This window comes from Sarcophilus harrisii, chromosome 1 (genome assembly GCF_902635505.1).
Source record: "Sarcophilus harrisii chromosome 1, mSarHar1.11, whole genome shotgun sequence".
In the NCBI taxonomy this organism is placed as follows: Eukaryota; Metazoa; Chordata; class Mammalia; order Dasyuromorphia; family Dasyuridae; genus Sarcophilus; species Sarcophilus harrisii.
The window spans coordinates 180,797,475-180,941,653 of record NC_045426.1 but is presented as its reverse complement, the minus strand read 5'-3'; the positions used below and the strand labels follow the sequence as shown (position 1 = coordinate 180,941,653).

The window sequence follows — 144,179 nt, the reverse complement described above, 5'->3', positions numbered from 1 at the left end:
ATATCAAATTCCTTTTAGATATCAAAAATTGGAATTTTGAGGATGTAAGGGGTTTTGGGGGAGGCAGTTTTTTCCTGTACCTTTACTTTTAAAGATCCTTTACTTGTGTATGTGTACTGTACCTAATGTAAATAATTATCAAGATGAACCTTTAGATACACAGACAAGCTACAGTATATATAAACATGAATCCAAAAGCATACTTATGTCACTCATATGTGCAATTAGTATGATACAGCTTTGCATACACATGACCATGATAAAATCTGTTCTATACAGTTTCATAAAACACTTAGGAAATTAGGGAATGTAACATTCTAACTTTCTCCCATGCCTACCCTTTTATTCTCCATAACTCTCCCATTTATCTTTCTACAATGAGAGAGCTGAAGTATCAGTTATAATGTTGACCAAATTAGCCAGGTAAGAAGTAGGTTGGGATGGTACTTCATATAACTTCAGCAAATGTTTTATTTGGGATGGCTGAGCTGTCTGCATTAACTTGCAGTATTCTTTTTAAAAGCAGTTGGGTACAGACTTGACTTGGGAATTTCTTCGAATTACAGCCACTTTGGGAAGAAAAGATATTGGCACAATAAGATATTCCCTATACTGACTTGGAAAAATGTAGTCAAGACTAACAATCTACAGTAAAGTGTTGTAAACCCAATATTAATTTATTCAAAGTAATATGTAATGCAAAGATACTGGTATGTCTCAACTGACTGGATAACTTTTATTCTTTAACAAAAATATTGGATAATATGAACCCAATTAACCTAAAGTCACTTTTTCCCTTGTCTTTTGAGTCTTGAATTAATGTGTGTTTGCTGTAATCAGTTCTACTCTTCCCTTTGGAGCCTGAAGGGTGCTAGGTATTCATGGTTATGGCCTTGAAGGAGAGACAGACTGCCTTGTAATCCTCTATACAATTCCTTCTCTTCTATTTATCTTCTTCTTTCCCTCCCAACCTCCCCAGTCAATTTTACTCTTGTCTGGATGAGGAAATGTAGCTACCAGCATGGTCTCATCAAGACTGATGGGAAAGAAGAGTTGCAATTACATTGAATGATAAGTCTATTCCCATAAAGAAATTGTAGCTCTCAAATGGGAAAAGAATACAAAATGGACTGTGATGCCATTCATTCTACTTTGTACTTAGCCATGGATTAGGTCAAACCCTTTTGATAGTCTAGTTATTCATAAAATATACTTAAGAAGCTTTTAAATGTCCTTAAGGGCAAACCTATTTTGAGTTATGTCAAAAACAGATAAATATTTAATTAATATTGAAGTTGCCACATTTAAAAATCTACATGAGCAGAATTCCTGGGTGGAATCAGTTAAATTAATTTTTTTTTACTTCAAATATCCATATTCCCTAAAGCTAATATCGATTGTTTAAGTTTGGTAACTCTTACCTTAGAAGCTAATTCCTTGAGGACAAGGGCAGTTATTTATGTGTTTTAAATGAAATAGCAAATATAGAACACTTACTATAAGTTAAATACTGTTTTCCTGCAAGAGAAATTATCATTATTTTCCCTGGAGAATTTAACTTTTCCTCCAGGATTTCATATTACTTCTTCATGTTCATGACAGCATCTCAAGGAGTAGGAAACACAGGTAGTATATAAATGGCTCCTTTGCATATGATATTTCTACTTAAATACTATTTTCCTTAGGTTCAAGATTCATTATAATGACACTACCTTGAAATCTCTTCTTATTTATGAACTCATAAAACATAAATCATTTAATACTTCACAAATGAAATGTAGCATAAATATGAGGGTATGTATTGATATAAACATATGAACATATCTATACTTCTCATTGAAATTATCTTAGCAGAATATAATTTATAGAAAAATGTAACTAATGCTTCATATTTGCTAAGATCCATAACCCAAATAGTGTTCCAAATATTCCAGAATTTCAAAGAGATAAAAATTGGATTGGAAACCATGATTGTCTAAGATCAATGCTTATAAAACATGAAAGGAGTTCCCCAGAAATCTCTAGTAAGACAGAAATATGTATTTTTAGAGATATTTTTTCATTAAAGTCAGATCTTAAAATTCATTTTAATGTTATAACAAATATTTCCTATTAATTACAAGGGAATACTCTTGTTTTATTTTAGCCTTTATTTTATTTTTTAAACTAATGTTGTAATCCAATTTTGAGTGGTTGCTACCCATGTAAGGAGGATGATGAAAAAAGAGAGGAAAATACAGCATTGAACACAAAATGTATATCATCTGACTTGCTTACTGAGCATCAGTGGACAGAAGAAAATATACCATAAAAACTCTTAAAATCAACCCCCTTAATGACATTTCCTAGTAGAGAGAGGAGAGAATGCTTCTTCCCCTTAACCCTAGAGAACTTGGGATCCCTTGCTTTGATCCAGCACTTCCCAAGTAGATCTGTGAAAAAATATGGATGAAGACAGGAAAGAAGAGTTGGGTGGAGCCAGAGGGAGAACAGCTGCAGCAATTCTGTTATCACGTGGCTTCTTCTCACCTCCATCAAAGGCAGCTTTTTTTTGTTCCTTGATTTCCATCATCTACAAAGACTCTTTTAAGAACATTGGAGGAGAAGCCCTTGAAGTCAGCTGGGATTATGCCCATGTGTATGTGTGTGTGTGTGTGTGTGTGTGTGTGTGTGTGTGTGTGTGTGTATGTGTGTAAGAGAGAGAGGAAAAGAGACACAGAGACAGAGACAGAGAGACACACAGAGAAAGATCTAAAGGGGATAATTTTCTTCTGCCTTCTATGATTTTAGGAAAATGAGGGAGTTCAATGAGAACTCTAAGATCTCTATCTACTCTGAATCCTCTGAACATATGATCTTCAGTGAATTAAATACAGCAGAGAAGAATGGAGAAAGAATCTAACACAATATGATTATCTGAGATTGGAAGAATGGTCAGTCCATTGAGAGAAAAAAACTAAAACCAAAATGGTTCCTGGTCCATGAGGAAAACTGACAGGATAAAGTTTTATAAGCCTCAAATAGGCCAAACTTTATAACTTTTCATTTGTATCTTTGTAAGATAATTAAAATGTGAAATGATTTCTAAATGCATACAAATAATAACCAGCAAATCTCTTATGTCATTGAAAAATATCAAAATTTTTTTTCAGAATAAACATGAAAAATGCTTCTGTCTTCTTGATTTCTCATTCCCAGAAACTCCAAAAGGATGACATTTCTATTGTCCAGTATAAGCCATCCTGGGTTTTGAAAGCCTGGATTATTAGCAGGCACTATATTACCTGGAAGTCTCAAAAAGAACCACATTAGTCAGAAAGAATCTAACAAAGTAACAGCTAGAGTACAGACTCACCTGAGAACTAATTGAAATCAAATTTACTCCTCTCATTGCTTTGCTTCCTCAGAACCAGGTGGCAGGAGCTAGATACAGTATGACTTACAGTATTTCTCTCTCTATTCACATAAGTTAGCAGGCCAGCTTACTGTCACCCTGGGCTAACAGGGAGAGTAATTCTGCCATTCCCACTGGTGCAACATTAAGGGAAATGAATCTCATTCTGTTCCTTTTTTAGAGTAATTTATCAGATGATTTATTTACAGTGCAGTCTGTATGGCAAGTAAACAAATATGTTATTTTTGCCGTCTGCAGTCTGCAAATGGATTCTAAACATGAAAAAGAGACAAAGTAAGTGTCTTTCCAGGATATGCGAGTGGCTCGATAACAGCTCTGAAAAATAAAGGAACTCCATTACCAGGCGTTTAGCAAGAACTGATTTACATACTGGAGTAGATCTTTCATGAATCCCCCAGCCGCAGAGGATGTGGGGGGGAGGGGGGGGAGAATGGTTCCAATGGCACACTACCACTGTGCATGTTGATGAATCCCCTAGCACATGTTAATTAATGCCCTATTGTGTTTGGCAGCCTACCAGGGACTGTGATTGTACACGGACTGATCCTTTAAATGGAGAGTGGCTTACTCTATATTGAAAAGAAAAAGATTTGTATTTATACAAGCCATGACTATTCCTTAGGAATAAGCGATTTGCTTTTAGGGCAATTAAGGAAGATGAACTGCCATCTATCACAATATTTTATCATTATGCTTAAAAAAAAAAACACCTTCACACCCTATAGAGTAAGTTAAAAAAAATAAAACAAAAAACCCTCACAGAAATGTGATTTTTTTTTTCTAGGAAAAAAGAACACCCCCCCTCTATTCAAATCATTGCCCAAATCAGATCCATAAATGGTGATTATGGATTTGCATCTGTTATTCTTTTTTTTTTTTGCCCCTGACTAATATTACTACCATGCTACCTATGAAATTAAAATGAAATGCTAATGAAAAGCAAATACAATAATAAAAAAAATCCAACAAGGCAAATTTAGCAAGAATAGGGAAGCCAAACTGCCTAAGCTTGGAAGCCTGTGTAAAATCAGAGGTATTCCTAGAATTTCAGGGTTATCATTTAAATAATGTTGTATTAATTAATCATCTTTTATTTGTTTAATTTACCACTATGTCCACTAAAAAAACATTTTATATATACATATGCATATATATGAAGATACAATATACATATTTGTAACATTTATATTTATATATATAAAATATCTTTATATATTTGCATGCATATATGCACAAATATGCATGTATGTGTGTATACATACACATATTTCAAGTGGGCAAGAAAAATGAATTAGCTTATATTATTTTTCCATATGAATAAAATTGGAATATGAGAAGAACTGCTTATATGAGCCTCAAAAGACATTATGGTCAAATATATTAGTTATGTGTTTTCCAACATTCAAAATATTTAAATCTGACTTAGTAAAAGAACTACATATTTTCTTAGTCTTTTTATTCTTCAGGACAACTGAGATTGGTCAGGTTTTGTTTTTTTTCCTCCTTCTGTCAGTCTGAGTTTTTATCTGTGCTCAGTATTTCCTTGAATTAGAAGCCTACATGTGTAACATCCCCTCAAGATTTCCTCTAACATGCTTTGGTCTTCTTTTGACTTTAGCACAGACATTCCTTTTGTAGTTTAGACTGTAACAGCCTTTTAAAGAAAAAAAAAAGTACAATGAGATTTTTTGTTTCTTTCCCTTTTGTTTTAATTGGATGTAACTTCGTGGTTTCCTTGCACAATTTTGTTGTCCCAGTCATTGCAGTTGTGTGCAAATCTTTATGACCTCATTTGATATTTTCTTGGCAGAGATACAGAAATAATTTGCCATTTAACAGCACATTTTACGGATGAGGAAACTGAGACAGAGTTAAGTGACTTGTCCAGGGTTACATAGCTAGTGTTGGAAGCCAGAATTAAACTCAGGAAGATGACCCTACCTGACTCCAAGCCTAGTATTCTATACACTTCACCACTTAACTGTCCCCCTGACCATAAGTATTTTTTCCCAAGATTTAGTATTACAGAATTCCATAATATAAGGCTCTGAAGGGTTACCAGATAACAAATAGGTGACCAGGAATCCTTTCCAAAACATTATCAACTAATAAGTATTTATCCAAACTCAACTTGAAAACCTTCAATAAGGAAGAACTCATTATTTAGTAGGGCAAAACATTCCATTTTGAGATAGACAAAATTCTTAGGATATCCTTTAGCTTGTCTATCTTTTCTAAAATAAGAACATAGGATGCAGGATGGAGTCTGACTGGGAAAGAGTATAAGAAGGCTATTATCTCCCATATTCTGGACTCTTGACTGCTCTTAACATAATATAGACTTGTGTTGACTTTTTTGGTATCCTGTCACTCTATTGACTCATGGTGACCTAGCAATACACATCCTGTATTTGTGAAACTAATTTTAAAAATTTTCACCTTCTTCAATTCAAGCCCATAGTTTTCTCTTGTCAAGATTTTTCTGGGAGCTGATTCTGTTACACAATGTTAGCTAGCCTTCCAAGCTTTGCACCATTTATAAATTTGACATTTGCGTACCGTTTATGCTATCATAAAAGAAAATGCTGAGTAGTACAAAGCTAAGGACAGATTCCTGGCTTACTCCTCTAGGATACTTCTTCTCCCAAGCTTACATGAAACCATTAATCAGTCCTCCTCTTTGGACCCTTTGAGAGGAATATTTTAAAGAATCAGTCTGTGTGTGTGTGTGTAAGGACTTATGTACAATTTCTTCTTTATGCTTAAGGAACTGAGTTAGTAAAGAGAGGGAATATAACATGAATTGTTATAGAGATACCTGAATATGGGTATGAATCCAAGACAACATAAATTGTACCACCCTCATTTTCTTATCTAGTGCAGGAGTAAACTGATAGGAGACGGTATTGCCACATTGGGTATATGCCATCAATGTTTCCACCAAACCGCCATGATTTAGTTACAAAATTTATGGGTAGCATGGCAAAGATTGTCCCTTCTAACCTAATAGGTTACCATGACTACTACAGCCTTATTTATCACCAGAATTTCAAAAAGCTGTATGGAAAGGAAAATGCTGAGAGACTCAAAAGTTGGTTTGACCTTAGTCATAGAGAGAAAACTGGAGATTTTTGTTACTAGAAATAGACATTTTTGCCCTAAATTGCTTCCACTAGAGTAGAAAAAAAATCCAATAAAATATGGAGCTATCCTCTCCTAGATCAGAATAAAGATACAATAGAAATCAAAGGGAATTTATTTCCTAAAATGATCATTGCTTTATGTAGCTCTGGAATAGTTCCAAGGTAAAATGGTCTTTTTTTCTGTGCTGCTGTTCACTACAATCTAATGGGGTGCAATATAATCTAGTAGAAAGTTCTCTGGACCAAAGGGAGAACTAAATCTAAGCCCTAAGATTTGATACCTAAGATATATAAGGAAATCATAATGGAGAATTTAGCTGTCCTCAATGAGTCACACAACCACGATAAACTTCATTCTAGGGATACTGAAAGAACTGGTTGGTGTGTTTTCTGAGTCATAATCTTTAGATATTTGAGAGATTATAGAGAACAGGAGAGGGAGGACAAGAGAAAGGCAAACACAATTTCTGATTTCTTTTAAAAAGGAGATAGGGACAAGAGACTGGATTCTGAAAACTGTGGGTAAAATCTGTGTTATTTCTTTAGCCATATTCCCTTAGCTATTTATTGACAAAAAAAATCTAAAATAAAATAAGAAGACTGTGAAAGATGATTTTAAGGTATTATTCTATCTATAATATCCCAAGTTCCTTGAGACTAAGAATTATTTCATTCTTTGTCTTTGAATCCCCATGTCTAGTATAATATCTGGCATATAGCAGATGTTTAATAAATACTACTTGATTGATTTTGCTCAGTTGAGCTAGGGCTATTTTTCCTTCATCTAAATTTCTATATATTTTTTGTTTATGTTATTTTAATGGCATTGCTTCTGCTTGGAATTATTATTTATGTATATATATTTTCTTCACTTAAGTACTATTCCAATTCCTCATTATGTTGTTGTCATTTCAGTTGTCCAACTCTGTGACCTCATTTGGGATTTTCTTAACCAAAATGCTAGAATGGTTGGCCATTTCTTTCTGCACCAGGGTCTCATCTTGATGGCTGAGCTTTGGAGACTATACAAATAGAATGCAGTGTGCCCAAACTTTTTCCTGAGTCCTCATCAGCCCCACTGATAGGAATTTTTGTTGTTATTGTCTCATTAACACTAAAGTGTTTCATTAACACTAAAATTCCTCCAAAGTTGACAAGATTATAATTTCTTTTGCCCTATTGACATTATATTGAAAATGATAGATTGATTTAATAACACATTATATACCTAAGCCACATGGTTGAACTTTGTCTTTAAAAAGAGAAAACAGAGATATAACTATTACAGGCTGAGGAAAAAGAAGAAAACCTGGAAAGCTGAAGAAGAATGCTCATCAAATGCACAAAGGCTGAGCTCATAAAAGGGAAACCAGCAAAGCTATGTGGTCCATCCAGGCAACCATGTGTTTCAGGGATCCATCTGCTTCAGGGAACTATGGAGTATAAGAGAAAAGGATAAAAAGTTCTATTGTAATATAGTCATAACCTTAAAAAAAATAGTGGTTCTCATCATTCCACCATGAACAGAAGTAAAGTTTCATGTAGATGAAATCTCAACCAAAGAATTATATAGATGGATTTGATGATTGATTCCCTTTTTTATTGCCCTTATTGTTATACTTAAGAATCTTAGTCATAAGAGAATTCTCTAATAGAAACTTATATTTATATAATACTTCACAGTTTGTGAAACCCTTTTTTTGGAACCATGATCATATTTGATGCCTATTACAATCCTAAGAGATAGACAAAGAATGATAAAGGATTTTAACAATGAGAAAATAGAGATATGAAGAAGACAAATGACTTGATTGAAGTTACATGGCAAGTAAGTAACATGACCAGGAGCAGAACTCAGGTCTTCAGAAACTCAATGTAAGACTCTTACCATCATACCATTTTTGTAACATTAAAATACCCTGAAAATGGTATCCTGAAAGGGTGATTCAAGGCTGAAGGGTTAGTGTTATATCAATCTGTGTTTAAGCTTCTATGGCAATCACAAAAAGAGAATACAAAATTTTTGACTTATAAAATCCCTTTAAAATATTTTTCTTTTCAAGCACAGTTGTACTGACAAGTAAGTAGTTGCATCTCAACTGACAAACCATCTGGCATCTTGCAATTGGTTTGACACATTTCAATCAGACTTTTGATCTCAACATAATCCTGAAATGGCACCTTGGAGGGTGACTAATAAAATTTTATTAAATTTAGATTCTGGTAATCTGCCAGACCTCATTCTACTTGACCAAAGAGTGAGGCTTCCTTTCATACTCTTGATCATAAAATGTAAATTCCATGGCTTGTGCTTATCACTGCAGAATGCCTGTGCTCAACTCTGACATTGTTGTTCAGTGTATACAATACTGATAAATCAGACTGAGTCATGTTTTGGTCATAGTTGAATGTCAGATAATTATCTCAGAAACAAACCAGGAGCTTATGTGGGTGTTTCCATCACTGCAGTGATCTATTCACATCCTTCCAACTTTTTCTGCTAAAAGCATTCATGTCTGCTCTGTCTACCTATGACCAAAATGTGATTAGAAAGATCATGAAATAGTATTTTCCTTTGCAAAAAAATTGACTTGCTCTTACCCTTTAATTGCATTTCTTGCTTTTAAGAACTTATCAGAATTTGTTGTGGGGTTTTTTTTGATTTTCAATTTCAAAACTCTCCTGAGATCCCAGATTGATCTTCTTTTTGGAGGTAACAAGATTCTCTCAATTGTTGCTTAGAAAGGGATGGATCAGATGATTCCAGAGAATTGATTAAGAAGCAAGTTACTCACTTTATGATAAAGAGATCATGGACTTAATATTCAAAATGGAATATGCATTGTGTGGACATGGCCATTATGGGAATTTATGTTGCTGACTGCATTTTTTTTACAAGAGCTTTGGGTTTTGCTTTTTTTTTTTTTTTCCCTTGGGTAATAGGGAAAGAACACAGACTTTTGCTAATTAAAAATGAAAAAAAAGAGTGGGATGTCAGGCTTTCTAATCCATTTCAATAAGATTCTCCAATTTAACTTTGGTTATATCTCCAACAAAAGCAAAAGCAAAAGAAATATCAATATAAATGACTCAGTTACAAAAAGGAATTAGACTAATTACTAATCAGTGGGAGTCATGAAACAGTGGATGGAAACTTAGATTGGAGGAAAATTGGATAGATTGGATTACATTGCCATTGCTTTCTTTGACTTCAAGATCCATAATTTTATTGATGCTTCTACCAGAAAAATTCAAATTCCTTCAAACCTCTATGGATGGTTTTTGGAGTTTCTCTGACACATACCCTCTATTCATCACACATATTCTGGCTGTGTGAAAGTCACTTTTTCTCAACCTTGGTTTCCTCTCTATAAAGATGTTATATAATGGGAGCTATTTGTTGTCAATCAGACAGACACCAGTATTTATTAAATACCCTCTATATTTCAGGTTTTGGAGATGAAAAAAAGGATAAAATTCTGTATTTAATTTCAAGGGGTTTACATTCTAAAGGAAAAGACAATATGCAAAGGTACATACATGAAAAATACAGAGTTGTAGAAAGTTTTTTGGGTAGAGCAGTATGGATAAATCTGGAATTATGGTACCAGAAAAAGAAAAGAGATTATTACTGTTTATATAATTTTTTGTCATAAAGATCCAGGACCTAGTTATCAAATGGGGATGTAATTTGTTTGTCGCTGAAAGATCTAGTTGAATTCTGAGCATCACTGAAGTAGACAATGAAAAATGAAAGGCAGAATTTTAATTGACAGAGCTAGAGTATGAGGACAAATTTAGTGTAAAAACAGTGACAGGTGCCCAGGATGAGAGAAACTATATCAGGTGAATGTTCTCTGATCCCAACCAGAAACAGAGAAGGCTTTACTATAAGCATGTAAACATTTTAGAATCATAGAACTGGAAATTATTTTACAAATTATCTAGTCCCACCATTCCTTTATACAACAAAGAAAACTAAAGCATAAAATGATTCAAGACCAGGGATAGAGTTGGGACTAGTTGGATCCTCTGATTCCTAGACCATGGCTTTCGCCATTATAGTATGCCATGTAGATAATGCATTGTTCACAAAAGATATCCATCAAAACTGACATTAGTAATATACAAACAACTATAATTTAACTGAGTAACAAGATTTTCCACTTTAATCTATTATTTGAGAGGTTGTTTACTTTTCTAATACATAAGCAAGGCCATTGAATATTTCCTTAGACATTAAGAGGTTTTTGGAAAAACCCACAGTCTTGACAAAGATGTTGTCTATCCATCTAATTTTGTATTCTGGATTTTTTCTCTTCTCTTTCTTTCCCCACCTTCCTAACACATAGGTACTTGCTCCTCTCTCCTGTATACAGCTTCTCTTACCTAGAAGGTAAAGGAAAAGACTTGTCTCAATTTAATTCAATTTAAGAAACATTTATTAAATATCTATTGTGTCCAGAAGGCTGGAAATGAAGGGGAAATCTAGTTTAGATAAAGTATGGCCTCTGCCTTCATGAAGCTATATATTCTAACTGGATTATAAGAAGTGAACCAAGATAACTAATACAGAGGGAGACATGAGAAGTATATCAAAAAAAATAAAATAAAATGCTAAAATACTTATGGGGTTGATGATTATAGATAAGGAATCTGAAAAGACTTCATGGAAGACTTGACATTTGTGATGAGCTAACCTTTATCTACTTAGGCATTAATTTCTCCCCTTCTTCTAATAAGTGGGATCTTCAGGGTTACACAATGGAGAAGTACAAGAATCTATATAACTCCCAGAGTAACTGTCAGGTAATGATATGTCTCCTTAAGCAGACAAAAAACATACCTAGTATTATACATCTATGGATGGAAGAGGTCTCAGTGTTGATTTGGTTCAGTATCTTTATTCTGTGGTCAAAGAAATTGAGGACCAAGGAGATTAAATAACTTTTCCAAAGTCATATTGGTCACAAAGCAATAAGCAAGATTAGAACTCATATTTTGCCCTTTTTTTACTTTACTAAGCTGCTTCCTTAACACTTATTGTTAAATTATTCAATCATTTCTAACTCTTTGCGACCCATATGGGATTTTCTGGCAAAGAAACTAAAGTGATTTGCCATTTTCTTCTCCAATTGCCCTATTCTGCATTGGCCAAATTCAAACTTGATCATGAAATTTTAGTTTATTAAATGAACTGCTATAGGTTTTGATACATCTGATCCACTAATGTCATAGGGTAAATCTTGGAACATTATAAAAATGCAAATTACTCTTAGTATTCTTGTTGTTTTTACAGAATCATGGACCTTCAGAGTTCTGCAAGAGACCACAGAAGCTATCTAGTCTAACACATACCTGAAAATAATAGCTCTATAGTATTCTCAATAAATGATCATTAATCTTTTGCTTAAAGATTTCTTACTCAGTACTTTGTGGGACAGAATCTTTTCTAAACAATAGCTCAGTAAGCCTCCATTAATGTGTTTACTTTTACTAGTCAGTCCAGAGATCCATAAGTCAAAACATAGGCATTTAAAGAAAGGACATTGTGATAAAAAAAAATTGAATTTCCCTCATATATTTGGATTCATGCTGTCACCAATATATATACCTTAAGAACAGGAATCAAATAATGTAGGAAGTATGTACATACACATATACAGATGTATGCACACAGAGGGAATGCATACGCCCATATGTATACTGAGGGACAATGAGTGCTATCAGTGCCGTACAACCACTGCTTGTTTCATGGAGTTTCATGGAGTTTATGTTTCTACTTAGACTCATGAACTAACGTTTTTAATAAAAAAGTTTTGTGAAAGGCACATCTAGAATGCAAGAAAAACAATGTCCTCAAGGACTTTCTAAATGTTGAAATTGTGAACTATAATTTTTCACTAAGTTATAACACTTGGGTACAGTAATATGAGTTGGCTTTTAGGGGATATTCCATGGAACATATTCAGAGGAACCCACCTTGGTTCCAGTCAATAACATTGGAGTTTTGAGACCTACTTTCACCTGTATAGACCCATCAGTTCTAAAAGGATTTGGAATTTTATGGCAAATTCAGAGTTTCATGTTGGTCCCCCTTCTCATCCCATGGCAATGACAAAAGGGCAGGGTGTTGCATCTGCTAAAAGAAAAGTTCTTGATGGGTCTCTTTGCTTTTACTCCCCTGTCTTGCTAGCAAACAGTGAATTTTGTCTTTAGATGCCCCATGAGGAAGAGAGGAAGGAAAGTGAAATATGCTATTCTCCAATTCCCCCCCTTTCCCCTTCCCACGGTTGCCCCCATTCTTACAGGAAGTATTTGATTCAAATAAGCTTGTAACTGGGCTCATAGATACTTTCCCCACTTTGTTGCCTCCTTTCTTTAATAGTTAAGTGAGCTTCAGTATGGTGGACAAGCCAGGGTGGGAAATAACTTTGTGAATTTGGGAGATTCTGTGGCTCTGGGTCCATTGAGTAAAGCTGATTAGTAGGAAAGGGGACATTAAATATGACCACTAGCAAGAAAATTGATCCAAGCCTAGCTCATATTATTAACAAACATGTATTGGAAGTTTCTTTTTTGAACAGTATAGAACCAAAGTGAAATGTTAAATACCTAATCCATAATCCTGCAAAAAGTTTGTTTTGATAAATTTTAAGCATTATCATCCCAGCAGACTGTGATAAATTAGAGACAGTTTTTTTTAAGGCTTAAGTTTGTTGGGTCTAGGATTTTTCCAAAAGAGGGAAAGATATTCAATGTACATTATTAATCATGAATGTGGAAGTATTTTATCTCTACTCACACAAAAAATGCTAAACATAAAAGATGCCACAGCATTGACATAACAAATTAAAACAAGAATCCTTAATTGAAATTATAATAGTAATCATAAAGTAAAACTGTAATTTGTCATAGTCTGCTGGGATGATAATGCTTAAAACTTATCAAAACAAACTTTTTGTTTTGTGGATTTGATTTTGTTTTGTAGGTTTTTTGTTTTTGGGATTTGGTAAAGATTAAAACCTTTAGCAATAAAGATTTTAAAACTATTATATGTTAGACCTGGAAGTGACTTTGTAGATCATGTATATTTAAACTCCCTTGCTCTAGTGAGAAGGAATTTGTGGCCCAAAGAGGTCAAATGATGATTTGAGGTAGTTAATGAAAGAGGCAAGACTAGAACCCAGATTCCCTGTTTTATACTCTATGTCTTTCTATAACCTCACTGTCGTTTTACTATTTTGAATGTTATAATATGAGAACAGCTTTGATGCTTCAGGGAACTAAATGGTAATTCTGGTATATTTGACTGTAAGAATAAATGTACCTGCAGAAGTACAATCAGGTTTATTAGTAAAAAAAAAAAAAAAAATTCTTACTTAGTGCCTTTGGCTGTCAAACAATAGTATTATTTAAATTGGGCTGGATTTTTCAAGATTTAACAATATTTATTACATGTAGGTCTGAGGATTAAATGTAGATAAGGGCCAACAAATATCTTCTAAGCCAATGATAAAAGGAAAAAAGATCCAGTCCTTTATATCTGTAATTATGTTCTAATAATTAAAAAAAAAGATTATAAAAGGTAGAAAGAGATAATAGATTGTTAAAACAATAGTAAGCATTCATTTTCATGTGCTCTTTTGTTGTCAGGGCTTTTATTGATCTGTCTTAGGAAGACTTGTTCTGAAGGGAAAAAAAATCATCTCTTGCTCATATAATGATTTTTATACATATCTTGTTTAGCTTATTTTTCTGGGGAGAGTGAGATTGCTATAAATACCTGTACTACTTGATCTTGTAACCTTAAATCCAGGCAGAACTCCCCTTGGCACTAACAAGATTTTTGTCTACAAAAGAGTACAGAATTGGGTCCGTAACGATTATGAAGCAATTTGATTCCTTCCCAAGAGATAGAAACTCTGGCACAATTTTCAGCTGGAATACACATACTAGCACCTTGTCCATATTCCTAATAATAACAAGAATATAGAAAAAAAATCCAGGAATCCTTGCAGGCTTTAGCCTGCTTGCTTCAAAAGCCTGTCAGCTAAACAAATAAAGTGAAGTAGTGGGAGGGAGAGTCAGGGAAATTAACTGCTGTGGGCTATAGTTAATGAGTGGTCTGACAAGGAGAAAGTCATGGTCATGAAAGTGTACAAATAGAATGGAAAAAAATTAACACCACAAAAAAAGTGTGAGCCTCCACATATTAGATACTTATTCAATCCAGAAGTTTATTGCTTTCTTGTGGGATCAGCCCCCAACTAACTACAGAAGATTTTCCAAACAAGATCAGTGAGATCAATCAAAACATTGAAACTTTGAAGCATAGCTAGGCTGCTGGGTAAAAGTATGCAAAATATGTTTCAGGCTTCATTAAAAAGTGCCTCACCACTTCCTCAGGAATATTTAAAGCTGCTTGGCTTCCTGCCTTATGGGGGGGAGGGAGATAAAGAAGTGGTCATTCTCTAAATAATGGCACCCATTCTAAATTCTGACCAAGTCCAGGTGTGTCTCATTTATACTGTGTCACAATGTATAGAAAACAGATATTCTCACATATTTTCATATCATTTTCTATAAAAGTCTATTGGATTTTGGACAAAGAAGCAAGTGCAAAGGCTAAATATCTGTCCATTCTCCATAATTGAACAATGGCATCATTTGGAGATTTTATGTGATAAAGAATTGTGTTTGGAGAAACAAACGTAAAAGCTTTATTCAAGACTTATGGAATAAGTCATTAAGCCCTTAACAATCAATCTATTGCCTAGCCAAAAAGCTGATATTTTGTAGGAAACAATTTTTCCAGATGTGAAGTTGATCAGAGTACCTTTCCTTTCTATATGTGTCTAGCAGTCACATCATTGGACTTATAGGCAAAAAATGCACTCTAAATTAGGGGACAATGTGGAATAATTAAGAACAATTTACATAAACTTACAATTGGAATCCTAGTTGATGTCTTGCTTACAAACATCTTTTCTGTTCCTATGACTATAGGTCAACTAAATACTGAAAAAGCTCTTTCAGAAAGAAATATTCTAACAGAAAAAAAGAATTTCATCACATTGGATATTAAAGGATTCATGCCTATTATCCCAGGTAAAATTCTGACAATCTCATCACTAATTTTTGTGAAATGTTATGTAGTAGAGGCAAAGGGAGTATTATAAATGAGTTTTAACTTGTGTTTGTCAGAACAAATTCCTTACACAATATAATTTAGTATGAAAAGGACATCAGGAGCCAGACCTAGAACTCTCTGTAGAATTGGTACCTTGTATGTAAGCTGATAATTTTTAATTAATGTTATTTATAATCAGTCCTGAAGCTCCCAAATTCAAGAATGTCTGTCATTTACTGTGCCTTATGTTGGCCTAAGCCCATGAAATTTTCAAAGCCACACTGCTGATATAGCCTTCATGTAGTATTCTACATGTATTGTGAAGAATGTTATTTTTAGAGTAATTCCTCCTTTTTATTATTAATTTTAAAAGCCAACATATTAATGGATGCCTGAACTCATAAACACATAATGAATGATCTTCTAGGTCAGACACTTTGTCTGTCCAACACAATGGACTCTGACAGTAACAGCTAAGGACAAATTATAGAAGATCCTGATTGTCTTTCCTGACATTAACCTCAAAAAGTTAGAGATGTATTCTAAACTTACTTAGCTTCCTGAAATAGCTGATTATGAATCTGTCATACATGAATTTATCTAAACCAATCTTGAACTGATTCATATTTTTCAGACTCTATCACCTCATGGGGTAATGAGTTCCATAATTAATACCTGCTGTGCAAAATAATATGCTTAGAGCTCATACCACATAATTTAGCACTTAATTATATACTGTCTTATATTGTTCAGTACTGTTTCATTTTTATAAGTCTAGACTCTCAATTAGATGATAAGCTCTTTGAGGATAGCGACTATGTCTTTCAAATCCCCTATAGCATCCAGCAGAATACTACTCTGTATATACCATATGACCAATATTATTTGTTTAGTGATGTGTTTCAAAAATATTTTTGAGTTTCAAGAAACATTCATTTTTGGTATTCCAAAATTTTGCATGGAAAAGAAATCTGTTTTTATTCCAATATATTTAATAAGATTTTATGAATTCTGATTATCATTATAAATTTGAATCCTAAATTTCTTTGTTTGCTCTCTCTGCCCTCTCATAATTTTGAGGTACTCCCTTTTTGCCAATCAGGTAGGTTTGGTATTCTTGGTATATTGGTTAAATAAAAAGATATTTTAACAAGTATTTATTAAGCATGTCCCAGACACCATGCTGGATGTTAGGGATATAATGAAAAGCAAAAAATAGTTCATATTCTCAGAGAGTTTATAATCTAATGTAAATAGATATGTACAAACAAAGTAAAATAAATATCCCAGGGATAACTCCTTCTGAATTCATATGTATTTTCTTTCATTTCCAATACTTACCCATGTGTTTGTCCATATATTCAGTGATTTTCAGTTCCAACTGACTCTTCATGACCCTATTTGAGGTTTTCTTTACAAAGATACTGGAGTAGTTTGCTATTTCCTTCTCTCTCTAATTTTATAGATAAGGATATTAAGATAAACAGGATTAAATGACTTGGCTAAGGTCACACATCTAGTAAGTGTCTGAGTTCAATTTTGACAGAGGAAGATGTCTTTCTGACTCCCCACCTGATATTGCCACATGTTGAACAAACTATACTTTGGCTCATTGAGCTACAATAGTAGATAAGGAGCATTTCTTCCAAGCACAATCTCCATTGCTTCTTCACTTTTTCTCAGTTATAGATAAATGATGGCTATAACCTCATCTTCTAAGAATATTTAGCACCTATCTTCTAAGAATAATATGGACCTTTTTTTCCTTAAAGGCTTTACTTACCCAGAGTAAACCTCAATCCTCATTTTTCATACTGATCACTCAGTCTCCTGGGATTTTCTTGGAGTTCACACACCTCAGGTTAGCATTTTACAACCCAGAAAAGTTAAGTATCACCTATCTGCAAACTTGGAGATTCTATTGTACTTCCTCATTGTCTTTTTGAATACCACTGTCACCATAAAGGGGCTGAGATTCCCCCCATTCAGGTGGATCATAAGAAGATGAGATTTAGAGTTGGAAGAATGTCATAAAAACAGATCTTACAAAGTCTCTTGCAAAAAAGTGTCGTTACCATTGTCACATCAAATTATGATTAACAGCCAATCCTGCTCAACACTTTTCCTGTGAAAATTATAAACTACATTAGAAATATTAGCCCTGATCTTGCTGGTGAGATTGGAATCCATTCCTCAGTTACTGGAAATATATTAATATTTCTACAATTTGGAGACATTATTTAGCACATTACTGACTCATTGCATTAGGAGAGTGCTTCTGTGAAAAGCAACAGTCAATTTACTTCCTTCACAATTACAAGACAAATAGTATCTGGTTCTTTTCAAAACTTGTTCTTGAGAATTTAGACAATTGTCCAAGGGATTGGATCAGGTGATCTCTCAAGAGCCCCTCCATGCCCCAGAGTCTGCCATTTATGCCTACCGAGTAAGAAATCTACAAAGAGTTTAGCATTAGTATTCCAAGTAGCAAAATAATCTCAAAATGAGAAGGAAATATGAAATGAGTGATCACAAGGGTAGATTTGATTCCTTGGCATAAAAGTTATCAAAAAGGAAAGAAATTTCAAAGAAAAGAAGTGCCTGGGAAAACACCTGACACCTGTTCCCCTCCCCCATCCTAATCTGGACACAATTATTCAATCACTACAATTGAATTCACTGGCTATGTATTATGCATGAGAGTATTGTTTACTGAATTGTTTTATGCCATTGGGTTCACCTAAGATGAAATCAGAAAAATACTGAGGAGTGTAAGTAGGCAAATTAAGTCTACCTACAAAACTTTGGGCTGCTGCTGATTATAAATATTGATTTACTAGTTTATCTAATTTTTCAGTTATTTTATTAAGCTGTAAATCATATCATCCACTACTACTATATTAGTAGGTAAAATTAATGATAGAGATAAGCGTTAGAATAAGCTACAGCATAGTTACATGACAACACGAAAAAAATCTGATGAATAGCAATTTAGAAGTGGAGACTCAGAGTTCAGATTTTATTTGAGTGATGAAGGGCATCATCATCTGAAGTAGCCTGGATAAGGAGAAGTTCATATTGGTAAATGGCTTGATGTCATCATGGGTGACATGGAACAAAGACATAATAAAAAAAGTGACATTTTGAAGAGGAGAAAAATAAAATTTGAGCTTAATACTGGATGAAATGTGCTTTTCTTATGCTCAATAAAGAAATATCACTCAACAATTACAATATTGAAAATGTCTTGTCCCATTTTCTCTGGGCAAATAGCCTAAGAGGGTAATTTTTTTTTTTTTTTTTTTTTTTGATAATAAAGGAAGGGAGTTAGGGAGTTATGGTAGCTAAAGGAAGGAATTAGAGGAATTTGTGAGAGAAAATTTAATGCAGTTCAAATCTCTCTGTATAATTTGCTTAAAAGAAAAGAAACCCCCATTGTAGTAGAATTTAAGCTATATTAAGAACACTATATCACTTGGCATATAATAAGTAGGTTATGCACTTTGCCATTTGGAAGTTTAAAATAAAAACTGGGTTACAGATAACGAATCAGTTAGTCCAGGAAAATTGAGTTCCCACTTAGGAGAAGGCCTACTCCCAACTTGGCTGTGTCCTTAGCATAAGAAATCTGCTAGTAGTTTTCTAATTCTTCCCTGGTTGGTATCCAAGCTAAGTATCCCCACTCTTGATAAATCCTTGGGCTGACTGACAGAATTCCCTACCAGTGACTTCACTTTTATCTTAATCATGGAGGGTATCAGAAAGACTTTGGGAGAGCTAAAAGTAACTCATGAGGAAAGAGCTGGAGTTCCTCTGTTTCAAAACATTCCTGACCAGAAGTTAGGATTTTCCAGATGAAAAACACTGAGACAAGCAAGGACTGAAATGTTCTAGTTCATAGCAGTTCTCCTAAGAGAAAGCTGGTTTCCTTTTTCCTAGTCAGGGTTTTTCTGAGATAGATTACAACAAGCAGTCAGGTCACTGCTATGTTCTCCTGCCAACTTGACTGTATTTTAAGTGATTCTGAGAAAACATAGAACAGATATATTTAGGGAGGGAAGAGATTCAATGTTTAAAAATATATTGTTGCTTTTTAAGTTGTTAACTTAAACAAAAAAGTTGTTTTTTTTTTTTTGTTGTTGTTTTGTAAAGTAAAAAGAGACATTTAACTTGTGTTCAAATGTCTCTCTTTACTTTCTAAATTCATGAACCAGCTAACATGGTCGAAAAAAAGAGCCTATATACATACTGGAGGTTCTAAAAAAATTGGGAATGTTAATATTGGAAATTGAGTATGTTAACCAGGCTGCAAGCCTGATCTGAAATGAAAACATTTAAGGCAGAGAGAGCATATGTGGCTCTATCTTAGTTTATGAGTGAGTTGAGGCAAGTGCCCACTTGCCCAAAGAAAGTAGATCTATTCAGAATTCCCTTTCTGACCACTGAAGAATCATATTCACAGCATGAAATAATCAGGTCTTTGCTCATAAAATAATCACATTCATACTCTTCCTTTATTCCCACAGTACCAAGAATTGATTTTTAATGTTGACTGGTAGTTTTAGGTCTTTGAGTTAGAAACAGATTTAAGAAAAAAGCTTTGATTCATATCTGTTCTATGTAAAAAATGCATTTATTCTCCCCACAATTATCTTGATCATGCTTATAACTATAGATCATTTGCTTATATCACTAAATATTTTATATAAAGTAAAAAAGCACACTAAATTCTTCAGAGTGCCCCCAGGTGGTCTGGGCCATTGTTAACATATTCATGTGTCACCCACCTTTCTCCTCACCCACAGGGCTTTTCATATGTGCCAGAGACACTAATAGAACATGAACAAGAGCAAGAGAAATGAGTAAAACAGAAAAAGAACAGAAGATGCAAAAGAAAAGAAGAAAAACAAAATAAAATGATAAAAAGTATAAAGAAAAAATATGTAGACTGACAATATTCATGTGGTGATATGAATATTAGTATAATTAGACCCCTGGATTACTGTATTTTGCACAGATTTAAGTATTTTTTCACCTTATGCCATATTGCTAACACATTTTACAGACAAAAAATTATTATAGCTTAGAGATACTAAAGACTGAACCAGATAGTGTGAGGGAAAAAAGTATTAAATTTGAAATCTAAAGTTCTGGGCATCAATATAAGCTTTGCTACTATGTGACTAACTTGAACACATTATTTTATTTTTCAGGATCCAAGTTTTCTCATCTTAAAGATGAAAAGCATTGAACTATGGTCTCTTCAACTATAAATCTTTTTTTTTAATCAATAAATCAATCAATCTAACTTTAAATCTTTTTATCAATAAATCAGTTCCCATGTGTGACTATATGCTAGGCACTATGCTAGACACTGTAGATAATATACAAAAATGAAATAGCTCTTGTTCTCAAATTATTTACAATGTCATGATGATAATATGTAAAAATATTAAGTATACTAAAAATATACATAATTTTCTTCCCTTGACTCACATAAAAGATTTTGGAATGAACAGTTTATGGAAATAAATATAAAGGGATACTGGCACCTACATGTTTAAGAAAGGACAGGGAAGTACTAGGCTTTTGAAATTCAGCAAGAAATAAAGTGATCAAAACTTAATGAATATAAACATAAGACAAATGTTGATGCCAACCAAAGTTCCTTGACAAAGGAAAATCTGATTGCACTGTGGTCACCTGACCTGAGCAGTAAAAAATGCTTTGGACCAATTTATCCTATAGGGAATGCTGTAACTGAATTGCAAATAAGAAATATAATTTTCCTTATGAAACTGATCCAACAATAACTAGTGTCATCTGTATATAACTTGAGTAAATTTTGAAATTTACTTTTTAAGAAAATTGAAATAATTAAAAATCCCACAAATAACAGGGCTAGTAGCTTAGAAGATCTACATCCGTACAGATTTTCCTTATTTTTTCCCTTTTTCTTCTCATTATTATTAAAGTTCTTTTCTATGGGTTAAAAACAAACAAACACTAAAACAGATGATTCTGAATCAATAGAATTCCTTTTATTCCTCTCTCTGGGATACTTTTTACATCTTAAACTTGGAGAGATATATAGGTTGATAATTATCCTGTAAATTCTGGCTACATGCATAGGAAAGTGGATGATTAAGGCAAAGAAGTTCAAAATTCTTGCCTCTAAACTCATTCTGATATAGGAATCTCACAATATATATTGTTTCTCTCACTTGCTTTTTATTTGAAGCATTTCCCAGTGTCCTTGTGGCTTAGTAATTTAAGAAATCTTTTGCTGCTAGATGTGTCTTAGGTTTGAAAAGGGCCAAGAAGAAAGTTCACAAGGTCAGAAGGACTTATCTATGGGATTAATAAAGCTTTGCATATTGATGATAACAGAGTTCCTCCCTTCTCCAGTGTATATATCAGATTGCTGCTATCATCATGGAACTGCTTACTCCTTGTCCAGAAATTGCCCAATTCTTGAATGTGTGCCCAAATATAAGTTTTAAAATTCCAGCGCCTAATCAATATATGATTCTGAACGAGCCATATCAAAAGAGAAGATAATCACTGGGTGAGCATTTACAATTAAGTATTAAATGCCTTCAGCTGTTCTGAGGAAATGTTCAAATGGCCTATTTTCTACTGTGCTGAATAACGTTCTGAAAGCTTATGAAGGTCTTGGGGTTTGTTTTTGGTTTTTTGAAAAGCCCTTTATTTTTTACAGGTGAGCACCATTTGCTTGGGTAGAGTACAGAAATTCAGAGACCTTGAAGTTATATAGTCAGATACTAGGCCTCTAGTAAAAAAAGCTATTTCTCCTTCCTAATCTTTTATTGTTTGCCTTATCCCACAGACACATATTGTGCAATTATATGCTTTTGAACTGTAAGATAATTAAAAATATTTATGCATTCTCTGTAGTCTATATAATGAATAACTACACATTAAAGGATTTTCCCAAATTAATTCTTTCAGTGTTGCATTGAAAGAAAAGTAAATGGGTGAATATTTTTTCCTCCTAAATCTCAATGCCTTTTATTAATCTGCATACATGTTATTCCAAATATATACATGCATACTCCTACATATATATGTGCGTGGAATGCATAAATATATATATGTATCATACATAAATGATTTATTATAGAAATATCAGTGTTTCTAGATTACACTGCATACGAGATGAGCTGTCATTAGTGCAGAAAGGATACATAGCTTTTCAACAAAAGAAAAGAATGAGGCTGCCACAGTGTTGCAGTGGCTTGGGCGTTTTTTTTTTTTTTTTTCCCAGCATCCATCCCTGCCAATCTTTGCACTGCCAGTAGGGAAAACCATATCCATGGCAACCAACCGTACCATTCCTACCCACATCAATGACGCCTCCCATCTAAACTGTCAAATATTCTATGCACATCATGTAAAATAGGTCTCTTTCCCCTTATACCTCTGTGCATCTCGTTTCCGTGGCTACATGTTTATGCAAATGAGAATTGTCCTTTCTCTCTCAGGTTGATTGAACACTGAATTTGTTTTGCACCTTGGCAAGGCAAAGCCATGCTGTCTTGCCACCTGGTCTACCACATAATTGCAAAAATTACATTATAATGATAACTGTCCCAAAATTAGCCTAATAACACCATCTACCTACCTTGTGAGAGAAAGTAACAGTGTGCAATAAAGAAGGATGTTAAAACAGAGTCGAGATAGGGGAATAATGTTTAATTGGCTCTCCAGAGTCTACTAATTTTCAGAATTGGAAACCTAGTGTTTGATTTGTTCTTTTTAGTCAGTGAGAAGAAAAACATCCTTCATAAATTCTGAATGACAAATTTGCCCATCCTTTTTTGCATGTGGTTCCAGCATCCCAGGGATTCTAAAGTGTCATTTCCTCTTTGGAAGAAAGGGAGCACAAAACATACTAGGTATGTAATCTAAATTTTCACTCCGTATCAAATCCTACCTATAAATTTTTCCCTGTTCCTACTCCTCCCTCATTCCTTCTTCCTCCAACCCCCTTCACATCTTAGTTCAGTGCCTTGCTTTAGCGACAGGGTTAGGATGTAGAATTTGCATAGACTTACATAAATTTAGATGGAAAGAAGGTGGAACACTTTAAAAGGATATCCTTCTCCCCACTCCCTCCCCAACCCTTGGTCTATTGCTTTCCACTAGATTACGCTGTGTGTGTGTGTGTGTGTGTGTGTGTGCGTGTGATTTGTTGCTGCATAGCACAGAATACAATTGGTCTCTCTTTTAGGAAAACAATATTTTTTTGAGTAATGAACAATTGTATTACCTTTTAATTGGGCAGTTTTAAATGGCAATATTTTAATTGATCACTATTTCAATGAAAGAAAATTTATTGTGTTAATTATTTCATCAATAAGATAGAAAAATGGTAGATGAATGATGGTGAATACTATCATTGCTCAAGGCTTTAACAGTAAAATAGCAGCTATATCATAATATTACCCAATTTATTTTTATGGTTAATGCTGAATATGTTTCTCTTCTACCATAAATAAGCATCTACAGAAATGTTGATCTTTTTATTTAATTCATACATTTCAAAGTTTTGGGGTCAATTGAGAGGATCAAACAGTAATAGATGCTCCAAAGACCTCTACTCAACTCCCAATCTGAATTTTTCTGTCATTTAATATGTACTTCCTCCAAGATATCATCCAGACAGCATCAATGTCTTTTTCCTAACCTCCTATATCTATGAGTATTCCCTTTATCCATTTGATCCCATGCAGCCTTTCATTTTCCTCCAGTTATTTCATACACAGATGGTTTGCTTCCCCAATGAAAATGTATACTCATTGAAAAGAGATAATTTCTTTTCCTTCTTGCTTATTTTCCATGGTATTTAGTACAAAGTTACCATTTGAACTGAATATAAAGCCTTAATTATGCAGAGTTTATAGAAATTTAGACAAATAATATCTAATAGATGCTTCAGATGATGTTATAATTGATGACTGTTAGCAATTAGAGACAGCTTTCCATAATGGAAAGAGAGTCTGCCTTAGAAACAGGTAGAAATGGATTCAAGTCTCGTTCCTAACACATACCTTCTCTGACTTTGGGCAAGTAACTTAATCTCTTCATGGTCTAGGCAATTGTCTAAGACCCGACAAGGGGCTGACTTGCATTGCCATAGGGTTCCCTAAATTCTTGGAATAAGAGTTCTCTAAGCCAGAGGTATTGAGGTTCCTAAGTGAGGCCTGAACCAGATTAAAATGTAATTGGGAAATATTTAACAAAATAAATATAAACAAAATAGAACATAATGTTAATGTGTGGTTTTTAAAGTAAATATTCAGCCCCTTATGAATGATTTAATGCCTTTCCTCCCAATCCCCATTTTCTATTTGAATTTGATGTCAATGCACTATACAATTAAAGTTTCAGGTCCAGACTCTATTCCTATTAAATATTTGATATTGGAATGGGAGAAGAAACCTAGGTACGTATTGTAAGTTTAGAGCTGAAGGGGACCATAGTGATCATATAGGCTTAGTATTTTATAATGAGGAAACTGAGTCCCAAAGAAGTTATGTGACTCACTTAATGATATATAAATGGTACTTGGAAAGCCAGACTTTAACTGAAGGTCTTTGAAATGCAAATCCAGCACCATTTCATTTTACCATTTCTGTTTAAACTAAGATTTATAATAAGATAAGATTTCATCCAAGGAGAAACAACAACAAAAAATTTAAATGAGAACTTTTTGTCCTTTTCTCAAGAGGTTTTATTATTAAGATGGAGTGACCATCTGTTTGCTGTAACAGAGGGCAAGAGCCACCTCTATTTCCACTTATTATAATAGTATCACAGGAACATGCAGTTGCTTTCATTGTGTCATTTTTTCTTTTTAGATTTCATACAATTGCATCTTCTTTTAGAGAAAAAAAGTACTTTCAGAAAGATTGTAAAAAAAATAAGGAATATATTCTTTATAATGGAAATAACATACTGTAAATTTTAGAACCCCAAATGTAGTTTTGTTGAAGTTTTTTCAAAATCCCAGAAGAATAGGAACCTCTTGGATTAGGTTAGGAAACTATCTGTGGTCAAAATGAAAAGAAATAAACTGTGAAGAAGTTATGAGACATTTTAAGTCCTATTTCAGTAGGAAGAATCATTTAGATATTCAATTTAAAATAATTATTTTGTCATTTTTTCTGATTGCCACCAGCATTTTTTGTTCCATCCAGGCTAATTCACTGAAAATGGTGTTTGATGGATGGAAGGTAGGTGAATTTTGTCTGATGTGACCATCACATTCCAACAGAGATTGTCTATTAAACCAAAGGTTATAAAAAGACTGTCATATACAAATAAGAGACACTTGAAAACTTACAAAATCTTTAGGTTTTAACTTTGAGAAATACAGAAACTCCAGGAATAAAGTTTTGATTTGATTTGGATATGGAAGTATTCCAGATTAAAGTTTACTCATGTTAATATACATGAGTTCTAGAAGGATATTCCCAGTAATATCTATGAGACCCAGATTTTTGAAAGATACAGAAGTCTCAAGGTAAAAATAAACTACCTTAAAATAGGAGACAGTTAAACAGTGGCAGAGACCACAGAAGTGAAATGGTTTAAAGAAGCAAACTCTACAATGGGAATGCATGTAATATTTATGTAAGTAATAAACAATTAGAGACAGCTTTCCATAATGGAAAGAGAGCCTGCCTTGCAACCTGGTAAAAATGGGTTCAAGTTTCATCCCTGACGCATCATCTCCGACCTTCGACAAGTAACTTAAGCTTACTTAAATAATAAGTACTTACTTAAGTAATAAGGAAAAATATAGATTCTGAGATACCCAGATAAACATGTTTTCATAAACAATCCTTGAGATATTGTGCTTTGGATTAGTATAGGAATTTTAGTGCTTTCACCAGTGGATGTTAACTTTTGAAGAACATGAAGGTGAATGTTTTCATTGACTAGGAAAAGCGAAGGGAACAGTGAATATCATTATACTATTAAGTAAGCTGAATTTGCTAATTTTTTCTCCAAGAAAATGTAGAGTTATTTTACTTTGAGTCATATTCTTATCTTGTTATATATTCTAATTATATAGGTATGGATCATGAACAAAAGAAACTAATCTTCATTAACATTTGTGAGATAGCAATAACCCCTAACCACAAAACAATATTTCACTCAGCATGACACTGGGCCACAAGGATTTGGGTGGTATAGGTAGCAAAAGCATACGACAAAATCTAAAATCCAATTCCTCTTGACCTTAGAAAATTTGGAACAGAACTCCAGGTTTTGTTGAAGCAAGGGAAAACAAAGGTTTAACATGTATAATACTCAACAGAAACCTTTTTGATCTCTTTTAACTGATTTTGATCTTCCTCTACTAATTATATGCCTTTTAGTTCTTGTCTACATTTTCCCATTAATCCTTCACAGAGGCTCTATCCAATACCATGAAGGCTTCCTAAATTCAATACATCCCTCTAAAAACTAATTATTCCACTCCAAAAAACAAAAGAATCCCAACTCTTTTCTGAAATTGCAATTTTTACTGAAGGTGCTGTCATATTTTCAATTAAATGGGTTCACAACCTGAGAGTCATCTTTGACTCCATTCTCCTTCACCTTCTAAATCCATTCAACTCCCAAATTATCCTTATCCAATATTAACAATATTTCATTTATTGGCCCTTTCCTATTCCTTCACCCAGAAGCAGTCCTAATTCATGCCTTCATCTTCTCTTGATAAGCCTACTATAGTGGCCCTCTAATTCTTCTCCCTTCAGTTTCTTCCCTCTTTGATTCATCCTCTGCCAATCTGATATTCCCAAAGCAAAGTTCTAAGCATGTCAATCCCCTTTTCAGAGATTTTTTATTGGCTCCCTATTATTTCTAGAATAAAATGTTAAACACTTTCATTACATTCTGTAGCTCTTATGTGTCAATTCTTCAGCCTCAAAATTCCCCTACCTCCACCTTGCTATGTAAATTTTTTAAGGTCAGTGATTGTTTTTATTTTGTCTAGTATCCTTAATTCTTGGTAAATAACAAGTATTCAAACAGTGCTTGCTTATTTGAGTTGAATTAAGGCTTTCCTTAATTTTTAAAAATATCTACAGTATATCAATATATCAGCCAATAAGCATTTATTAAGGTTTATGTTTTTAGTACTGTGCTAAGGGCTGGTTCCTTATTTACCTCAAGGAACTTACATTCTATACATGTATACATATATACATACATATTCTTACACACATATGTGTGTATGTGTGTGTATATGTGTATAGCTATCATTTTATTGTCCCCACTCAGGCATCTTGAAAGATGGGCAACCAGGACCTAGTACTCTGGCATTTAATCACAAATACCATTCTATGAAGACTGAGCATTATAATTCTTTTACCATCCATTATTACTCCAAGGGCTAGCAATTTCTAACCACTCATGAGTCTATCTCTGTTTTACTTAATAACTGGCTATTCAAGAACAAATTATTCCTAACCCATTTTTTCAATTCTCTCATCCCTATCCTACTCAACCCTATATTACTTATGAACCACTCCAACTCTGTCCCCTCCTTCCAATGGATCCTTCAGAATTTCCATACCATAATGAATAAACTTCCTTTTCTTCTGGACCTTTCTCTCATACTTTCTTTCATCTACTTGCTCTCATTAAACAAAGAATGTTGTATTCCTGATCATTCTTTAAAGCACTGGTGACAAGTTGAAATAGGAACAGGGACCACTAATCTGTACATAATGATTCCTGCAGGCCGCAAATATACTAAGTTTTTTTTTTTTTTATAATGTAATATTGTCTATGTTTGTTGCATTTTTATTTATGTTGTTAAATATTTCCCAATTACATTTTAATCTGGTTCAGGCACACTTGGGAATATTGTGGGTCACACTCACCCTGTAGGCCACATGTTTGACACCAATGTTCTGAAGCATTACTTGTATACTTACTTTATCCCTAAGCTACTTACTAATATTGGAAGGTAAGTCGGCATATTCCTTGCTCCTTTTTAACACTTCCAGATTTTCTTTTTGTTACCATCATTCAGCAACCTCTCCTTCTTGACATTTTATCAATTAATTTTTTTTAAACCTAGACAGACCCTAGTGCTTATTAGTTAACAGTTCAAGTTATTCTCCCTTCTTTCTCCAGGAATTCAGCATTAAATTGATTATCTTCCTCTCCTTCACCTACCCCACTTCTGTACCTAGCTCATTTCTCATACAGTCATACTATTCTTTTTCTAACTTCTGCACTATGTCCCAGGAAGCTCATTATTGGGATAGCTTCATCATCCTGTAAGATCTCTTCAACCTTAATACCATACCAATTTCTCTGATTAGAGAGTGGGACCATGAACTCCAAACTGCCATTTGAGGAGAAGGCACAGCTCAGATATCTCCCCCAATTCTCACTTAAGTGTACCACCCTGGGATTTTTCTGAATGATTTCTTCACTATGTCCCATATCAACTTAGATACCTCCTTTAATCTCTTGCTTTTCAGCTTTCTTTTGTATTAGATAATAAATTCCCTAAGGGCAGGAACTGTTTCATGTTTGTATAACCAGCACTAATTATGATGCCTAGCACATAGCAGGTCCTTAATAAATGTTTATTGACTATTGTCTATTATACTAAGGATCTTCAATATTCATATTGATGCTTCCTTATATATCCAAACTTTCCAGTTTCTCTATATCCCCATATCCTGTTACTTAATCCTCTACTCCAACTCAATTGCACCATACACTCATTTCTCCTCCTAAACCTATACTTGCACCTCTTTACCACTTCTAATACCTCCCTCCTCAGTATATTCTCAGTAGGCCAGTACTTCTATCTTGAATTCATTTTCCTCTTTCCCCAAAACTAATCCTACATTTAAACAATTCAATTCTTGAATATATCTTCATCTTTTCCTTTTTCAAACCCTAGTGCTGAAATATTCCAACTTCCAACTATTCCATTCTTACTCAATTTGGTGCTTCACAGAGCTGGCGGAAGTCACAAAACAGCATAGAATGTATGTACTACAAATATATCTTATTGAACTTCAAATGGAACTCACTTCATCAAGGCAAACCTTTTATTTTTCTCTAATTAATTCCCAACTCACTCCCAGAGAAGTTATTCTTCTTTTCTCTATTCAAGCCTCCCACCTTATTCTCTGCTGTACCTGTCCCTTCACTGCTACTCCTACCTGGGACCCCACCCAGGTAAAGATCTTGCTTCTTTCTTAGTGAGACTTCTTAGATCATTTGATTAAAACTCTATTATTCTCACTTCAAAACTCCTTCATATAATTCTTCCATTTTTTCTCCCTTGCTACCTTCTAATATTCTCATGTCTTTCCTATCCTTAAAAAAGAGACTATCATTCTTACAAACCATATTATCCACATTCTCTCTTTATTTTCTAAGCCACGCACCTTGAAAAAGTTATCTATATTTACTGCCTGTATTTCTTTTCTTTTCAGTCAGCCTTTCACAATTTGTCTTCTTACCTCAACCAAAACTGAAATTAATTCTTCAAAGTTACCAGTGGTGCCAGATCTGATGGTCTTTTCTGAATCTTCATATTTCCTTATTTCCCTGAGCTATTTGAAACTTCTGAGCATCCTCTTCTCTTAGATACTCTCTCATCTCTGGATTTTCATGACACTACTCTCCAGTCTAACTTTCTCTATTTTTCTGATCAGTTATTTATCAAGGTAGTAAAGCAGTTAGCTCATGAAATAGATAAAACACTGGATGTGGAGTCAGAAAGATCATAATTCAAAACTAGCCTCAGATGATTAATTGTGTGACTTTAGGCAAGTCATTTAACCTCTTTTTTTTGTTTCATCTGTAAAATAGGGATAATAATAATCCTTCCATGATTATTGTGAAAATCAGACAGGATAATTTTAAAGAACTTAGCACAGTGCCTGAAATATAATAAGTGTTTAAAAACATTTATTATTATTATTAACAACAACACCCCCATTATAATCAGTCACTCAATCTCCCTTTGCCTGATTCACCATCCTTATCCCTTCCCTAAATTGTTCTTTTTCCCAAGATTCTGTCTAGGTTCCTCTTCTTTTTTCTCTCTATATTCTCTCTGTGAATTCATTAGTCTACCTGAATTTAAATATCCATCTCTATGCATGTGATTCATATATATATATATATATATATATATATATATATATGTATATGTATACACAGCCATACTGTCTCTCCTTCTCATATCACCAACTGTCTATTGGACATTTTAAACTGGTTGTCCTGGTGATGTGTCAAATTCAATATGTCAAAACCAGACATCTATATCTGTCAAAGTCACTATTGTTCTAGTCTTACAAGTTTGCAAACTTGATATTACCCTTGATTCCATATTCTGCCTCACCTTACACCTTCAATCAGTTACAACTCCTCTTGAATGCAAATTTCCATTCACATAAACACCATCTTAGTACAGGCCCTCACTGCCTCTCACCTAGATTATTGCAATGGTTTCCTAATTGACCTCAATACCTCTCCTCTCTACAACTCATTTCTCATATAACTGACAAAGTGATTATTTTTAAGCACAGATCTGACCATGTCAACTCCCCCATTCAAAAGATTTCAGTGCTTATTACCTCTAGGATAATGTATAATCTAGTCAATTTGTCTTTTAGTGTCCTCTGCAACGCGAACCCAACCTGTCTTTCCAGCCTCATAAACACTTTATTCTCCTTCTTACATACAATAGCTTAGATAAACTAATCTCACTGTCCCTCACATAGCTATCTGCCATTTGTGTGAAGGAACACATTTCCTCCTTACCTCCATCTAATGGAATTCCCCTCTTACCTTTGAGAATCATCCAACTTCTATGTGAACTTTTCTTTACTACTATCCTCTCACCATAAATACATTGTGTTTAACTATCTTGTGTGTATTTATCTATTCTCTATATGTTTGTTTATGTATATATTTCTTTGATAGAAAGTAATCTCTCTGAGGTCAGAAATTGTTTCATTTTTGCCTTCTTCAAAATCTAGCACAGTGCTTGATTGAAATAAAATCTTAATTGATTAATGGAGTATCCCCACCTTTGTTGTAGTTTGCCAGTGCCTACTAATAAGTTTTAAACTATTTATTCTTTCAGACTTCGCATACTTCCTGACACATAATAAACACTTAAAATGCTTTTTGACTACTTACTGAGTGACTTTCATAATCTCTCTCTAAGCAAAGCTTCCAGCTCTCTTTGTCCCTTCATGTATGCTATATTCTACCTAAGCTTATCCATTTCTTATCCACCACTCTCATTCTACCTTTTATCATCTTTTTACTTTTGCTCATGCCATCTCTAAATCTCAAAGTGCTTCCCCCCAAACTATTAAAACATTATCTTTTTAAGGTCCATATTAGATGTCAGCTCATCCATGAAAATTTCCCTGATTATGTATCCATGTCCACTCCTACTTCCAGTGAAAGTGATTTTTCTTTTGTGAAGTATATTAGGGTACTTAGTCTGCATCAGCCTTTAGCTTTACCACAGGCTGCCCTATATTATATTTACGGTGTACATGTCTTATTTTCAGTACTATTCTGTCTTTATCTTCCTTTCAACAGAAATCCTGACCTCTATTCTCCAGTTTAGAACTGGTCAATAAAGTGGATTTCATGGAAGAAAAAGACACAAAACCAGAATCTGTCACTTTTAACAGTTTCATGCTTTCCTTATGGACATGATGGAGAGGTATAAAGCTCTGCTTCATGACAAATAGGTGAATTTGAAATCAGTTGACTAAAAGAGTAATTAATAGGTTTATGGCAACTTGGAAGAATCACTTTCATGGAGTCCTGTTGTATTTTGTGTTTTTAATGAATGCCTTGAGTGAAAGTCTAGACGGTGTGCTTGTCACTTTTGTGGCTATGCCACAAATCGAGAAAGGAAAGTTAACATGTTGGATGGGTCAGGATCTGACATTAACAAATCTAATGAGATTCTTTTTGTCCATACCTGTGATTTCATTACTAGAGGGAACTTTGTGTTAAAATTTCCTCAGTCAATAAAGTCCTGCAACTTACTTATAAATCATACTTGTAGCTGCAAAAAAGAATCAACTTCAAAAATATAAAAAACCATGGCCAGAAAGAAAATCCTCTGAAGTTTGGAAGATTTTGTAAATAGTAAGGTCATTGTGAGTCAGCATTGTAACATGGCAATCTCTCAAAAAATATCCATAATTCGATCATAGGATGAATTAAAAATAGAAGTATAACATCCAGAATGAAGAATGTGATAGTCCCATCATTCTTTATCTAGTTTAGACCACATTTAATGTGTAGTGCTATGTTTTGGGTCAGAAATTCTCAGTCATTTCCAATGCCTCATGATGTCATTTAGAATTTTTTTTTGGCAAAGAGACTGGAGTAGTTACCATTTCTTTCTCCAGCTCTTTTCCAGGTAAGGAAACTAAGGGAAAGAGGATTAAGTGACTTGCCCAGACTCAAACAGCTAATAGTATCTGAGGAAGACTCAACTTCCTTTCTCCAGGCCTGGCACTCTATCTACTACACCATCTAGTGGCATGTAAAGTTAAAGGTATCACATTTTAGGAATGACATTGATGAGATAGAGAGAATTTAGAGGGTAACCAGGATGCTAAAGGGCCTTAAGATCTTTTTAAACAATTAGGAATATTCAGCTTAAAAAAAGTAAGAATATTCAGATGGGTAAAGAGAAGGTATAGAGAAGGAATGATTTCTATCTTCAAAAATTTGTAGGGCTTTTCTGTGGATGAGTATTTAGACCTATGTACTTTGATTTTCAATTAGCATCTCCATATGGATGATTCATAGATTTCTCTAGGTGTTCTCTTCTTCACTGAATTTTGGTCTCATGTTTTCAACTGCTTTCTCCAAATCTCCAGCTGCATATACTGCCAGAATTTCAAATTCACCACTAAAATTATCATAACCTATCATTTTTCTTCCAAAGTTTATCAATTCTAACCCTTTTTGTTTTTCAAAAATATGCACAATTCTCCTACTATTTGACCCTATGAGATTGTTTGTACAACTGCTTGTAGAGCTCCAATTAGAGCATACTTTGAGTTGGATGCTCAGGATCAAAAATTCAAATTAATCATTGAATCTTTACTCCTCTTCATGGCCACATCCCAGTTAGTTACTAAGTCTCTGCAAAATGTCATTTATAGCAAAAATATACTTGGTACCTAATTGTTACAAGAACCTACCAATTGATTTCCTTGCCTCCAGATTCTTACATTTTGACATCTTTCATGACATTCATCTTCCTAAAAGACAGTTCTGGTCACACCAATTTCTTATTCACAGACTTCCATGTCTTCTGAATCAAATACATATAAACTCCTTTTCAGGCTTTCAAGTTCTCTACTAGGTAATATTAATCCACTTTAGTATTTTTATTTCATGGCATATTACCTCTTGCTGCTTGCTAGCTGTTTCCTGATTTTGTCTGTTGCTTTTGTTTAGTGTATTGCCCTGAACTGGGCAGACCAAGAAATTCCTCTCCTTGTAGGCCCATTTTAGGTGCCATCTATGTAATGACCCCTTTTGCCCACCTTGAAGTAAATGTTGACTTCTTGAATTTCTCAGACTATTCTGACTTAGGGCAATAAATCATTCTCTAACTTGCATTATGATTATTTCTAAATATACTTCATCCTTCTACTAGACTACAAGTTCTTTGTCAACAGGGACTGCTTCATTTTTCATTTCTGTAGCCATTGTGATTAGCACAGTGCCTTGCAAACAGTGCCTTGAAAAAGTAAGCACTCAATAAATGGCTATTGAATTTAATTGTTTCATCCTGTATTATTATTTCTTGCAAGAAAATGTGACCAATTTTTGTGAAGGTACTGTCATTCTGACGATATTTCTTGGCTGAGACTAAAGAAGAAATAATGCCCTCTGCTCTGGGCAACTGGACACTTAAAATCCTAATGTATTTTTCAGGAAAATTTTGCTAATCTGTTTTAATGGGAGTGTTAGATTTCTAGTTTCTTTATCCCATGTATGTAACAATGTACATATGCTTTAAACAACTGACAAGCCTCTATAAATTAAACAGTTTATCATCAGAGTTTTGAATTAAATGATTACTTCAAAAAAGGTATACATTCATGTCTTTGATTTTGATTTTTAATACTCTTTTTGGAAAGGAGATAGACAGATGAAGAGAATAGGAAGGAAAAAACTAATAAAGATCCTTTAGAACTCTCCAAACAGGCAATATTTTTCTGAAAGCTACTTGTTGCCCAGGAAGATTTTTTCAATTACTGAGCAAATAAAACCAGAATGAATATACTGTGAAATCCCCTGATTTACATGGATTACAGATGGTGTATTAGAGAGAAAACACTAAATTAGAGGAAATTTATGTGATACAATGCCACAAAGTGTACCACTCATCTAGCATTCTTTCAAATATAATAGAAATTGTAATTATATTTTTTAAAGTGATAATATGGCCTCGATTTGTAAAAGATGGATGGAAAGTGGCAATGGCTGACTAAAATATCTATAAATCAATGATTTCCAGTCGTACCTTAAATAAAAGTATCATTCTGTGTCAGATTTTTCTAATTCTGAATGAGGCTGAGAGGATGTTAATAGTTGAGCTGGTAGCAATGTCACGCTCTTATGAACATCATCAAAGTTTCCAATCAATTTGGTCCCTTTGTGGATCATGCCCTATTTTTGTTGGTCTTTAGCACATCAACATTCAGCTAATGCAACAGGAAATCAGTGTTCCATATGTCAGTCTGAAGTCTCTGCATATCTGGGGAGCCATGGGGGCCAGAAATGACATAGCTGAGCAAGATGTCACATTGGTCAGTCTCCTTCATGCTTGAAAACTAACATTCGCACCATCTGGTTCATTGCCAGATACAGATTTTTCTACTAGGGAATACATTTTTCTATTACTAATTGGATATGGCATGTGCTCATGCAAATAGCCAAATTTCTTGATTGGATGTTATTGGTCCTTAAATTAGTTATCAATGCAAGGTCAGTAGTGGCAAAGAAAGAAGTCAATCTTTTCTCCTTTGACTGTGAGATTCCATCACAGTGTATGGTGGGATGCTAATCAATCTTAGATGATTCCATTACATTTTTTTCATGGATATGAAAATTCATTAACCTGCAGACCTATGGTTCTGGATGTTGCAATATTTTGATTCTAGTAGTCATTAAATATCCAACTACTTCCAAGAATTCAGTAGCATCTCCAAGATTTAGAATCTAGTACTTTTTATTTGCTAACTTCTGTTGATGGACAATGGGGTAAATAAAATGAATAATGCAACACTAGCTTGCAGGCAGGCAAAGGGAACCAGCTACTGGGGTTTTATTCATTGAAATTCTCATCAAAATCTACTTCCATTGTGTGCTGTCTATTTTTCTTTTGTAATATCAATTGACTTTTCTATATCTGATCCTCACTCTTTTGTAAGGTGGGAATTATTATCTCTTGTTTATCTACAAAGAAAATAAGATTTAGAAAAGTTAAACGCTTTGTTCATGGTCACACAACCAGGACGTACCAAAGACAGAATTTTAATCCAGGTTTTTCTCGACTTCAAGTCTAGCTTTCTTCTTAATATACTATAATGCCTTTCCTTAATATCCATTGGATCTATACAACAATTTTGTGAGAATGAAGTAGTGCAAAAATTGTTGGACTTTCCATTTACAACTATGTTAAAGTCATTTAAAACTTTCTGAGTCTCAGTGTTCTCATCTGCAGCTCTAAATGATTCAAAGCTGACCCTCAGAAAAATTGAATGATAAGCCCCAGGTCATACAGCTAGTTGAGAATAGTGGCAGGACTATACAAGTCTCTTTACCTCTAGGGCAATGTTGTTGATATAGTTACTATCTTTTCCAAGATCCTCATAAAATGGCCAAATCCAAATCCTATGCATCAAAACATTTTTGTACTTCAAGTAATATTTCCTTTTTTTGTCCTTAGTTCTCAAAGAGCAACATGACATCAGGAAGGTGATGTCTAGACTTGCAAGTGAGTTGAATTTAAGTGAATTTAAGGTTACCTGCCTCATTTTCCCCTCCAGAGCTTTCTGAATAACAGTGGCCAGATATAGATGGGATGACTAGAGATAGCCCTTAGTCTTTTTCAGGTAAGGTCTTTAATAGGTCTCAATTTGACTGAAGAAGCTACATCCATTCAATGATTAAGGTTAGTATCTCTGAATTCCCATAGCACAGGAACACATTCTAGTACTTGATCAGAAATGCTTACTAGCTTCTCAATGGATGCTCCTCTTTTCTCCACTAGAGCATCCATTCCTTAGACACCAACCTTTTGAAGTTATCTTGACACTATATCTGTTATTTTTGGTGCCTGTTCCACGGTATCTGGAACAATGCTTAGCATCATGTGACTTGACTTGATATAGCACCCTTTACTATGTTCCCAACATAAAATATTTTTAAATCATAAACTGTCTCAGGAAAGCTTATAATAATCAATGGATACCACAGTTTTCCACAGGCTCCCATCTTAATGCCAACAAATTATCATGGAAGTCTATCTACGTGTTTGACTTCATAGGCTTAATTGTTGCAAGGAACATGTCATACAGGTATACATTTTCCTGTATACACCAAGAATAATCTCTTGAGTTGTGGTAAATGAACAAACTTGACCAATGATCATGTTTTGTTTCAGAATTCTATTTGTTGAGAGAGAAGACTCATCAGTGCAGTTTATCATATTGCTGTTCTCATTTCAATTACGGCTACCACAGACAACAATTGTTGTTCAGCACTCCATTCATTACATACAAAGCAAACACATATTGAACACTTGTTCTTGATGACTCAAGTCAGTGATTTTTATCCATCATGACTGCGAAGTTCCCACCCTTTTTCTCCATGCCAGTAATCTGCATCTGAATTGCCTGATGATTACTCCTATCATTTCATTTTGCCCACTAAGTTATAAACACTTGCCAGTCTTGAGGCGTGGAGCAAAAATAGATGCCTGAAGGGTCACATTGTGTGTGCAAACATTGAACAAGTTTGTAAAACAGATCTGCATTTTCCCTATTGCTTCATTCTTCATGGCCTCTAAATGGAATGTTTAGCTCACCCCTATTTTTTGTCTAATCTAACGGTTTGCTCATAGACAACCTATTCTGTTTCTCCTTTTCTCTCACTGCTAGAGCAATTTCTTTAGCTATAGAAAGTTGAATTTCTACAGATTTATCAGATAACAGACTCTGTGGCCCTGCACCTCAGTAACTGAACTATGATAGGCACCATTAAAAATGTGGGAAAAGCCTTTTGGTGTATTAAATGCATCTTTTTTTTTCCCTAGCACAATAACATCTTTTGCTATAGATATTCTATGCATTTCCAGGAATGTGGGATGATTTTAACCTCTGAGGAAAGTGGAAGCAGAGCTCTTTGAGCCACTCTACTCAATAGAAGGGTACTCGGCACCACAGCACATAATGCCTTCGTTCAAGGATTTCAAGATGCTTCACAAACAAGTGCTATGCTATTTGGCAGACATCAACACTGATGCATAGAAAGCTAAAGTAACTTACCTGGGGCAAAACAGGTTGTCATTGGCCAATCTTGGTAAAGAACCTTGGACTTTCAACTTTCGGGTTTTTTTTTTTCCTCTAGCCATGTGGAGAAATCATTTTCTCCTTAGCTAGACAAAGCTTTTTAACAGACACAAAACAAATGGTTAGCTGGTAGAAATAAAATAAAAAAAGATCCACTTTGGTTACATCTATTCATCAAGGGAAATGAAAAAAAAAGTTATGCTGCTAACTCTTCCTCAACCCTTCTCTCATAAACAGAATGTCCAATTTTCCTAAAGTTATTTATAGGCAGCTTTCAATTTATGAACTGAGTATGCTCCAAAAGTCTATCTCTACATTAATTGCCTGGAACTCAGCATGCAATTTTTTCCACAGAACTTAAATTACAAAGGTTCCCAGACAGCTCACAAAAATATACTTATTAAATGACTATTGCTGATGTTAATTGTAACATATGCTATAATTTTTTTTAAAAAATCACAAAATATTTTACATACATCATCTCATTCTTCCTCAGAAGATATCTATAAGGAATGTATTACAAGTTTTAAAAATCTTCATTTTACAGAGCATACCTGAAGTATAGAGTTAATAGTATCCCTTACAACCATCCAAAACACTATTTCTATAAGAACATGCATTCCAGGTTTTGAGATGTCAAGAATATATCATTTTCTGCTTCTCCTATGGTGATGAAGGGAAGGATTTAAATGGCATCAGGTGGTCTTCCTACAGTAATAAAAACCTCAATGGGGAATGGGACACTAATGAACAAGGACCTGGGAGTTAAGACATTAAGGGAGGAGAGAGGAGGCTAAACAAATATTCCTAGAAACTGGAAAGTTGTTAGTTTTCATATCTGCATTTCTATTTTTGCACAAGACAAAATTGTTAGATTGATTATCCCAAATACTCTGAATTAGGGAATAGAAGGCAACCATCCCCATAAGGAAAAGGCATGTGGGGGGCATTATGAACTTCCTTATTTTCATTGGTATAAGTAAGCTATTCATAAATTATAGCAATTGTCTGTATAACTCAAGCCAAAATATGCTGGGATTTTCTTGGGATTGTTTATACGTAGTCTTCTTTCTTAAGTGTGACTAGAGAAGACACAATTTTAGTTTCACAGGGTTAAGTCACCATAATATAGTGAAGTGAGGGAAAGAGGTGTCACTTTAAGAGGTGAGGGAAACTCCATTGGAATATGGTACCTATGGGATAAATGAAGGACAGATCAACTGGACAGATAATCCATGCTATATTATTCCAGTCTAGGATAAACAATTTTTGATTATAATACAACTTGAGTAGTCATTGCACTAATAGAATCAAGTTCCTTTTTGTATGGCACGTAAAATGATTCATATATATATATATATATATATATATATATATATATATATATATTTCCTTCAAGTTTACAGCAAAATATTGCTGGTAGGTTTTCTTACCCATTCTGAAAGATAATTATTTTTATTTAGAAATTAATTCTCTCCCTGATATATTTGCTATATGATTCCAAGAAAGGCAGTTTGCCTTTCTATAACTTATCTTACAAACTGGTCCATAAAGCTTAATGAAGCCCACACCCACCTGTGACACTTGCATGAGGGAACAATTAAGTTGTGGAGCAAATTAGGCATTGGATTTGAGTCAAAAACCTGGTTTTAACTCTTAGTTCTTTCTCTTACTAACTATAAGAATAATTTACTTAAATCATCTGTCTGACCTTCATCTTCCTTATCTGTGAAATAGTAATGATATTTGTATTATCTCATACTGTTGTTATAAGGGTTAACTTTAAAGTATTACATAAAAAAATTAATGCTATTTCAAGATGCTATTTAGCACCTTGGAGAAGTTAACTTAGCAGATATTCCCCTTGTGCACACAGATTTATCCCATAATATGGTTGAGTATTTTACTCTTGGGCTATGTTAAATCATCTTGAGAAGTGAACCAATTGAAGATAGCCAGTATGGATTGTTTGTGTCCAGAAAAAATTCTATCATATTTTGGCCTGGATAATTACTTTCATGCTACCATAATGCTCTGTTTTTGATGATATCTCCAAAAATCAACAAATGACAAAGACAATGACAATGACAAGATGACAGTTTGTGAGTTTTATTATTGTGTATTGCCACACTAGAATTATCCATCATATTAGCAAGAACCAGTGGGGAAGACATTGGTGAAACAAATTGTAAAGGAAAATGAAGAGGTTTTTTTTGTTTTTTTTTCATTTTGTAATAACTAAATGGAGCCAACTTCCCACTCATTCTTGATTCAAGCCCCCACAATTTTCACCAGCTTTTCCCCCAAGCAGAACAATGGGCTCAACCCTTATATTTACCATCCCCATATACAATAAAGCCTGTACAATAAAAGAAAAAAAAAAAACTTCCTGAGGAGATTAGTGGCCCTCAGATCACTGGCTGGGGTGGGGATCCGTATAAGGCCAGTGAAATCATTTAGTCTGGCCCGGCCAAGGCAACCACAAGCAAAAACAACTTCTTACTGATTGAGTTCTGTAAGCTGATAATTTTGTATTTCCTGGGAATGATGTTACAAATATCCAAATATTCCTTGGCTAAAGAATGATTCCCCACTCCTGCCTCAGAGGGAAGAATGAGGTCTGATGGAGTACCTTCCGAAGGTAAAAGGATTCTGTTCAGGAGGATTGTGAGATTCAAATAAGTAAAGAGATGTAAAGTACTTTGTGAACCTTACAGCATTGTTTTTGTTGCTCAGTCATTCAATCATGTCTGACTCTCTTCATGACCCTGTGGACTGTAGCATGCGAATACTGATCATGAGCTTTTCTTGGCAAAAACTGCTGTTTTTGCCATTATTTTCTACAGTGGATTAAGGCAACCAGAGGTTAACTAACTTGCCCAGGATCACATAACTAGTAAGTGTTTGGGGATGAATTTGAATTTAGGTCTTCCTGACTCCCAGGTTCTATATACTGAACAGCCTGGCTGCCTCCAAAACATTATAAAATGCCATTTATTTGTTTATTTATTTTGTTTCATTCTTTGAGTCTTCTACTGTAGTCCTGCCAAGTTTATAGAGCAATAGAGGAGTATACTTGTTCTGAATAAATGCACACACATTTTAAGTTTAATACACATTATTAACAGCTTAAATCTAGACAATCAACAAAACAATAATCCAATCCTGATTTATATCAGTTGGCAGTTTCTAAGGTCTAAATGTTCACACTGAAAATTTAACAATCGGCTTAGCCTCAGGTTAGAGTTTGTACCATCATTCCCCTGACTCTGTCCCAGGTGGCACTTACCCCTAGAGGCTTTGAAGATGAAATAGTAACCCTCTAGCAGAATGGAGTTAATCATGGGCAGCACATAGAAAGCCTCAATAAAGCACTGGGGTTATCATGTACTAATCAGCTACCCCTGGTCAGGTAACTTCACAGGGTTCAGCCTCATTCCTTGCTATCTAGCTCCAGGACTCCTATCAGTCTTTGCCCAATTTAGCATCCCTTTCAAGTCTGCTGAGTGTCTGTCTGCATGACTCTGGCTTGATTGCTTAGTAAGGCTGCTATTTGCAAGTACTATTAATCATCTGTTGGCTTCTTCCTTTCAATGGGCTGTTTGGTCTCTCACACCTGCCATAACTCTGAAGAATTACTTTCTAGCCCCTCTCTAAGAATCTGGCAAATCATCTTCTCCCCTTAGAGAAAGAAGCAGTTAATAACTATATAATTTGATCCCCCCAAAAATAAAAAGAGCTCTTCCCTAGACTTAAACCTCATTTGAGGAAGAAGTAGGTCTTCCCATTGAAGTTGTGTTTGGTGAACTTCAGTTAAGTGTTGAAAAGTTGCCACCAGGACATCAGAAAATAATAATGTCTGTGCTTTGAGCATAGACCCATCCTTTGAAAACCCCTTGTGTGAAGATTCAGTAACAGGTAAAGGCTCTGAATACTTCAACAGCATTTCAAAGAAAATCATTGAATTTGAATATGACAATAGCAGTTCCCATATGTGACTCAGGAAAGAACACAATACAGGTAAATGAAGATGCTTTGCTAAATTTTTAGCTCTTTTTCCCACTTGGGTATTGGGACTTCAGAGGAATGTGATCCTTTGGTGTGATAGTTTCAAAGAGAAGGAGAACAAGAAAAGGAATCATTAAATGAGACTCAATTTTAAGACTCTGCCATTATCTAGGGGTCAATGCAGGAGAATTGCAAATTAAAAAGCAGCCATTCTTAAATATGAAACATGCACCAAACAACAACTTGAGTTTGAATTTTTAATATAGCATGGGAACAAAAGAATAACTGTCTTCAAGTACTGGGTCCACAGGTATAACCAATCATGTCATATAAAAGACGAATCTTTGAGAAGTCTGCGTTTAGCTGTAAACACTTTATGACCTGACAGGCATACAGAAAATATAAGTTTGAAGACTGTAAATTACCAAGAAGAATTTCATTTGTTTCTTGTGCTTTTGGACTGAGACCAGCACTGTGTCATGCACACATGGGTGCTTAATAAGTATAGCCCCTTGATAGTAGTGAGATCATAGTAGTGAGAACAACTTTGTGCTTAAGGGATAAGTGAATTTAAGAACTGGAGTGGTTGCAAACATGTCAACTAAAAGTATTGCTAAAGAAAAAGAAGATATCTGAACATTTAGATTTTGTGTTGGAAGCCTGGAAAAGAACCTAGGCTTTCTGTCTCCAAATTCAGGCATTTTCCACTATACTTGAATCATGGAATACAGAAGAGATGCCATAGTTTATTTCTAATATGTCCCATCCTAAAATCTGAAACATGAAAAATTAGAAATGAAGTTTTACTTGTTTTTATTTTATCTTAGAAACTCTATTATATCTATTTGGCAAATGTTCTTGCCACAAGTTAGTGCTAGCTTCAATATATGCCTAACTCTGTCTCAGATGCTTGCTAGCTGTGGAATTCTGGGAAAATCACTTAGCCTCTGTCTTAATTTCTTTATCTATAACTAAAGATAATATAGTAACTACTTCCCAGGATTGTTCTGAAATTTGCAAGGTTTAAGGTATTATACAAATACTATTGTTGTTGTTGTTGTTGTTATTATAGAGAGTAGCTTATTGCACTGTGTAAATAAAATAATAGGTATGATTATTTGCTTTTCTCAAACAGGAAGAGAGGAGAAATGGGAGTTGCAAATGTTTAACTATTGTAAATTCTGTAAAAAGTTCAAAATTCATTTTGAAAAAGGAACTCTGATATTTAAGGTTTTCTAAGTGAAAGATATCAAAAAAAATCAGCTCTGAGTTCTCTAGAATAATACATTCTACGGACAAAAACAAATAGCCTAAGGGGAAATGCAGTCTCATTCCTGTTCTACTTATAATGTGCATTCACTTTAACAGCTTATGATCATTGAATTCTGTATTTTGTTAGTTTTTTCGTTTGTTTTCAATTTCTTCCTTCAGTTTATTTATATGTAATTGGAACAAATGCAAGAGAGTCAAAAAAGGAAGCAGAGCAAGGCAATTATAGAGTGTTTTTGGTCTTGTTCTATATTCTGTTTCCATTTAAATGTAGAAAATGAATATGACTGATCATTTTATCTATACTTAATGATCTCCCCTTTTTTATGGATTCAATTATTACTGCAGCATAAATGACTAACAAATTTCTCTCTTCAGTTCTCATTCCTCTTTTGCACTCCAGTTCCACATCACCAACTAATGGTTGTGTTATCTCCCCATTGTGCCTCAGTTCCCTTTCAGTATCCTGCCTCAGTTTCCCTAATTGTCATGACTCAGTTTCCCTAAATTGTTCTGCTTCAATTCATTTATTGTTCTGCCTAAATCCCCCTGCTTGTAACACCTCCTCCTTCTGCTCATTAGGACTGTGGCCACTCTGAAATTCCAAAAGATATAACTCCAGATGTCTATCTCAGTTACCTAATTGGCATTGTCTACCTCTGTCTCTTCAGACTCTAGTTTAACTATCTCCTTTACTCCCAATTTGTAAGAATTTATGGTCTTACCCCCACCATGTCAGAACTAGATTGATGGTCCATTCTGTTCTCAGTACTCAGACTCCATCCCTGCCTCTGTATACCCCAGTGGCTCAGAGCCACGTGTATATATATTTCATGGGAACCTCACATTCTGCTGCTGGATGCCATGAGACATCACCCCTGGGGGCAACATACCCCCAGCATCTTCCTCTCAAATAAAATATTAAAAACTCTCTAATCTCTATCTTGCCTCAGTTTCTCTGGATGTCTAATAATTGCCTTGTTCAACATGCCTCAAATGGAACTTATCAAATTCTACCATAAACCTACTCTTTAGACAAAATTCCCTGATGTATGTACACACACATGCATGTATCCATACACTTATATGTATATGCACAAATACATGTGCTCACATGCAAATTTGTTTATACCTATGCACAAACTATGTACATACATATATGTAAACACAGGTACATGTATGTTCAGTGCATAAATATATAGACATACATGTATATATATGGGTATATGGTAAAAGCAATGCTTTTAGTTGAGTTGTTTGCAGCCACTCCAGTTTGAAATTTCATTTATTCCTTCAGTAAAAAGTTGATCTTGCCTCTGTCAAGGGAATATAGTTTTAAGTAATCATATGTGCTTTCCAGTTACTCTAGGATTCATTCTTGACTATTCCCCCTCCATATTCATACTAATTCTTGTCCACTCTGTTCCATCTCTCTCATACTCTTGCTCCTTTCTCTAGTCATCTTAGTTCATTATCCTTCTTATCTGATAATTGCCTTGCAATGCATTTTATAGCTTCTAATCTTTCACCTTTCCCATCCATCCTCCATACAGCTGCCAACATTATCTTTTGAAAGTACAGGGCTGATCATGGCAAAAACTAACTACTGAGTCTTTAGTAGATTCTTAGATGAAATATAAATTTCTTAGCATTTCATTTAAGTCTTTTCATAAGTCAACTCTAACATAACTTTCCAGATTTCTATACTACTCCCATTCACAAACTTGATATTCTAGTTACTGAATCACAAATTATTCTTTGAATTTGACACATCATCCATCCACATAAAGCATAAGGTGTCATTTATTGTTTTTGAAGGAAGTTTTCATGCCAGGAGTTCCCTACACTATTATACATGAACCAAAATAAAAACAAAACAGCAGCAACAAAAACAAATCGAAAATGCAATGTGAAATAAAATACAACTCCTTTTTTATTTATAGTTATCTAATTTTATCAAATTTTGCATGCTTTACTGCTGCCTAAATTGAATATTCTTGCCTTGTAGCCCAACAAAATTGCCATTACTAACTTCTTTTAAATGTGCCTGTTCTAGTTCTTTCTTGTGATTGTCAAGTCATTAAGAATTTAAATGTTTTCAATGCACCAGATACTATGCTGTCATATAAAAAGGGAAAATAAAGATAGTCTCTGCCCTCAAGGAATTTGAATTCTAACGGGGGTAGGAGGTGGGGGTGCTGGGGGGAGATAGGGAGACAAAAAAGAGAACTTAAAAATAAGATGGGCATGGGGGAAATACTCACTCAAGGTTGTGATGGCAAAGTCTGGATAATGAAGGATGAATGATCAGGACTTTTCCTCAAAAAGGTGATTCTAGGAAAAACTAATCAGTGGGAGGTGTCTTTAGGAACAGAAGAAAAAGGGCAGTTGAAACATGATGTTTTTTCTACACTTTATGTTTGGGAAGAGCATATATAAGGCACAATCTTTTCCATAAATGTTGGGTTTAAGATTGCTTAAAAAAGATTAGAGATGTCAAGGCATCCTTTTCTTTTTAATTGTGAAAATGTCATCAAGACAATTTAGCCCTTGATTATTGGATCTCATCCTTCCTGATTTTCCTTTTTTCCCCTTTTACACTCTAACTAAAAATGGGACCTCTCATTTCTCCTCAAATGTGCCTTGACTTTTTCTTGCTTTTATGTGAAATGCTTTTATCCTAAATCTCTACATTGGTAAATATATGCCAGCACCATAGATAGATGCCAAAATGTTGGTATACATTTACCACACACATCTCTTGAAAATCATACTATAATTTTCTGGAAATACTTACAATAATCAAATTAATAACAGCATTCCTGAAATGGTTATATCAATCAACTGCCCTATGATTCCATTCATTATTTCTATCCTTTGCCAGTTCAAAACATTCTTTCCTAGCACCCTGCCCTATAAATGTAGTCTTCCTTTATTAGATTATAAGCACTTTGGGTCAGAGAATGGAAGGACTGTTTTTCTATTTATATTTGTATATCCAATGCTGAACACAATGCCTGGAATATATTAAGCATTTAATCAATGCTTTTTCATTCATTTATTTAATTATTGCTTGACAAAGATGACAGTCCCAATTTTAATGATTTCATTCATTCAATTCCTACCATAATTCAAGGTCCTATTTAAATAATTTTTATCGTCTTCCCTGGGGAGTACAGATCTTTCATTTCTTTGAACTAATGTGGAACTTTGCTGTTGTTATACTTCTGCCTTGTACACAAAATTATTTGTGTACATATCTTACCTCCAATGCTGGACTACAGGGCAGGAATGATTTCTTTCTTTCTTTCTTTTTTTTTTTTTTTAGTAAACTTACAATCAAATCTTATCATTTCTGAACAATTTTAATATCTGTCATATATCTCTGCTTTGCTCACCATAGTTCAGACCCTCACCTATTATGTCTCCTAATTAGTCTCCCTGACTTGACTCTTCCTTCTACAATCTATCTCACAGTTGCCAAACTGATTTTCCTAAAGTACAGATTTGATCATATTATGCCCTATTCAGCAACCACTAGTGTTTCCTTATGACATCCAAACAAATACTAAATATTGAAATCTTCCTTTTTGTCACATAAATCCTTCAAAGACTAGCCCTGACTTTATTAAGTGTTACTCCCCTCTGCACTGCAGTTCAGTCATGAATGGCACTCCATCTCCCATTTCTGTCTTTTCCACTGGCTGTTCTGTCTGTGAAATGTACTCCCTCCTCACTGCTATCTCTCAGAATTCTTACTTCCCAAATGGACTCAATCCAAATCCCACTTACACATACACAGAAAAATACCTTGCATGTATTTTGCATCATTTTTCATGTATTTTATTTATATGTTGACATATATTATATTTATATATTTTATATTATACATTATATATTTATACATATACATTGTTTATATTATATAAGAGATAGAGAAGAAGTTGAAAGAAGGAAGAAGAAAGAAAAAGAAGAAAAGGAAGAAGGAAGAATAAAAAAGAAGGAAGAAGAAAAGAAAAAAGAAGAAAGCAAGAAAGCAAGCAACAAGAAAGAAAGAGAAAAAATGAAAGAAACTAACTTTTCAACTCGCTCCACTCTGCATTTGCTTCTCTAACTGGTTTTGACTCTACTGAAAAAGGGCCCCAGGTCTCTCCCTACTCTGTCTTACTTCTTTTTATGTATTCTCTTCTCCCTATCCTACCCCATTCCTATTAGATTATACTTGAGAACAAGAATTATCTTTTTTAAAAATTATATTCTTAGAACTTAACACGGTGCCTTGACATATTTGTTCAGTCATTAAATAACATTTGTCTCTTTATGACACTGTGGACCATAGTATGCCAATATTGTCCATGGGGTTTTCTTAGCAAAGATAGGAGAGTGGTTTGCTATTTCCTTTTCCAGTTGATTAAGGCAAGATTTGAACTCAGGTTTTCTTGGCTTCAAGTCATTCTATGAGCCACCAAACTGCCTCCAAGGCAAACATGTTAAGTGATTTGCTCAATGTCACACAGCTATTAAGTGACCGAATTCACATTTGAACTCAGATCTTCCTGACTCCAGATTCAACTCTATCCACCTAGCCATCTAACTGCTTTGTCTGGCAAATAATTAGCATTTTCTCAATATTTATTGGATTGGATTAACAATGTGTATATATACCTGTGTTATTTCCCAGATAGATTGTAAGCTCATTAAGAATATGGAATGTTTTCACTTTCACTTTTCTTTTCTTTTTGTGTATTTCCAGTGTCTAATATAGTGGCTGGCACATAGTAAGTTCTTGATAAATGTTTATCAATGCAAGGACTTATACAGTGTCTTGGTCATTGTAATCATTTGAATACAAAGTTATAGCTAAAAATTTTGGCAACCCAAAGAGGGCCAGATTGAGAACAAATTTGCCTAATGTGTGGTCACAGCAGGGAAAACCCATATGTCAGCTGGTGGTTTCCTTTTTTTTATGTATTATTCTTGTTAACTAGGTACTAAGCTCAGTTGTTTCTAAGCTCCAAAATGAGTTCAAATACTATAAACAGCAAATGTCTAGTTGCCCTGCCCTCCTCATGGCTCTGCTCAGATTTTTGTTGACTAGATAGTTGTCTTTTCCCCAAAATACCGTAATTCTGTGTCCTTGATTCATCAAGTAGATATGAATTTCACATTCATACAAGAAGGGAATTCAACAGCAGGCAACAATTTAAAATTGGGCATGAACTTCAGGCAGTAGGAGAACTGAAATCTTTTTTTTTTTCTTGGAATGGGGGTCACTGAGAGATGTGAATGTCTGATAACTAATCATTCACAGTCTGTGTACTCTTTTTAGTATACTATGATACCAAGAAAGGCCTTTTGGAAAGGATGGAATTGTGAATTTGAGAAATTGCTGCAGGGGTCAAGGTTTATTATAATTAATTATTCGATTCAATGTATTTGAGAAAAGAAGTTCTTAGCAGTTCATGTGTTTCTGGCAGGGTGGTAAAGCTTAGTGACAAATAGCAAGATCTTTTAAATAATCTTTTCAATGAAAAGAAGCCAACTTAAAAAAAAACCCCAGTAACTATGAAATACATGTTTTCTGTCTTTAGTGTTTAGAAATGAAAGCAGAGAAATATTTTGTGTTGCTACTGAGAGATGATCACACTGGTTTAGAGATGCACTGTCTTTGGAGAAAATTTGGTTACTCATCAGATGAAAAAAAGGGTCTATAATCCAAAAAAGGTTCATAGAAGAGAGGCAAAATTTGAAGATTGTTTTGATGTCACTTTTTATACTTTTTCTCATTTGTAGCCAAAGATAAGTCATCTCTTCTTTCATGAAAAGGATTTTTTATATGATTCTTAGAGCAGAACCAATTGGTATCTTGACTCACTTATATACATTTTCTGCCTTTATAGTTTTAATAGGATTATGTCCAGAATCAGGCAAAATTGTTGCTCACAACAACAAAAAAATGAAACCTGTCTTACCTCTCTGCTACCCTCAGGTTTGTATGGATATTGTTTGTAACAGTCTTCAGGCCTGAGGACTGAGGTCTTGGTACATTTTCAAAATGAAAAAAAGGGCTTGACCTCACTATTTTGGGCACAGTAAAAGAATGTCTTACATTCTCCACCTCCCCCAACACAACATTTAGAAAAATCTATCAGATGTAAGACAAGACAAGGAGAAAAAGAAATATAGCTAGCAGAATTACAGGAAGGTGGAGATACCAATTTTGTTGCACTTTGGACCAGGAATATTCAATTTAGGCAGCAGTCAAGGATGCAAAATTTGGGTTTGAAATTCATCCTGAATGATTCACTTTGACAACCACAAAGAGAAATATATATCTAGCTAATGCTTTACTAGTATTTTTAAACATGTCTCATTCCTTAGTTTAACACTATTTCATTTCCGTTTGGAAGATCTAAATTATCTCCTCCTTCCAGACAATTTGACATAAGACTAAATCAGTGCAATGTCTCCATTTCATCTGGGAGACACACAGAAGAATTTGATGAATGCAATGAAGTATATATTCTCTCTCTCTCTCTCTCTCTCTCTCTCTCTCTCTCTCTCTCTTTCTCTGTCTCTCTGTCTCTCTCTCTCTCTCTGTCTCTCTCTGTCTCCTCTCTTTGTCTCTCTCTCTCTCTGTCTCTCTCTTTGTCTTTCTCTCTGTCTCTCTCTCTCTGTCTCTGTCTCTCTCTGTCTCTGTCTCTCTCTGTCTCTCTCTCTCTCTCTCTCTCTCTCTCTCTCTCTCTCTCTCTTTCTCTCTCTCTCTCTGACTCTGTCTGTCTTTCTCTCCCTGTCTCTATCTCTCTTCTCTCTGACTGTTTGTCTCTCTGTCTTTAAAAAAAAGAAGTGAACCATGAGCGAGATTATGGAGCTCAATCTCCACTAACTGACACTAATTTCCTCAAGTTATTAAATCCTATTTTTTAAACAAATTACCTGAATCAATTTTTAGCAATTCAATCTTATTGTATAGATTTCTACTTTACTTAAGTAAAGCCAAAAAATGGCTTTACTTAAGCCATTTTTATTATTTATCTGTAAAGTGATCACCATGCATTTGTTGAAATTTCTCACTAATGAATGTTAGAAAATATTTCTCCACCATGATTCCAAATGACAGATAACTCTTTAAAATTATATGCAGTCCTGTTCCTCCAAAAATGAATAAACAAATGAGATTTTAAAGGTCTCATGATAAATAACTTTTATTTTGATTGTTAAAAGTGAGATGTCATGCTGCCGATTACCAATACCAGTGTCTTCCTTATGATCTATTAAGCTATTCAGCAATGTCAAACAAGTTGAAGTGTTTAAAGGACTGTCATGTGAAGGAGGGATTGGACTTGTTCTAACTAACTGAAGAGGAGTCAACCAGGAACAATGAATAGAAACTGCAAAGAGCCCAATTTAGTTTTAATGTTAGGAAAAACTTCCTAAGAATTAAGATATACAACAAAGTGTAATTGCTTGTCTTGAGAGGTGATGAGATGGCCCCTCATTCTTGAACATCTTCAAGCAGAAACTGGATGAACACTTGTCAGCTTTGTTAGATGAGACCTTCTTTTATGGATGAGTTGACACTGAGATTACTTTCAACTCACTAATTCTTTGATTCTATCACATTGAGATAGAAGTGATATACAGCTGGTGGCAAACTTCTGTTTCCTGAACATAATTTCTGTATCAATTGACAATTAACCATCTTGGGGTCTGGACTTTTTATCTCCTTGGGATGCAAAACTTTTGTTAAGGAAACTCCTTCCATCCATGCAGATCTGCATCTGTATTGTAACATATTTGAAAAATTTATCTTTGTAGAATGTTGCCTAGAAACTAAAAGGTTAAATGTCTTGTTCAGGATACTGCATTCAGGTATCAGAGGCAAGGCTTGAACCCAGATCTTCTTGAGTCAGAGGTCTGCCTATATACTTCTGGAATGTGCCTTTCTCTGAAAGGAACCAGTGGGAATTTTAAATGCAACCAGACATCAGGGAAAAAGCAGGAAAGTTGTGAGAGCGAAGCAAGAGGAAAGTATTCTGAAAATAGGCCTCCAAAATAAATTTTAAAAAATAAAATTTCTAGAATTGCTTAATTTATTTTATTTTCTAATACTCACTAGGAATTGCAAGATTTTAAAAAATAAAGTGTGATATATGTATACACATACAGAATTATAAATAAAGAGAAACTACATGGACAAAGGGGCTACTGGTTTTGTTTTTGGATTTTGGATTCAAAACTCTAATTCAATGGATGTTAATAGGGATACTACTATAAGAATTGAAGAAAAAACTGTAAGTTACAGGGATGCCCATCAATTGGGGAATGATTGCAGAAGTTATGATATGTGTTTGTGAAGGAATATTATTGTGCTCTAAGAAATGATGGATTCAAGGATTTCAGAAAAACATGGAAAGACTTACGTGAAATAATGAAGAACAAAATGAACAGAACCAAGAGAATATTTTTTACAGTAACAGCAATATCAAAACAACTGAGAGAATGCTGTTTTGACTATTACAAATATTCAAATTAAATATAAAGGACATCTGAAGAAAATCACTATCTGCATCCAGAGAAAGAATTGATAAATAGAAGTATGTATATAATAATTCTACATACACATACACTATATGTGTGTGTGTGTGTGTGTGTGTGTGTGTGTATACCCACTTATCCACCTATTTTTGATAGTTAGCCATCTCTGGGGGGGGGGGGGGGGGAAGGGAGAGGGAAGAAGAAAAAGAAATTTTGTTATATATTTAAACAGAATATCAAGTTGTACATAGCAAATTTTTATTTTCATGTACAATCATCTTTTTAATTATATTTCATGGAAATTCTTGTTTTGTCACATAAATTAAAAATTACAATAAAAAATAGAGGGCCAGTCTAGACAATTGTCCCACTCCACTTAAAAGTAATTGATAAACTGCTATGCTCTGATATTACTTGTAGTCATGTAGACACTTCCTGTTGGTTTGCTAGTTTGTGAACAAGGCTTGATCTACTCTGTGGAATCAATTATTCATAAACTTTAGACTAGGTGTGAAAAGTCCTTGATGGATTTGGACCGTCTTTGAAAGCCATTGGATGAACTGGAGTGATATTGCACTAGAATTCTGTTTGAATTGGTCAAAGGACTTGGGCATGCCCTGTAGGCTTGTATAAAACCTAAGATAATTGGAAAATAAGTGATTTGAATGAGTAACTAGCCAGGAGAGAGCCTTTAGCCAAATCCTTGAGAAAGAATAGGTTGGGGGAGGAGTGTGGGGAAGGAGGAAGAGACTTCCCTGATTTTTGTTTCAGTCTTGATTTTTCCCCTCTTTTCCAATCCCCTCTACCTGATCCTAACTTAACCAGAAGAGGACCTTGTAAAATTTGATGAACAGAAGAGTTGGACTTCTATTACTGTGCTACTCAGGACAGACTGCAATTGGAGTCAATGTCTATATTAGGAGTTAAGAGCAATCTCATCAAATTAAGTAAGAGTAAATTCAGAATTCCACCAGGAACCCAAAAGAAAGGCTTCCCTATGCCTATGGGGTAACTTCATAAGTATCTCTGCTCCAACAAAGGCTGGGAGGGAAAAAAATTTCTGAAAATCTGAAGCTATGGGTTATTCCTTTGCCATGTCATATTCTGTAAACCTGTGTATTCTTTCCTCTGGACTCTGTATGTACCAATGAAAGAGTGAACCACAGACTTTTGGGTTTTTTTGCTAATTATTTTTACTGTATCCCCTTAATAAATGCTTCTTTCTAAAAACTAAGTCCAATTAACTTACTGATATCAACTGATAACCATGGGGATGATGCATACTAGACCTGCAGAGTTCATGAGCCTTAGAAAACCATCCTAACATCCTCAGAGCTACCTTTAGCATCCTAATGGGTATAGCAGCTATACCTTGGGGACACAGCCTGCCAGTGGGAGTGGGAGTTGGCAAGATGGGTCCAGAGTATGTGCTATGTTATTTTGTGCTGAACAGTGTTAGATACTAGGAAGGATTCAAAGATGAAAAATGCAAAGTCCCTCAGGAAACATGATCTAGTAAGGGAGTTAAGAAAAAAAATTAAGATATGCATATAAGAAATTTATATAATTTATAAATAAATTTATAAAGTTATATGCATATAAGAAATTATGCAATGTCAAAGGAAGAGTAATTCACACCTAACTTGAGTGGAGGAGGTGCAGGAATCAGGGAAGACTTCAACAAAGAAGTGATTCTTTGAGCTAGACTTCAAGAGATGACTAGGAAGACTAGATTTAAATTCCACCAATAAATGGTGCGCAATAGCACTTAAAATTACATGTACATTTTACATCTTCTAATGGAAGGCATAAATTAAAATTTTAAGACAGAGTTTTGGGCAGTTAAAAAATTTGGGGCTGACTTTCACTGGTGAGAGTGGAGACACAGGCCAGCATTCAGTTAGTTTTGCAAAAAGATTAAAACCTTCTGGCTGTCCACCACATTTATTTCATTATTTATTTTTAAACAGATTCCTTCACTTGCCATCCCTCAGGCTGCAAAAAGAATAAAAGTCATTCATGAAAACCTTTCCTGATTTCCAACTCAGAAGCTGGAAGTTGAAGCAGCCAGTTGTGTTTCGCCTAAGGCAGTCAGCTAGCAATTTGGGCACTTAACCAGAAGATTGGCTTGGTTGGATTGCCCTTTGGTTGGGCTGCTACTCACAATAAACAGAATCAATTCATAACCTGAATCAATGAGCATGCTCTGAAATAATAGGAGGAAATGAAGAAATGACAGCCAGCACTTTTTTACACATACTAAATAAAAACAGTTTTTCTTAGACTGAAAACCTTTGTGGTTTGGGAATAATTTACCAAATTAACAAACAATTGCTAGCCAAATTGCCATATGCTAGATCATTTTATCAGTTATGCAAGAAAAGACTTGGGATACTAATACTAAGTTTAATGTTTAATAATATAATAATTATGATGTGTAGCCCAAATGGTATAAAATGCTTGAATTAAATAAAACAAAGAGAAGTGTGTATGAAATCTATTTAAAATGTACAGTGAATTTTAAAAAATAATTTACAAATATTGGACCTCCTTTTATATGGAAATGCACTTCTCTTGCTGATGTTTATGGTAATTCTCTCTACAACAGCATATACTGTACACGTATAATGGTAATTTTAGAGTAGAAACATATCAATCACAATTTGTACATATAATTTTGGAAGACATAGCATGCTGTACTGTGTCTCTAAGGAATGTGTTTGTTCTGCAAAGCAATGAAATGCAGTGCTACAATAAATGTTACTGAATAGAATGTCACTGTGTTCTGCCATCTACCACACATTGAAGTTTGACTAGTATAATTCTGACACCATTGAACCATTTGGTGTAATAGGACCATATTGCAAAGGCTTCTTTTGCTTCAGAAGAACCAGTTTCTCAGTATCCTAGGATAATAGTCTTCCTAACCATGTCCAAATTTATCTTTGTGTCATGTCAGACCAAACTGTTCTGTTTGTACATGCTTTATTCTGAACTATGGATTTGATACACATCGAAGCTTCATTATAATACCGTCATCAGGGTCCATGCCATGGAACTAAATGTCTGGGGCAGATGGAAGGGAATTAGGTCTGTAGTATAAGATTCTCTAATGAACTAAAATCTCTTGGATAAGAATCTAAGACTGACCTGTGACATTACTTTTCACTTAATGGCAGAAACTCTTAGAGTGAATTTCTAGAATATAAATTTCCTATGTCAATGGATAAGAAGTTTTGAATTGTACAATTGGTTAGTCTCCTAGTGTTTAGAGGTAAAAAAAAAAAAAAGTGAGATAAGATTCAGATAAAGTGGTATGAGAGAACTGAGGAAAAACATTGGGTATTTTTCCCCTTAGGATATAAGTTCAGACTCTCTAAGTTCACTGAAAAAAATCTTTATTACAATTCTATTATCAGACAGAATTATATGGATGACATATACCGCATCCTGTTCCCACATCACTTTGATCTTGGCTGAAAGTTTTCATTCCATATTATTTGAAGATTGTAATTAGGTAACATTAGTTATAAACTTTCTAAAATTTTTATGAATCAATGTTATATTTAGGCAAGTATAAGTAATAGTTTAAGCTATGATAATGGTCCAGTTCTATTATTGTTAGTTGGTTGGGTTACCCAGGCTATTCTGCAGTCGATTAAGGATTTATCATCTATCAGTTCATGAAGAACAATAGATTTCTGAAGTATAATTCTTGTTAGACATTTGGCAAATGTTGGATGTTTACATCTCTATCACTCTAGCTACTACTTCAATCATCTACATTGAATAATCTACTATGATCACCCTGCTATTGTTGAATCATTTCAGTCCCGTACAACACTTTGTGAGCCTATTTGGAGTTATATCAGCAAAGATACTGAAGTGATTTACCATTTCCTTCTCCAGATCATTTTACAAGAACCAAATAGAATTAAATGACTTCCCCAGAGTTACAGTGAGTTAAGGGTTTAAGGAGGGTTTTGAACTCATAAAGATGCATTCTCTTGACTCCATGCTCAGCACTCTATCCACTGCACCACCTAGTTGCTCCTGAAGAAACTGAGGCACAGACATTAAGTGTCTTGACCAGGGATGCAGACCTAATGTATGTGCAAGACAGGATTGAAATTCAGGTTTTTCCAACTATATGTTCTGACTTCTATTCACTATACTACCTTGCTGCCCAGTCTTGCTCTATATATAATGTGTGTGTGTGTGTGTGTGTGTGTGTGTGTGTGTGTGTATATATATATATATATATATACACACACACATATATATATATAATATTATAATATATAAAGAATATATAGAAAAACCCTGTTTATTGAACTCTTGAATGGACTAATACAGAAAAAAGAAAGAAGAATCAAAAGAATAGTTTTATACACTGACTACAATAAAATCTATAAAGGAAAGTAATGGCAAAACTTATCAGAATTCAGGTTATTGTAATGACTGATCTTGATACCAAAAGAACTATAATAATAAAATAATTTTCTTCTCTCTCAGAAAGAGGTGGTAGAAGACTGGTACAGAATACTATCTGTTGGTTTGTTTTGTTTAGATGTTTTTCTCTGTCACAATGCAACATTCTACAGAGAAGACAAGGTTACTTGGAAGTACTGTACCAATAATGTTTAACAAAACATAAAAAAGACAGAGAGATAATCAGACAGATAAACTGCCCATTCCCTTCTCATATCTTTACCCAGTATATATAAATTATTCTCATATAGTTTTTGTAGAGATAGTAAAATACACATATGATTCCACAGTTATTGCTATTTTCTTTCTTTTTAGAAATAACATTAAAAAAGATATATTACTACTATCTTTGCCATTGTACCCTAAAGACCACTGAGGCGATTTGAAATTGAAATCTCTAAGTATTGTTTCACTTTATTAGAATGTGGGCTCTTTGAGAATAAGGATTGTGTTACTTTTCTAGTTGTATCCCAGCATTTAGCAACAGTGTTTTGTAGATAGCAAGCACTTAATAAATGCCTAATCTTTCCTTCATTTTTTTTTTTTTTTTTTTTTTTTTTTTTTTTTTTTTTTTTTTTTTTTTTTTTTTTTTTTTTTTTTTTTTTTTTTGCTTTTTGCTGAGGCCAGATTTGAATTCAGGTCCTCCTGACTTAAGGGCTGGTGCTCTATCCACTGTGCCACCTAATTGTCCTTCATATATAATAAAGACCAAAGATTTTCCCAACCTTAAATATCACTCCCATGCTAAAACCTCAATTCTCTCAAGACTATCTCATGGCTAAAAGATAATCCCTTTCTGTATGAACATTAAAGTCTAATCCAATTTATTTTTATCTTTTAAAAAATCATTTATTTTTCTTAACACAGCACACTGGAGATTGTGATCATAAAATCTAAACATGATTACCCTACTCCATTAATAGATAAAAGGATTTATTATAGAAGTGTTTACAGATCTTTTCTTTTTTGTCTGTTGAATGACTTCCTTATAGTTTCCACCTTAAATGCTCTTGGAATGATTCAACTTAGGTAGGTCTCTTGTCAAGCTTTCTATTAGCTTAGCCTTTTTTATTAGACATCACTCTCATAATCTTCCACTCTATAAAAAATATATTCTCAAACAATATTGTACTAGTCTACTATAGTTTCACAGTTTGGAAAAGAGATTAGGTATTTACCAAGATAAATTCTAAGATCTTTTGGCCTTCTCATTTTGATACCACCTATATTGATTCAAATTTCTTTAGAAAACTTTCCTAATCTGTACCAATGGCAGTTTTATGACGTTTCAGAATAGCTTTGATCCTTCAATTTTTGTAGAGGGCCAGGAGGTAAGAATCCATTCCAGGTTTTGAATCTTACAGTAACTTAGCTTACCAAAACTCCCTTTTCTCATTTTAATAGCAGAGAAATACTAGTTAATATGTGATTAGAAATTTAGAGTCTGAAGCAAAATGTAAAACTTTATACAATGGATCAAAGGCTTAACTTTGATTTTAGGACAGGAAAAGCTAACAATGGAGACTAAAGGCATTTGGGAGAAAGGTACTTGAGGACATTAGTGTGATAAGTTTATTCTAATGTGTATCTCAATTATTTATATTTCTGTATAACTAACCAATTAGTACTTAATCATTTATATCTCAATAGATCTTGTTTGTCAGGAAAAAAAAAAACTATAGGAACTTCAAAGAGTGTACTTTGTATTAAGTCTATAAGCATTTGAAATATATAGTTTCTCTGATCAATAATCTTTGAAGAGTTCATATTCAAAACTCTCTCCACCAGGTCCCTGTATCTCCATCCCCTTTATTTCACTATAAGAGCTGGACTCCAACAGCTTTTTATTCCTGAATTGTATTTTCCAATTAATTTTTTTTTGCTATATTTTCCTATCCCTAGTTTTTTATTGATATCACCAAGAGTTAGAGTACATGTATATTTGTATATTTTATTCAGAGGCTCTTACCAAATTCCCCATAGAATTTCTCCACTCTATCATCTTCTGGAATGTGGATGATGTTAGTGAATATGCTGTAATTAGGACCACAATTGTTGTGGACTTTGAGCTGATTCTCTTCCCAACTATTAATGCTCTAAGTGGGAAATCCTTGTCTAAGAAGCAGAGAATTAACACATCAGAGCAAATGAATCATATCAATCATGGCACTCTCATCATAAATGAACCAAAAGAAAAGAATAATGAGGTAAAATGGGAGGATGGTTCACAGATTTCTCTTAAAGAGGCAAAGGTAGTTTTATTTTATCTCCAAAAGCAACAGGAAACACCTTCAGGGAATGTGTGACCTTCTCATAGTTGTAGTTTTCTTAATAAATATTTTTACTCACACACACACACATACATAATTCCTAATTTGAAATAAATATGTGACAATAAAGTAATGTGGAATAGACAGTTGAGCAACCCATGTTGAAATAAAATATATATCTAGAGATAGATCATCGAGATATTGAGGTGGGACTATAGAATATAATCTGGAATGAAACTTCAAAATCAACTAGACCCAATTCCTTCATTTATACATAAGAAAAAGAAAGCTCAGAGAAGGGAAAAGATTGACCCAAAAATGCAAAGTAGTTGAGTATATAATGAGAATTTCAATCTAAATCTATTAAATCTTAAGCTGATGTGGTTGAGAGGCAAGAAATCATAATTTATCAATTAATAAGCAGTTGCTAAACACCTACTATACTGACCACTGAAGCAGGCACTAGGGATTCAAGGACAAAAATGAAGCACTTTTTTTGCCTTCGGAGAGTTTATTTTCTATCAGGGAAAGTCATATGCACAATAAATGTGTATGCATACATATATACAATATACTGAATCTAAACATATATAAATTCATACAAAATAAATACAAGGCAATTGGGGAGGGGAACACACTATCAGCTAGAAAGGCTTTAGCTAAAAGATGGTGCTTAAAAGATGGTGAAAATTGATGGTTAAGGAAACCAGAGATAAAAAGCTGTAGGGAGGAAGGAGTGCATTCCAGACATGGTGAACAGCTGATGCAAAAGGATTTATACTGGAAACAGAGTGGTGAAGAACAAGAAGTCTGTACTACAGAGTATGGGAAAGGGAATAACTTATAATGAGGCTGGAAAGGTAGGTTAGGCACCAGGTTGTGAAAGCCTTTAAAAGATAATGAGATTTCATCCTAAATGTAATAGGGAGCCACAGGGGTTTATTGAGTAGGACAGTGATATAGTCAAATCTGTGCTTTAGAAAAATAATTTTGCCATTGGTCCTTCAATGTGCTTTAAGAAAATTATTTTGCTATTAGTCACTCAATTCTTCCTTTCTACCTCTCATAACAATATTTATCTCCCCAGTGCCATTCAGTAAGCTTAAATCTTAAAAGAAAACAACACACCCAAATTCAGACAACTTGGGAGTTTTTATACAGATAGGAATCATCTGATTAATTTTCCTCTGTTACATAAAGATGACAAAATATTAAGAGGGTAATCAATTGTCTGGAGATGTTATACTCTCAGGACACTATGAAAATAATCTAAAGCCAAATACTAGATAGAGCTGTAACAATTATTCTTTTCATTGTGGTCTATTAGCAAAAATATTACTGTATCTGATTGGAGTTGTATTTGTATATTACTTTATGATACTTAGATGACAGGAAACATAAAAAATATAAAGAAATTGCAACTTCTCTGAATTAAAAGAAAAGAAGTACTATAGCACTGAAGTTCCTACCTAGGGGAAGAGAATATTATTACTGAACACAAAGCTCTTTTGCACTGTAAGCCCATGGTAGTGGAGGAGCATTAAATGAAGTCATTTTCTAGAGCAGAGTTTGATTATTTCTGGAGTGAAGTTATAACTGAAAAGACTATTATTATCACTTACATGATTGGAGCTTATGCAACAGTTCATTGTTAACAGCAAGTACAGAGAGTAGCACATTCAGAGTTCATTACAAGGAGGGTTATTTTCCATTATGGAAATTCATATTGACTTTGTGGTAGAGTTGGAACCAAATTGAAACCAAAGCTAGTTCAGGCATGACTTCCATCATAAACAGGACCAGAGGTTTGAATACAAATACTTTCTTGTTTTCCATAGCTCAGAGAAATCAGAGCTTTAAACTTTGATGAATTCTATAACTGAGGCAGTATTCTCAAGGAAGAAAGAACACATTTAGTCAAAGTCTTACTTTCCAAATGCAGGGTTCAAATTTTGGATCTCTTATATTTTGTTTGGTATTCTGATTTATATTAGTTGGGACTTCCTCTTCTCCCCCCCCCCCCTTTATTTTGACAGATTGATGTTTTTATTGGTATAACTACTTCTTCCACCAGTGTAAATTCCCATATCTTCTCATCATGTCCTATTTAGTTATTCATTCCTTCATGGGCTTACATAAATTCTCCAAAGAAAGTCCATCCAACACACCAGAGGCCTTCCTCATACACTATTTTTTATTTCTCAGGAATATGAGTGCACACTCAAAATTTCTATCCATTGCCTCTTGGGGACAATTAGGTGTTGGAGTGGATAGGACACTACTTCTGGCTTTACAAAGATCATAGAGGGCTTCAGACACTTACTAACTGTGGGCAAATCACTTAACTGCTGTTTGCCTCAGTGTCCCATCTTTAAAATGAGGATAATAATAGCATCTACCTCATAGGGTTATTGTGAGGATCAAATTAGATAATATTTAGAAATCATTTAGCATAGTGCCTGGCACGGAGTAGGTGCTTAGTAATTGTTTTCTTTCTTCCTTTTCATTCTCACTATATGATCAGTTTCTTTTTTTTTTTCCAGTCATACATGTTCTCAATACCATATTTTACATTTTTTTTCATGGAAGTTATTACTGGTATCAAGCCAAAAGATATCTTTTAAAAAACATGTCTTTCAATTTGCCTTCTGAGTAAATTACTGTGATCCATAGCTATTTAAAAACACTGAGAGAACATTGGTATTGAAAAGATAAGCTTCTATAGCAACAAGCAGTTTGAGATTTAAAAGCATGTCATAATGTGGTCAGTTTTTTTCTTTCTATTTAACTCGGAGCTCAGTTCATTATTCATCTACAGTACTTATCTAAGATAGACTTGAATTATTGAACTATCAGACAGCTTTTTGAAATTACATATCTTAGCTTGAGATTTAAGAATTTTTTCATCCACATTGTTTTTACTGTATAAACAATGAGATCAACATCTTTTTCATTATTCTGAATTCTATACAATATTCTGGTGCTCAATACAACTTGTATAAAGTTATATGCAAATAGCAGCATTTGAAAACATCACAACATATGTAAAATCTTTTTTTATTGCTATGTATCAAATAATATTTTCCATAATACTTGATGAATGTGTTTCATTGTTGTATAACTACATCACTTACTATCAGTATTCAGTTTATCAAGAACCAATATTATCTCCAAAGTCAATCTATTATAGGTTGTACAATTTTAATGTGTTCATGGAAGCCACCTCTGATACTTAAAAAATATGTATTTGATAGAATTTGATAGATCTTATCTCTACCATATACCTCACTTATATAATCACAAAGATGTGGTCAAGTGGAGAAATCGTCGATAAAAACTCATGTTTTTATTTTTTACCAAAGACATCTTTGATGAAAACATAGACATTCTCAAAGGTTTAATGAAAAGAAAGTTACTGATTTCTTCTTGGCAGCCTTGCTTTCTGTGTGTGTGGTAGGAAGGGGAAAGGACAAGGAAATAAAACAACATAATTATGGTCTTTTCCATTTTAAATATTTTGAAAGTGTCTAAGTGCCTTTAGAACTGTCTCTTCCTGTACAGATTTCTTTTCTTATTTTTAGTTAAATCCATTTATTTATTCCAAATTCTTTTCCTCAAACATCATTGTCATTTGAAACATAGTAGTTCTATTTTCTCAAAGCAAACAACTCAGATTTTTTATTTTATATTATTATTATTATTTGCTGAGACAACTGGGGTTAAATGATTTGCCTAGAGTCAGACAGTTAGGAAGTATTAAGTGTTAAGTGTCTGAGGTCATATTTGAACTCAGGTCCTCCTGACTTCAGGGCAGGTGCTCTATCTACTGCATTACCTAGCTGCCCCCTCAGATCTTTATAAAAATACTGGATAGTTTATTCTATTTTACATCTTTTTGTTTCTTGCTTTCTACAGTTAGTTCTGTGAATTAATATTTTCCCATTGTCTTATATCCTATACATCATCTTCAATATTTTTAAAATAAATTTGTACTTTAAAGTTCTATTGACTCTGATTGTCATGCCCTTGCATTTCACAAGAGAGATCAAGTATTCCCTGGAAGATCTAGGTTCTAGTCAGTTTCAGTGTTGTCATTGTAGCAATTGTTTGTTTTGCTTAATATTCTCATTTGGTTCTATTTTTTCATTCTTTATAATCGATTTTGTTATTTCTTAGTTTCTTATAGCTTCACTGAATTCCCCTTGCTCAGTTCTAATTTTCAAAGCGTTATTTTCATCTTTGAGACTTCATATCTCCTTTTCTAGTTGGGTAACTTTTTTTTTTTTAATAAACTTGTTTTTCTTGAATAGTTTATTATTATTATCTTTATTATCATTTAGGTTTTCCTCAATGGATCTCATTTGATTTTTAAATTCTTTTTTGAGTTCTTCTATAAATTCTTTCTGAGCAGGGAATCACTGTTATTCTTTGGGGTAGAAGCTTTTTTTACTTCAATGTCGTCCTCAGAAGATGAACCCTGGTCTCTGTTCCCATGGTAAATTTCTATGGTGAGGTTCTTTCTTCTTTTTTGATTCTTTTTTTTTTTAATTTTAATAGCCTTTTATTTACAGGTTATATGTATGGGTAACTTTACAGCATTGACAATTGCCAAATCTCTTGTTCCAATTTTTCCCTTCCTTCCCCCCACCCCCTCCCTCAGATGGCAGGATGACCAGTAGATGTTAAATATATTAAAATATAATTTAGATACACAATAAGTATACATGACCAAGCCGTTATTTTGCTGTACAAAAAGAATAGGACTCTGAAATATTGTACAATTAGCCTGTGAAGGAAATAAAAAATGCAGGTGGGCAAAAATATAGGGATTGGTAATTCAATGTAATGGTTTTTGGTCATCTCCCAGAGTTCTTTTGCTGGGCGTAGCTGGTTCAGTTCATTATTGCTCCATTGGAAATGATTTGGTTCATCTCATTGCTGAGGATGGCCAGGTCCATCAGAATTGGTTATCATATAGTATTGTTGTCAAAGTATATAATGATCTCCTGGCCCTGCTCGTTTCACTCAGCATCAGTTCGTGTAAGTCTCTCCAGGCCTTTCTGAAATCATTCTGTTGGTCATTTTTTACAGAACAATAATATTCCATAATATTCATATACCACAATTTACCCAACCATTCTCCAATTGATGGACATCCACTCAGTTTCCAGTTTCTAGCCACTACAAAGAGACCTGCCACAAACATTCGTGCACATACAGGTCCCTTTCCCTTCTTTATAATCTCTTTGGGATATAAGCCCAGTAGTAACACTGCTGGATCAAAGGGTATATATACACAGTTTGATAACTTTTTGAGCATAGTTTCAAATTGCTCTCTAGAATGGTTGGATGTATTCACAATTCCACCAACGATATATTAGTGTCCCTGTTTTCCCACATTCCCTCCAACATTCCGCATTATCTTTCCCTGTCATTCTAGCCAATCTGACAGGTGTGTAGTGGTATCTCAGAGTTGTCTTAATTTGCATTTCTCTGATTAATAATGACTTGGAGCATCTTTTCATATGGCTAAAAATAGTTTCAATTTCTTCATCTGAGAATTGTCTGTTCATATCCTTTGACCATTTATCAATTAGAGAATGGCTTGATTCATTTTTTTTTTTAAAGAGAGGTATTAGTGTAAGCACCTTTAATCCTGGGGTGGGGGGAATAATGCCTCAAGTTTTCCTTCAACTTTCCCTTCTGACCAGGTACCCCAAACAAGAATTCTTCCCTCCAGCAAGTGCCCACAGCCAGCAGCATCCCTGCCCTGATACTTCTGCACTCGTGGTTCAGTTCCTTCTTTGCCCAGGGCCACATCTTTGCAGCATAGCTTTGCCTGGCAGTCTTAATCAGTCAAGGTTCCTTCTATATTCTGGGATTCAAATCCCAACACCACAAACAATCCAGAAGGTGAAAGTTTCTGTAGTTCCTACTGAGGATCCAAGCACACCCAACTAGCCCAAGGGATCCCCACTTGATATTTTTGCAGAGCTAGCCTGGAGCTGTTTGCACTTCACAAGAGTTAATCCCCTGCCCAAAATCTTTCTTCAGATTTTTTGTGGAGGACCTTAGTTCTGCCCCAAGTCTTCTTGACTTTCACTAGTCTGTGTCTGCCCTGAGGCACAAATTTGTTCTACTTGTGAGAGAAATCTGGAAAACTTGAAATTTACCAATCTGCTCTGCCATTTCCCCCAGAATCCTCCCCTTAATATCTTCTTTTTAAAAAAAAATTAATGTCTTTTTTTCTTTCATTTTTATGAGTATTAAATTTGTATAAAAGTTTGATTTGGAATTGCTACAACCCAATGTGATTTTACCACCTCATTTTTCTTTTATCCTTTCTTCTCATGTGATATTTTGCTCTAAATATTAATAATGATTCATTTTTACATAGTGCTTTAAGGTTTACATACCACTTTACGTATATTATCTCATTGGATTTGGTCTGCACAACAACCCTATGAATTAGGTACTTTCATTAGTCCTAATAACATATGAAGAAGTAGAGTATGAGTGAGGATAGACTTGCCAGTGTCTTATAACTAGCTGGTATCAATTTATGGATTTGAACTCAGATCTTTCTGATTTCAGATTCAGAACTTTATCCACTTTATCTTTAGATGACCTAATTGTACACTGATGGATGATTCTAATATGTCTGATACAGTGATAATAGTAATTACCTATCAAGATAGGATTTTCCTTTTTATAATATCATTTCATGATCATTGTAGGTAGCACTTGAACAATGAACATTACCAAATGTGGTAGGCACTGAATGTAAAATGTCAATTTAGATATATTTGTGAACTTCCAGCAATGTCTCTTTTTAAAATTATTATTTCAATTAACAACTTTGTTTTTTTCTTCCTTACATTTCTTCCCTCCATCAATGAAAAAAATAAAATTTTAACAATCATAATTTATCAAAACAAAGCCCCAAATTTCCTTTATCCAATATGTATGTATCATATCCTCTCTTTAATACATCTCCCATAATCTTTGTTAAGATGTGGGTAGTATTCTCCATCATCAGTCCTTTGGTATTAGAATTGGTAGGGTTTTTTTTTTTTAATTTATTAACTATCAGACAGAGCAGCAACTGTACAATTAATGTTCATAAATTATAAAATATTTAGTAGCTTCAATATGAAAGTGGTCATAGGAGAGATGCTTCCAAAACTTATATTGGAAAATATGATTTGTCTTTAGTAAAGTTAATAATTCAATTTGTGTATAATACACAGTGACTACTAAACTGGAATATTCTGATAAATAAGGCAATCATCAGGCTAGAGGATAAACCTTTTCACAGGGAAAGAGCAATATTGTCTAAGACATTGGTCTTGAAATTTTTAAAAATTGCATACCAAAGACTTTTTTCCACATATGCTCCTAATATGCATATATTTGTTGTTGTTGTTATTCACTTGTTATACAAAAGTGTCCAGTTCTTTATGAATCCATTTGGAATTTTCTTGACAAAAATTGTGGAGTAGTTTGCTATTTCTTTCTCCAGCTCATTTTGTAAATGAGGAAACTACATAAATAGGATTAAGGGACTTGCATGTCTATAAGTGTCTGAGACTGGATTTGAACTCAGGAAGAAGGATCTTGATTTTAATCCTAGCATCCTATCCACTACACTATCTAGCTAATCCTCCATTTACTTATTGGCAAATTATAGTAATATTTTACTATACTAATAATTATCTAAGACAGAAAATAGAAATTAGATAAGGATAATATACAGATAAAACAATATTTGTCAAAAACAAAGGCTCTAATAGTTTTACAGGAAAGCAAATTTTATGGCCTGATGTGAACTAAGATAAGAAAGATAAAACAGATAATAAAGGAGAGACTTGAGAAAGGAGGATTATTGAAATAGTCCTGGCAAGAAATGATGAGACCATTAATTAGGGCAATAGTTGAGTGGATAGAAAGAAATGAGGAGACAGTGAGAGATGCTGAAGTAGGAATGACAAAAATCGACAATTGTTTAGATTTATGGGAGGGGGGTGATGAGTGGAGAATGATGACAGGTTTGTGAATCCTCAACAGAAACGGGGAAATTTTGAAGAAGGGTGGGTTGGGAGATGAGTAGAAATAATATAATGTAATCTGAGGTAGAAATAATAATATATAAATTGTTATTCACTATCCATATCATCCCATCAAAATGAAAGGAATATGGGGAAATTCATTTATCAGTCTGTACCCTGTAGTACAGAGCTTGCTCTTTGAGCTATGTTGGATGTGGCCATGAGGTGATCTGAAAGAATCATAGAATGGATATGCTGCTTATGTGTATGGAAATTTCCCGATGGTATCCATGTAAGCTATAACTGTGGATGCCTAGATAGTGATTAGCTACAATAGTCCTAAAGGGTCCAAGCAAAGAGGTACAAAGTAAAGAGAAAAGGTAGCATGGAAGAATATAGGGGAAACAAGGATTGATAGTTATATTGGAGACAAGCCCCACAAGATACTTTCATCAGGGAAGGTCAGATGCAACCCAGGTTCCTACTTCCTAATTTGTAGAAATTCTAACCCTTAGATACAGGCTTGGACCCTTCAGCAAGACGAGGACCCATTTGGAGATCACTGCTTTGTCATAATCCAAAATAAATATACTCCCCAAAAAACTGTAGTCAAGAATTTGAAACTCCAAAAACATCATTACATAAATAGCCATCAGAAGTTCTGTGAGAGATTTAAGCAGGATATTTTCATAGAATCAGGAGGAAAAAATGCTATTAGGTCTGTCTGATACAATCTTCCTTGATACTATGTCTTGCCCTGACTCATTGATGTGGTCAAAATAAAATGGGGTGGAGGATTTGGCAACTTATATGATGTATTGTGTGTTCCCTCTTGCCTTTTATGTTCTATAAAGTTGAAAAGAGGAAAAAGCAGGGAAAAAGAGAGGAGTAGAAGGGAAGAAGGTGGTGGTAAAAGTAGAAAAGAAGGCACACTTTAGCTTTGCCTCTACTTTTAAAAGAGGGAAATGATACCAAAAACAGACATATATTGATTTCCTGAAAACTAACAAAAATGAGCATCTGGGCCATGGACCTGGGAGAAAGAAATAAGGAAGGAGAGCAGGCAGAAGGAGCAAGAAAAAGGGAAAATGCAAATACAACAAGGTAGATGGCATGCTAGGTATGAAGAAGTTGGGCAGGAGTCTCAGAAAAGGGTGCTACTGCACTGGTAGCCTTCCATCATTACTCTGCCTAGAGCTTGGCAATGTCTCTCCCTCTCATAAGGAACAAAGTAGACGTGGAAAGAAATCTTGCGGAGGCCTGACAAAATGGCATTGTTCTAAATTCTGTTTTAAACATTGCTCTAAACATTCTGCTAGTCTTCTGGGTTTGAATTTCTGCCAAAAGAACATGGGAGAACAATCTTTCTCCTATTGCACTTACTTCCTGATGTGCTTCATCCAATCTTACCACTTTAAGGGGAAAAGGAATTTACAAGCTATTTTTCCTCCCAAAATGTTACCCATATTCTCATCATCCCTTTTCCTTTCAAGACTCACTCCAATCTGGCTCACTTATCTTGATTATTCCCTTTGAAACACTTGCTCTACTCTCAGCAAACATGCTTTTTCTCTTGATATTTTTATTCAATATTCTTTCCAACTTATTTCTTTGACTGAGATCTTGATCTCCCTAAGAATATCATATCCTTTGTAATATTCTTCACATATGATTCCTACTAAGGATGCTCATTCTTAATCATAGGGCCAGAAAAAGGGGTGGGGTATATTTCTTGCACCTCACTGCTACTGCCAAAGCAATCCTTTCATTGACCAATAGGAATTCCTGAAAGAATTTCTCATTCCTCGACCAATCCTTTTATTCCTTCAGTCCATCATTTTTCAGTAACCTTTCCTGGCATATCGTTGCACAGTGATCTAGCCATTCAGCAAAATTGTTTGGAACTATGTCTAAAAAGTTACTAACACTCTTCAAACTAGAGATATCACTACTATGCCTATACCTGAACTTTATAGAAATAGAAGAAATTGCTATCACTTATACAGTACTTTATGGTTTGCAAAGTACTTTACAAATATTAACTTATTTTATCCTCACAACAACCCTAGGAGGTAAGTGCAATTATTATTACTATTTTATAGATGAAGAAACTGAGGCAGCCAATAAGTGACTTTTCTAGGATCACAAAGCTAGTAAATAACTGAGGTAGAATTTGGACTCAAGTATAATTGAATTCAATTCTTTAGGTCCTGTATTCATTGTATCACCTATCTGCTTCTAGGCGAAGACAGAGGAAAACATAAACAAAAACATTATAGGAACTCATAAAAAGCATAAAAAGTGGTATAGGAAAACATATCTAGTGTTTAAAAAAGGTATGCTGCTCATGTCCTGAGAATGAAGGTTAAACGAATGTAGTATGTTGATGTGGTATCCATAACATAGTAAATAACCTAAAGTAAGACTCCCAGTTCATTGGATTGGTTCCTCATGGAAAAATCTGTAAAAGAGTATGGACAAGATTCACATATTATAAGAAGGTATCAATGAGTTCATTATTAAGAGCTAAAAAGTCAAATTCACAAATATATGATGGAGGAACTAGGTTTAAGGTTCAATTTTGTCTTACCCCAACAATTCTTTCCAGCCTAATTGGCTTTCTCTATTTTCTTCACATTCAATCCACCATTTTCTATTTCCATGACTTTGCACTGATCATTCCCCTTGCCTGACATACCCACCTTTCTCAATTTCACCTCACAGAATCCTTTCCACCTTCAAGACCAAGCTCAAGGACCATCTTTAGCAAGAAATCTTCCCTAAGTCTTCCAAATGATATGATTTCTCCTCAAATTATCTTGTATTTAAGTATTTTATATTTCTTTGAATTTTTTAATTTATTTATATTTATTCTATATGTGTTCTTATTATCTCCACCCTTAAAAAAGTTAACCCTTTGTGAATAAGGATTATTGCATCTATTTATTTGTGTGCTGAGTACTAACGCAGTGAAAAAAGTAGGCAGAGAATGTCTTTTGACTGTTTTGGTTAATCACCAATACTTAACACAGTGCAGGACACACAGGAGATTATAAATATTTATTGATTGAATGATAATTCTGTTACATTCTAATCTGGTTAGACCATATCTTGAATATTATGTTCAGTTTTGGGTATCACATATTAGGAAAGACATTTCTAACATGAGGGCAGAAATAGGCAACCAGAATGGGGAACATACTCAAGTCTTTATTGTATGAAAAAAAATCTGTTGTTTTAGCCCAGATTAGAGAAGGTTTGGGAAGCTTACTTCAAACACTTACAAGGATGACTAGTTCCATTTGGCCTCAGAAGTCAAAACTACAAGGAATTAGTGGAAATTTTAAAAGAGAGATTATATAATATTATTTAAAAGTATTTTCTAATAGTTAACATTATCCAAAAATAAAATGGGCTTCTTTGAGAAATGATGGATTTTTCTTGAAGTCTTTCAATCAAAGACTAGATGGTCAATTATTGGTTTTCAAAGGCACACAGTGGTTAGGGATTAGACCATTGTAATTGTATTGTAAACTCTTGGATATGGAAATTCTCTTTCTCCATTCAGGTTGGCATCCTTTCCATAATTTACATTCTTAGAGAATTGCCTAGATTAATAGGGGATCAAGTGATTTGCCATGGTGACACAGACAGTATGTGTCAGAGGCAAGATTTAAAATCATATTTTTCTTACTTCAAGGTCAATCTCCTACATCACACCGACTCTCTTGTGTTATAGTAGATGTTCTTATTGTCTTGTCTCTAGGTTGCTGAAAATGATGTAACTGTGTTACTTATTCCAGTTCACTGGAAATGACTCTGAAAGAGGCATTATGATCAAGAATAGATTGGCCAAGCTGCTGTTGACTCTGTTTTCATCTGGGACATTCATCTCTAGCTTCAGAAAAAAAGTGAGTATATACAAGTGTTTTCCTGAGAGTAGTATCCACAATTACTTCCACTAAACACAGCATTTCAGAAAACATTTGTGATTCTGAGAAATCATCCCATTTTCTTTAAATTCCACTGTCTTCCTTTTTTTCTTCTTTAGTAGTTATGGCTATAGCAATACATGCCTGATTTGCTTCTGAATTTAAAAATGAATTGTATGAGAAAATCATATGGTCATCTCTCCCAACTATCCTATTTCAGCAGCATCAATATTTGCACATCTTTTAAATCCTTTAAAGGATGTAGGAGGCCTATTGACCCCTAGGCACAATGACACTCCCATATATTTTCAAATAATTGAAAATTCCTCACTCACATTTTTTAAGGCAATAGCAATGGGGTAATTCTATTGTAATCTGAAGCAATGGTCTCTAAAGTACCCTTCAGGAAAGCCAATTACAGTCTTGTTTATTGCCATTCAATTAGCAAGAATTTATTAAGCACCTACTATGTGCTAACTTCTGAGAATTTAAAGAAAGGCAAAACATCTATCATGAAGGAGTTCACATTCTAATGAAGACAGCATGCAGAGTGTGTGTGTGTGTGTGTGTGTGTGCACTATCTATGGAGCTGGGAGTGGTGACAAAATGAAACTTGGAAAGGCTTCTTGAAAAAGATAAGATTTGACTTGAATCTTTTCAATACAATTATAGCATTATCATTATAGTGTAATCCCCCCTGACTCTGCCAGGATCCTACTTCTGGTCTCCTATTGCTTTTGGCTGTTTACCCTGAGATTATAACCTGTCCTCAATTTAGCAACTACAGAAGCTGTGCAGACAATATTCCCCAAACCAGCTTCCCAGACTGTGCTCCACAGATAACATCCTGGCTGCCACAGGCATCCATTAGTAGGTGAACTTCAGGGCAGTGACCAGTGAGTAAGATATACTTCACTTATATTTTTTTCCCAAGGGGAAAGAATGAGTAAAAAAGAATGAAGAGGCATGAATGGCTTACATTCTGCATCACAGATCTTATTCTATCATCTTTCTTCTCAAACATCTTTCAAACTTCCTATTTTTGTCAAGATATCATCATCTTTTCAGTCTCCCAGGTTTTCATTCTCATTATCCTTGGCTTCTGATGCAACTGAAATTGCTTTCTTGAAAGTTACCAATGATCTATCTCTGGATATCCTGATTTGATAGTCTTTTCTCAATCCTCATTCTTATGCTTTGGGCACTGATGGCCACCTTCTCCTTCTGGATTCTTGTGCTAAAAATAATGTAAATGTATCACCTATAAAACCTCTAGTTTCTGCACTCCTTAAAAATTGGAAACATAATTTTTAACCTGATCAAAAGCCTTCCAAACAAAAATTTTCAATGTAATTTGAATTATTTTTTGAAAAAAAAAAAGCAGTAGCTTTTAATTTCTTTATAAGAACAAGTAATTGACTTTAGGAAAGATGGAAATATAATATCCAAATTTCACCAAAATCCTTCACATAATGAATGGATGAGATTGAAAAATGGTTGTCATGATTTAGTACATACAACCAGGTTGAGTTTCTTTCATGGAGATTTCTCTATCTTTGCAAATTATCTTTTTCAGTTAAGTCAGTTATTAAAACTAAGTATTGAAACAAATTAAGTTTAGAACTAGACCTTCAAATTGCTCTGTCATAATTTGTTCAAGTTAATATGTTCAAAAAATAGAATACATTTGATTTCATGGCTCTCAAAATATTATTATTAATAACTTTACATTATATTTATATAATATAAATATTTTACTAGGATAAAAATTTATACTATTAATAAATATTTTGGAAATACAATTTCATACTTGTCTCATCCTTTATATTTTTATTTTGTGTATATTTAAAATTGCAAGATTATTAATATAGTATTATGTTCATATATATATATATATGTTTTAATAAAATACATATATAGAGGAGATCTGTGCTCCCAACTTTTTTTTTAATAATACAAGGTAATGTTAAAATTTTTTTTGAGATTACCAGAAATTTCAAGGATTGTAAGATCTATTTTGTAGGTCACCTTTGTTTTGTAGTTTGAATTGCTATCTCACTCTGCCTCTTTCTGAATTTACATAAAGTAGGTGTATCTTAACTCCTTTGTCATGATTTTTCAGATTTAGTGTTTTTACTTTATTCTACAAAGCTTGATTCTGATCAAGCCATTGTTTGGAGGTAGTAGAACTATTTGTGCTGATTCTTGCTACTAATTATATTAAAAGCCTGAAGTCGAATTCACTGTCTAGGCCATCTTAGTTAAGGCTGTCAGTCTCAGGTAGAGCTTAAGTATCTTCAAGCTGGGGAATGTCCTGAGAACATCTGAATCCTGGGGCCTAGGAAAATCCATGTGACATATGAAACACATATTCTTGTATTTATGCTAACCTGCTCATGTTTAATATGGGAATATCTTTATTCTTTAATTCTAATTCTTGAAAGGAATGTTGGTAATACTAAAAATATATGATGTACAACTAAAGTTTGGATCCAGAGTTTATTGGTATTCTGACTAACCCTTGTGTGACCCTTTGGCAAATCACTTTATTCTCTTATTCCTTTTTTATCCTTAATCTGTAAATTTGAGACGTTTGCCTAAATCCCCTCCCTGAATGTCTTAAAGCAAAAGCTAATTGACCATTTGCCAGGATATTATAGAGAAGATTTGTACTGGTAAGAGAAAGTTGTACTAGATGACTTTTGAATGACCTTCCTGCTCCAAAATACTTAGGGTTCTATGAATAAAAAGATGAATGAATTGGATAGTAAGCTAAACTACTAGGTGACTAAACTATGAGGTGACCTCCAAAATCCCTTAAAAACTGAGATTCTACTAAAACAGCAATAAATCCTTTTGTGGTACAGCATGTTAACTATTTTCATCCTCCATTTAATTACACTTTAAGGGCCATTTATTTATTTAAATTATGAATTGGTTCTAATTTGGCCCATCTCCCCATGTTCTGTATCTCAAATGAGCCAAATTCTGAAGACACTTAGTTAAATATGCCTTGAGCACTTTTAAATTCCAATCTTGTTGACTGTGGGATAAGTGGGGCAAAATTCGTCAAACCCAATGAGGAAATTGGTTGACTATGTGTTTATCTGTCTGGCGCAGTAATGTCTGTATGTGAAATACCCAAGTTCTCAGAGCATGCCTGCTGTCAGAATCTATTGACAACACTCTTAATCACTGAGTTCTCTGAATTTCGGTGCTTCATTCCTTCTCTCTGGTATTTTTAATATATCTTGCTCCTGCTTTCAACTCATCCACAAAGCTGTCAATTTTCTGATATGCACCTCTTTCTCTGTATGTCTACATTTCTGATGGTAAGCTGATAACTCAAATGAAATATAGCTAGCATCCTAGTCTAAGAGAGTGCTTTCAACTTAACCAGCCCAGTTTTATAAATTTTTTACTTGTCAAAAAATTTTTGGTTTCTGTACTGTAATTAACATTGCCAGTTGCTAGAGGACAAAGTGAATGACTTTTGAAGGGGTAAAAAACTTAGAATTTATGATTTATGAACTAGGTAATTTAGCCTTTATCATTAGATAACACTATGCTTACAAGTTATCTTTTTTATCTTCTTTTGGTTAGTTACCTGAACACCCATAAGAAAGACTTTACTTTTCTACTTCTCCTTTATCATGTCATTTAATTCCAAAAGCCACCTCTTTTAAACTCTGATCACTTTTCTCCCATAGAAAAATGAATCTTTATCGTATTGATTTAATTGTCAAAGGCTGATACTAATTTGAATTTTATCTGGTTGATATAGAGAACTTCCCACCTCCCTCAACCTCCTCTCCCTTTTGATTAGAAAGCTGGAGGTAGAGTATTTAACTCCTTTCAAAGCTTTACTTTAAATAGAGCTGGAACTGAATTCTTCAACTCACTCCCCACTTTTCATCTGCAGCTCTACTTGGTTTCAATTCTGTCCCCATGCTACCCTACTTGTCCCACCACTCTCTCTTTTCTAGATTCTTTTTATGTGTTATCATCCCCCATGTAAGCTCCAAAACATAGTCTATTTATTATTATTATTATTATGTGTATCCCCAGAGCTTAGCATTTGCTTGGTTCATAGGTAGATAGGTCCTTAATATGTGTTTATTGAGTTGAACTGAACTAGATTGAAATTACTTTAAAATGTATAAGGGTAAAAACTCTAGAGTAGAAATCAGAAAACCTGCATTCTAACCCTGGCTTTGTATTCCTCAGCTATGTGATCTTGATTATTTAATATCTCTCACAATCACTTTTTTCCTTTGTGAAATGAAGGGATTGGTCTAATGATCCCTGGAGTTCCCTCCTGTTCCCAAGTTTTATGATCCTTTGATTGCCCAGGAAGACTGTGACTATTGGAACTTCGTCAAAAGTAAACACATAACTGATCTGAAGCTTTGTTCATGAATGATGCATAAATGTTTTAGGGAAGTATAGAGGAAAGTAATATTTCTAATATTATTCAATTATGATGCTGGTCTTAAAATTTACTTATGAAAACCTCTGCTTTTCAATAAATAGTTAAGAAGGGAAGAAGAGAGACTCACAGAGAAAGAGATACAAAAGGAGAGAATATGCAAGGTATAAATAATAAGTTTGACTTTGCCTCTTGGCAAAAATTCTAGAACATATTAATAGTGTGACGGTTAATAATTATCTAGTAAAAGAATGTGTAGTCAAAAAGAGGTACCAAGACTTAACTGAGGACGTGTGGAAAAAGTCAATATAGGAAGACAAATGTGTTGTTGGTGAAGCTGTAAATTGATATAGATATAATTATTCTGGAAAGCAATTTTGAATTATGGAAAATGCCAGACTTTTTAATTTAGAGATCCCATTATAAGTATATACTCCAAAGAAGTCATTGACTAAAATAAAGCCTCTATATAAATCAAACTATTTATAGCAGCATTTTTTTTGTGGTAGAAAAGACTAAGAAACCAAGTAGATGGCTAAACAAATTGTGTTATAAAAATATAATAGAATATTACTATATTGTGAAAAAAAAGAAGAGTATGAGGAATACAGAGAAGCATGGAAAGTCTTACATGAATTTGTGGTACAAAGTGAAATAAATAGAGGCAAAAATGTGTACCACAATTACAATGTAAATAAGTCACAAAATATGTGAAATTAAGTTTTTATAAATATTATAAAGAACAAGCCTGACCCCAAAGAATAGTTAACAAAAAGATACATCCCTTCCTACTTTGCAGAGTTTGGAGTCCACAAATATGGCACATTGCATATGACATCAGATTTGATTGGTTCCACCTACCATTTTTCTCTTCTTAAAAAAATTTGTTTTAATTTTAATTCAAATTTATATTTTTTTAAACAAGGGATTGTGTTCTGTAAGATGGTGAGAAGTATACAGGGGGAATCAAGGTGATGTAAAAACATAAGATTTTAATAAAATATATTTTTAAATAATAGATCAAGCAAGGGTTAATCTTATGGGGGGAGGATTCCTAGGATAGACCAGGGGAATAGTATAGGCATAATTTGCCTAGATTTTAGTAAAGTATCTCACAAATTTTCTCATGCTATTCTGGAGAAAATGGACAGATGTAAATTAATTAGGAGTACAATTATTTGTTTAGATTGGTTGAATGGCAAGGTGTAATAAGCAGAAATTGATGGGCTGGCATATTCTTGAAAGAAGTCTCTTTTGGAGGGCTCCAAATATCTATGCCTGGCCCTATGCTACCGAATATCTTATGACTTGACTAAAGGCATAAATAGTATCCTATTCAATTTGATGAGAGCAAAGTAGAGGAAAGAAAGAATATCTCATACATTTTATGACAAAATCAGAATGTAAAAAGGCTTTGACAGTATAGAACACTGAGGAAGATCTAATACCATTAAATTTAATTGGTATAACTGTACATCTTACACTTTGTTTCAAAAAATCAATTTCACTATATGATCAATGATTCAAGTTGATATAGAAACTAAAAGGGCTAAATGTAAATTTAGGATAAATAAAATGTTGGAGAAGGAAATAGAAAAACACTCTAGTGGTTTTGTTTAGAGGTTGCTTTGCCAAGAAAATCCCAAATAAGATCATGAAGAGGCATATATAACTGAAACGACTGAACTACAACAACAAAAGTGAAATGGGGTACTTAAAATGAGGTGATAGATTTCTTTGCCCATATCTGGAACATTATACTAATTCTACAAATTACATTTTAAGAAGGATATTGAAGCTGCAGAGAAATCAGGGGAAGATAATCAGAATGGCAAAGGACCTTATATGATAATTAACTGAAGGAATAGGAGATGCTTTACGGTAGCTGTGTTCAAGTAAATGAAGGACTATCAAATGGAAATGGGTTTACGTTTGTTCTGTTCAATCCTGGAGAGCAAAACCAAGATACTGGGTAAGTTTCAGAAAGGCAAATTTCAACAATATTAAGGAAAAATACTTTCTAAGAGTTAGAGGTATACAAAAGTGGAATGGGCTACTGGTTATATTAATAGAGGGAATATTTGTTCATATATTATTTGTTAGACTTAATGATTTCTGAGATCCCTTCCAAGTCATATAAGATGATTTTTATGTATTTCTATAATGTTTCACTTTATAGATATGGAAACTGGAGCCTGGAAAAATTACATGGTTTGTCTAAGTTTTCATAGCTAATGTTCATATGGAAAAACAAAAGGTCAAGAATTTCAAGGGAATTAATGAAAAAAAAAATCAAATGAAGGTGGCCTAGCTGTATCAGATCTAAAATTATATTATAAAGCAACGGTTACTAAAACCATCTGGTATTGGCTAAGAAATAGACTAGTTGATCAATGAATGGAATAGGTTAGGTTCAAAGGACAAAACAGCCAATAACTTTAATTATCTAGTGTTTGACAAACCCAAAGACCCCAGTTTTTGGGACAAGAATGCATTATTTGACAAAAATTGCTGGGAAAATTGGAAATTAGTATGGCAGAAACTAGGCATTGACCCACACTTAACACCGTACACCAAGATAAGGTCAAAATGAGTTCATGATCTAGGCATAAAGAATGAGATTATAAATAAATTTGAAGAGCATAGGATAGTTTACCTCTCAGACCTGTGGAAGAGGAAGGAATTTATGACCAAAGAAGAACTAGAGATCACTATTGACTACAAAATAGAAAGTTTTAATTATAACAAATTGAAAAGTTTTTGTACAAACAAAACTAATGCAGGCAAGATTAGAAGGGAAACAATAAACTGGGAAAACATTTTTATAGTCAAAGTTTCTGATAAAGGCCTCATTTCCAAAATATATAGAGAATTGACTCTAATTTATAAGAAATCAAGCCATTCTCCAATTGATAAATGGTCAAAGGATATGAACAGACAATTCTCAGACAAAGAAATTAAAACTATTTCTAGCCATATGAAAATATGCTCCAAATCATTATTAATCAGAGAAATGCAAATTAAGACAACTCTGAGATATCACTACACATCTGTCATATTGGCGAGAATGACAGGGAAAGATAACGCGGAATGTTGGAGGAGATGTGGGAAAACAGGGACACTGATACATTGTTGGTGGAATTGTGGACACATCCAGCCATTCTGGAGAGCAATTTGGAACTATGCCCAAAAAGTTATCAAATTGTGCATACCCTTTGATCCAGCAGTGTTACTACTGGGCTTATACTCCAAAGAGATACTAAAGAAGGGAAAGGGACCTGTATGTGCCAAAATGTTTGTGGCAGCCCTGTTTGTAGTGGCTAGACACTGGAAAATGAATGGATGCCCATCAATTGGAGAATGGTTGAGTAAATTGTGGTATATGAATGTTATGGAATATTATTGTTCTGTAAAAAAAGACCAGCAGGATGAATACAGAGAGGATTGGCGAGACTTACATGAACTGATGCTGAGTGAAATAACAGAACCGGAGATTATTATATACCTCAGCAATGATATTGTATGAGGATGTATTCTGATGGAAGTGGATTTCTTTGACAAAGAGAAGATCTAACTCAGTTTCAATTGATCAAGGATGGACAGAAGCAGCTACACCCAAAGAAAGAACACTGGGAAATGAATGTAAACTGCTTGCATTTTTGTTTTTCTTTCTGGGTTATTTAAATCTTCTGAATCCAATTCTCCTTGAGCAACAAGAGAACTGTTTGGTTCTGCACACATATATTGTATCTAAGATATACTGTAACCTCTTTAACAAGTATAGGACTGCTTGCCATTTGGGGGAGGGGGTGGAGGGAGGAAGGGGAAAAATCGGAACAGAAGTGAGTGCAAGGGATAATGTAAAAAATTACCCTGGCATGGGTTCTGGCAATAAAAAGTTATTTTAAAAAAATTTTTTTTAAAAGTTTTCATAGCTAATAAATGTAAGATCCAGGTTTCTTGGCTCCTGATTTAGTATGGTGTTTTTTTTTCCAACCATGTCACTTTCCAAAGACTGAATTCTTTATCTATTCAATTACTAAATATACCGAGAACAGATCGTATGCCTAGCCCTCCTTGTATTCTTTCCCTCCTTGTAGTCTACAATCCAATGACACCAGCCTCCCTATGTTCCTTGCACAAAATACTATCTTTCAACTTTGAGACTTTTCACTTGGTCTCCCCTCTTCACGCCCCCCACAATGTCTGGAAGGGTCTGCTTTCTCATCTTTGCCTCCTGACTTCCCTGACTCCCTTCAAATCTCAGCTTAAACCTCACCTTCTGTAATCAGCCTTTTCCAATGCCTTCCTCTGAAATTATCCTGATTAGATTAACCTGTGGACAACTTGCTTAAAAACATAATTGTTTACATATCATCTACACCATTAGAATATGAACTCTTTTGGGGCAAGGGCTGGAATAAGGGTTTTGGTTTTGTTTTGCCTTTTTTTTTTTTTTTTTTTTTTGCATCCCTGTCACATAGCACAAAGTCTGAATCATAATAAACACTTTACAAATGCTAGTGAAGAGCTTATAAATTAATGAAACAGGAAGTTTAGTACAGTGGAAAGAACATTTGCCCTAAGGTTCAAGAACTGGTTTTAAATCTCACCTGTTATTCATGTGTTTATATGAAACACACACACAGATATCTATATATTATGCATAATATATATAGTTATGTAATATATATCTTGTATTCTTATAACCTTAGGCAAATGACTTATTTACTCTCCTTGAGCCTCATTTTCTTGGCTGCCCTTGGAGGAAACTAGATGGTTTTTGAGGAATCTTTTGAAATCTAGGATTCTTTTTTTTCTTTTTTAAACCTGGCATTTTTATAGCACTTTAAAGTTTGCAAAACATATTACATATAACATCTCATTTGAATCTCACAACACTGAGTTGGGCATTGCAAGTATTTTTTAATATATCATCTATCTATTCATCCATTCATTTTATTGAATTCCAGCCCTTTTTTATTCCTGTTCATTTTTTAAAAATTTTAAACATTTTTATTTAAAGTTTTGAGTTGCAAATTCTCTCTTTCCCTCCCTCCCTCCTCACCATCTTTCATGAGAAATAAGCAATCAGAAATAGGTTATACCATGTACAACTGTGTTAAATATTTCCATATTAATCATTTTGTACAAGATTTTAGCATAAAAGGAAATGAAAGAAAAAAGTAAAAATAGCATTCTTTAGTCTATATTCAATCAATATTACTTCTGATGGATAGTATGCTTCATTATTAGTCTTTTGGAATTGTCTTGGACTATTATTTTGCTGAAAATAGTTGTCATTCACAATTCTTGGACCAACATTTCTGTTCATACTTACTTCATACAATATTCTCCTGCTTCAGTTCACTTCACTTTGCATTAATTCCTGTAAGCCTTTCCAGGCTTTTCTGAAATCCTTCTGCTTGTCATTTTATAGCACATATAATATTCCATTATAAGCATTACAGTACATTTTTACAGCATATATAATATTCCATTATAATCATATACCACCAAGTGATGGGCATTTCTTTGATCTCCAATTCTTAGCCACCATAAAAATAGTTGTTATAAATATTTTTGTACATAAAGCTCTTTTCCTCTTTTTGGGGATATCTTTGGGCTATAAGCCTAATAATGGTACTGTTGGATCAAAGGATATGAACAGTTTTATAGCCTTTTGGGCATAGTTCCAAATTGCTTTCCAGAATGACTGGATAAGTACATAGTTCCACCAATACTGCATTAGTGTCCAAGTTTTCCCACATCCTCTCCAATATTCAACATTTTTCTTTTTTGGTCATATTAGTCAATCTGACAAGTACGATAACTTAAAAGTTGCTTTAATTTGCATTTCTCTGACCAATAGTGATTTGGAGAATTTTTTCACATGACAATGGATAGCTTTGATTTCTTGAAATGAAAACTGTCTGTCCATATCCTTTGACCATTTATCAATTGAGGAATGACATTTACATTTATCAATTTGACTCAGTTCTCTAAATATTTGAGAAATGAGGCCTTTATCAGAAATACTTTTTTGCAATTTCCCCCCAGTTTTTCTGCTTTCCTTATAATTTTGGTTGCATTGGTTTTGTTTGAACAAAAATGTTTTTTTTAAATTTTATATAGTCAAAATTATCTATTTTACATTTAATAACTTTTTGAACATTTCATAAAGCATCAAACAATTTATTGGGCATTAAGAGCTTCACAAAATTTTAATATATCAGTAATGCAAATCTCAGCATAGTTTTCTCTTACCACCATAAAGATTTAGAATAGAAAAAAATTCCTACGAACTTTACTGTAACAAAAAATAACCATGATAGATACCTGTGTTTTATTCAAGTTTATATCCTAGATTTTTTATGTAAGGGGTTGGTAAAGAACAACACAGCAACATTATACAAGAGCTCTCAAGCCATTCAATAAAACATAATCTGGTAGCTATGTTCCTGCTTTTTGCAATGACTCTCAAAAACTTTTGATGCATCTTCCATCTTCTGCTGTAGGAAGATGGAATTGTGATCATTCCAATGAAGTGGATTCAAAATTTTACAGATATGTTGGAGTGGTCATTGCTATCAGGAGACCCTCCAGACATATTCAGATGCTCAGTAAGGTCTTTGAGGTCTTGGGCCATGTCAGTTGAGCATCTATATTATCTACTAATTTTTAAATTTTCTCTTGTTCCTCCTCTGTATACTGCAGATAGATAATCCCCATTTCCCTCCTTCTTAGCCTCCTCCAGAGGGGCCAGCAGATCCTCCAGTTCTTTCTGCTGTGACAGGAGGAAGACTAATTCTTGGTCCAATCTTTTCTGATTCAGCTTCTATTTCTCTACGCAAAAAAGTAACATTCTCACCATTTTCAATTAATGTTTGGTCCCAAGCATTCACTTGGGTGGCCTGGTGAAAGAAGTATTTCTCTTGGTCCTCCAGTCTGAGACTGCATTTATTGATAAAGTTTTCTAGCTGAGCATAAGTGATCACAGGCTTTATATAGATATGGGATGAGGGAGTTTCTTGATCCATTTTGAATCTTGGAATTGTGGAAGCTGAGGGCAAAGAAGCACAGGTAGAAAGGATGATGCCAATTTCCAGGCTCCAGACAATGACTTTAGATTTAAAGCAAAGGTGGGTGTTGAAGTTATAGTAGTGCTAGTAGAACTGACTGCACTTTTTGAACAAGGAAGCTTTAACCTGTTAAAGACTTTCAGGATTTCCTAGCATCATACTTTGAAACACCATGATGTTCCAGGCTTTCCTCAGACTTAGTCCACGGATATTCCTAAATAGAGAAACTTTTATTCTTCATTCGTAATTGCTTTTTAAAGTTCCATTTTGCTCCCACAACTGCAGACTGCTCAAAGTTTACTCCTCCTGCAAAGTAGCTGCCACTCAGTACAGAAGCACCAAGGCCAGGAGAAAGGCTATGGCAACATTTGCATCCATGTGGCAAGATTCCAAAGATCTGTTGAATAGCTGGTAGTCACCACTTATTTTACATAGGAAATAAAGTCCTTATGTAAGTTATTTTTTTCCTTAAAGTGCCTAGGTCTTGAGGAGGTACAATCTACTTGTCTCTATTTCATTTCAACACTCTCCTTGATCCCCTTAGAATGAATCATACTATGGCTCCAAAGAACTTTGAAAACCAGTACCCCATCTTATACAGAGTAGGGGGAATTAAAATCTAGCTAATTAACATAAACTTCGTGGCATTCTAGGTAGGGATCTGCTGCATTCAATTGAACAAATATTTACAAAGTACCTACCAACTTCAACCCATTTGGGTTTTCTTGGCAAAAATACTGGAGTGGTTTGGCATTTACTTCTCCAATTCATTAAACAGATGAGGAAAATGAGACAAAGTGATTTGCTCAAGATCACACAGAAAGATGAATCTTCCAGGAGATTTCAGGCCTGGTACTGTCACCAAGCTACCCAATAGCAATCACAAAAAAGCAGCACAATAGGAAAAAATTGTATTGAGGTGGGAAGGGAGAGAAGACCATTCATTTATTCTTAACATTTACTTTTTTAAAAAATTGAGTTCCCAATTCTCTCCTTCCTTCCCTTCAAATTGGGAAGGCATGTAATATATTAATTATACATGTGAAATCATGTAGAATATCCATAGAACCATATAGCCATGTTACCAAAAAAAAAAGTAAAAAAAAAATATGGTTCAGTTTGTACTGAGTTCATCACTTCTCTCTAGAAGTCAATAGTATTTTTTCATCATGAAAACTTCAGAATTATCTTGGATCAATGTATCCATCACAGTAGCTAAGTCTTTCAAAGGTGGTCATTGTTATAATGTTGCTGTCATTATATACAATGTTTTCCTGGTTTACTTCTCTTTGCATCAGTTAATATCAACCTTCCCAGGTTTTTCTGAAACCATTACCCTAGTCATTTCTTGGGAAACAATAGCATTCCATTACAATTCCAACCACTACTTGTTCAGCCATTCCCCATTTGATGGGCATCCACTCACTTTCCAGTTCTTTGCCATCACAAATAAGAGTTGGTAAAAATATTTTTGTACATATAAGTCCTTTTCCTTCTTTTTAGATCTCTTTAGGATATAAACCTAATAGTTATATTTAGAGGTCAAAAGGTATATACACAGTTTTATAGTCCTTTGAGCATAATTCCAAATTATTCTTCAGAATAGTTAGATCATTTCAAAACTCCAACAGAACATCAATGTGCCAATTTTTCCACATCCTTTCCAGCATTTGTTGTTTTTCATTTCTATCATGTTAATCAATCTTCTAGATATGAGGTATTTTAATTTACATTTCTCTAGTCAATATTGTTTTAGTGTATGTTTTCATATGAATATAGATAGCTTTGATCTTCTGAAAACTGTTTGTCCTTATCCTTTGATCATTTGTCAATGACTCCACTGCAACAACTCCACTGCAAATACTACTATATTCATTTTACATGTTAAGTGACTTCTCTATGGTCATGTGGCCAGTGTCAGAAGTAGGTTTAGAATCGATGTTTTTCTGACTCAAAACTTAGACCTCTTTTGACTACCTGTCATTTTTTTCCCATTGGAATCCATGGCACTTCTAAAAGAGAGAATCAGAGATAATGCAGACCAGTAAATCAGATACAAAAGTGTGTGTCAAGTAGACAAATGTTTACCACCAACAACTATTCTTTCAAAATAATAAATTAAAATAAATTCTCTAGGCCAGTCTCAGTAGCTCAGGGGGTGGAGGGAATAGAACATGGAAAAATGAAGGAGAATCATAGGCTTATAGGCTGAGAACTGGAAGGGATCTTGAAGAACATAAAAAAAGTAATAGTCAATTTTCAAAATTTATAAGTTTCAAGAAATAAGAATCTTTTATAGAATAGACCTTTCAGATCAGTAAAAATTTATCAAGCATATAGGCTAGTCCATGGAAATCCTGAAATAAAGAATATATTCCAAAAGATGGGAAAGAAAAAGTTTAATATATTTTATAGGACAAAAACTTACAAAAAGTTTAAGATTAATTTTTTTCTAGATGTTACAAGCTCACCCAAAGACAAAATATTTATAACATTTACTTGGAGTAAGAAGGAGTAGGGATTATGATTTCACATAGTAATTTTTTTCAACTTGTTCTAACAGTGACTTTTTTATTCTAAGAAAGTAATTTTTCTTTCATATTAGAAGCCATTTCTGTTCAAGTATTTGTAAGAGAAAGGAAGACATATAGAAAAGGGTTCTAAAAAGTAAAAAGAACTTACAGGGACTTATATAAGAACTTATATAACATGTAAGTATTACAGAACTCTATCAAGATGTTTGTAGCCAGCAAACCTATATCTATCTGTTGTACAATTACTTATATCTTCCAATTCCATGAGGCCACATGTGGAAGGCTATGGAGAAAGAGAGTAATAAAGCTCATTAACAGTGGGAACAAATATGAGAAAAAGCAAATTGAGTTAAGGTAAGAATCAATGAGAAACCCAGGGAAAGTCAAATGATAAGGTCACATGCAGAGTCAGGGATTTAAAACAAAGGAAAATTGAGGCTACAGTCATATTTTGCAAAGAACAAATTAAAGGGGGCTTTCCAATATGTTGAGTAGTGAGGTAATTGAACAACTGAGTGAAGTAATCTCTGTTTCAAATCAATATTTTTCTCTCAGTTTCAAAATAATTTTTGAAGAATTTGGCAAAATCCTCAGGTATATCGAGTTACAGCTTGACTTTGGTTCCATCTGCTACTATATATTTATCTCTTGTACCTTCACCATTTCATAGCTCAGATGTTGCTCCCAATAACACCACCTGGGTTACCTCCACCATCTGCCTTCTCTGCTCTTATTCAAAGACTACTGAACACTATTATAGTCATAAAACTGGGCCAACTGAGTTTTATCCTAATTTATATAATCAAAACGAATCTGTATCTTTCTTCTGCAGGGAAATTCTTTTAGTTGTCCCTGAATGACTTTATCACAGTCCTCATGGTAGCTCTCTAAGACCATTTTTTTTCCTCTTCTCAAATCTTAACACCTCTCTCTCATTAGAGGAACAGCCTGATTGAGAAGATAGAGACAACTTACCATGAGCTTACTCTTCTCTATGATACCAGTGATCATTCTCCTGCCCTCTTTTGCTTCAGTTTGTGAGCAAGAAGTGGGCCTTCTCCTTGCCAACACCAACTCTTTTTTTTAATACCCTTGACCTTTCAAAGCTTTCAGGACTTGCCTTTTTGATCATGCTTTTTCTACCTATATCACCTTCAATTTCTTTCTTTTGGTTCCTTCATTACCTTCAAAGGTCTCTGCTATCATTAATTTTTTTCTAAATTATTGGTCTTTGCTATGCCTTCAAACTATGGTCTATAGTTTTTTTTATCATTTATAGACAAATTCTCATATTATTATTTGTTTTGGTTAATTTCATTCTTTCTCATCTATATCTCTCCTCATTAACAAAAACTTCTCTCTCCAAGATAACTATCAAGATCTTACCTATTAAGTCCAATATCTCTTTTTTCACTTTTATCCTACTTGACCTTTCTATAATATATCCAAATGGAACATACTATCTCTATAAACCTATTCCTCCTCTAAACTTTTTTATTTCCATTAGGGGCACCATGATCCTTCTAGTCACCTAAGTTCACAACCTGAGAATCATCTTTGAATCTTTCCTATCATTTTGCTTATTAAATCAGTGGTCAAGTAATATTTATTCTACTACAGCTCATTCTACTTTCTTCTTATACTTCAAACCCTTATCATCTTTAAAGCAGATCAAATCACTGAAAATTGACTAATTGGTAGTCTTGCTTGCATTCTGTCAACTCTCCAATATTTTCTCTATATGGTTGACCATTGAATATAATCTAAAACACTGCTCTGATCTGTCTCTACTCCATTCAAAAATCTTTCTTCAGTCTTTATTGCTTCTATTATAAAATACAATAGTCTCACCTAGTTTTCAAGTCTTAAAAATTTTCACTCCCATCTACAGCTCTAGATTTGCTTCATATTACTTCCTTTCTTGCAAAAGTATGATCCAACCAGATTAGCATACCAAATGTTACCTGAACATAATATTGCACCTTTTATGCTTATGATTTCTTTCAGATAGTCTCCTATGATTGGAATTTACTTCATCTTCAGCCCTGCCTCTTGCTATCTCAGATTCCATTCGAAGTTCACCTTATTTGCTACCTTCTATGGAGGTAGCAATAACTCCCAAAGTTATTAGTGGTGTCTCATTTGTATTATTATGTATACATGTTGAATTTCCTAGTAGAACCTAAACTTTTTGAGTGTAGGGATGATTTAATTTTTGTCTTTGTATATTCAGTGCTTAGCATGACCTCTTCTATATGGAAAGCCTTGAAAAACTATCTGTTGAACCAAACTGAATTTTCATAGCCCTTTTAACTTTTAACTACCAGTTTTTTTTAACATCTTCTTATATTTTTATAATCATTGGCAAACATATCTTACCTCTCTTACTATGTTAGTTGAATTGATCAATAAGTTTAATTCTGAACAATATTTTATTTCTTTATAAGATAGAGGATAAGCTTTCTTGAAGGAGGAACCATTTGAGTTTAAGACTTCTTAGTTTGAGGCTTTTTTTTTTTTCCTGGATTTCTTACAGAGAAAGTCCCAACTTCATTTTTCACCTTCAACATAGAAAAGAAGATTTAATACATTCATAGGGTTACAAAAGCAATTCAACTTAGAAATTATATTTAGGAGACAAATGTGTCTAAGTTGCAATATCTGACATTTATTTGTCATTGTACCAAGGACAAAATGCAGGTTGTCCATAAATGATTCTTGAACAGGCAAATTATAAAACTGGCATCTTACAATCTGGTATAGTGACCTATGATTATAATAAATATTAGAATATGTTAAAAATTAGATAGAAGTTAAAAGGGCTATAAGAGTTCAGTTTGTTTCAACACATATTTGTGAAATGCTTACCATATATAAGATGCTATGGTGTCATGAGCTTTAAGTAAAGAGAGATGTAGAGTGTACCAGCAAGAACATTTTTTTTTTTTTAAATCAGAAGTTCAATTTTCATCTCAGGCTCTGTTAATAGCTATTTTATAAATTTGGATAAACCATTTAACCTTCTACCTCAATTTGTCAGCTATAACATAAGATGCTTTTTTTTCTTCTACCTTCAAACTATAAATTTATTGCTGTCAAGAGGACAAATGGCATTATGGGCTACATCTTGTCTTTTGTATAAATTGGATTTAAGTGAGACTCCAAGAAACTGTAGCATAAACAGGGGCCACATCCTGTAAAAACCAACTTGGCAAATGGGATAAACCAGGGTAATCTGCAGGCCTCAAACATGTTGGTGAAATCCAAGGATGTCTACACCAACATGTGAAGACTTTGTCCTTTGTAATGGGCAGATGAGAACAATTTATTCAAATGACCATCAAGGTCATTGAATCAGGTGCTGAAAAGTACTTAGAGCTTAGCCAGAAATTGAAGATGCAAAGGTCATTCATTAGATCCTGGATCATTAACAATTGTCTTAATTTTTGTCTTGCTACTGGACTTCTTTGACTCTGGAAGAGAGAGTGGGGCTGATGGCTTTGAACAACACTGTCTCACTTATATAAATTGTGTTAAAACCCATAAATTTAGGGAGAACTTAAGTGAGAGATTCTGAGAGGTCATACTAATTCCTAAATTTCTGTGTTGAGAGCGAAAATAAACCTCTGAGAAATTAAAATGTATCCTACCTGGCCATTAAGAAAAATTCACTTACCCCTAGAAAATTTTGAGTTAACAACAGGCCTATTAAACCCTTATTTCACTTTAGAGGCTTTTATTCATGCATTTCATTTTAAAAAGTAGATATAACTTATCTGATTTATCAATCCAGGCAATGACCATCTTGTATTAAACCAATAAGAAAAGATAGAAGTATCTGAAAAGAGAAGTTAATGATAAGAATGTTCTGTAACTTCTATTTTCTTCAGTATCAGGAAACAGAATTCATGAGAACATAACCATATTTTCATTAAATTTTCATCCAAGAATGAGAATATCAAATTTTTTGATAAACATTTCTGTTTAATTTGAATCTTCAATATTTTTTATCACATTTCTCAGTCTAGATGAAAAAAGAGAAATAATAAAATATTCATTAACTGCACAGAGGCCCATTTATAGTGGATGGTCTCTAGAGGGTAGATTTCAAACTCAGAGCTAGAGTGGCCTGTACAAAATATACAGTAATACTGACATAGCTACTAGTATGAAGAATAGCAAATGAAATCATCATTATTATTAGAAGAGAAAGATATCCATTGTGTATCAAGTTAGATCTGAGTTCCTCACTAATTTAGATTAGAAAAAAAATAAAGGTTACAGTTTTTGCTGGATTATCATTCACATGCTTTCTGGATCAGTAATAAAGCATAAAAAAATGTATTGACTCTTTCCAAATTCTATTTATAAAAAAGGCAAAAGTTCTTTCTGAAATCTCCTTTCCTCTATATTCCTCCACCATTACACTGAATTCAGATATTTATTTGGACACATTTACACATAGAAAATGTACTTGATAAAATGTTTTGTTTGAATTAATTCATTTACCAACATGGCACAAAATTATGAAGACTCAATACACTGACCAAACTATCATAAATCTTATCCTAGCCAAAGGACCTATTATGTTGTGGTATTCACCAAGAACCAAAAGCAGGCAAGGTGCCCTATTTCCTCCAGATAGAAGAAAAATTCATAGATACTCTAATATTGCCCAAGAAAATAGGTCAAAAAAATTCAGAATTTGCCAACACTGCTTTTCTTTTTTTCTCTTTTAAATTTTTATCTTAAAAAAAAAAAAAAACTTCTTAGACTTTTATTCATGGAAAATACTTTAAAAAATACTTGTTCCTTGGGGAAAATTGCTATTACTTTGTGAACATGATTTTGATTTCAACTCAATTTAAATTTTTATTTACCAAGAAAGATCCATGTAGCCTTTCCAATAAATTTCAATATGTTCTCCAAAACAACAAGAAGAAAACAAATCCAAAAAACAAAAACAATTTTAAAAAATATTTAAAAATCATGGGTCTAATCATTTCTATCTTCTTTGTTGCAGGAGACATTTATGTAGAAAGAAAGTATTTGATTTAAAAAATTGTTTCTTGCCATATGTGGCTGCTTATTTTTCTTCCTTTTCTCAATCTTTTGTTTAAGTTATCATAATCATCAATGGTGAACATTATCATGATACCGCAGAGGGTTAGAATGTGAAAAAGAATAAGTTTATAAGAATTATGTTAGTGAGGAAAAAAATTAAGGAGAAAGATTGTTGAAAAACAGATCTTTCCTTGTCTCTAGCATTAAAAAGAAAAAGAACAATAATGCATGATATAAAGGCAAAATTATTTCAAAACAATATGCTTTTGTATTTGTGTTTGTTTTTTCTATTTCCATTGAAGTTATTTCTTGACAGGATGTTATGTATGAGCCAGGATACTGATATAAAGCTATGCTTATCACTTATTTCACACAGAAAGAATAGAAGGATAGATGTTGTACACTGTTTGTATCATAGAAATCATGGTATCAGTAATATCGTATTGCATTCTGAGAGCCAAAGAATGCTATATCCTTTTAAGCAGATGTCTTTATACAGCTGCAAGTATATCTGTGTGATTTAAGTCTATTCCTGCCTCGTTCCATTATGTCATATGGATCTATAATCACGCAAAGGGCCTATCAGGTTACATTTTGAAAGTATTATAGTGGTAATTAAATGAGCAAATCTTGGAAATAATGAGATTGATGAAAAGCCAATGTCACTACTTTGAAAACATCTTGCTTTATTCCATATGTATCAAGTGGCAACCACTGTTAAAATTTTATTTTTCTTCCTATATGAAGTCAGATCTCTCTGGAACATTCCTATATGAATAATTATAGTAGTCTATTGGTTGGCAAAATTCTTTTCTATGTCCAGAGAACTCTAAAATTGGTGGCAGGAATACTTTGGTTATTCATAGAGAAAAAAAATCATCGGACTGAGAACTTCCAGTTGCATTTAATGGTCTGATTTCATGTGAAAATATAGGTGCAAGCTCAGACATATTTTGATATAAACATCTGGAAAGTAGATGCCTGATTAAACAATTTTCAGACCTTGGAAGAAGTGGAAAAATTGCTCTTGAAATCATATTATAAAAGAAATGTAAACTGATCACATGAACAAAATGAACAACTGAGTGTTTTCAGCAAACTGACTTTAAAAGAAAATGGTTTGCAATACCTTGAGATACATGTAAGCATTACATCTTCCATAATGTGACAGGTATACATTTCAAAAATGGGTACATCATGAGTTTGTCATAACAAAACCATAGCAATGCCCTATGGAAAGCAAGAAGTATAGCAGAAGACATCTATTGACATGTCAAAATGAATGACTTTTTTTCTTTTTCTTTTTTTAATTATTGTAACTTTTTATTGACAGAACATATGCATGGGTAATTTTTTACAAGATTGTCCTTTACACTCACTTCTGTTCTGACTTTTCCCTTCCCTCCCTCCATTCCCTTCCCTAGATGGCAGGTAGTCTTATACATGTTAAATATGTTATAGTATATTCTAGATACAATATATGTGTGCAGAATCGTACAGTTTTCTTGTTGCACAAGAAGAATTTAATTCAGAAGGTAAAAATAACCTGGGAAGAAAAACAAAAAATGCACACATTTACACTCATTTCCCAGTATTCCTTTTCTGCATGTAGCTGATTCTGTCCCTCTTAGATCAATCGGAACTGAATTAGATCTTCTCTTTGTCAAAGATATCCATTTCTATCAGAATACATCCTCATACAGTATTGTTGTTGAAATATATAATGATCTGGTTCTGCTCATTTCACTCAGCATCAGTTCATATAAATCTTTCCAATGCTCTCTGTATTCATCCTGCTGGTCATTTCTTACAGAACAATAACATTCCATAATATTCATATACCACGATTTACCCAACCATTCTCCAGTTGATGGGCATCCATTCATTTTCCAGTTTCTAGCCACTACAAAAAGGGTTGCCACAAACATTTTGGCACATACAGGTCCCTTTCCCTTCTTTAGTATCTCTTTGGGATATAAGCCCAGTAGTAACACTGCTGGATTAAAGGGTATGCACAGTTTGATGACTTTTGGGGCATAATTCCAGATTGCTCTTCAGAATGGTTGGATTCGTTCACAATTCCACCAACAATGCTTCAGGGTCCTAATTTTCCCTCATCCCCTCCAACATTCAAAATGAATGACTCTTAATCAGTGTTAATAATAATAAAAAAGTGATATTTATAAGAATTGCCACTATTTTTATGATTTCCTTGATACAGAGAATTCCTGGATGGGGAAAATTCCTCATTTTCTCTGCAACTTTGAATATCACTTAAATAGAGTGTTTTCAGATCCGTGTGGGATTCATATTGACAGAATACCAAAAATTTAACATTATTTATATTGCATTGTAGTTTAAATTTTATTTTGCTAAACAGTTTCCAACTTCATTTTTATCTTCTTGGGTAGCCAGGAAGTTTTGCAGGTTGCCGGTGGCCCTTGAGTTTGACACTGAGAACACTAGAAGCTAAGAGCCTGCCCACAATGACCCCCTAGATAGTATGTATAAGAAGAAGAACTCAAATCTAGATTTGCCTGGCTCTCAGCCAAGCTCTCTAACATTACCTCTCACCAAAATTGTCAAAATAGGTATTTATGTCGCATTTAAAAGTTTGCAAAAAACTATGCATGTTATTTAAAATGAAACCCATAATGATCTTGTATGATAATTAAAGCAAATAACATTTTTATTCTTATTTCCCTCCCATTTTAAAGATGAAGAGAATGAAAATCATAGAGGTTAAATGATGTGCTTATAGTTTTATAACTAATATCAGAAGTGGAATGTGAACCCCAGTGTTGCTGACATTAGGCCTAGTATACCATATTTCCTATATTATAGGCAGCAGACTTCACTATAAAAGTTTTTCTTTAAATTTAAAATGTCAAAATTTTAATTTTAAGTAAATAATAAATATAAATATAATAAAATTTAATTCTAAATTTTAAAGTTTAAATTTCACTTGTAACTTTATACTTCCATCTGAAGTCCCAATCATTAGCAAGAGCATTTTTTAAAACTTCATGTGTTAGTATGTTAATTGTCCAGACTAGAAAACAGGTATTAATGTCTCTGTATATAAAAGTCATTCTGGAATAAATTTATCAATTTTATTTAAAAAATTAACTTGCTCACGACATTGAATCCATTCTAGGTTTTTTGTTTCCTTTCCCTTTCTCAAAAAAATAGTCCACTTTTGTTTGAAATGTAATCCTAATCTTATCAAGAAAAAAGATTCAGTTGAGCAGTAATTAAAATCATGAGTGTTTTTGCTAGTACTAATAACTTTTCATTTTCCCAAGAATTTTAAAAATATCAAATGCTTTCACATTCAACATTTTATCTGATCTGCACAACAATCCTCTGATGCAACTACTGCACAAATCATAACCCTTTCTCACAAATGAGGAATTGGAAGGTACAGAATGGTTACCTGACAGTTGTCCCACTTCACACAAAAAGTGACAAAGCTGATCATCAGATTTCAAGTATAGTACTTTTTCTACTACATCTTGCCGGTAAAAACAAAACAAAACAAAAAACAAAAACAAAAACAAAAAAAAACCTCTCCTTGATGGGATACTTGATGGGATGAGTCAGGGTACTTATATAAAGCTGTATTTATCACTTATTTCACAAGGTTGAATGTCATTCACTGTTTCGATTACAGAAAACTTGAATATCAAAAAACAAACAAAACCCTATAGATCAAATATATTATAATGCTTCTTTTTAATTAACAAAATCTCACATCCATATAGCTTCATTGAGGTTTGCATATAGGTTGTACAACTATTATTAAGTCCATTTACAGACAAAAACAAAACAAAACAAAACAAAACAACCCAAGAATGAAAGAGAGTGAAAAAGTCATCTATTGTCACAGAGCAAGTAAATGTGAAAGGTGGATTACAATTCCAAATATCTTGATTTATCTGCACATTGCAGCCCCCTTCTTCTATACTCTCATTCCTTTTAATTAGAAGTTTTTAGTTAGGTGGTACAGTGGATAGAACACTGAACTGGAGTTAAGAACACTTGAAATCAAATTGGGTCTCAGACACATTAGTTTGTATGATCTCTTTGCCTTAGTTTCCTCACTGGTAAAATAGGCATAATAATAGCACCTTCTTCCCAGGGTTGTTGAAAGATGAAATGATATAATAATTATAAAGTGCTTAGCAAAGTGTCCATAGTAAGTGCTAGGTAAATGTTAACTGTGATTATTATTCATTGTTATTATTATTGTTATTATTATTTTACTCATAAATTGGAAAAAGGAGTCAGCATGAAATGAGGGGGAAGGATCATTGAATCATTGACTCAGAATTCAGAAGACATAGCTCAAACACTGCCCCGATATTTATTTACATAACCTTGAGCATACCCATTAATGTCCTTGAGTCTCAGATTTTTCTTTTGTAAAATGGAAGTAACTTGGATGAAATCTTTCTGATGTCTCTTCTATCACTAGATGTATAATCTCAATGTCTATTTTGTGTCAAAACAGTCTCTCTTAGGGGAGTACTAAAAATTCTATTTAAAAAAAAATTAAAGCAAATAATTTTGTTGACTTAATTTTCAAAATAAATTGATATATTACACATCACTTTTTGTGAACTATCTTCTCACCAGCAGGGGCTAGGGACCGAAGAAGAGCTAGCTGCATGGTTGTTGTGAGTTCTGAGCTTAAGAGATGCTTTAATAAATTCCCAGAAGGTCAAGTCTGCCCGGTCCAACTCAGAATGGTGTAGTTGGCAATTAATCAGGGCAAAACATTTCCACCTTGCTCTAATTTGTATAATAATTTCCAACTTTGTACTACTATGCACTTCTTTCTACGAGCCTCTCTGGTTGTCAAGCATAAGAATAACATCATAGGATCACAAAGTGACCTTAACGATCAAATCCAGAAACTTTATCTTATTTTATAGGTGAGAGAAATGAGGTTCAGAAAAGTCAATTGATTTCTTCAAGACCACATAGGTAGTTAGAGAAAGAGCCATATCTAAAATTCTGGTCTCCTGATGGCCACTTTTGTGCTTTTCCCCCTGAATCGTTTTACTCTGCATTCTCATTCCTTTTAAAATTTTAGTTTCACCATTAATTTTTGCAAAATTTTGTATTCCAAAATTTTCTTCCCCACCTCCTTACTATCCTCACAAGCCATCTACAGGTTAAACATGTACAATCTTTTAAAACATATTTCTGTAATTCATTTAAAATTTTAACTTAAAAATTTTTTAGTTTCAGATTTCAACTCCAAATATATTGTGGGGGAATATTAAACATGACTTCCATCTCTAGTCTGACAGAAGAAGATTGGGGATTTTTAAATTCCACTTAGAAATTTACTAAATGATTCAATTTATAAAAATTGTTCAATTTATAAAAATAAGTATCACCTCCCAATTTATAAATTGTCAAAGGATATGAACAGAAAGGTTTCAGTGGAAGAAATATGAGCTGTCAATAGGAATAATTTTTAAAATGCTCCAAATTACTGATAATTATGAAAATGAACATTAACAATGATGACAAAAAAGGAGAAATTACAAATATTGGAGGAGCTACAGTAAAATAAGCATGTTATTATATTGGTGGATCCGTGAATGGGTAAAGCTATTCTGGAAAAAAATATGTAACTATGCACTCAAAAAATTAAGTTGTTCATATCTTTTGACCTAGTAATATCACTATTAAGCCTATACCAAGAGGGAAAGTTTTTATATGTACAAAAATATTTATATTAGCCCTTTTTATAATGACTAAAAACATGAAACTAAAAGAATGTCTATCAATTATGGAATGACTGAATTATGGTACATTAATTATGTTACATTAATGTATTCTGCCATAGGAATTGACACAGGGACAATTTCAGAGAAAGCTGGGGGAAAGTGTATGAATTGAAGCAGAATGAAATGAGTAAGATCAGGAGATTGATGTACATAACAATATAAAGACAAACAACTTTGAAAGACTTTAAAAACTCTAACAAAGTGACAATGATTCTAAAGAACCTATGATGAAATATGCTATCCATATGTTGTCAGAGGTGATGGATTCAAGGTGGACAGTATACAAGTATTCATGGACATTGCCAATTCAGGAATTTATTATGCTCCAGTATATACATTTTTCAAGTGAATTTGTTCTCCCAGTGGGTCAGAGAATGGGAAAGAGAGAAAATAAATTCTTGTTAATGGAAAAGAAATAAAATTCAACAACAACAAAAAGAAATCTTAGAAACATGTTAGTGTTATGAAATTTCCATCTCTATCATTAATCAGTGTTACTCAATTTGGGAAACTCCCTTTACTTCTTTGGGTTCTAACAAAAAGGTGCTTTCCAATGCTAACATAAAATTTGATTATAATCTAGATAGATAGATAGATAGATGATTAGATAATATATAAATATCAACCTTTATTCTTTCCAGTTCCAGCTCTATCATTAATCAGTGTTATTCAATTTGGGAAACTCCCTTTACTTCTTTGGATTCTAACAAAAAGGTGCTTTCCAATGCTAACATAAGAATTTGATTATAATCTTGATAGATAGATAGATGATAGAAAATATATAAATATCAACCTTTATTCTTTCCACTAAATGAGCAATGGAAACAATTAGGTTAGGAATGATTGGAAATTCCAAATAAAGTTTCAATGAAATGTACCAAACCCTAACTAGTAGGATCTTCAATTAGAAGAACTGAAAAACCAAAATGCTGCATGGCAGACAGTATAATATAATTAAATATATGTGCAAGGAAGAGAACTTTGGGGGTAAACTATGTGTTGGTTACAATTCTGTGCTTTTTGGCATAATGGAAACACTGTCTGTATTCATTATACTTCCTTTTTCCCCCTTCTTGAGGGTGGGAATAGGTAATTAATAAAAGTGATTAATAGTAAGTAATATTAATGGAATGCCAAAAACCAAATCTTCAATTAGTAGGCTTCTTCCACAAAAGGAAGATTAAGATGGTAGATGATAAATCTAATGAATAAGCTTAATTTAGAACAACTATGTAAGCAAATGCCAAAATATTTGTAGTGACATACTGGTATAGAAAGCATTTTTCTCTTCTCAGAGTCAGAAGGGACAGACAAACTTAGAGAATTAAGGCCATTTAGTGTAAAACTAGGCATATTTATTTTATACATTTCTAACTACCTTACTCTGGTATTATTTCTGAATTTCAGTATTCCTAGAAATCTTGTGATTAATTTTTTACTTTAGTAAAGCAATTGAAAGTTTTCACATAAATGATCACATTCAATATCAAAACTAAGTTATGATATATCTAAAGGGCAACTAAGTGGTACCAGGATTTGAGTCAGGAAGAGTCAAATTCCTGACTTCAGAATGAGGCTCTGAACTTACTAGCTGTGTGACCCTAAGCATGTAACTTAATTGTTTGCTTCACTTTTCTCACTTGTAAAATGAATTGGAGAAGTAAACAGCAAAACATTTCAATATCTTTGCCAAAAAAAAAACAGAATCAGACATGCACATAGGATGGAAAACCAATGAACAACAATGATGATGTAGGTAGGACAGATATTATTCCCATTTTACAGACAAGGAAACCAACCACAAATTGATTACTTTCAGTTTGTGTATATATATATATATGAGAGAGAGAGAATATCTCACTTGACTAAAATGAGTCATGAGATTTGACTGAATTGATAGTGCTAGTGAGTGGCAGAGCTAGAATCCAGGGCTTCTAATTCATGGTCCAGTATCCATTCTTCTAAACAACTCTGTTTTTCTCCTTTAAAAAAAAAAGAAGTTTCTTATTTTGACAATCTTTTATTGAGGGCACTCAAACTACAATACAAATACAAGCTATGGAAATTATAGGGAAAATTCATTCATGATTTCACTAAACAAAAATTTAATTTTTCTATTTAATCGTTAGAATGTTCCAAGTAGATTTTCATTTTGGTTTAGTATCCCCAGATGTCAAGACCAAAGAGAGTGAGCAAATAGGTCTCTATATGGGTACCAAAGCCTGTTAACTCATTGCCTGTAATGACTTTGTCAAGAATTTTTTTGTTTCTGCACAATAATGAAATTTGAATCTAAGGTCTCTATATCAGCTAAGTATTTGTACCTCTCATTTTCAGGATTTTCTGATGATATTTCATAGACTATCTGAATAAACTGTGGTTTGACCAAAAGTAGGTTCATGCATTGCTTTGTCTGATTCAAAAAAACAACATAATATTAACATCAATTTGTTTTTAAAAAGTAAAACCAGCTAGACATTACAGAGACCTTATATATTGTCAATTGGATTTTGTCTTCGAACAAGTTAGTTTGCAATAATATTAGCATAGGTTTAATGACTGAAATTCTCCAGTCATTAATATTTTTATGGAAAATTTCATATGCTAAATAAATGAAGCATATAATTAGAAGAAAAAAATCATGACACAAGGATTGTGCATGTTATTTAATATTTAGAAAAATAAAGTTCCTTATATCTTTATAACTTTAATATAGTTTATTAAAAGAAAACAAAATTGGAAATGAAATGAAATATAAGGTGATACAATACTAAGCATGGGTCTATTATATTGGAAATCAAAATCATACTCCAAAACATTTGAACTCTATGCAAAATATGACCTTTTTATTTCAAAAACTTCCTCAATTTGTCTTTATCGTACTATTTGTTATTTTCACTGAAAACCTTGAAGGGGATACAAAATGGTACCTACCCTTTTTAGAAAGAACTACCAAAAAAGTAGAGAAACAATCAAAAGGTCTTAAATGTCATTTCTGTAGTTTCCAAATTTATATTAAATGTATTTTTCTTTAAAAAAAAACTTTTAATCAGTTCCAGAGAAGTAATTATTAAAGATAATCTAACAGACAAAGGAAACACATTTTTGTTTATTAGGGGAAAGTAAAATTCACAAAGGGACTGACAAAATATTACTTTCTTTTTCTTAATCAAACTTTAAATTAATAAAACCTTAAAACTAAACCATAATCAACTTAAGTCAAATATTATGTCATTGTTTTATAGTGTGGCAGAACCATAAAAAGTTAGGGCTTAGCTTTATGATTAAAATTGCTCTAATGTGGATGGTACAATTTAATTTTTAATTTCCTTTTTTGGGCACAAAGTATGACATTTTGAGACAAATATAAAGTAAAAAATCACAAACATTTTTATTTGGGTTTTTGTTAAAGAGTAATTTTTCAACAAGCCTTTGCTAGTATGAGCATATTCCTTTGTTAAATGGTACTAAATCTCAAATCTCTATTTAATGTATTAAAGATGGCTTGGTGTTAATTATAGCTGTAAACATTTAATAGTTGATGATTAAATGCACAGTGCACATATTAAATCTTACAAGACTTAATTAAACATAGCTTGCAATCAATGTGAATTTTAAACTACTCTTTAAAATTCCATGTTAAATGTAATTTGTAAAAGAAGCGAATATGTTTCTGAGAAAACAAAACATTTCTTCCCTTTTAAAAAAAAACAACAACATAGTTTTCAATTTTTTATCTCCAAGTTATCTCGTTTATTTGACAAATGTTTTGGTACGAAAGATTAGAATGTGCTCAAAACATAAAATGTCCAAATATTTCAGGGAATATGAAGTAAGTGAAGCAATACTTTGTTAAGGTTTTGATTCTAAAGAAATCAAAATATCTGAAAGCTGGTCAACAGCTAACGTCCCATGAGCAAAAACATGGTAAGAAAAATTAGTACATATCTTTATCTTTCTTGTTAGTATACTAATTTTATGAGAGGCATAGGAATTCAGGAGACCTGGAAAATGGTTATCTTCATTCTGTTTCAGCAGCACATCAACTCCATGTCATTTGCATCACATTTCTTCCTTGAAGTCAATGAAGAATGTTGCATGACAATGTGGAAATTAAAGGGAAATGGCTGAATTTTAAAGTAGAATTTTTGCTGAAGAGCAAGGAATTTGTAGGTTTCTTGTACTGCCTCTAACTACACATACCTTTAGCACATACCTCATCCTCACATTGTGTGGAAAATATGCACAGAGCCACTCATAGTTTAGTATATGGATTCATTGATTGCACATATCATTTAATAAGACTTCTATAATCATTGTTATTTAGCAACTTGTTTGTATTTCACTGCTCTGTGGATCAGAGAAACTATAAATGGACTGTGCCAAAGGCTGCATCCAGTTCCCATAAGCCCCAGCTCCATGGTGCTTGTGAGTAAGGGTGTTTACACGGCATGAAGCTTGTCACCTAGTCTCTGCTATCAGAACTGAAAGAGGCCAATGTTAGTCACTAACAAAGGATGCCCTGAGCAGCCATATCTTTGCCCTCAAAGGAAGCTAAAGAATGAAAGACAGTACTCTTTATTTGTAATAAATTATGTTAATGATTTATCCCTTAATCTCTAAATTCATTGCTTTGGTCATACCTTGATTAACCTCTCCCACATCCTAATTGTTCTCAGAGTTGGGAAATTAAAGAATCAGTAAGTGGGCTAAAGAAAATCATAAATTATATATTTAAAGAGGAACAATTTGTCAGAGCTTACATGTATGTTAATATGCGTACATATGCATCTATATATATAACTAGGTTTACATTTTTATAATTGTATGCATGTGTAATTATATATATAAGATAAATAGCTAGAGAGATGTGCGTATGTGTATGTGTATATATATATATATTTTTTTTTCCACATACATTCTACTTTACAGTACAAGAAACATGCTGAGAATCATCTATTCAATGACACTATTTGGATAAAGAAAAATAGCTGCAGTCTAGCAATGGAGCTGTCCAGAGTTCAGTAACATGTACCATATGAATGTGATAGCTTCTTATTTACATGTCGCTCATGTTTATGCAAGTTCAGGAGGAATATAGCTTCTCCTTCATTCTCCAGGAATCACAGATACTGGTCAAGTCTACAAACGGTAGCCACATTTGAGCTTGTAATGTATTTTTCATGAAAAGCTAGAAGCACTAATGTTGGAGAAGGGGAGTAATGGTGGGGGGAGCAGCACAATTTGCTTTGAAAAGATAACAGACATTTTTCAAAAAACAAATACTGTACATTCAATTCAGCTACTTTAGTTGCTTTCATGTTATAGGAATTTTGCTGGTGATGAAAACAGCATACAACCAATCAAATGGCAGTACCCTAGTGCCATCCAAAGTAGAAGCCTAGTGTTTAAAATAACCCTGATGAATTATTCATAAAGAGCTGATGTCTATGCAAATTACAGAATCATGCACCCACCTGACCACCAAGGGGAGAAAAACATAGGGGGGAAACAAAAAAAAAAAGAAAGAAACCCACCATGCTTTTAGCATTCTCTAGAACCTATGTAATCAAATGATAATATTCTTTCATTAAATGCATCAAGGAATTATAGTCCTTACCTGGTTAGTTTGTAGGGCCTTCAGATTTTCTGGATGGAATAACTGACTGTGCATGCAACCAATAAAACTGAGCTGAAAAGCTGATTAAGGGCACTTAGTTAATGCAAAGCCACTCACTGAATATTCATATGATGCCTGTGTTTATGCAAATTAAAGCAAAAGAAAGCCCAAGGGGATTGGTTGCCATAGCCCACAAATACTGTGTACAGCAGAAAATATAGAGAATAGTGACAAATAAATCTTGAAATTCATAGCCTAGAAGCAACAAAAGGAAATATAGTGAAGTATTAAAATTCTTAGGTGAATTATAGTTTTAAAGGACCTTATTTAATCATATCACTTTAAGACTATCTGATATTTCTAGAATATGATAATCTATAATTATCTTCATTCCAAAAGATATTGTCACTTGTATTTGCTAGCTTATTTATCCTGCAGCCACTTATATAAATAGATTCCCTTAAGCATTGGATAGCAGGAAAAGAAATGATTCCAATAAAAATTATAATTCAATACACTAATAACCCACCACATGGGTATGTGTTGTCCTTTATTAAGCCTTCCATGGGGCAGTGTCTTTGCTGAGTAAAATCACAGAAAGTAGAGTTTCATTGGAAGTCTCTTAGGATTGGGTTTAGTGCTTTGGTTTCTTAATTCTGATATATGGCTGCTTCTTTTGAAATGGCTGGTTGTTTTCTATTGGAAGACACTGGGAATCTTTTTTTTTTTTTTTTTTTTTTTTTTTTTTAACCAAGAAGGCTTTAGCACCAGCATTTAAATACAAAAGTAGATCTAAGAATAACAAGCATTTATACTTTTGTTACTCATATACAACAGTGTCACATGAGCTGCATGTAAAATAAGCAGCATCTTAATTTGATGAGCTATGAGTACCTTTTACAGGTATTGAAATTATTCATCATTTTCAATGATACCATGCAGGTCTGAAATAAAAGAGATTTTTGATTTGAAAGTATTTTTTCAGCTTCATTACTTTGGCAATAAACTAGTGAGGAGATTAGTAAAGTTGTTCTTGGGGGCCTGTTGGTTCATTTCTGTTGGTTTATCCTTGTCTAACTTTTGAAAGATAAGGAGCAGGATACCAACAACATTAGTATCGCTCTTTGTAGAAAAATAACCATTCATCACAATTCATTGTTCTCTTCTGAAGTGTTCCCTTTCTTACTCCACAAATAATCAAATGAATTTCAGAATACATCCAAGAAACATTAATAGATCAAATAATATTAGCATCTATACAAAGATAGTAATACCAATAAGAAATTTCTAGAAGAATGGCTCTAGTTCTTGTAAAAAAATTTTTTTCTCCAAAAGTCATTTAGGGGAAAAAAAAGGTTTCTTTATGACTGCTTGTGACTGCCTGGCCACAGCTTTCATTAGATGAAAATCTTTTTCCCCTTATTAAAAAAATCACTCACTGATTTTTACTGAGAATGGTCCTTAATTTTTTAAAATATCCTTATTGACATCTATTTAAAATTCCCTTCCATCCACCTTTTTTTTTTCCTTTTAAGGTTTAAAGAGCCCACTCAAAGCAAAATTTGATTGGATTCCATCAAGTGCCTAGAATGAATACTAAGAAATTACTTGTTATGAATTACCATTATTGTCTCTGATGAGTTTTCTCAATTCAGCAATTGGATAGTTTTCTTCATCCATTTTTTCTTAGAGTTGATCAAATAATAGAATAAAAATAACTGGAAAACCATTTCTATATGTCCCTTGATTTTTTTTTTAATCTGGGATTTCCTTTTCCCCTACTATTTTAACAACAGAACACAGAAGGAAGTTTCTATTTACAGAATGTTAAATTAAATCAGTCTTAGATCTTATATTTAGGATGATCAGCAAACAGTTGCCTTTCATTAAATGTACCCTTCTCCCTTTCTCTTTTTCTGAGTTCGAAATAAAATGATGCTTTCTTGAAAACTTGAGCCACTGGATATAATTAGCTATCTCATGTCTAAATTTTCCAATAATCTTTTTAATTGATCATTTTAATTCTAAAAAATTAGAATGTGCCTTCTTATGGGATATGTTTCAATAGCAAATAATTAATTTAGGAAGTTATCATTATCTGGTTATGTTTTCAATGGCACAGTTTTCATTAAAGAACTTGGGAAATCAAAAACTCAACAAAAATCACACTATGTTTTCATCTTGCTTATTCTAGGTTTTTTTTATTAGTAAAATTAACCTTCTTTTATACCAAAATCTCTTTATATTTTGACTGAATATTTTCATTTCTCAAATAATCTGCTTTTGTTGTATAAAAACAGATATTTGGAGAGTCACATGTAGAATTCCAGATCTCAGGAGCACAGCCAAGATAGCAGAAAAGGCAATGACTGGCCTGAGCTCTCCCCAAAGCTCTTCTAACATCTTTAAATAATGCTGCAAAACAATTCCTGAAGGAGCATAGTCATCAGGAAAAATCTGTCACACCTGGGTAAGAGTAGAATAAGTCCAGTGCAGGCCTTGCCAGGCCCCAGCAAACCAAAAGGAGGTGTGAGAAGCCTGAATCATCATCAGCAGTTGCTACTTACTGTATAGGGCCACAGACAATAGGGGAATGCTCCATGAGGTATAAGACTCTTCAGCCCAGAGGATAATGCCTGGTTCAGCTTCCTATCTCCCCTAAGGGCTCTTGGCTTTCCTGAAAAGTCACAAGGTCATGACAACCTGTGTTCTACTTGAAGCAGAGATACTTGCAGTAAAGAGGCATTTACATATTAATAGCAAGGTGTTTATAGTTAGTACATGCTCAGTGTTCTGTGGTAATGTAATTGTATTAAGGTATTTAAGGTTGAGAGAACTTGAAATAAATGGACTTCATATTTGATCATCCAAGTGGGTCCTTGCCTCATCACTCCTCCTCTAAGACCAAGGACTCAGTTCTTGGCAAAGAGGAACATTAGCACACTGAAACTTACAGCCATAGTAGAGCAGAACCCTCCTTATACCACTTTGGAAGAATTGAAGAAATGAAAACTTACAGGTTCTGAAAACAGCTGCACAAATTCCTAAATTTTGGGACAGTACACCCTCCATTCTGGAAGCAGAGCCCTTTTTAAATAAAGAGTTAAAAGTCAACTAATAAATAAGCTTGAAAAATGAGAAACCATCAAAAAATATTCTGATTATAGAAAATTACTAAGGTGACAAGGAAGATCAGAACATATACTCAGAAAATAACTAAGTCAAAGTGCCTAATCCCCAAGAAAAAACTGGTTTCTGGGCCCTGGAAAATCTCAAAAAGGATTTTGAAAATCAAGTAAGAGAAGCAGAAGAAACATTGGGAAGAGAAATGAGAATGATGCAAAACAATTATGAAAAACAAGTCAACAATTTAGTAAAGAGACACAAAAATGCTGAAGAAAGCCACACTAAGGAGAAGAATGCTTTAGAAAGCACAATTATCCAAATAAAAAATGGCACAAAAATTCACTGAAGGAAAAAAAAAATCTTTCTAAAAAATAGAACTGGCCAAATGGAAAAAGAACTGAAAAAGCTCAATGAAGAAAATAATTTCTTAAAAACTAGAGCTAAGCAAATGGAAACTAATAACTTTTAATAATAGATTTTATTTTCAAAATATATGCAAAAGTAGTTTTCATCATTCACCCTTGCAAAACCTTGTGTTACAAATTTTTCTCCCTTTTTCTCCCCTATACAGCAAGTAATCCAATATATGGTAAACATGTTTCTTTCAAATCTACCATGCTACACAATAAAAATCAGTTCAAAAAGGAAAAAAATGAGAAAGAAAATAAAAAACAAGAAAACAACAACAACAAAGGTGAAAATACTATGTTGTAATCCACAGTCAGTTCCCAAAGTCATCCCTCATGATGGAGATGGCTCTTTCGATCACAAGTCTCTTGGTATTAGCCTGAATCTCCTCAAGGCTAATGACTTTATAAGAGATTTAAAAAGAATAAAACAAAACCAAAAGAATAAAAAAAGAAAATGATGTAAAATATCTCATTGGAAAAACAGCTGACCTGCAAAATAGAACTAAGAGAGATAATTTTAAAATTATTGGACTTCCAGTAAGACCTGATCAAAAAAGGGGCCTAGATATCATCTTTCAAGAAATTATTGAGGGACAGCCAAATGCCACAGTGGATGGAGCATTGGCCCTGGAATCAGAAGGACCTCAGTTTAAAACCAGCCTAGATGCTTAATATTTACTAGCTGTGTGACCCTGAGCAAGTAATTTAACCCCAATTGCTTCACAAGAAAAAGAAAAAAAAATGAAATTATCCAGAAAGCAAGAATTCTGTTATTGTGGAATCTGAGTAACACAAAAATTAGCAGCTTCTACATTAATGGATTGGAGGGCTTGGAATATGGTATTCCAGAGAGCAAAGAAGCTAGAATTTTATTATTTTTTTTAAATAACTTTTTATTGACAGAACCTATGCCAGGGTAGTTTTTTACAACATTATCCCTTGCACTCACTTCTGTTCCGATTTTTCCTCTCCCTCCCTCCGCCTTCTCCCCAAAGATGGCAAGCAGTCCTATACATGTTAAATAGATTGCAGTGGATCTTGGATATAATATATGTGTGCAGAACCGAACAGTTTTCTTGTTGCTCAAGGAGAATTGGATTTAGAAGGTATAAATAACCTGGGAAGAAGAACAAAAATGCAAGCAGTTTACATTCATTTCCTAGTGTTCTTTCTTTGGGTGTAGCTGCTTCTGTCCATCCTTGATCAATTGAAACTCAGTTGGATCTTGTCTTTGTTGAAGAAATCCACTTCCATCAGAATACATCCTCATACAGTATCGCTGTTGAGGTATATAATGATTTCCTGGTTCTGCTCATTTCGCTCAGCATTCATTTCGAGAAGCTAGAATTTTAAACAAAAATCAAATACTGAGCAAAAAAGGAAATGGTAAAAAAAAAAAAAAAAAAAAGGATAATCAGTGCATTCTTGTCAAAAAGACTAGAGTTGAATAGAAAATACAAGACTCAAGAATAGCATGAAAAGGTAAACAGAAAAGGGAAAAATAATGAGTCTAATAAGGTTAAATGGTATATTTTTACATAGGAAAGTATTTGTAACTCACAAAAACTTTCTCATCATTAAGACGGAAGAACAGACAGTTATGAGTTGAATACGAAAGGATGATAACACTAAAAATAAAATTAAGGGATAAGAAAAGAATATATTTGGAGAAAAGAAGAAGTGAGTTATTTATCTGACATAAAAGAGGAAGGAAAAACTTTTAAAAATGAATGGGCAGTAGGAGGAGATGAGGGTCAGTGAGTGAGGCTTATTTCATCAGAATTGGTTCAAAGAAGGAATAACAAACATTTCAATTGGATATAGAAATCCATCTTACCCTACAGGAAAATAGAAGTAGAAGGGGACAAGAGAAATGAGAAGGTGATAGAGAGAAAGGGAAATTAGAGAAGGCAAGGAGTCAAAAGAAAAACACTTTTGAGGAAGGACAGGGTTAAAGGAAAGAAAATAGAATAAACTGGGGGAAATAGGATGGAGGGTAATAATTCAGTTAGTAATAGTAACTGTGAAAAAAAATGTTGAAGCAAAATTTTTTGATAACGATCATATTTTTCCAACATACAGAAGATTGAGTCAAATTTATAAAAGTAAGAACAATTCCCCAGTTGATAAATGATCAAAAGATATGTAGTTTTCAGGTGAACTAATCAAAACTATGTGTAATCATATGAAAAATTGCTCAAAATCATTATTGATTGGAGAAATGCAAATTAAAACAATTTTGAGTTACTCCCTCATACTTATTAGATTGGCTAATATGACAAAAAAAGAAAGTGACAAATGTTAGAGGAGATGTAGGAAAAATGAGACATTAATGTACATTTGGTGAAGTTGTGAACTGATTCAACACTCTGTAAAGCAATTTAGAACTATGTTTAAAAATCCATAAAACCATACATACACTTTGGACTAGAAATACTGCTGCTAGATCTATATCTCAGAAGTGATTTAAAAAATGTAAAAGAACCTATATGTACCAAAAATATTTATAGCAGCTCTTTTCTGGTGTTAAAGAATTGGAAATTGAGTGGATGCCTAGCAATTGGATAATGGCTGAATAAATTGTGATAGGTGATTATGATGGATACAATTGTGCTGTAAGGATTGATGAGCAGGATGTTCTCAGAAAAACCTGGAAAGATTTACATAACCTGGTGCAAAGTAAAATGTACTGCATACAAAGTAACAGAAATATTGTAAGATGATCACTTCTCAATGACTTTGTTATTCTTAGTAATACAATGATCCAAGACAATGCTGAAGAACTTATAGTGAAAAATGCAATCTATATCCAGATAAAGAACTGATGATATCTAAATACAGATTGAAGCAAACATTTTGCAATTCATTTTTCTTGATGGTGTTTTTTTGGGGTGTTTATGTTTTCTTTTACAGTAATTATATATAATTGCTTGCCTTCTTAATAAGAAGGTGAGAAGATGGGGAAGAAGGAAAGGAGAGAATTTGGAACTCGAAGTTTTAAAAATGAGTGTGAAAAATTGTTTTTACATGTTAACTAGGGAGAAATAAAATAAATTTTAAATTCTAATTTATTTTAAATAAATTTTAAATTCTAATTTATTTTAAATAAATTTTAAAAAATGAAGACAGATTGTGAAAAAACTAAAGCTTCTTTCACAAAGTTACCTCTAACATCAAAGGACAATCACACAGAAGACAATGAGCTGGCCAAGTTAAATGGAAGCAGGTAACATTAATGTAACCTTTTGTCCAATACCAGCTATCATTACAGTGACCATCTTCCCTTCTCTTAGACTGAACCTCTTCATTTCTGGCCCTTGAATAACTCGGGTATTTCTGACAACCCTAAAATATTTATAAATCACATCCAAACTGCCCTAGGCTGTGATCTCCTCAGGCCTCTTATGCTTTATCTATACATTATGATGTCAAGTGAAAAGTTGGAAATTATCTGGTGAATTGAGAGTGGGTAGGGAGCTAAAACACAGGATTCCCCTGCAAAAGATTGTTCTTTAAAATATTTTCAAATGGTTTGAAATTTATAGATTTAGATTTCTACATAATTCAAAAATTCATAATGGTCAACTCTTCATTTTATTTTGTCTCTATTTGTACAATGATCCAAAAGGATCACTTATTATAGGAAAAAACAGTACAATTCATTCACTGGCTGCTTCTTTTAGCAGTCTGAGGCTCTCTCTATGGGGCCAGACTCTCTGGACTTCATTTTGCATAAAAAATGGTGAATAGAATCTAGCAGACTGCTAACCATTAAAGCAATAGTTTATCTGTCTCCAGTTTTCTGGCTATAATATGAAGGAGCAATATATTTCAGAATGGGATTATATCTACTCTGTGCATATGATATTTTTGTTGTCAAATGATGGGTTTAGATTTGCAGTATCCAAGAAGTTATTTCAGTTTCAAAAAGACAACCCACAAATTACAGTAAGCTGCCAACAGTTGGCAATCATTCCTTGATCCAAAAAAATTGTCTCATACCATATGCTTTGTGTTCCTGAAATGGAATTATAAGCATATTTTTCCTTTTAGTAGAATTTTTTTTCCTTTTTTAAACAAAAAAAATTAGAATTCTTATTTTTAAAAGTAAAATTTAGCCTTTCTTAAATTCTGTCCTTGGGTTTCTCTCTGATAGCAGAACTTGTATCTGGCTAACACCAAGTCAATGTGGTTGGCTTTGCCCCTAGAAGGAACATTCTAGAATTTAGAACATAAATAGTCACATTATTTTTTAGGGATTCTGTCCCCATTAAAGAAGGGGATTGTTTTTCAGATTTTTTTTTCATTTACACATACTTCTGAACATCTATTTATATATACACATATATACATACATATACATTTATAAACACATACATGCACATATACATCTATAAACACACACCCATAAATATATATATAAATAAATATATGTATACGCACATATATAAATATATATGTATACGCACACATATATATGTATACACACACACACACACATATATATATATAGTAGTGTGATAGTGTGGCACAGTAGTTAAAGCTCCAGCCTTGGAGTTTGGTTTAAGAGACCATCTACAAATTACTTAACATTTCAATGCCCCAGGCAACTCTCTAAAATCTAATTCAATGGAAGGAATTCCAAATTGGGAGTTTCTCAAATGGATGAAACTATATGCCTAGACCAACTTGAAGGTCTGCCTTTATAAAAATGGGAGGTTTCACAAAAATCTTGTCATTGTAGTTCATTTTGTAATCCTTCTCCCTGAGTTTTCTCTAGGAAACCTCACATAACAGCTAATGTTCTATGCGAGTATTCATGTATGATATATATGCATTGTATATGCATATATGTTTATGTAAATATGTATATATATAAAACCTTTTTTTAATCAATTTCAGTATCCAAAATTCATAAAACACACCAAATACTTGTAGAAGCCCATAAATAGTTTATACATATTAAGATACAACACAGCCTATAAGCTTCTGCCCAATAATTTGTCCAATTTTCTAGATTCAGTGTTATCTTGTGGTTTGACTTACACTCAAAAGGGAAATAAACTAGAAGTTATTAGAAAGTCAGCCCCCTTCCCATCAGACCTGCACTGTTTGAATAACTTATAGTATGAGAAGAGGACAGAGTTCAGGTCTCTCGCTCTCCAAGTCATGATCCAATTTTTGTTGTTTCTTCCAATGAAGAGACACATATGCAATCCACTATTCTCCCAAGAAACCAAAGCTGCCAGTCCCTACATTTTTTTTCTCTAGAAACTTATGTCCCTCAACTATTCAAAAGCTTGAAATTGTCTAGGAACAAAGGTATAGGAATTTTCAATATTTCTCTAAAAGGTTGGGATTTCAGAAACATAAAAACCATTGTTGGCTCTGGTTCTCTCTGGTCAATATCCAACTTACTTGAGTCTTCTCCTAAAAGCTAAGTATGCATTTCATATCTTTCTCTCCCTTCTTATGAGCCTGAAACAAAGCAGTGACTCTAAACTACAGTAGCTCTAGGCAACCAATTCACCCCAATGGATCTATAAGTCAATTAATTCCAAATTGATGAATTTTAAGAATTTGTCATTTTTTTTCCTCTTCTAGCTTCAATTTCCTTGCAAAGATCAGCTCTTGGTCTTTTTCATTCATAAGGCAACTAGGTGGTAGAGTAGATAGAGCATTGGGTCTGGAATCAGGAAAGCCTGAGTTCAAATCCAATCTTGCAAACTTGCTAGTGTGTGACTTGGAGAAAGATATTTAATCTCAATATGCTTCATTTTCTTTCTCTGTAAAATGGAGATTACAATAGCACCCATTTTAAAGGCTTGTTATGGGAATATGATGTCTAACATATAGTAGGACCAAATTACATACTTATTTCATTACCTTCATCCCAACCTCTGCTTTGGTCTCTAGTAGTTATGTGCTTTGGGGTATTTTTGTGTGTGTGTGTGAGGATATGTCTACAAAATGTCAATACATGTCTTTCCACTTTCCTTATTGGTCTTGATTTCTCTTTATTTTTCTCTCTTTTTCATGTCTTTGCAGTCTTGATATGGAGTTTGGATCTGTAATCCTGCCTAGATTCATATAACTATCAACATAACTGATACAGGTCTAGGAGAGCTAGCTGTCTAAAGTCTAATTCAATACTTGCAGAAACTGTGTGTGCCTACATTTTCAGGATAGTTTTAGCAGGAGATAGTCAATTTATATCTCTTATTATCAATGAGACAGACAAATTGCTTTGAGATATAATTATTTCCTTCAGTCAGTCCATGTGTTTTCAGTTTTGTAATTTACCAAATGCCCCTGTCATGGCATAAATGCCACAATTGGCATGGATGTGCATACCAATGGATGTTTTATGCTAATATTCTTATTAAGCCCCAGACAGTTTTCTCTTAGCTAGCTACAAAGCAGTTTTTAGAGAGGAAAAAGAGACAGTTATATCTAAAAAAGGAAACTGGAGAGTTCTTGCCCTCAAGAACCTTACTGTTTAGTAGGGGAAGAAAACATATAAATATTCAGTGGGCAGAGCATATACCCATGTTGAAGGATGGTGGTGATGTCTAGAGATTCAACAGTATAACCCAGAGAAGAATGGTTTCATTCAGTTTCTAAAATGGAAAACTTGAAAGAAATTCACTGATGGGAGGAAATTGGCATGGCAGGTGAGCGTTCCAGGAAAGCACTCTTCTGTCCAGTGACACTGGGCTCCCATCTATTCCACAAATAAGATACTCATCTCTTTATTCTAGGGATTCTCTGTGACTGCCCTCTAGCCCTGGAATGTTCTGTTTTCTCCTCACTGATTATTGACCTTCCTAACTTCTTTACAATTTTAACTAAAATCCCACCTTCTACAAAAAGCCTTTAACAATCTTTATAATAATATCCAGAGTCAAAAACACTACCATTCTATTAATCACTCAGGTTTGTAACTCCCATGTCATCTTCAACTCCTCACTCTTATTTATCCAACATATCCAATCAGTTGACAAATCTTGTTTTTCCAAGCTACAATATTTTTCACATCTACTTATTCATCACTCATACAGCTGTCATCCTAGTTTGAACCTTCATCACCTTTTATTAGATTGCTGCAAAAAGCACCTAACTTGCTACCTTACTCATAATGGCTATCTCGCTTTAAGTCTCTTTCCAGTATTACTACTCAGGTTTCTACTCACTGTCACATGAGGATCATTCCTTTATTTGGCATATAAAGCCCTCTTTATAACATGGTCCCATCTTACCTTTCTAGCCTTTATATATATATATAAATATATATATATATATATATATATATATATATATATATATATATATATTTCCTCCATGCATTCCATATATGGCCAAATTAGCCTGCTTGCTATTCCTCACCCAAGACAGTCCATTTTCTGTTTTCATACCTTTGCGTTGCTCACCTTTCCTGCCTAGAATGATCTTCTCACTTTCACTTCAGTTTCCTTCAAGTTTCTGCTTAGTTGCTTTTACTATGTTCCAGGCACTATACTATGGACTAGAGATTTGATGAAAAGCAAAAATAGTTCCTGCCCTCAGGAAACTTACATTCTAAAGGAAGAAAAAACATGTAATTAGGTGCATGTAAGACACAAAAATGCATACAAGGTAATTAACCTTCAAGAAAAAAACTCTAGCAGGTGGAGAAACTAAGAAAGATCTTCAGAAGATCTGCTCTGATTCTCACTCTTCCCTCCACCAGTTGCTAATCTCCCTCCACCATATTATCTTGTATTTGTTTTGAAAATTCTTTTATAGTTGTTTCTCCAACACCCAGCAAACACCTTGCATATCACAGGTGCTTAATAAATGTTTGTGGATTGGTTGATGGAGGGATGACTCTTCTCCTTATCCAGGCCACTTTCTTTCCTTGTTCTCCTCCCATTCCTTCCTGTCTTCAGAAGCTTGTCCATTTACTCCCTGCCTTGCTGTAATCTTCAATCTTTCCATGTCCACTGACTCTTCCTTGATGCTCAGTTCTCCTGCATCCCCCAAAAAAATCCTCACTTGACCCTAACTTACCCTCAAGCTATTGTCCATTTTCCTCCATTTTTATATTCAAACTAGCATGAAAGAAAAATATACTTACACTGCTTGACCCCTTTTCCTCATTTCTCACTTATTTCTCAAGTCTCAGATCTCATCATCACTTTCAGTTGTCTTTCCTATATTAAATTCTATGACTATTCCTCAGTCTTCACCTTTCATTATCTGTATAGCATTTGACATTGTTGCCCTCCCCCGCCTCACTATTTTTGTGGTTCTGTTATTTTCCTCTTGTCAGTCTGCTCTTCTCAGTTTCTCTTGCTAGATAATCATCTATGCTCTATCCCTTAACTCCAAGTGTCTTATAGATATTACACTGATTGTTCTGAAATAGTAGAGAACTTCTTTGATGAAAAAGAGATTGGCCTATCCATTTACAATGGAGGGAAAAGAGTACCTTCTTTCTGCTCATATCAACATTCCCATTTTATTCCAGGCACCCATTGTTTCTCACTTAGACTATTGATTTAGCTTCCTAAATAGGTCCTTCTGTGGTCATTCTCTCCTCTTTTTAATCCATTCTCCACAAAACTACCAAAATAATCTTCCTAAAAGCACAAATCTGAACATGACATTTCCTTTTTCAAGAACATTCAATACTTCCCTATTAACTCTAAGATAAAATAAAAACTCCATAGCTAGACAGCTAAAATCCTATTTTTCCAAGCTTATGTCACATTATTTCCCTTCTCTCACATTGTGTTCTGGCAACTTGCTCTTTCCTGAACTATGCTACTTCCTCTTCTATCTGTTCTTTTGTATAGATTGTCTTTCATGCTCTTCTTCTTACCTCAATCTTTTGGAATCCATGGCTTCCTTCCAGCCTTCATTCAGGTGTCATCTCTGATGGGAAGCCTTTTTTTGATCCCCTATTAATGTTTGTGTTTTCCCTCTTTCCTCAAGTTTACATAAATTCAATGCAATTCAATTCAATAAGCATTTATAAAGTGTCTACTAGATGCCGGATACTATGTTTACTAGAGAATCAAAGATATACTGTTATCTCTTAGTAAGTGATAAGGTTCTTACACTATTTTAAAATGTTTTCTTTATTTCTTCAATTTTAACATGATGTGTATATTAGAAAATGCATGTTTGATTGGAATATATGAGATTGGTTTTGAATAGAAAATCAATTCAATAGGCTTAAATCTGACCTCTAGTTCTTTATGAAAAATAGAAAAAATATCCATTTCTCACTCTATCCTTCCTTGTATATGACTGGTGCACTTCTTTTTTCACCTCTTTGGTGGAATAGAGGCTGCTTTTTTGCCATTTCTCATACTCATAATTACTGATAATATGCCAAAATCTCCTAAGACTCACCATGAATCCCCTCTAAAATCATGAAGTTCCATGAGTCACAGCCAAAGAGAAAAATGTAGGTGTTAAAAAGAAAGGTTGTTGGAGGGAAAGGGTTGGACTTTAATGGTAACAATACTCTTTGGATCATTGAAATCACTGTGCAGTTTCGCAAACAATCCATTTTGATCTCTCCCTGTCCAATTCTGGGTCCATGTAGTTGTTTATCAATATTGTCAGTCCAAAATGTATGTGGATGATGAATTAATTCAATTAATTATATGCCACAATCTAAGCAATATGTATTCTTCATGTACTCTTTTCCCTCCATTGTAAATGGATAGGCCAATCTCTTTTTCATCAAAGAAGTTCTCTACTATTTCAGAACAATCAGTGTAATATCTATAAACATGACAACGAGAACCTCATTATCGAGAGGGAACCCCTCTCCTATTTAGACATTGCACAACAAATGTTTTAAACGCAAATAATTATAATAAAGGCATAATGTGATAAATACATATGAAAGATCCAAACAAAGAGGTACCAGAGTTTAGATGGAGAAATCAATTCTGCTGAGGAGGAATAAGAAAGCTTCATGAATACACTATCATTTAAGATGGGCCTTAACATTTTGGGGATAATTTCAAATGACTGAGATAACAAAAGGCTGTTCCTAAATATAGAGACAAAAATAAGCAAAGGCAAAGAAATAGAAAAGTACAGAAATTGTTTGAAGAAATATTATATAATTCAGTTTGGATGAAGAATGGACTTTATGAAAGGGAGAAGTAGGAAGTGAGGCTGGAAAAGCAGATTAGGGCTAAATTATGGGAGATCTTCAATGTAAGACTAAGGATTTTAAATTATCTTGAGGAAGCCTTGAGAAAGTAACAAGGTTTTTGAGCAAGCAGATGACAGGATTGGAAGATGAATCTAATATCACTGCGCAGGATGAATTATACAGGGAAGAGACTCAAAGCAGGGAGTTCAGTTAAGAAGTTGTAATACCAAAGCAGAGGAGAAAAAGTTTTTGTTTTCTTTTGTTTTGTTTTTATGAAGGACATAAATTATGGTTGTAGGAGTGATAATAGTAAAACGACATGAGAGATTAGATAATTTTTAAAAATTTTATTTTTAATTTATGGAATAAAACATTTTTACAATATAGCACAGTAAAAAAAATGAATTCTACATGAAACTGCAAACTTGCTATTCCTTTCAAACCAACAAAATTATCATGTTAATGTCTTTTTTTTCTTCCCTCCCTTCACCCATCCCCACTTTAGAGATGGCTACCATTAGACACAAATAGGTGTGTGTGTGTGTGTGTGTGTGTGTGTGTGTATAATCTATCTATCTATATCTATATCTATCTATCTATCTATATCTATCTATCTATCTATATCTATATATATATATAATGTGTGTGTACAAACTGTAAAATTATTCTACACATAGTTCTATTTATCAATTCTTTTTCTGGTTGCAGACAGTGTCTTTCTTCATATGAACTTTACTGTTAATTTGGATATTTAAAATAGAAAAAATAAATTATTCACTCAAAGTCATTCTTAAAACAATATTGCTATTCCCGGATTCAGTGTTCTCTTGATTTTGTTCATTTTGCTCTTCATTATTTTGTACATCTTTCCATGTTTTTTCCCCTGAAATAAGTGAGCTCATAATTTCTCGTAGCACAGAAGTATTACATCACAACTATATGGCACAATTTGTTCAGCCATTCCCCAATTGATGGGCATCCCTGCAGTTTCCAGTTCTTTGCCCTCACAAAGAAAACTACTGTAAACATTCTAGAATATATATACATATATATGTATTCTATATACATATATATGTATATATATTCTAGAATAAGCAACTTTGGAAATATAGTGGTATAATTGAGTCAAAATGTACAGTTAATTCCAGATTGCTCTCCAAAATGATTGGATCAGTTCACAATTCTACCAAGAATGAATTAGAGTCTTAGATTTTCCAGATTTGCTCCAACATTTGTCATTTAAAAAAATTATATTTATTTTTTGAAATTTTTTTTATTATTTTAAAGTTTTGAATTCTAAATTTTATCCTTTCGTTCTTCATCATTCTCCTCCCTGAGATAGTAAGCAATCTAATGTAGATTATATATATATGCCATCATGTAAAACATTTCCACATTAGTCATTTTGTGAAAGAAAATTCAAACAAGCAAACAAACAAAAAATAGTGTGTTTCAGTCTACATTCAAAATAATATCAGTTCTTTTTCTGGGAGTAGTCTAGCAAAAAACTTTTGGAATTGTCGGATCATTGCAGTTCTGAGAATAACTAAGTTATTCACAGTTCTAATAATACAATATTGCTGTTGTTGTGTAGTGTTCTCCTGGTTCTGCTTGCTTCACTTTATATCAATTAATGTAAGTCTTGATGACTGAGGGATGAATAAAAGGGACAAAATCAGTAATATCTCTCATATTTAGAGACTGAATTATTAGGAGAATAGTGGTGTCACTAAATATAAAATAGACATTTAGGAAGGATAGCTTTGGGTGTGAGAAGGTAATAATTGGTTCAAGAGGATTAATTACCTTGGTGGGAAATGAGAGAGCACTTCATCTTAATCAATAAAGAGGAAATGAAGGTGGGATATATGTTTTATTCTGCCCTTTTATTTTATTAGAGTGGACTTGAAAGAAGTCAGAAGGATCTCATGACCTAAAACTCTACAGGGAAAATAGAACAGGGAAAAGAAGAATAACAACAACAATGAAATTAATGATTATAAGGATAATGGAAAATAATAAAAATTATAATGAAGATAGAAAACCATTATATATCACTCCTTTAAATACTTTATAATTATTATATCATTTGATCTTCACAAAAACTTTGCTAGGTAGCCCACGTCTGACTCTTGGTGACCTCATGAACTTCTCTGCCCATGGGGTTTTCTTGGCAAAGATACTATAATAGTTTGCCATTTCCTTCTCCAGGTCATTTTACAGATGAGGAAACTGAGGCAAATAGGGCTAAGCAACTTGCCCAGAAACACATAGCTAGTAAATGTCTAAGGCAGGATTGGAACACAGGTCTTCCCGAAAGAGAAAGTTGAGAGTTGAGCTTGGCTCAACTCTCTACCATCAGGCCACTTAGCTTCCCTACTTGTCATTACTAGTTCCTTAATAATTGTTTGTTGAATTGACCTGCATCATTAATTTTTTTTTTTTTTTTGCTTTAGTATTCTCTAGCTTTAGAAAGAGATCCCCTTAGCTCCTCCTGGTTGAGTACAAAGGAAAGATGGTGCCATCATCAATAGTGTGCTCAGATCTCATATACAAGATTGTGGAATTTACTTCAGAAGAGAAAAATGTGGAGGAATATTCATCAGACCTGGTGGATCCCTGATACAAGCTCAAAATGTCTGCTACTAACAGCATGGTCAGTATACAAGAGATCACAACCTGCTTCTTGACTAAGAGAGTAATATTCATATTTGGACCATAGTATAAATCCTCTACTCCATCCAGAACAAATGGTAAACATCTTTTTAAAAGCTGATGAGAAGGAGGAGGAATAGGGGAAGGGGGAGGAAAAACTCTGTCCCAAGCACTTTTTTCCTGAGAAAATAAAAATAAAAAGGAGAAAAAGCATAAAACAATATTATTCTGCATTCTCCATTTTCCCATTCCACACTCTACAATTGCCTAATTGTTCATGAGTTTCACAAAAGAGATGCCTTTTATTTTCTCCAGGCACTTAGAGATGACTAAGTGTCACTTAGTCAATTGCCAGAACAAAGAAGTCAATTTATGGATCACATTTTCTCTGTTTCGTTATTCTTGAAAATAATTCACTTTATTGGTTTAGTGTTCTTGAAAGGTGAGGAATTGACAGGAGTGGAGTACAGAAATATCATTTCATAGAATCAGGTTGCACATACTTGTCTCTGTTTAAAACTAGAGGTGAAAAGGTAAGACTACTCAGACTCCACATACATTTAAACCTGGACCCCTCTAGAAAAACTACTGCTTTTCTCTCAGCAATTGTCACCAAGCAATTGCTTTACATTCCATTGAACCTTATGAGTTTTGAATATATAGAACTTTCAGACCAGTAAACTCTCTATTAATTCAGGTTGGCACCTTCTTTTCAACCTAGACTTAGAGTTTTGCCTAGAACATTCAAAGATTAATAACACAGACAGCACATGTCAGAAATACTACTTGAACTCATGATTTCCTGGCTCTGGGGTTAATCATATATTTATTATTATTGCTACCTCTGACTTACTATTTGTTAAAAATAAGTAATTTTGAAAATAAATAGAAATATTAAAATTAAATATTGTTTAATAGAAGTGAAAACTGAAACGAATGTCAAATATTCATAAATTCATCTTTGAGGAGGGCATTTACCATTAATATATTGGTGCACGATACTTATTGGAAAGAAAAATCTGTCTTACTTGTAAATACACTCTTATACTTGTTCAATGATAATTTTAAGAATGACAAATGGGTAGTGTATTATAAATTTGAGATACCAGGAGCCAAATCTTTACCTTTTACAGAAGTACTTAGTCTTAGAAAATGGAATTCAATTGTCCTTTCAAATAGATCTTATTCGTTAAAGGAGGGACCAAACACTTTTGGGAGTATCTGGGGAAAACCATTGGAAATTTAGCAATGAGGACACATGTACACCTTAGAATGATTTTCTCACAGATATTGTTTTACTCTTTGTGAGGTACAACTAAAATTGAGAATAAAGTAATTCTACTGGAAAACCACCCCCCTCTTTTCCTTTCAAACGGCATAAACTAGTCAGATCCAATTCATTTTGTCTTTTTAAGCAGTAAGTGGTTTTTCTGCATGCATAGTAAGCATTGAAACATATCACAGCCAAAAGCTGTGATTAGAAAACCTGCTTGTTTAGCAGTTTCAAAAAGAAGCAACACACCAATCATACCAAAAATGGAGGCAGCAGATGGACGACTTATTTTAGGACATGTGGTGAGAATAGAGAAATTAAGCAGCAATTACTCTATGAAAAAAAATAATCAGTTCAACTGGAAAAAAACTAATCCAAATTTATTTTGGCCTCATTCTCAATTATGTTTTCCTCAAGCTAAAGTTTGAATTATAGAGAATGAATTGCAGAGGCTCTTTTTGCAAAAGGTGCAACTTAGCAATGACATAAAATGATTGTTGAAAGAACTCTTAAAAACTGGGTCAAATGTTCAAACCTAGCATTTATTTTTAGATCACTAACTTTTTTGCTTCTTAATTTTTCAATGTTGATATGTAAGTATTGCACTCAGGTTTGTTTTGCCTGGTGCTATTACTATTAAAATCTCTAGCTTCAGGTAGGTCCAAAATATGAGATTGTCAAAATTTGGATGCTCATATTACAATGGGCTAAATGACCTTTCAAAATTAAACTTCCCAGCATTCCATATGTTTAAAACTATCCTTAGTATTTGGATAAAATTATGTTTAATGCCAAAATGCAAGGGAGTTCAATATCAACTGATACCAAATAAAGTCTGTGTGGAATAATGGAATCCAAAATAATTCCTTCACACAAAAGATATGAACCCTCTCCTACAATTTTTATTTCATTCAAGGGATAGATGAAGTCATTTGACTGCCAGGGTCAGGTTACAAGAATTGCACTTTTTTGTCACATACCTTATAGCACTTTTTGTATGTACCATCTACTCTGACACTTCTCTCTTGCTTTCTTATTTATGTGCTGGGTATGTGTGTGTGTTTATTCTCCTGTTAGTTTATTTAGTCTTAAAGGACAGAGGAAAGGCTCTATATTTCTATTATCTCCCTATGGATCCTATCACAGTGTTTTGTACTTAATAGGTAATTTTTTGAGGGTTTTATATAGTGTTTAAATTTTGTAGTTTTAAATTTCAGCTTGATTACTATCCTGTCATATCAGATATTATTAACATCTCTATTTCATTATTTATTTTTTAAAAAGCTTTTTATTTTGCCAAATACACGCAAAGACAGTTTTCCAAATTCACCTTTGTAAAAGCTTGCACCAACCCCTTTTCATACACAGCAAGCAATATGAAGTAGGTTAAACATGTGCAATTCTTCTAAACATATTTCCATATTCATCATGCTGTGCAAGAAAAATCAGATCAAAAGGTGAAAGAAAAAATACATGAGAAAAGAAGCAAGCAAACAACAACCATAAAAAGTAAGGTGAAAACACTATGCTTTCTCCAATAGGTATTTTAGAAATAATTAAAATATAGTCCTTATAAATAAGGTCAAATATCAGTCTGCCCTTGGATCTCTTCTGGATTATGGACCAGCCTGGACTGGAATCATAGAATTCTACAGATAGAAGAGAATCTAGAGATGATCATATTTTATTGTTAAGAAAAGTGATAGGAAAATGTGACTTGCCCCAAATCACATAACATATGTCAAAAATTATGCAAAATGATGCATGTAATTATTTAAGGTTATCAATATAGTTTGTGATGGAGAAATAAGTCCTAAAATGTCAATTAATGGACCATTTTGCAGTCAGGACTGGTTGTTGCTAGTCACCTCAAAACTTCTACAAGGAATGATATATAAATACCCTATGGGTCCCTAAGATCTTTGCAGGGAGTCTGCTAGGTCAAAAGTATTTTCATAATAATACTAAGATGTTTTAATTTCTAATATATTAATTGTAAATAGATACAACCCACATAAACAAAGCCTATTTTGGAGTGTGGTTCTCAAAAAATTTTAAAGTGTACAGGGATCCTGAGATCAAAAAGTGTGAGAACTGCTAAGTTTTTGTTTGGTTTTGTTTTGTTTTGCTATGAAGATCATTGTCATTGTAATCAAGATCATGACATCTAGATTTAAAAAGATTTTTAGATACCTTCTATTCCTATCTGCTTCATTTAAAAGATGAGGAAGTTGATTCCCAGGACTTGTCCAAGGTGATATAGACACTAAGTTGCAGATGAAGGAATTGAATCCAACTCCTCTGGTGTCAAATTAGTTTTCTTTCTGCTATATCTCACAACTACATAAGTGCCCATATCCCTACATTGCTGTTCTGGGCATTATTCCTGATTCTAGGAACTTGTAATGATGAAATTATAAAACATAGATGGAATGATTTGTTTTTGCACCTAATTCATATACAAAAACTCAATGTTGTGGCATGAATACTGATCAGTCCATTCACATGTACATCACAAATTTGAGAACTTGGGGAAGTGTTTCTGATTTTTGTTTGTTTGGGAGTTTTTAGTTTATTATTTTTTTAAATCTTGCTTTGGGAAGTATATGAGCAACAGAATGAAATCAGAACAATGAGGAAATAGAGCATACCCATAATCTTCCAGCAGTGATAGAATGTTTCATGGGGGGAAAAACATGTAGCAAACTAACATATAAATCATCTCATTTTCTAAGAGCTAAATCCTAAACTGGGGGCATTTCTGTTTCACAATAAAAGATAATTGGCTAGCCTGCAAATATCATATTATCCAGGAGTTCTAAAGCAGGGACTTGACCTTTTTGGTATGTTTTGGGCTCTTTGGTAGTCTTTTTCACAATAGAATTTCTAAATGCTTTAATTTTAAATTTATATTTATCTATATTTGCATATATATTTATTAAATACACTTATGTTTAAATACATTTTAAATGTTTTAAATGTTTTTAAATTTTGTTTAGATACATTTAAAATTTTTATTCATTTTAAATAAAGTATATACAATTACAAAAGAAGCCAATATATTGGGTTATAGTTGTGAAAATATTTTTTAAAGTTCATGACCCAGTTTAGGACTCCTGTTCTAGAGACATTACCAAATAGGAAAAGTCATCCTATCCCCATTTTTGGACTTGTTCTAGAATCCCTGTTTGCTCAGTGTCCTAGGAAGGTTCTTTAGAAGCAGCACGGGAGCATCAGTACTTTGGGTTACTTCTTGTTTTGTTTCCTTATTACCATGCATCCCTCAAAAATGGCACAGAATTCTAATTTTGGCAATATAGTTATGATCTTAAATTGTGCTGCTCTAGTTATAAAATTATTAGGAAACCCATTCAAAAACTCTGATTTAGGAAATGAAACAACACTTCATAACAAAATCATATTCTTATTAACTCATTTGGAATAATTAGCATATCTTGTAGCAAGAGAAGCCCCTTGAATATAAAAATTTGAGCCAGGATCTCTGTGTAATGGTTTAGCTTCTTTGCTTGCTCCTCTTAGGCCCCTTCTTCTCTTTGATCTGGGACCCTAGCTCTCTTACTCTTTCTGCTTTCAAGACCCTATTTCCATATTCCCTTGTTTCTTTTCTGTCAGCTTCTGTCTCAGTTCTCAAATCCATATTCTGCCTCCCATTTCCCTTGCTTTCAATTCTAATTTCCATCTAGCTCCAGGCTGCATTTGTACAGTCTCTCTCTGCTTCTTCTGGGGACCTTTTGGGCTCCAATCTAGCACCGTAGTTGCTCCCAGCATCTTAACTCTTTTACCTCTGTCTTCCTCAGGACCTATTACCTCTTCCAGGAGCTTTGGAGATTATTCTGGCTTTATTTTCCTTTTAAAAATTTTTTTCTTTATAGATTAGGAAACTATGATTTAAGTTTTCTAGTGAGACATTCATTTTGATAGTTTATGTGGGAAACATATTACAAAAAATGTTATTTTATGGAGCTCTGAGATTCTGTGTGTAGAGAGTAACATTATACTTCTGGCTACTAGGGACATTTCTGAACATCCTAACCAAAGCAAATCTGTTCATACACTAGCTATGCTTTGTTTTTTGCAATGTGTAATTGATAATAATTATAATAAGAAGTAAAGCTAACATTTACACAGCACTTTAAGTTTTAGACTTTACATATCTCACCTTATTTGGTCATGACAATAAACTTTGGAGATATGAGATATTATCTTCCCATTTTACACACAAGGAAATTGAGGCTGAAAGAAATTCAATGAGTTCCTCAAGATCACACAATTGGTAAGTGTTAAGGCATAATTTGAATTCAGGTCTTCCTAATTCTAACGTCAGCATTCTATCTAATTTGCTTCTTAGTTATTCAAAGTAGTATAGCCTCTCTCAAGTTATGTGACACAATTCTCTGAGATAGGAAGGGATAATATAATATCCATTTCTCAAATGAGAAGACAGACTACATTTAAGTGGCAGAGTGGGCTTGGAATTCTGGTCTTCTTAGTACCTAGACCTAAAAATGGAGATATGAATTGAGATTCTGAGGTAAATGTATCAGAGGTAAATTGTTCTTCTTTGATGATATTCACTTGGACTATAGGCATCAGAGTAGGTTGTCAACTGTTATCACTGCCCTTTGAAATTCTAATTAGCACTGTAGCAAATCTAACAGACCTTTCTAAACTTGGAAACAATCTCTTTTATTTTCATACTTCAAAGTTTATTTTCCCCAGAAATCTGAAGATACTACCTGTATATGCAGAACTTTAGCTTTAGACATTTACTTTGAAACTTTAGGAGGATCAATCAACTTATTAGTTATTTGCTTAAAATCCCTTTGACATTCAAAAACTGTAAAATTGCCTTATTCTTGTTCTTTGAGAGATGAAAGCTGATTCATTCTACAATGCCTGAAGGTTGTATCTAGAACAAGGACTTATAAATCATTCCTGCCAAAGATTCAGTTTAAGTTTCTAGTACTCACCTTTCTGAACGTATATATATTGGGAAGATGAAGAGAAATAAGACAATGATGTGTTCAGCTAACTTGACCCATCATTCTTGATCATATAATATATCAGAATAATATATTTTCCTGGGGAGAACAGGACTCTAGACAATTTTCCAGTCAAGGCTAATGACATTTAATTATGGAATTTCAGAAGTAGAAGGAATCTCAAGAATTCATCTTATCTAACAGATGAAAAAATAAAGGCAACTAGGTTGAACTGTGTATAGAGCACTGGACCAGGACTGAAGAAGACCTCACTTTAAATATGACCTCAGCCATTTACCAATCATGTGACCTTGAAAAATCACTTAGATTCTGTCTGTCTCAATTTTCTGACCTACTTTTCAGAGCTATTGTGATGATAGAATGAGATATTATTATAAAGTGCTTTAAATTTTTTAAATGTTACATAAATATTAACTATTATTGTTAGTATTATTAATCTATATTTATATGGGAAACTTCACAATATTCTTGATGAATGATCATCTAGCCTTCTCTAGAATACTTTTAGATATAGAGGAATTTACTATTTTTTGAGGTTGTCCATTTTGCTTTTGAATTTTTATTAATTTTTTTATTAAAATGTTTCTAATTTTGAGCTAAAATTTGCCTATATTCACTGTTCACACATTGTACCTAGTTCTGTCCTCTGGTGCTAAGCAAACAAATCTATTCTCTCTTGTCCTATGATAGTTAGTTCTTTGTTTACTTAAGGACCCTACAATGCCATTTTAAGCCTTCTCTTCTCTAGGCTAACTGTGCCAAATTCCTTCAAGCAACATCTCATCATTGAAAATATCTTCTACTTGTGACCTCTGAGCACAAACCAGCATTGTAAATGTTTTCTTTTGCTCCCCCCACCCCCGAAATGTGACATCCCTCATTAAATATACAATACTCAAGATATGGTCTGACCAGGACAGACTACTGTTGGATTATGACTTCTCTTAAGCTGAGTCTCTTAAAATAACTAGCAATATATTAGATTTTAGCCACATATCACAGTGTTGACTCATACTGATTTTGCAGTCTAGTAAAACTCCCACGTTTATAACGTTTTTAACTCGTTTGTTAAAAATACAATAGTTTTCCTTTGTTGTCTGTAACAATCCTGAATTTTTAAAAGGAATTAGAATCAGGCAAGGAGAAGCCAGTGAAGTTATGAGAGATCAAGAAATAGCAGAACAGATTATAAAGAATGAGAAAATAGAACAGAATGTGAAACAATTCATAAGAAAAACAGTAGATCTGGAGAACAGATCAAGAAGAAAAAAAATATAAGAAAAATTGAATTTCCAGAAAGTTGTGACCTAAAACAGAACCTTGACACAAAATGCAGGAAATAATTCTGGAAAATTGTCCTGGAGTGATGGAACATGAGAGGAAAGTAGAAAGGGTTCTTTGCATAAAACACACAGGAATATTATTGCCAAATTTTGAAACTCCCAAATCAATGAGAAAATTTTGCAAGAAACAAGAAAAAAACAATTCAAATACACTAGAACTACAATTAGAATTGTGCAAGACTTATCAGCAGCTATAATAAAAGACCAGGTCTTAGAATCATATCTCCAGACAAGCAAAAGAGCTAGGCCTAAAGCCAAAAATATCATATCCAGCAAAATTACCTATGATTTTGAATGAGAACAAAATGGACATTCAACAAACTTGCAGATTTCTAGGACTTGCACAATTTTAGGGAACTCAACATGGATAAATGGTTTCTACCCTTTTTTTTTTAGCATGAGAAATGTATACTTCATGTTTAAGATTCACATCAGCAATAGGGTAGCTCAATAGAAATGTTGGCAGAGTAAAGATAGAAATAGTAATCATGTTATACAAATTAGGTGCAGAGGAAGAATAGACACAGAGGCATTATAAGGGAAAGGAGGGTTTGTAGTTCTGAAAACTTATTCACATTGGAAATGGGTTCAATAGGCAACACTACATATATACCATGAAGGATATAGCACCTTACAAAATCTATAAAGAAATAAATAGTGAGGAAATAGATAGATGGGGAAACAAAGGATGAGGGAAGAAGACAAGAGAGGGATCCCTGAGTGGGGGGATGTTAAGTAATAGTATGTTATGAAGCAGAATTTAATGAGTCAATAAGAATTGGGGGAAAAGTATGTATGTGGGGTATGTGTGTGTGTGAATGTATGTATTTATCTCTATATGTATATGTATGTATATATAAATATATCTTTTCTTAATTAATTTGCTTGGGGATGGTGGGACAGATGAAAGGGAAATATGTGTGTATATGTGTGCGTATGCATGTGTATATATCTACATATGTATATATAAATATATCCTTTCTTAATTATAATCTGCTTGGGGATGGGGAGTGGATGAAGGGGGGGGGAAGGATAAAGTAAAAAGAAGTATGTAGCAGAGAACAAAAGAAAATTTAAAAGGAAGTAAAAAAAAAAGATAGGCACTCATGAATATAATTGCTTCCATTAATATATACAGATATTTTCTTAAATTTGTATTTGTTGTAATATATTTTGAATTTCCTTGATGTTCTGCTGGACCCATGATGATGCTCTCTTTTCTTTTGTTTTCTTTTGTTTTGTATTGCTTTTCTGTTTTCTTATTCTGTTTCTTATTCCAAAAAGAAAAAAACAAATTCCAACATTTAGATAGTATAATTTGGAAAGATACTTATTTCCCTTTTTTTCAGCATTCTCAATTCTAATTTTCTTTGATTTCTTGTCATGGAATGAAGGTGTTTTTATATGCAAGTTTCTAATTACTTGAAATAATCTATCCTTAATACTGAATCACAGGAACTTGGAAAATGCATTACTATGTTAATTAAAATTACTGTTCTTCAAGACAATTCTATGGATTTTGCTCTCTGTAACCAAAACATCTAAGCAATGTATTGCATTATAATTCAGGCTGTTTATTTCACTGTTTTTCTCTAAAGGCAAGGAAAAGAATTTTTTTTTTACATTGTCACACTGAATTCAATTATTTTAGTTTGAAGAAGCATATAGTGTTCTGTTGGTGTCTTGATTTTATTCATTTTTTCTAAATAAAACCATTTTACTTTTGGAAAAAAAATAAAAGAAATGAGCCATGAGTGATCCTGACTGCATTCTACAAATGTGGTAAAGTTCTGAAAATTTGTTTCCATTCTCTTAATTTTAGTATCTAGTTTGCTCTGTATATATTTGTTTATATATTGCCACCCTCTTCAGATTGCAAACTCCTGGAAGGAAAGAATTCTTTTTTGTATCCCTAGTGCTTAAGCACATTTGTTACATAGTAGGCCTCAGTAAATATTGATTGAAAGGATTAGAAAGAAACTCAGGGGCAGATACATTCATTTGGATTTGAGAAGTAGGTTTCTGCTTTTAGTGCCATAGACTAGGATACTTAAATAGGATACTTTAACTAGGATACTTTAACCATCCAATTCAGAGGGAGAACTGTTAGGATCTGATCATCAACTATTAAAGACAACTGATTATCTATCTGTTTTAGTTGAATAGTCTGCCTTCTACAACAATCACCTGTGTGATTAGACTGTCAGTTTCTTGAGAACTGAAACTGTTTATATTTTGTCTTTCTTTATATTTTCCAAACTTAGAATGGTGCTGGCACATAATAGATATTTAATAAATGCTTGTTTCCTTCCCCTCTCCTATTTGTTAATGTTTTCCTCAATTTTCAGGTTTTGTTTATATTATTGATTTCTCCTTATTGTTTTTTCTAGTTAGATACTAGCTATTTCATGATCTCTTTTTAAATGTTTCCCTCTTTCAATAAAGTGACAAATTAAAACCCACCCCCTCCCCCTTTACCTTTCTGTTTTGTTTCTGAGTTGTTTTTCTGAAGTATTTTAAAAGATTTTCTTTGCTTTGTTTTCTTTGTTAATATGTTGCATTCAGTCTATTCTGAAATTTTATGCTCTAATCATTTTTATTTCTTCTTTAATCCTTTTGTGTTTCTCATAGAGTTGAAGTCTCAAAGTGTCAAGTTTGAGCTGCCTCTTCTAACTACTTGTTGCTTTTAAAGATCTGGTCCCATCATCCCTTTTTTCTTTTGTGCCTGTATATCTCTTAAAAGTACAAATTTATGAAGGAAATAGTGTGGATAGAAGTTAACCCTTGTGGTAGAAAATAGTTTCTTTCTGAAATCATACTGTCTAATTCAACTCCTTATCTTCCCCATAATCCTTCACTTTCCCATTGATCATGCCTTTTCATTTGTAGGTCCACCCTTCTGTATGCATGCTGTTCTTTGGGAACTCTCAAATTGTTTCTTCTGGGGCAAGATATTGTCAGTGGAGGAATAAATCACCCTTCCCCATGACAGTGTATTTCACTGGGACTTCCTCTCCACTGTTGTGTCAAGATCCACTCTTCATATCATCCTAGTTTCAGTCCTTTGTTCTGTTGCCTCTCCCATTTTCATAAAGCCCCTTTTCATGTTGAGAGACCATAATCATTATCCCTTTACTGTTCTCCACTGGATTTGTCTTTCCTTTTCCTGTTTATACATGCTCCCACTCTGTTTAGTCCAAATCATTACGGTTATGATGTTCCATTGTTGTTTCTCCTATTTCTTAAAATTCTGCCTACTTCTTCATCTCTATGGTTTTGAATTTCTTGATTCCTGTCCCTCACTTTTTTACCTTGTAGTTCAGTCTTTCTCTTTCCTCCCCCCCAAAGAAATAACTTCTAAACATGGGGCAATTCATTTCTTTCTTTATTCTTTCTTTCACAATTGTGCTCATTGTGTCTTTCTTCTATTTCTGTTTTTTGCTTGCATTTTCCCCTCCCCCCAAGAATGCCTCAAACACCTCTTCTTTGTCTAATATACTTTTGTTAATTAAAATTATTAGGCTCACATTTGCAGAATATGAAATTTTGGATTATACTTGAGTTCTTTTGCTTAGCAGAATATTTTATTTCATTTTTTTCTATGGGTTCTGGAGGGGTACAGAATAATCTTGTGCTATTTATTTCCTTTATATTTGGTGGCTCACATGAGCAACCAGATGATAGACTTGGGTATTTTCCTTGATCCCCATCATCTTTCAAACTTCTTCCATACAAAAATTATATGCCAAAGATTAAGCTACTTCAGTCTTTTCCATGGTCCAGAATACTCAGAATCCAAAAGAAGGTTTAAAAAAAAATCTATAAACTTGGAACTGACTCTTAATGACCCTGATTTCATTCAATATCCCCCACCTTTAACATTCCTGAGGTAGTAAGGTGTCACCAGCAGACTCAAGAACATAGCACAGATTTATATCAAACCACAGATTTATATCGAACTGTACCCCTTCATTTTCTCTTTTTAGTGCTATAGGAACCCTGGCTCCAGGTTGTAGAAGTTTTTTGGATCTTAAAGAGCTTTGCACAATTTTTAGAAGCAAAATTTTATTGGAATCTCCAACCCAGAAACACTAGTTTTGCAAATGTTTGAACTGACAATATCATACTAAGAAAAGCATGCTCTAAACTGCTGGTGCTAGACCAGCATCAAGGATCAGAGGGATTGGCACAGATCAACATATAGGACACATGTGTGTGTGTGTGTGTGTGTGTGTGAGTGTGTGTGTGTGTGTGTGCAGTTTTTAAAATCAAATCTGAGGGAAAAACACAATATCCAGCTAGCCAGTTCTTGCCACAAAGTCAATTGGGGAAGAAAATTAGAATGGTAAGTCATGAATTGCCCCATGTAGAAGGAGACTGAACGTTTTGAGATCTCATCTCTAAGGGAACCACAATCAGAGAGCAGAGAATAGAAAGTGAGTAATAAAAAAATTAATGGGAGTGGAGTAGAGACTGAAAGTACCAGTGATTTTAGAAATAAGAAATATTAACAGATAGATCAATAGTAAAAACATTTACAACAGAAGGAAAAATCTAGAACTAGATATAATAAATTAGTTCAGGCATCTATATAAATAATGCAATAAAAAGGGAAATGATTCAACATGTAATGAGACAGAGGACTCTGTGAAACTGAGAACTGCAATACATTGTTCTATATTCTGTATGGCAAAAGTAATGAGCAGAATAGAAAATTTCAACATGCAATGGCAAGCTTCACTACAAAAACAAAAGAGAGAACAATAGATTAGAAATGTAAATACATAGAAGAGAAGGACAGCCTAGAAGAAGAGAAGCAGAAAAAATCCAAGCATATCAAAAGAAAATATGCTCTCTTATATAAGCAAAACATATGAATTTCAAAGATAGTTTATATAGAAATAAACTAAGGATCATAGGTCTCCCAGAAGAACAGAAAACAAACAAAAAAAAAAAAAAAAAAAAAAAAAAAAAACATTAACACCATAATGAAGTAATAGAAGAGAATTGCCCAGAACTTCTGATCATAGAAAATGAAATATTAATTGAAAGAATTCATAGATCACATCCAGAAAAAGACAAAAGCAACAACAACAACAATAAAACAAAGCAAACATTCTAAGACTCTAAGACACAACCTGGTTAAATTGAACATTTCAGTCCAGAAATATGTTTACCAGCCACCAGGAGAAAGACACTCAAATACAAAGGAAATATTATTTGAACAATGCAAGACTATTCTGTACCCACTAGAAAAAGAGAAAAAAATGGAATAATGTGTTAGCAAGAATATTAGAGTTTAGATGCAGGCGACCCATCCTGCAAATCTGAGCTTAACCATACAGAACAAACAATGAACATTTAATAATAAAAAAAAGTTTGAAACATTTTTAGAAAAAAAAAAACAGAACTAATGTGATCATTTGCTTCTTGATTACTCCAAATAATAGAAATGCAGGAAGAATAAATAAATGCAAATAGCAATGGCAAAAGTGACAACAGAAAGAATGTAATAGACCCCTTTATATTTGAATATTTTTCTCTTGGCCACTTGCAGAATTTGTATTTGTAATTGGAATATGAAATTTAATTATATGTCTTGGAGTTGGAAGGATAAGGCTTTTTGGGAAGATTCTTTAGATTGGTGATTTTTTTTTTCTAGTTCAGAGCAGTTTTGTTTGATTATTTACTGTATTATGATATTCAGGCTTGTGTTTTTTTTAGTTTATTATGCTCAACTTGTCTCTCTGCATTTTATCACAAAATCAAATTGCTTTGATTTGTAAAAGGGTCATACATATGTTCTTTTAATATTAATGTCTTTTGTTTTTCTTCTGCTAGATTTTCCTCCATGTACATAATTTTGTATTCCAAACCATTCTCTTTTTCTTTCTGTTCTACATATATTTATGTTACAAGTAGCAATTCATGAAGGAAATATTATGGATTTTTTGAAATCATAAAGCCCAATTCTACTCCTTACTTTCTTTCACATTGTTGGAAAAACTTTTCACTAAGAATTCATCTTTTCTAATCTGCTGATTGAACTTTTATTTCTTCATTGAGACCTCTTTATCATCACTTATTTTTTCTCTTACTGATTACATTTCTCTTTTAACTTTTATAGAATGTCTTGTAGTTCCATTTTTCTTTTTATTTAATGGGATTCTTTTTTTCCATCAGGCATTAGTTCACTTGTAATAGAAAAGAAGAGAGGAAGTTGTGTTTCTCTTAGGAAGGCTTGAGTTGGAATCCTGGTTTTGTCACTTACTAATTATATAGCAATAGGCAAATTATTTCTCCTCTTGCTTGACTTAAATGACTTTCTAAATTAGTTTCTCACTTATAAAAACAAGGGGATTGGCATAATTCTACTTGAAGGTTTATTGTAAGTGCAACCCTAATTCAGTAAGCCCTTCCTTTCACATTCATTCTATAATCTGGTGCTGATTGAAACTCAGCTTTCTACTGAAGATACAACATTTCTTGGCACACTCTCCAAGAACTAGGTGTTCATTCACTCATACTACCAGCCAGAATTGCCATACTCCTATCCTCTCAACCATCCCCTACAGACTCATACCAAACACTGAGATCTTTTTTCAAACTAAACTGTGAAGCATTCCAACTTTAAAGCAGAGAGCACAACCCTATTGGGCTGGCCATATTTTTCAAATACCAAATATATGCTTTTCAAAAAGATGGAGAACTTACACAGAGCAGGTACTCACAAGATGGTCAGAAAAAGCAATACAAGGACACTATCAAGGTCTATCTTAATTAAGAACTTTAGAATTGATTGTATGACATGGGAGATACTGGCCTAGCATGGCACGCCCTCATCAGAGAAGAGGCTGTGCTCTGTGAGCAAAGATAAATTGAATTAGCTCAGAAGTAACACGAGATGCACAAAGTTAGAGAAGGTATTTGGTGCTAACATAGTGATATCATTTTGGTCCTCTTCGAGAACGAGGGACAACAACCAACCAACCAAAGTTTACTCCATTCTGCGCATTTATGTTTTGCTTTTGTGTTACTGTTATTTTAGACATTTTAGGCTACTCTTTTTCCTTCCAAGTTCAAAACTTGACTTATAGTCATCTTCTTCTTCCCAACCTCTGCTTCCTCAGAAAACTTTGCCCTCCTACTTCTTAATCTACTTAGACTGGTAGACTAAAATAAATTGACAACAGGTGTCAAGATATGTAGTGATGAGTCAGAGGATGAATAAACTAAGAATTCTCTTTCTATCCTTATCACATTTCTTGAAACAAGACATAGACAAGTGGGCCATAGTTGCAGTCAGCAAGTCCTAAGTAAGGAGCAAATTTAGATTTTTTTCTTGGAAAGAAAGTAGGCCTTGTTCAATATTAGGGTGTTGCTGACAAAGGCAGAGTGCCTGAGTCAGCAAGGTGGGAAGAAAATGAATGTGCTACTTCTTATAATGGAGTCAATAATACAGAACAATCTTATTATTGTGGACTTCACTAATTTAGACGGGGCTTGATTAAAGTTTATTATCTATGGTATGAAAGGGTCTTGCTAAGCAAATAAATAGTGTAAATGAGAATACAATGGGAATATTTACCTACTTAATGGAACAAACTATTTTCCAGCACTTTAAAAGTACTATTTACTGCCAATGTGATTGCCACACAGACCGAGGTCATCCCTCCTTAGGCTGGTGTTTGGATACACTAATTACAAATCCTTCTTATCTCTTCATTAAAGCCAGACTTCTGCTATCTTAGTTCTCTGTTAGTTTTTATTACTTGTCAGATGGCACAGTATTTCTTTCTATTATGATTCAGACTTATCACTATTTCACTGATTCCTTTCTATTAGTCCTCTTTGTTATTATTTGTGGGGTTTAACTGTGCTTATCACTTCTCTCTTTCATAGGGGATTTATGAGAGGTGGTGAGATGTTTACTAAGAGCTAACTGCTCCACAAAGAGACATACTGTGTGAGGACAATAATACCCAGTCATGATATTAGTAGAATTCTACCATCAGTCATGGGACTGTTTTTCCCTGTTAGGAGGCTTAGTCACATTTAGATCATGGAATGTTCATGATGGTTGAGAAATGGATGTTCTGATTCTTCTACAGCTTCCCTGATTTGGATCTCCTTGTCCATCTGGCAGCTGAATATGGATGGCAAAAATAAAAAAAAGTGATGAGTGATGGCCAGTATAAAAGCATAGGGATAGGAGATAGAAAGCCAAGTTTGAAAAACAGAGAGTATGCTTGTTTGATTGGGTCCAGACTTGTGTGAGGAAGAATTATATACAGTGTGGTGAGTCAGGGTGTAAAAAAAGCTTTTAGAAGCTACAGAAGCTAAGTAGAGAGTTGATATTTTATCTTTGGTCTTTCTTCATTGGTCTCTAAAGAAATTCACTGCTGACAACTAATAGGACTTAAACTTTTTTATCATAGTACTGATACTAGGGAAACATTCCCATTGGCTCTTCCCACCTCAATAATGGGGAAGGGCCAATGAGAATGCTTATCCAGGATGTACAGGCATAGTTGGCTCACACTTTATGGATATTTATGTCTTAGTTTCCAAAATTGTATTATTTTGCATGGCAACTGTCTCCTTCAGAACACAATCAGTTCTCACTTTAAACAAGTAATTTTTGAGCTGGACCTGTGAACTAAAAAATATTTTTAATATCATCTGATATATTTCAAAATATTATTTAAATATATTTGATTTCCTTTTTAATCTTATTTATTTTGTTTTATGCATTTTATAAAATATTATTTTGAGAAGAGGTCCAAGATCTTTATCAGATTGACAAAGCAATCCATAACACAAAAAATTATTAAGGACACTGGGATATCTATACTACAAATACTTGTTAGATAATTCAATAATGAATTTTGAACTAGCATCTACCAAAGACTGGTGATATTTGAGAGTGAGCCAAATGGATTTCTTAAATATCATTTCTTCTAAAGTCTCCATCTATAGTTTCAAAATAGTATCTGTCTCTGCATTAAAACAATGTTTGAGAAAACAATATATCTATCTGTACCATGTTACTTTAGTCTTCAAAAACATGACTTCTCTAATTGTGATCTGGCTCAACACCCACAGTACGTAAATACCCTATATTTGACTATCATTCCTGGTTCTCTTTTTTCTTGTTCTTTCTGTTATTCACTATAGTTGAGGAAATGATGAGCTCTGAAACCCAGTGTCTCATATGCAAAGGTAATTAAGAGATATTATTCCATTAGTTTAGTTCCAGGAAAAAAAAAATGTTTATCTCTGTGGATAAATCTATCTCCTTTATTTTGTCAGAAAATGAACATCATGTGATCCATTGTATTTCCCTGTTTATCTCAGATGCTGGGAAAAAGGAAACAAATTCAGTATTGATGACTAGTAACTCATTGTCTCAAGCACCTGGTAACATTTTGCTTTCTGTATTCTCAGATGATCACTGAGTTGGTTTGTTTGTTTTTCCCTCACAAATCATCCCATCTTATATCTTTTCATTTCATAAGTCTTATCAGATATTTTAAAAAGGAAAATAGATATAGATATAGATACATATATACATAAAATTAGTGGCTAATGGGCATCCTTTCTCTTCAGTTTCATCCATGGGGTCCTGCCCCAAGGCTATAAAAAGAAATTCATGTGTCTCAGCAGATCTAAATTTAATAAGAGAAATTTAAAAAATATTGATAGACTTACTGATAAAGGATAAAATAAGGAGTTTCCAGAGGTAAAAATCTAAAATAATGAAGTCTGATTTTTCATTAATATGTGAAGTGTGGCTAAAAACAATTAGATTTTTTTCAAATGTGGCATCAGTCTTTTTAATTTAGCATAACTCAAATCATATCACTGCCCTACTCAATAAACTTCAATGGCTTTCCATTGCTCCAGGATAAAATATCAACTCTCTACTCAGCTTCTATAGCTTCTAAAAGGTTTTTTTACACCCTGACTCACCACACTGTATATAATTCTTCCTCACACAAGTTTGGATCCAATCAAACAAGCATACTTTCTGTTTCTCAAACTTGGCTTTCTATCTCCTATCCCTATGCTTTTATACTGGCCATTACTCAAGACTATAATGTATTCTTTCCTCTCATCTCTAACCTATTAGATCTTTCTTTGCTTCTTCTTTCCAGTTCAACCTTCACTTTCCACATGAGAATTTTTCTAATCCCCATACCAATTGGTAGTGTCCTCCCTCTTAAATTAAATTTTGTTTAAATAAGCACTTACCATGTGCCAAGTTCTTTACTTCATCCTAAGGATACAAAAATAACACTATTTTGTCAAGAATCTTACATTCTAGTGGGGGGACCACAATGACATATCTTAAGTATAAAGAGGATAAATATGAATAAGTAGAAAGTAGTCAAATACAAAAGGAAGAAGACATTAGCCAGTGATAAGATCAGAAAAAGCTTTAATTGATAAATAAATATTTATTAAGCATCTATTCTGTACTAGGAATTGTGCTAAGCCCTGGGATACAAAAAGAGGCAAAAGACAGCCCCTGTTCAAAATAAGATTATAATTTAATGGGAGAGATAATACATAGACAATAATATATAAAGCAAGCTATATACAGGATAAATAGAAAATAAACAAGAGGAGAAAGGCACTAAGATTAAGAGAGATTTAGGAAAGAAACTGTAGAAGACTGAATTTTGTTGGGATTTAAAGGAAGCTTAAAAGTTAGTAGACATATCAAACTGAAAAGTTTTTGTACAAACAAAACTAATGCAGACAAGATTAGAAGGGAAGCAATAAACTGGGAAAATATTTTTACAGTCAAAAGTTCTGATAAGAGCCTCATTTCCAAAATATATAGAGAATTAACTCTAATTTATAAAAAATCAAGCCATTCTCCAATTGAAAAATGGTCAAAGGATATGAACAGACAATTCTCAGATGAAGAAATTGAAACTATTTCTAGTCATATGAAAAGATGCTCCAAGTCATTATTAATCAGAGAAATGCAAATTAAGACAACTCTAAGATACCACTACACACCTGTCAGATTGGCTAAGATGACAGGAAAAAATAATGATGATTGTTGGAGGGGATGTGGGAAAACTGGGACACTGATGCATTGTTGGTGGAGTTGTGAACGAATCCAAACATTATGGAGAGTAGTTTGGAACTATGCTCAAAAAGTTATCAAACTGTGCATACCCTTTGATCCAGCAGTGTTACTACTGGGATTATATCCCAAAGAGATTATAAAGAAGGGAAAGGGACCTGTATGTGCACGAATGTTTGTGGCAGCCCTTTTTGTAGTGGCTAGAAACTGGAAACTGAATGGATGTCCATCAGTTGGAGAATGGCTGAATAAATTGTGGTATATGAATATTATGGAATATTGCTCTTCTGTAAGAAATGACCAACAGGATGATTTCAGAAAGGCCTGGAGAGACTTACACGAACTGATGCTGAGTGAAATAAGCAGGACCAGGAGATCATTATATACTTCAACAACAATACTATATGATGACCAGTTCTGATGGACCTGGCCATCCTCAGCAACGAGATCAACCAAATCATTTCCAATGGAGCAGTAATGAACTGAACCAGCTACGCCCAGAGAAAGAACTCTGGGAGATGACTAAAAACCATTACATTGAATCCCAATCCCTATATTTATGCCCACATGCATTTTTGATTTCCTTCACAAGCTAATTGTACAATATTTCAGAGTCTGATTCTTTTTGTACAGCAAAATAACGTTTTGGTCATGTATACTTATTGTGTGTCTAATTTATATTTTAGTGTACTTACATCTACTGATCATCCTGCCATCTGGGGGAGGGGGTGGGGGGGTAAGAGGTGAAAAATTGGAACAAGAGGTTTGGCAACTGTTAATGCTGTAAAGTTACCCATGCATATATCTTGTAAATAAAAGGCTATTAAAAAAAAGTTAGTGGACATAATTGAGGAGAGCCATAGTAAGATAAAATGGCTACAACAGAAAGATGAATCTTATTTATGGAACAGCCTAGAGTTTAGTGGCACTGGCTCAAAGAATATGAGTTGGAGGGTAAAGTAGTGGAAAGATAGGTGAAGACTAGGTTATGAAGGGGATTGAATGTTAGAGACTTTTGTATTCGATTCTGAAGACAATGAGGAATCATTAGAATCCACTGAATTTGGTTGGACTTGTGTTTTAGAAAAATAACCTAAATAGCTGAATGAAGAATAGGTTCTTTTTAAATGATGGTACTTGATCTGCATGTTTGAGGAAGCAAAGAATTACATGAAGAGGAAGTGAGGAATGGGGGAAAACTAGTACTTCCTCCCTCCTTTTACTTCCTTTTGGAGTAAGAATAGATGTCTATACCCAAACGAGTGTGTATATTATTCCCTCTTTGAGCCAATTTACTCCTATTAGAATTGGGAGTAAAGTTCAAACAATGTTCAACATCTCCACCCCATTCCCACCATCTTTTCCTCTACTTTATTGATCATTTTGTGCCTCTTTATCTGATAATTTATTCCTCTCACTTCCCACTTTTCCTAGTGCAATCCTCATTCTCATACTTTAATTGATTTTTATATTATTCCATCTATGTCAATTTATATCCTCACTCTGTCTATGTGTACTCCTTCTAATTGCCCTGATAGTGATAAAAGTCCTTAAGAGTTACAAGCATCATATTCCCGGGAATGTAAACTAGTTCAACCTTCTTAAGTCCCTTATGTTTTCTTTTTCTTGGTTCCCCTTTTATGCTTCTCTTGAATCTTATATTTGAAAATTGAATTTTTCTATTTAGCTCTGGTCTTTTCATAAGAAGAAAGTCATCTATTTCATTGAATTTCCATTTTTTGCCCTGAAGGATTATTCTCAGTTTTGCTAGGTAGATGATTCTTGATCCTTTGCCTTCAGAAATATCATTCCAAGATTTCCAATTATTTTATATAAAGGTTCCTAAATTCTGTATAATCTTGACTGTTATTCCATGATATTTGAATTGCTTCTTATTATCTATTTTTAGTATCTTATCATTGACCTGAGAATTTTGGAATTTGGTTATAATATTCCTGAGAAATCTGTTTCCAGAGGTTTAGGCATCTCTTTTAAGAGGTAATCAGTGTGCATTGTTGGTGGAGTTGTGAACGAATCCAACCATTCTGGAGAGTAGTTTGGAACTATGCTCAAAAACTTATCAAACTGTGCATACCCTTTGATCCAGCAGTGTTACTACTGGGCTTATATCCCAAAGAGATTATAAAGAAGGGAAAGGGACCTGTATGTGCACGAATGTTTGTGGCAGCCCTTTTTGTAGTGGCTAGAAACTGGAAACTGAATGGATGTCCATCAGTTGGAGAATGGCTGAATAAATTGTGGTATATGAATATTATGGAATATTACTGTTCTGTAAGAAATGACCAACAGGATGATTTCAGAAAGGCCTGGAGAGACTTACACGAACTGATGCTGAGTGAAATGAGCAGGACCAGGAGATCATTATATACTTCAACAACAATACTATATGATGACCAGTTCTGATGGACCAGGCCATCCTCAGCAACGAGATCAACCAAATCATTTCCAATGGAGCAGTAACGAACTGAACCAGCTATGCCCAGAGAAAGAACTCTGGGAGATGACTAAAAACCATTACATTGAATTCCCAATCCCTATATTTTTGCCCACCTGCATTTTTGATTTCCTTCACAAGCTAATTGTACAATATTTCAGAGTCTGATTCTTTTTGTACAGCAAAATAACAGTTTGGTCATGTATACTTATTGTGTATCTGATTTATATTTTAATATATTTAACATCTACTGGTCATCCTGCCGAGGGGGTGGGGGGTAAGAGGTGAAAAATTGGAACAAGAGGTTTGGCAATTGTTAATGCTGTAAAGTTACCCATGCATATAACCTGTAAATAAAAGGCTATTAAATAAAATATATATATAATAAAAAATTGAAAGCAAAAAAAAAAAAAAAAAAAGAGGTAATCAGTGGATACTTTCAATTGCTATTTTGCCCTCTGGTTAGAAAATTCAGGGCAATTTTCCTTGATAAATTATTGAAATATGATATCCAGGATTTTTTTTATTTATCATAGCTTTTAAGTAGTACAATAATTGTTAAATTATGTCTCCTGGATCTATTTTCCAAGTAAGTTGTTTTTTCAATGATATTTTTCACATTTTCTTCTAGTTTTCATATTTTTAATTTGATCTTATTTCTTCTCAAGGTCTCTTGGAGTCATTAGCATCCACTTGCTCAATTCTAATTTTTAAGGAATAATTTTCCAAGCTGCTGATTCTTTTTTATTATTTTTTGCATAACTCTCATTTCTTTTCCTAATTTTTCTTCTATCTCTCTTATTTAATTTAAAAAAATGAACTCTTCCAGGACCAATTCTCATTTCTCTTTGAGAATTTGCAGATAGGGCTTTTGACATTGTTTTCCTCTTCTGGAGGAACTCTCTTTGGGGTTTGTATTTTCATCTTCCCTGTTGCTATAGTACCTTTCTATGGTTAGTTTTTTTTTAAATTTTCATTTTCCAGTCTAATTTACAATTTTTGAAGTTGAGCTCTGCTCCAGACATTTAAGGGGCACTATCACACTCTTCTTTCATTTGTGACCAGAGGCATGGCTACTGGCTCGCTTGAACATCTACAGCATCAGGTGCTGGGAACCTCACACCTACCCTCTGTGCAGCTGCTTTGTTATGATAGAGTTGTAATTGCTATATTGGGCTGAGCCAATCAACTGTCTGCAAAAATCTGTTATCATAGTAGGCTCCCAGTATTAGAAATATGGGTGGTTAAGGAGAGGTAAATTGTCCCAAGCAAAGCATGTAAAAGCTCCAGGCTGATCAGTAGTAAGATTAGGACTATGAATGACCCATGAGTGAGTAGCCCTTTTGTTATCAGATTGGATGAAATAAACAAACAAACAAAAAAACCCAAAACATTGTCTCCTATACTCCTCCTTCCACACACACAGAAAAGAAAAGAAATTAATGTTTGCAAGTTTCCTCATTTACTTTTCTCCATTAGCCACTGTCAGAGTTTTAATTGCCCAGGAAACAGGATGGATGAGGAAAAGTCAGAGGATTTGTGCTGGGATTTACCACTTTGCCCTATTTCAAGCTGTCCTTCAAAGGAATCACAGTTTTTACAACTACAAGGGACCTCAAGAGAATGAGCTGACTAGATACGTGGGACTGAAATGTAATTTGGACAAGTATAGAAATTAGAATCTATGTGTGTGTTTTTTTATTCCCAAACTGGGTTTGTCCTTTATGAGGTCACCTTCTTTAAGAATCTCTGGATTAGCAGTAAGGATATCAAAGACTAACTATCCCCCAAAGCTCTGATCACAAAGGGAATATCTGTCCAGGATGACTCTGATGACTCTAGAGAAGAGAGCAGAATGACTCTGCTGACTTTGCACAGCTCTAACTCACTTATATCCAATTTACTAGCAATTGAAGATATTACACTCTTACTGTCACTGGTCCTTCCAGAGAAGAAAGGACTAATAGCAACAACAAATTTATTCAGATGTGCTCTGAACATGCCTCAGGAAACAGGTTTGCCCTTAGGGGTAAATATAAGAAAAGGAAAGGGAAGGGGAAGTCTGAAAGATTCCTCAGGTCTCGAATAAAGTGCTCCTTATGGAGCACAGGAGGAGGAGGAGGACTAGGAAGAAAAATAAGAGTACTAGGAAGAGGAGGAAAAGGGGTAGAAAAAGGAAGGAAAGAAAGAAGGAAAGAAGGAAGGAAGGAAGGAAGGAAGGAAGGAAGGAAGGAAGGAAGGAAGGAAGGAAGGAAGGAAGGAAGGAAGGAAGGAAGGAAGGGAGGGAGAGAGGGAGAGAGGGAAGGAAGGAGAAGAAGGAAGGGAGTGGGGAGGAGGGAAGGGAGGGAGGGAAGGAGAAAGGGAAGGAGGGAGGAGGGGGGAAGGAAGAGAAGAAAAGAAGGGGAGGAAGGAAGGAATAAATGAAGGAAGAGAAAAGAAAATAAAGAAGAAAACTTCTGGTATTATATCAAGCCAATGCTGGATATTATATGAGGCTTGCCCCTGATAGGATAATGAAGATCGAAAATTCATTTTATCTAACCAGATACTTCGAGTAAATGAAATCACAGTAAGGAAAGAATGTGTCTTTTTTTCCCCTAGAAACATTCCATACTAGAAAAGTGAGTGGGAGCCTGGTCTCAAGAGATTTCTATTAGAATTAAAAATGGAGTTTTTCAGGCAACTATATATTTGAGAATATAATACTGTAGGACATGTTAATATATGAAATCCATATATGATACTTCAAATATCTGGAATCTCAAAAAATACAAAAATTTGGAGGCAATCTATTTCCTTGGTATATGTATCAAGAAGAAACGTTTTTAATGAATTGAACTTTATTTTCTAGATATGTAAGAAACAAAGAGGTGGATGTCATATTCTCTTGATTGTGATAGGCATTGTCCTAGCTGTGGGTATAATTAAAAATTTCTGAATTTTATGTTCTGCTTATATTTGCAAAAATGTTTTCTGTGATTGTGTTATTAATTTTTTGGGAAGGGTAGTTTAGCCACAAAATGGATTTTTAGAGCTAGAATGCTTTATAGGAGCTTGAAGCTAAGAAAAAGCAAAATTAAATGAGTATTAAAACATGATTATAACAAGACATCAAGTTGGGGTTTTGTTTTTGCTTTTGAATGGAAGGGCAGACAATGATCTATGATTGTATTGGTATGAGGAGCTCTTTGGGCACTCTTTGCTGATATAGAAATTTGAAAACTTTGCCTATAACTTTTGGTTGTAGAACAACGCTTCTCAAACATTTACACTATGAGAATCCCCATCCAAGAATTTTACCCCCTTATTGCAAATAAAAATGTCTTGTATTATTAAGAAAATAGTTTTGACCTGAAGGATCCCTTGAAAGGACCTTCAGGAGTGAGTCCCTGGGCCAAACTTTGAAGACTTTTCTTTTGAAAAGAATTATTTGGAAAAAAAAAAGAAAATTTTTAAAAGTGTTTTTTTTAAATTAAAAAAATCCAAAAATATTATTTGAACTTAAGTGACTTGTACATGGTCATTTAACTAGTATGCGTCAGAAGCAGGAGATGGACCAAGATCTTCTTTACTTTATGGTTATACTTCTATCTACTATACTTCTCATAAATAATAAATTAAAATATCCAAGAAATAGCCACAATATAAAGACAGGATAGTGGGCTGACTTTGGAGTCATGAAAATCTGAGTTCAAAATCTGCTTCTAAAATGTGCTAGCTGTGTGACTTTGATCAACTTGTTCACACTAAGATTTCTTGGGTCTTGCTATCTTCCTTGCTAGTCTGTTTTAAGAATTACAGGGCCTTTCCATCTTATCTACAACTGAACCTGCGTTGCCTTCCCCATAGACAGGGATTATTTTACCTTTCTATTTTCTGTCTGCTGCTATTGGATCCTAATAGATATTTATTTATAATATATATACATATGTACACAATAGATTTATATATGATAAATACCAATTTAAAGTCTGACTATCTCCTAAGAGATCTCTAAGATGATAAGTGATAGATAAGTTACCAAACCGCATTCATGGAGGAAGTTTTCAAACTGGACAATCCCTCACATCAGACTCATTCCCTCTCATTCCCCAATAGTACTATATATCTTAACTATGACTGAGATATTTATAAACTTAGAAATTTAGGACCATAAGACACATTAGAGGTTATCTAGTCTAATTTTTTTACTTTACAAATAAGGAAATCGATGTTGAGAAGTTAAATAATTCTCCCATGATCACATAGGTAGTAAGTAACAGGATTTGAACCCATATCAACTGTTCCAGATCCTCTTCTTTTTCTTACTATTCCATACAGCTTTTGTGAAAAAAAATTCCTAGAATCTAGGACTACAAACAATAAAATATTGGTTCACTATTATATAAAATGTTGTATAATAGCATGTTTCATAAGTATGTTGATAGTTTCTTATTCCTCTTAACACAATTTGATATATTACTGTGGATTTGGGTTAGTTTATTTTTCTCACAAATAATAGCACCTTGATTCAGATTATTATGAGATGGCTTTTCGAATGTTTTGTTTTAATATGAAACCACATGCATATTAGAGTTTTGCTCACTCATTCAACAAATAATTCATTGCTGACTATAGTCAACATACTGTGCTGGGTGTTGGGGTGAATCCAAAGATGAATAAGACACAATCCCTGATTTTAAGGAACTTAGAATCTGGTAGGAGAGTTAAGATACATATACAAATAACTAACTTAAGGCAGAAAATAATTGATGCTCTAAGAGAAGAATGAATAAAGTGTTAGAGAAGTTAAAAGCACATTGAGATTATTCTGACCTGGGAAACTTCAGGCTCATTGTGGAGATGGAATCAAGATTTTCAATAAATAGAGAGCAAGATACAAGAGTCAGGTATGACTGATGACTAGTAAAATTATAATAGAATTAAAAGAAAATACTTTCTCTCACACACACAAAGACACAGACAAACATACATACATATATGTTCATATAATCTAAAATCATAAAATAAAAAAATATAATCTAAAAATAAAAAAGCACTTTTGTGATAGCTAAAAACATAAATAAAAATGTCCATCATTTTGAGAATGGCTAAACAAATTGTGGCATATGCATGTAATGAAATGTTATTATGCTGCATTTGATGGATACAGAGAACATGGAAAAAGCTATATGAACTGATGCTGGGTAAAGTTAGCA

The 144,179-nt window shown here is 33.6% G+C and overlaps 1 long non-coding RNA gene and 1 pseudogene across 1 annotated transcript; one reads left to right on the top strand and one right to left on the bottom strand.

The window, feature by feature from the left end:
• The first annotated feature begins 23,318 nt into the window (after nt 1–23,318).
• On the top strand, nt 23,319–117,927 carry LOC116423413. The gene is made up of 3 exons (XR_004234023.1): nt 23,319–23,610; nt 70,774–70,881; nt 117,587–117,927. It is a non-coding gene; the product is annotated as an uncharacterized LOC116423413 (long non-coding RNA).
• Nucleotides 81,492–82,432, bottom strand: LOC111719047 (annotated as a pseudogene).
• Nucleotides 117,928–144,179: the final 26,252 nt, after the last annotated feature.